General features: G+C 44.2%; 2 long non-coding RNA genes across 3 annotated transcripts; both read right to left on the reverse strand.

The window, feature by feature from the left end:
- Positions 1–4,441: 4,441 nt before the first annotated feature.
- LOC112676610 (uncharacterized) lies at positions 4,442–22,304 on the reverse strand. 2 transcript variants are annotated; one of them, XR_003146617.3, is made up of 5 exons: positions 22,188–22,304; positions 21,426–21,613; positions 20,584–20,698; positions 19,241–19,296; positions 4,442–10,305 (listed from the first exon to the last, which is right to left on the reverse strand). It is a non-coding gene; the product is annotated as an uncharacterized LOC112676610 (long non-coding RNA). The 2 variants fall into 2 exon arrangements; XR_003146618.3 differs by having other exon boundaries at positions 21,426–21,610; positions 22,188–22,298.
- Positions 22,305–51,010: 28,706 nt separating this feature from the next.
- LOC118352427 (uncharacterized) lies at positions 51,011–115,993 on the reverse strand. The gene is made up of 5 exons (XR_004809557.2): positions 115,875–115,993; positions 114,968–115,149; positions 100,095–100,338; positions 75,823–75,881; positions 51,011–51,585 (listed from the first exon to the last, which is right to left on the reverse strand). It is a non-coding gene; the product is annotated as an uncharacterized LOC118352427 (long non-coding RNA).
- Between the last annotated feature and the right edge of the window lie 5,903 nt (positions 115,994–121,896).

Genomic DNA, 121,896 nt, shown 5'->3' on the forward strand with positions numbered 1-121,896 from the left:
CCACCACCACCACCACCACTGCCACCCCCCCCACCACCACCTCACTGGTACACTCTCTCATTCTCTCTCTCAAATAAATAAATAAAAATTGAAACATGAAGGACTTTTGGCAGATTAATCAGTTGGGTGATGATTCCCACAAGAGAAGAGACAACATATAAGTGCCTAGTGTGTGTGCCTCACTGTGGTGTGTCGTGAAGACAGATACACTCTCGTGTTACACTGTGTTCAGGCACAGTGCCTGGCTTGAAGCAGTGCTCATCAGGAGTCCAGGTATGGGAAGAGGAGAGGAAGGGAGGAAGAGAGAGATGAAGGAAGGCAGAGAGGGAGGGAGGATGGGGGGGAGGAAGAAGGAAAGAAACCCATCAATCAAAATCCTGCACTCTATCCTGTTGTGGTCTGAAGGTTTCTGCCCTGGGTTCCTGGGTGAGATGGGGCTGCCAAGAATGGCTAATCGTTGGGCAGGGACAAGAGCAGCAGTCATCCGTTGAGCTCTGATTGTGTCAGATCCCGGACGGAGCAGCCACTGAGCACAAGTGACATCAGCACCCTGAGACTGTGGAGTCCTCTTACCCAATGGGGTAGTCACATTAATGCCACCCTTAACATCTGTTTGTCCACACAATAAACTGATGAGACAGACATTATTCACCCCAATTTGAAAATGAAAACACGGAGGCAACGAGAGAGGATAAACCACCTGCCCAAAGTCACACACTTGCTTCGGCCCGCTCCCTCTGGGCGGGTACCTGGGTCTGAAAGCAGACCCTGGGAAGAGGGGGAGAGGCCACAGACATGCTGGGCCTGAGGCCACGGACCTGGTTCTCTGCGCTTGGATGGTGAGCAGACGTCTTTGTATCTCCAGACCCCGGGGAGTGAAATCGTCCATGTTCAAGAGCCTGCAGTTCACCCAAGGTCAGAGTAATTGCGCATGATTAATGGTTGATCCTTCGTGAAAGCCCTGCACAAAAGCTCCAAACCGACTTAGTCGTAATTTCATACTCCTCCCAGTCCATTTAGAAGAGCAGAGCTTTATTTCCTCTCTGCACAGCAAAGAAATCAGAATCTTCAGCTCTGGAAAAGAGCTTTTAAACCCCTGATTCACGGCCCGTGGTTTCCCAGGGCCAGTACCAGACATCACGGATGACCGTGTCTGGCTGTCTAGGTAACAGTGAAGGGTAGGGGGGCGTCATAATAGAAAGAGGGAACATTGGCAGAGTGCTCGCCTGCCTGTGACATGAATGAACTCCTCAAATCTAGTATGCGATGATTGTTTCCATTTTATAGACAAGGAAACTGAGGCATGAGAGCATAAGTAGTTTCAGGGCATGCCGCTTATAAATGGAGATTTGAACCCAGGGAGTCTGGCTCCAGAAGCAGATCTTAAGGAAGCCCCGTCTGGCTTCATGTTTTAGGACAGGCTCCATGGGTTATTAGTGAAATCAACTGACTCTTCACCTGGTTGGTAATTAAGTGTAAAAATGAGAGACTCCTAACTCTGGGAAACGAACAAGGGGTAGTGGAAGGGGAGGCGGACAAGGGGATGGGGTGACTGGGTGACAGGCACTTGATGGGATGAGCACTAGGTGTTATACTATATGTTGACAAATTGAATTCCAGTTAAAAAAATGCAATAAATAAATAAATAAAAATTAAAAAAATATAAGTGTGAAAATGGCTCCTTTGCAACAATGCCACCACCCCAGCTGACACCCCTCCAGCAGCTTGCATCACATCACCCACCTGTCCCCAACCCCAAGACACGCACAAACCACTCCCTAGGTCTCAGCCAATGCCCTCTTACCTTCAGTTTTCCCAAGTGCAACATGCTTTTTCAGCCCTCCATGCCCGGCATGCTGGGTTTGCCCTGCTCTCACCCACTTACCAAGTCCTCCTCACCCTCCTGAGCCAGGCTGAGCATGTCTCCCCACCAATAGGTGATGATGAGTGGATGAAAACAAATGTTAAATCCAAAGTTACTAACTGACATCCTGAGATCTGGATGTGGCCCTCAAGTGGGGGGTTTTGTTTTGACCATACCATGCTTTTAAAACAATTGAATTCGTCACCTATATTTTCAAAAGTAGCAGATTTCACACCAAATAATGTGGACTTCTGGTAGCCACAAGATCTGACAACATGGACCTAACACCCTGCCCGACAACAGTTAGTGGACCTGGGCAGTGGCTGTCCCCTTCGGAGGGGACAGGGGCCCTCCAGATCATCAAAGTCCCCTCCACGCCCTGCCCCTGTCCACTTCGCGCCTGTAATACCCTCTGGCCCCTGGAGGTCTGGGAGTTTCAAGCCCTGCTCTAAAGATTCTGCAAAATGGGAGTTGGGGAGCAGAGAAAGAGCAGCCTTTGGGAAGTGTTCTGAATCTGAATCATCCTTCCCATTCTGTGGTCAGCTGCCAGCCTTGCCCTCTACAGGATATATTATATAAGCAATCAGACTGTCAGTTCCAGAAAAGCATCGAAAAGGAAGGCCATACTCCATTCCTTCATTTATTTCCCAAATATCTGTGTATCCCCTCCATGTGCAAGGAATTGTGTCTAATTGACATACATTTCAAGGAAGCTGCCTCTAGTTCTTTAACTCTTTATCTTTTCCACTAAAGCCTTTAAAATGTAGCTTCTCCATGATATCTGCATCCATGTTCCTCCTCATGAGGAATTTTGTCTCTTGTGAATGGACCAGTAAAGACATCCCCTGCTGGCTCCCGTGGCAGCATGGTTGGCTCCTGATCTCTGCTGTTCTGAGGCTCTGGGTCTCAGCTAACACACACACCTCACTCTCATGTGTCCTCGGAGCAGGGAATACAGCATCAGGCTCCAGCCCAAGTCTGGACCTTCTGGCAAGGCCTCATTACAGCCTCCCATGCCTGTGCAGAAGGTGTGGCTCCCCTGTCCCAAACCTAGGCTGGTAACTTTTATTGGGGCTCAGGCTTTAACTGGAGATTTGAAAGAGCTGGGGGTTTGATGCAAGGCAGCTGGAATGCCAGTCTACATGGGTAATGATAGTCAAAGTCTCCAAAAGGAAAACAGTGGGTTCTCCAGACAGACCTGCTTGGGGCCCTAGTGCCCAAGAGAGGGAGGGAGGAAGGAGGCTCTTCCCAGTTGCCCTCTGATCTTTGAACCTGGGCCTGGCATCTCCATAAAGAAGCAATAGCGAACCCATCAAGCTGAGGTGACCTGTCAACACCACCACAGATACCCCAGCCAGCCAGATGCTCACAGCCCTGAGTGTGATCTCGGGGTTATGAGATTGGTCCTTGCATTGGATGTGGAGCCTGCCTAAGATTCTCTCTCCCTATCCCTCTGCCCCTACCCCTTCCATCTCCAAAAACAATAGCAGCAACAACAAACAAACAAAAACTCAACGATAAGAAAGTGAGCAACCAGATTAAAAAATGAACAAAAGACACCTCATCGCAGAAGATGCCCAGATGGCAAACAAGCATTTAAAAAGACAGTCAACCGCATATGTCAATAGGGAATTGCAAATTAAAGCAACAATGAGGTACCACTGCATACTTATTAGAATGGCCAAAGTCCAAAACACTAACACCAAATGCTGGGGAGAATGTGGAGCAACAGGAACTCCTCCATGGCTGGTGGGAACGAAAAATGGAACAGCCACTTTGGAAGGCAGTTTGGAGCGTCTCTTACAAGGCTAAATATGCTCTTACCATACAATCCAGTGATTGTGCTCTTTGGTATTCACCCAAAGGAGTTCAAAACTTTTGTCCATAAAAAACCCTGCATACGGATATTTGTAGCAGCTTTGTTCATAGTTGCCCAAACTTGGAAGCAACCCATATATTCTCCAGTAGGTGAATGGATAAATAAACAGTGGTACATCCAGATAATAAATATCATCCAGCACTAAAACGAAATGAGCTATCAAGACATGAAAATATATGGAAGAATCTCGAATGCTTATTATTAAGTGAAAGGAGCCAATCGGAGAAGGCCGTGGGATTCCAACTATAGGACATTCTGAAAAAGGCAACACTATGGAGACAGTAAACAGATCAGTGGTTACCAGGGGTGATAAAGGAAGAGAAGATGAATTGGAAGCACAGAGGATTTTTAGGGCAGGGAAGCTCTTCTACATGGCTACACCTCACACGATTGCCCATACATCACGCGATTGCCCGAACCCATAGAATGACAACACCAAGGGTGAACCGAAATGTAAACTATAGACTTTGGGTGATAATGACGCGTCAATGTAAGTTCGTCGACTGTTGATAGTGGAGGAGACCCTGTATGTGTGGGGAGCGGGGCGTGGGGTCTATGGGAACTCTTTGTACTCTCTGCTCAACTTTGCTGTAAACCTAAAATTGCTCTCAAAAAATCCAGTTTACTAATTTAAAACATTTAAAAAAGAAATCATGACCTTCCAAACACATTGATAGCATCCCTCTCGGGGCCCTGGAAGGTATCTGTATGGTGAGGGATCCTGAAGCTGAAGCATCATTAGCGTCTTCTTTTAAGAAGATGTGTAACTAAGTCGAACAGCTCTGGGACTCAGCATGACTAAAGCTGAGTAAATACGTGCCTCTGGTGACGAAGGCAGGAACGTGTAGGCATGTCAGACCTGTGAGCTAACTGCAAGGAGTCTCGCAGAACGCTATGTTCGCAGACAGCAGGGAAAGCCAGCTATTTGTTGGATCAATTAGCCAGAGGATGGTAGAGAGTTTCTACTGTCATTGCTAACATCTGATGAGCTTCTACTACATATCAGACCATGCTAAGTGCTTTATCTAGCAACACTTCAGAGACAAGAAATTGAGGCTCAGAGAAGTGACCTGTGTTCCTGAAGCCTGCCTTCAGATATTCTGTGAAGCTGGGATTCAAAAAATGGTGCCCTTGGCTCCCCTGAAACATGTGGCCTTCATCCAGGACTTCGGGCGATACATTTTCCCTCTTTTTCATTGTTTGCAGGATGTAATAGGATCCACTGTGAAGTCTTCCCTGAGGCTGTGCATATAAAAATAAGAATGAAACCAGGGGACAGAGAGCTCCTTTTAATTGTGAGATGTTATATGCATTTGTCAGAGTCCAATCAGAAAGCAGAAACCACGAAAGGTCTTTTAAGCAGAAGGAGTTTGATTGAGGGAACTGACTGCCCAGAGGATGGAGGGACTGAGAAGCAAACCAGAGCTGGTGAGAACAAGATGCTCTCACTCTCCTTGGATGGAGGCACAGCGAGAGAAGGTTGCTTTGCCAGAGCCAGAAGCTGGCGCACTCGGGAGGTGGGAGAGCCCCGGAAAGGGCTGCCCGTGGGGCTGAGACAGTAGAGGAAGGAGCACTCTCGGAGCAGGAAAGAGAGGCAGCAGCCGCAGGAGATGCTGTGGAAGCAGCGATGGGATAGAAATACCCCAGATGTTCCCCTTCTCCATCTCTTCCATTGTCTCGAAACCCTTCCTCTGGCCAACCCTTCCTGGGAGGCCGGGAAACCACACCCCATCAATGCAAGATAATTTTACTATAGGAGACAACTGCAGCCTCCTGATTAAGCAGAAGAGGAGGGCAAGACACAGAATTCCAGAATCCTATACACTCTTTCTTCTCCACGTGGCTTGAACAAACAGGTGAGACCAAAGTTAACCAGGATATCTTACATTTCTGGACCAAATCTTGACTCCACAAAAATGATGGGGTGGAGGAGTAGCTAAGGAAAGAGATGGGTAGCTTATACATTCTTCTCTGCCTTAAACCAAGCATCAAAGGGCTAGCTCTCCAAGGGCAGGATTTATTTCCATCTTAAAATAGAGAGAAGCCTCAGGACTAGTGGAAGTGGTCTGCCCCCTGCAGAGGGGCCTCTGGTGAGGTTTGTAGAGCTCCATCCCAGAGACCAGGAATGACGTTGTCCTCCTGGCTCCCTTGATCCATCAGAAACTGACAGCCTTCTTGTCCAGCAGTCAGCTGCCTCCTGCTTCAGGGTGTCTGTGGGAGGAAGCAAAGAGCGCCAGCCAGAAGCCACTATTCCTACTTCTCCCTTCATCAGTGCCCTGCCCTGGATTCTATCTCAAGATGCAAATGCAGCCCCAGAAATGCACTCTCCGCCTCTTAGCGCCACTGCTCCGCCAGGCCCAGTATTCATAAATGGCCTCTGAGTCCAGGACTGTCTGTCCCCACCTGCCTCAGGAGCCCTCCAGTTCTTCCTGATGTAGCCGCGAGGACCATGTTCGGCTCCTTGGGCCGAGTGCCCTCTCCTCCCTGGAGCTGGAATGCCCTACAACTCCTATTGGTCAGGTTAGCACTGACTCACATCACAGCAGTAAATAAATGTCACTTCCTCAGGGGACTCCTCTTCTGACCACCTTCCTAAAGTGGTCTGCGTTTCATAGCACCTTGCACTTGTCCTACTTGTTACATGCTGTTTTTACTATTCATGTAATTACCTAGACCGGGGGTCAGCAAACAATAACCAGTGGGCCAATCCAATCTACCACCACTTCCTATAAATAAGTTTTATTGGGACACAGTCACGTCCATTCATTTGCATATGGTCTACGGTGGCCTTCACACAGCAATGACTGAGTCAAGTAGTTGCAACAGAGACCTAATGGCCAGAGATCTTTCTAAATGTACATCTTCTAAAATTAAAATTACAAGCCTTCTTTGTGTCTTTCTATTGGCTTCAGAAAAGCATCCCAACACGTCAGCCTTACACAATAAGCCCTGCCAGACCTGGTTTCTGATTGCTTTGCAAAGCTGCAGGTGCTGAAGGTTTGGGAGATTGGAATGGAGGAAACTGATATTTGACAATCACTGAGTCATGCCACGCTCTGTGCTGGGTGCTTCGTGCTTAGTCTGATCCTGGTACATCCCCTAAAAATTACTTGCTTATCTGTTCACCCTAGAATTGGGTCTTATAACATTTATTGTTGCTCTTTGATATATTTTTCAGAAAATAATGTCAACCATTTCTGTTCTATCAAAGATTTTAATTGATAACTATCTTTGTTTCTCAATAAGCAGACTGTGGGCCATTTTTTTTCCTGTGGCCATTGCATTTTAGGTGTCTTATCTTTAAGATATTTTAACCCATAGCAGCTGACTATCTTCAATGAGTGAAGCTCCAGATCCTCAAAACATGTTAAATCCTTTAGACCTAGGTCTAGTTACATGTGATGAAAAACCCAAAATATGGCTTAAGCAAAGTAGAAATTTGCTTTGTCACATAATTTAGTCCAGAGGCAAACAGTCCAGACTGATATGGCAGTTTTACAATCCACAGGGACCCAAGCTACTTTCTCTTACTGCTTTACTTTTCTTGGTTCCCACCTCATAGTCCGAGATGGCTGCTTGAGCTCCATCCTTATGTCCACATCCCACCCACACTGAAGGAGGAAGGGAAGAAGAGGCAGAGGGTTTGTCCCAGCTGTCTTTTAAGGACATTATTCATACAATATTACCTCTAAAATCTCAATGGCCAGAGCCCTATTACCACACTTTGATGTAAGGGAGGCTGGGAAATGGAACCTTTATTTCAGAGATCCAGTCCCCAGCTAAACATGGAGCTTCTGTTACTAAAGAAGGGAGAGCGAATGGACATGCTGGAAGACCACTAGTCTCTGCCACAGGTATTCAGCTATTTCACATTGCCACTGGCCAGACGATATTTATGTTCTTTATATGAAAACAAATCAAGACCAAACTTAAGTTAAAAACTGTGCAATGAACAATCGAGTTATTCTGTTCAATCATCCATCCACTTGTTCATTCATTCAATAAACATCTATGTAGCTTCTATTCTAATCCGGGCACTGGGCAAGATACAGGATGCAAGAATTAAATAGAAATGGGAAGAACAGATTCCTGAACTTCTTCCTAAGGCTAATTATTATTATTATTATTATTATTTTCTTCCTAAGATTTTTCTTAAATGGGACAAGGGGTATTTTAATGAACAAGGCCATTTATCATGAAAGTGCACATACAGAATAACAATAAAAACCAGCACCTCGACTGAGGAGCGCTTAAAGCACCAAGTTCCCCTGTCAACTGTGATGTTCTAAAGTCTTCAGGGGTCTCCAGACTGGGCTGTCTAGAGCTCTTCTCCCCGGGGAAACTCTACATGGCCTGCTCAGCCTCCTCCCCCACACGTCCAAGGACAAAATCCAGCCGGGGGGCCTCTGAAAGGCAGAGATATTTATGCCATATCCAGAAGACCAAATCTAAGAGACAAAGCTGATGCCACTTGAAAGGAATCAGAGTAGGATCTCCGGAGATTAAGGAAATGACACTGACCAAGTTGCAAAGGGGAAAAGGGTGAGAAGAAGTACATACTAAAGCAGCTGGACCATCCGTTATTTTGATTTGTCCTTTCCTTAAAAAAATTTTTCAAAGAGAATTAAAGGAGATGAATTAGCCCCCAACAACTTCAGGAATATTAATCCATCTTGCATTGGCATTGACACCAGTCTCTGTAGGGTTGGGGTAACGCGAAGAGAAAGCTACAGATGTGCCTCTGTCCCCCCACCACGTCCCCTGCCCTGTGCCCCTGCCTCTCGCCTCTGGCCACTTTCCCTTTCATGCTTTTGTTTGACATATAGGAAAGAATCATGAGGTGTTGAGTATCATTAACTTCCAAACACCTAGGAAATCAGTAGGAAAGTGCAAACACTGCGGACCCCGACCGTCTCCGCAAATGATCTGTCCTCAAGTCCTCCCCTCTAGAGATGAAAAGAAGGAATTTGGCAGGCTGACAGTCTCAAGGAGAGAGGGCTGAATGAACAGGAGGGAGACAGACAGAATAAATGAAAATATGATTGACTTCTTACCTCGGCCCGGCTCACACATGGTTCTGAGCATTTAATAAACAGGTTGACACTCTGAGTTCCCCTCATTAGGGGAACACGGAGACCTGGACTATCATAAATCAGAAAGCCAGGTTATCAAAGCTTGTGATCTTTAACTGTGTCAGGGCGCCCTCCTGTCTGCTCAAAAGGAGGCAGCAACCTGCAAGCTGCAAAGAATTAGCCGCTGTGCCATGATTTAACACACACGCCCCCGGAGGAGGCGGGAGGCTGGGCTGGGCAGGGAAAGGTTGCCCAGGTACCCAGCACAAGTACAGCTGTCTTGGGAGTGCATGGTATTCGGGAGATAATGATAAACCAAGAAAAAGACCTAACGTGTTTGCTGAGGCTGGCAGTGATCAGGGGAAATTGAGGCGAATGCTAGGATTTCCAGGCTGGATGGGGGCATTGGAAGTCCTTCATTCCTGTGGTTTACCAGCCTGGCTTCATGTCAGAATCTAACAGAAAATGGGTAATTTCTAAGAAAGACACATCTCTCCTAGAGGCCTCAAATTGCGTTCAAGAGAAATGAATACATTTGTCCACAAAAAGCTTTACAAGCAAATGTTCATAGCAACTTTATTCATAACAGCGCCAAACTGGAACCAACCCAAGTATCCCTCAGCAGAAGAATGGATAAACACACTGTGGTATGTCCATACAGTGGAGTACTATTCAGTAATGAAAGAAATGAACTCCCAATACATGCGACATGAGTGGATCACATAGACCAAATGCTGAGTGAAAGAAGCCAGGCACAGGAAAGCAGACACTGGAGGACTCCTTTTATATGAAACTCAAGGACAGACAACACCAATCTATGGCAATGGAAGTCAATAGAACAGTGGTAGGATAGGGGGACCCCAATTTGAGGAATTTTCTGGGGAAATGGAAATATTCTACATTTTAATCTGGATGATGGTTATGGGACTGAATACATTTACAAAAAGTCATTAATCAGTACATCTACTATTTGAATATTTTACTATATGTAAATTACATCCCAATAAAGTACTGGAAAAACAAGCACACAAATGAATGAATACAGACCTTAGGGCCTTTGTACATGTTATTCCCTTTGCCAGGAGTATTCCCCCTCCAATATTTATGAGACTGGCCCCATAATATCATTCAGGTCTTCACTAAATGTTCACATGTTCAAAGAACTCAGCCATTCACTGTTACATTGCTGGTTTTTTTTTTTTTTCATTTGTCTACATATTCCTCATCATGCTCAGAAATTACCTTGTATATGTGTTTATTGTCTGCTTCCTCTTCTAGCCCCATCACCATGAGACTGTGAGCTCCTAGAGAAGGCCTTACCCATCATATTGACTACTTGTGCTGTGTTTCTGTTTACCCCTTTCCACCTGCTACCCACCATTCTATGTCCTACTGTCAGCTCAGAACCACCTTGTTGGAATACATCAGCATCCCTCCTCACTTTCTGGCTTCTGGTTGAGTTTTGGCCAGTGGGAAATCCTAGTAGGAGACTGAAAGGAAAGGGAAGTGAGGCATTAGAGTGTCATCTCTACTCCAGGAGGTCACTACAAGCTGGCTGTCTCTCTAGACTAGTGGTTCTGAACTGGGGCCTATATTAGCCCCAAAGGACATTTGGCAAAGTCTGGAGGGTGCTGCAGGCCTTCCAGGTATAGAGGCCAGGGATCCTGCTAATGCAAAGAATCCTACAGTGCATAGAAACCTCCCCCCAACACAGAAGGATCTAACTCTGAATATCAACAATCAACAGTGATGAAGTTAGGGGAATCTTTTTTTTTTTTTTTTGAAGTGAAGTGAAAGTTTATTTATTGACTTATTTGTGTATATTTTTATTGGAATTAGATTTGCCAATATATAGTATAACACCCAGTGCTCATCCCATCAAGTGCCCCCCTCAGTGCCCGTCACCCAGTCACCCCATCCCCCCACTCACCTCCCCTTCTCTACCCCCTTGTTCGTCTCCCAGAGCAAGAGCAGGTCTCTCATGTCCTGTCACCCTCTACTGATTTTTCCCACTCATTTGGGAAATCTTTTCTCAATAAAGGTCCCAGCTCTCCTAAGGAGGTCCTTCCTCAAAGCTATCTCCCTCAAATTCAGATGATATGCGTAACATTCTCCCATTCCTTCAGGTCTACAGGTTGGAAAAACCCGTGTTGCTAGCTTGCAGGTCCCACACTGTCCCTTTATGCTTCTCTAATATCCTGCCTACATCCTAGTCTGAGCACCTTTATGAAACTCCTTAAAGTAACCTAACCAGAGTTGATTCTTCTGTTTCCTGATGGAACCCTGACAAATACAACATTTCATCCCCGGCAGCCATATGTCCAATAAATAGCAATAAGTATCTGCTAAATTAATTAATTCATAAATGATTAATTAATTAAATGATTAAGAAGCTCTCCCCAGGAGATTCGGATTTAGAAGTCAAAGCTAAATCTTAGAATTTATAACCTTTCAGAGATATCCCAGGCAATCCTACAACAATGCCTTTATGTATTAGTGCAAAAATAGGCCCAAGGAGGGGAAAGTACTCTTTGGGATCACATTGTTGTGAGGAGTAGACTGTGGTCCAGTAAGTACCTGGTCTGGGCTGTTAGTTTGTTACTGTTAGTTTGTTACTTTCCTTAAATTGTGTTTTTTCCAGAACATTTGCGATGCCTTTGGGCATAATGCAGATTCTGACATCCAGATCTCCTGGATGTCGAGGAGAAACATTTAATCTGTGAGGTTTTAAGTCATCTTCACATGGTTCTGAATGTACAGGGATGAAGAGACAGCTCCACAGAGGGGACAGCAGCCTGAGGACAGATATTTCTGGCTCAGTCCCAGATACTGCCACATTCAAGCTCCCTGACCAATTAAGATTCAGTTCCCTCACCTGGAAAATGAAGATGATAATGCTCACCGCTCAGGTTTGTCCTGAGCCAATGCCTAGATAGCACATGGTCAAGTGCTGGGCACGGAGTGCCATTTCAGACAGTGAGTGGTCAAGGCTAAGGTGTGATCCACTCCAATTTTCTATAGTTTGTGCTCTAGAGTTCTCAGAGTTCTCAATGGGACTGAAAAAGGACAACTTGAATTTAAAAAAAATAAGAGAGTCAGTCCTCTATATTCTCGGCTAAAACGTAGAATGTAGGAAAGCCAGTCCCAAGCCCCCAAGACTCAAATTATAGGTTTAAATTGCTTACCACAGCTTTAAACCTGCCTGTGAAAAATATCCACATTCTTTTGTGAGCTTAAGAGAACAAGGCTTCCTCTAGGTTTCCTCAAAAGAGTAGAATTAGGATCTCATGTTTGCTCTTCTCTCTTTACACTCAGATTAGAGTCTTTAACACCAGAGAACTATCAGATTTTCCACTCAGAGTGAATGGACTGGAGAAAAAAAGGAAAAAAGAAAGCTTCTTCTGTCCCTCCATAATGTGGGCTTGGACTTTGAAGACTTGGACGTTGACTAGTCTAAGGAAAAACAAAAATGTGTGCTTCTAAATGCCTTGTAATTTAGACTTAAGGAAGGACCAAAGGGATGGTGAGGATAAGGGTATATCCTCTTTAGTGGAGACTTAAATACAGTACTTTCTAACTCTGAGACTCAAGATTTTCATCTATAAAATGGGGAAACAGGGATCCCTGGTTTGGCCCAGGGCACGATCCTGGAGACCCAGGATCAAATCCCATGTCAGGCTCCCGGTGCATGGAGCCTGCTTCTCCCTCTGCCTGTGTCTCTGCCTCTCTCTCTCTCTCTCTCTCTCTCTCTCTCTCACTGTGTGCCTATCATAAATAAATAAAATAAAATAATTTAAAAAAATAAAAATAAAAAAATAAAATGGGGAAACAGCAGTACCTACTTCAGGAGGCCAAGGTAAGGACAGACTGATGAAATTGTAGTAATTATTTACCACCTATCAGCAAGTTTGTAGGCAACCTTCAGTTAACACTCTACATTGTTGTACATTGTCCTCAGGGAAAATCCCTTTAATTTTTTCTTCCAATTATTCAATATTGTTTATTATAGAAAACTTAGGCAGTATATAAAAGAACGATAAAGAAAGCAAGAGTTACATGACACTGCCCCACCCAGCATCCTAAGATAGTTACCATTAACATTAGGGTAGTGCTTTTCATGCATCTCTTTATCCATTTTAAGCTGTTTTTAAAATCCGGCCTGCTGTTGGGATCAGCTATGATCTGCACATTTTAATCCGACTATAGCACTTTGGACTGTATGGATACATAAATGACTTGAACTTTCTAGGCCTTGGAACCTTAACCTATAAAATGGTATATTCATTCTCTAGGGCTGCTGGAACAGATTTCACAAACTGAGTGGCTTAAAGGAAGAGAAATCTATTTTCTCTGCACCCCAGAGGATTGAGCCCTAAATCAAGGTATCAGTGGGAGTGTTCCTTCTGGAGGTTCTGAAGGAGAAGGCGCTCATGCCTTCCTCCTAGCTTCTGGTGACTGCCACCAATCCTTGGAGTCCTTTGGCTGTAGACACATCACTTGAATCTCTGCCTCCTCCTTCTCATGACCTTCGCCCCCATGTCTGTTCTCTTCTTATGAAGGGCCCTTTGTCATTAGATGTAGGGCCTACCCTGATAATTCAAGATGATCTTATGTCAAGATCCCCTACCTTAATTATATCTGCAAGACTCTTTTTCCAAATAAGCTCACATGTAGACTACCTCTTAGGGGGCCATGCTTTAACTCACTACAAATGAGAATAAGAATACTTGCCTCCTGGGGTAACTGTGATAAGTTGAATAGGATCATGTTTATGCAGTTCTTGGCACATGATAATGATCAATAAATGCTGTGTATTAATAATCCTATCTGAAGGGCATTGTTTTTCCTCCTTCTTTCTGGAGGAATAAAATAAGATATAAATAAACAAACCTAAATGAATAATTTTGAGGTGCAAGTGGGTGCCAAAAAGGTGGTTTTCTCTGATTCTCTGTGAGCTCTCTCTACTGTCTTAAAGAAGAGACTTTTGATGTATTTATGCCCTGATTTTTTTTCTCTCTCTTTTCCCTGGGGCCTCTCTCTTCTTTCTGGCTTTCCTTCCTCTAGACATAGCTCAGCAGGCTTGGCCATTTTATTGGAAAACACAAAGCTTCAGAAGGCATAGATTCAACCAAATCAATTAGGTGAATTACATTTTATTTAGAGTGAAAAATCCACCATTCATTTCAACATGTAGCTTTTCATGCTTCTGTGACATTGAGGTTGAATAGAAATCCTTTATAGCTTCATTATTTTAAAGCATAGAGTTGTTCTGATTTTTTTTTAACTTGACAGATGAAAATCAAGACCGATGAAAATGCTGAACGAGGAAGCTATTGCTCACTTCACAAAAAGATTTGTCCTTGACCAGATGATGCTCCTAGTGCATTTCTGGCAACTTGATTTATAAGAGGTGGATAATAATAGAGCAAGAAAAACAATGGAGTGGGAATGCAGAGCAATGAGTTTTATTCTGGGCTGCATTATCTTTTAGCTGTGTGGCATCATGTGCTAATGTGACCTCTCTGTGTCTTGATTTTGCTACTGTAAAATGAAGGAGAGTTGGAAGAGGTGGCTGCCTACGTGCCTCCCAGCTCTGACCCTTTTAGAGCTCATCCACCAAATGACAACATTTCTCCATTCCCCCTTCTAAAGATTTAACTTCAATCCCTTAACCACTGGCCAACAGAACTTTGGAGATGAATTCAACAACTCTTCTACAGGTGAGACACATAATGGCATTTGTTGACTTGGAAACTTCCATGATTTTTCATCCAAGAACAGGGAGTTCTGAAGCAAATGAGTGTGACAGGAAATAAGCTACCACACACAGGAAGCTGAACAACTGTCTCAAAACAATACACTCACACAGGTCCCAAGGCTGTGTGTCCACTTGTCCAGTGGCGGGATCCGAGATGACGTCCGAGAGTGAGATGGCGAGAAGAACTTTTGTGAACAGAAGGCTTGGCTTTCCCCATGAAGAAAAAGTAGCTCAGACCACATTTTACCATTTCTGTCCCTCCTACCACATCTTATACAGGATTGGTGCTTGGCTATAGCTCACTGACTCACTGAGTGTCAACTGTTCAGGAGGAACAGGGGACAGGTTCTTTCCCAGAGAACATTGACCATGGGTAGGAATCTTCATGAACTCAGGTGGTAGGAGAAAATGTGGACAGGGAGTGACTCCATTGTAGATCTGGCTGGGCAGCTGCTCTAGCTTCCCATGTCCATTCAATCCACTATTCTCCACTTGCCTCTTCCTTTTGGGCCTTAATTTTTTCATGGTCACCATCCCCTCCTCTTTCTCTTTCTCCTCCTCCTCTCCCTCCACATACCCCCCTTCTTCTCCTCCTCTCTTTATCTCTCTTCTCTTCCTCTTCCTTTTCTTCTCCTTCCTTCTCCTCCTCATCATCATCTTCATTGTCTCCATCATTATCATCATCATTACGTTCATCATCGTCATCATCACCCTCATCAACATTGTCATAGCTGCCATTTTTCAATGTTTACTGTATATCTGACAGTATGCTAAATACTTTACATTCACTTTCTCATAACCATCACAACAATCTTAAGGATGTCTTGTTTGCACCCCCTTTGCCCCTGCCCTGCAAATAGATCCTGAGATTTGGATACAAATAGTTTATTTGGGAGGTGATCCAAGGAAGCATGGGGAGGGAAGAAGAGACAGGAAAGAAAGGAGAAATAAAGGTGAGTGGTCAATGCTGAGGGTATCTGGGACACAGTCAAGCTGCAGACTCCTGAGGGGCTGTGAGAACACATGAGGGAGTAGAATCTTTATCCATCACATGTCATTATTTATTGGTTGAGGCTACTCCTGAGGATATTACCACCTGGCAAGTCTGATCTGCCCCCTCCTGAGCTGAGCACAGGTCAGCAGTCAGAGAAAGCCAGAGGGATGAACATCAGTATTTTTGGAACTGAGCCATGAGTGGCTTGGATAGGGTAGGTGGGGGTGAGGAGACATGGGCAGGACACCAACAGCATCCACGATGCCATTATTATTCCAGTGTTGGAGATGAGGAAAATGAAGTTTAGAGAGGTGAAGTAACTGACCCAGATCACAGAATCCTAAGTGGGTAGAGTTGGGATTTGAACCTGGGTCTGCAGATGACAGAGCCTGAGCTATTAACTCCATGCTCCCATCCACTAAAGGTGAGGGTTAGCTCTAAGCTGCCCTCTACCCACAGCTCACTCCTCTCAAATATCTCGTGATGAGTCCCAGAACATGGAAGGGGCAGTTTTGAACACGGAGATGGGACCCCAGGCAATCATGAAGTTTCCACCTTCCACATCAGTTGGCTGCATAGTCCTCTCAGACACCTCTCAGTTAATGAGGTTTGAGGCTCTGCAATTTGAAGAAGTCACTCCAAAACTCTAAGCCTCAGTGTCCTCACCTGGGTTGTGGGAGAAATAATAAGATGGGTACCCTCCGCAGAAGCTGGTGGCCAGAATTCAAGGACATCATGCACAAGAGGAGGATAGTGCAGCCTCTGGCAAATAAGAGCCTGGTAGCTGTTAGCTTATTATTTCTATCAAATATTACTAATTATTATAATTACCCGGGCCTTTGGTCTTCCACCTACCATATACTGTTTCCAAAATGAAAATCAATGAGTGGGAAATATCAGAAAGGGAGACAGAACATGAGAGACTCCTAACTCTGGGAAACGAACAAGGAGTGGTAGAAAGGGAGGTGGGCGGGGGGTGGGGGTGACTGGGTGACGGGCACTGAGGGGGGCACTTGTTGGGATGAGCACTGGGTGTTATTCTATATGTTGGCAAATTGAACACCAATAAAAAAATCAAATCAAATCAAATCAAATCAAATCAAATCAAATCAAATCAAGACATTACCCTGGACAGAGTCTAACAAGAAAAGGTGACAGAGAAAATAAGGCAAATTCAATCTCCAGTCTTTCCAACACAGTCTACCAGGTCAGGCAGCTACAACCACCACTGTGTACGCATATTTAATGGAACGGAAGATGGTGTCTGTAGAGGCCTACAGGTGTCTAGCCAGGCCTGGACTGAGACACTCTTCTTTAAGTTGCCCAGATTCAAAGTTTGACTTTCTATGATCCTACTTCTTTCCTTATCCCTCATAGTCTGTTTGCAACCCAGCAGCAGCTAGAGTAGTTCTTTTAGAAAGAAAGAAAGAAAGAAAGAAAGAAAGAAAGAAAGAAAGAAAGAAGAAAGAAAGAAAGATCATCTCATGCCTCTGTGGGAAATATGAGAAAGGGAGACAGAACATAAAGACTCCTAACTCTGGGAAACGAACTAGGGGTGGTGGAAGGGGAGGAGGGCGGGGGGTGGGGGTGAATGGGTGACGGGCACTGAGGGGGGCACTTGATGGGATGAGCACTGGGTGTTATTCTGTAAGTTGGCAAATTGAATCCCAATAAAAAATAAATTTATTATAAAAAAATAAAATAAAATTGAACTACGCTTTTTCCCTTCCTCTTAGAGAAAGGCAAAGCCTTGACAGTGGCCACAGAGGCCCCATAATGCATAGTCTGGACATGCCCTCCTTTGATCTCTCTGCCTCCACTCTGAGCACTCTCCTGTCGCTCCTCCACAGATGCCTTTGGTGATTCTGAGGCTATTGTGCATGCTCGGGGCATTTCCACTGGCTGTTCCCTCCATGGCCATGTGGCTCACTTCACTGCTTTCCTCAAGTCTTTGTCAAATGTCACATTCTTTAGAAGGACTTCCCCAACTACATCATTTAAATTATAACAATCTCGAATCCCCACCCCATTGCTGAGACTCAACCCTCCTGTCTTTATTGACCTCTGACAGATTATATTTCTTTGTTACCTATTTATTACTTCACAGTATACGGTTTGTCTCCCTCCTATAAAACAGTGGTTATCAACCATGAGTGACTTGGTTGGTTAGATAACCCCCTAGACATTTAGCAACATCTGGAGATATTTTTTAGGTTGCCGTGATTGGGGAGGGGTGCTCCTGCCTTCTAGAGGGTTGAGGTCAGAGATGCTGCTGAACACCTTACAATGCACAGAACAGCCCCTACCACAGCAAATTCTCTAGCTCGAAATGTCAGTAGCCCTGAGGTTGAAGAACTGTGCCACAGAATGAAGCTTCACAAAGACAGGGCTTTGGGGCATTTTTTTTTCCTTTATTGCTAGATCTTGACCTCTAGAACAGTATCTGGCACATAGCAGTCATTTAATAGATATTTAGAGGATAAAGAATGCCTAGAAATGGTCCCTAGGGTGAAGACTTTCAGATTCATTGATATCTCAAAATTCCTCTTCAAACCAGCAGCAGAACAAAAATACACAGACACTGGCCAGACCACAAGAAACAGCCAGGTCCTTGTTTGGAAAAGGAATCATTTTCACCGGAAAGAAAGAAAGATGTCCCTCTGACAGCCCCACCCGGAACTCGCACATTGTGTTCTAAGTTTAACACATCTTGTGTTCTCTCTGCTGAAACCCTTGGCCCCAGCCCATAATATCCCTGAATCCAGGAAACCATTATGAGTGATCAGGGTCAAAGGTTGCTCCTATTGTAACCCACTTCCTCCATCAGAGTTTTAAATTTGGAAAACGTTCTTATTGCTATTGTGTGGAATGGCAGGTCCCAGATAACCTCAGAATGATTTTTATTTGTCTACCATGACCCACCACCACTAAAAAAAAAAAAAAAAAAGTTAAAAAAAATTGCAGAGCAGGAGGGGGCTTTCCTCAGAACATAATGTTAGTAGACAAGGAATCAGATAAGAGCAGGCTGATATTTTCAGCCTTTAACTGAATAAAAGGAAGGAGAAGTTGTCAGATTCCCAGAGGGACCCCTAAATGAAATTCCATTTCTTTTTTTAAAATGACCAGAATAGGAAAAAGATTAAAACCCTAAAAGAGTATCAATTTTAGGTGACAGTAAGTGCTTAAAACTTTTAAGGAGATTATTCTAATACCCTTGGAAATTTCTGCAATGTTCCACCCACCTTTTACATGAAGAGTAGTCATGGTACCCACAGATATATCCTGCCTTAAAACTCTAGGGCATCAGAGAAATCTCTGGATTTGGCCAGGAAGAGAAGAGGAGAGAAAGGGAAGGTGATGAGAGATGACAAATCTCAGAATTACATACGGTAATTAGATGGCAAGAGGAGGTTGTGTTGGTCAACAGTGTAAAACAATGGGACACGTGGCCATTTTGGAGGAGACTGCATGCAAGAGGAAGAAGGAGGTAGAAGGTCTTTGATGCACTTGCAAGGTCAGAAAAAGTTACTCCAGTCAATTCAGCAAATACTCATGGAGCCCCACTGTCTAGAGTTTGGTGTTAAGGCTGGCAGTACAAAGACAGGAAGTACAAATGTATGATGCCAAATGCACGGGCATTGGCCTGGGCTTAAATTCTCTCACTGCCACTTACTTGCTATAGGAGCCTGAGCAGGTTGACTTAATTCCATGCAGAATTGGTTTCCCCATCTGTAAAATAGGATTGAAAACAGTAGTTACCTACTTCATGGGGTTGCTGTGGGGATGCTATTTGGCAAAGTGCCTAGCACGTGGGACACTAGTCAACAATAAATGTCACTAGAGTCAGAAGTAAGACAAGGTCCTTTCCCTTAAATTGCTCATAATCTAGCAGGGCATCATAATCAAAAGAACAATCAACATTTATCTTGCATTCACTGTCTGCCAGTTAGTTTCTATACATATGCTTTACAAATATTATTTCATTGAATCCCATATAACCTGTGATAGATAAGTGCTGTTCAATAATGCCTGGTTCTTCTCCTATTAGGGCAATTGCACTTCCCAGGTATCTTGCATTTGGGTTGGGCCATGTCACTAATTCTGGTCAATTGAGTATGGGAGAAAATTATACCTATTCCTGCCTGTCTGGAGCGTTTAATTGCCAGTGCATGACCCAAATGCAAACAATCTTCCCCGTGCCACCAGGAGAAGTGCCACTCCAGTTGGTAAGACCTTGGTCACCATTGGGATTGAGCCCCAGTTACCCACACTTGTCCACTAACATATCCTATACCCTATACTGGCTGCCTTCTCGTCCTTCTCATTTTGTCACTTTCCTGAAATCATTTCCCTGCTGCCCCCCTCCCCATCTTCCGGTAATCAAATTCCAGTTGTTGGAGGATTACCTACTCTGAAACAGCAATAGTAATCCATTTGATCTTGCAAATCCCATTTAGAATTATTTAAAGATGAGCTAAACTCACTATCCGTTCAGCAAAGTAGGTGTTGACCCTACTCATTATTCCAACTTATCTTGCAATATCTTATGTTTTTGTAAATGTTCTTGGGTTATTACTCTTGGTCCAAGGATGAGGATGATAGCAGACGATGTGCAAAGAACATGTAGCATGAATAAAAAAATAAGCTTTGTTGTTTGATATCTAAGTCCATTGAGAATTAGAGACTGGTAATTATTAGAGCATGATATTGCTATCTTGACTCTTATAGAACTCTATACCATAAATATCATTCTCATCCCCACTCCAAAGGCAGGGAACTTGAGTACAGAAAGGTTATGTAATCTGCCTGATTTCCAGGTCTCAGACCTGACAGTTGTTGGGAGTCAAATTCACACCCACTTCTAAGTCTCAAGTTCATGCTCAAAACCATTATACCATATATATATAAAGAAATGTAAGTAAGCAAAGATGTCTAAGAGATCAGAGAACCCTAAACAGCTTGAAAAATCTGTTGACAGCATAGCAAGTTAGAAAGCCTACCCAAGGAAAACCATACCTTCTCCTGAGAATTAAAACCTTCAGTCGCCTAAAACAGACTGCCCCCACATATACCTCTGTGGATAAAATCACCAGGCATAGCATCCAGAACCAAGAAGATAGTACACATCAGTCTGTGAACATAAGGGTAGGAGAAAGATATAAGTGGAGCAAAGGTCGTATTTCTTGCCTCCCAGCACCACCCTGCAACCATACAGGGCAGATGGGGAGAGTCTGTGCTCACTGAAGTTGGGTAAGCCCCCCTTCCTCATCTCCTTCTCCTGACTGTTCAGACTGATATCACCTGTATCATCTCTTCCAAGAAAAAAAATGGCAGCCACAGAAAGCTACTAGTCCAGCTTCCTGGATTAGATGATTATTACACGATGATTACACAAGAGATGTGATGTGCTCAATAACTGGGCCATTAAAAGGGAACATGAAAGAAGGACACATAAGCAAGTCATAGAGGGACCAAGGTACCCAGTGGCCAGAGTAAATTCTTTCTCGTGTCTAAAACAGGCAGGTCTTCATAAGTTTGGAGGACCTCACGCTAAAGGAAAATCTTTAAAACTCAGGGAAGACAACAAGATTTCCTACCTAGCATCCTCTATCTTGTCATCCTTACAGACTATAGCAGATTTCTTGATGCTTTGCCCCCATCCCCTCACTGCTTGGGGTTTCCACACTTGCCAGAGACCTCTTCCTGTAAGCCAGGGCCAGGCCAGCAGGCAGGAAATGAGGCTGACTATGTCTTTGCACGTCCCTCAGAATGAGCGGCTCCTGAAATTTTATAGCCTAGGCACCTTGCTCCCCTCACCCTAGTCCTAGGTGTGTCTTCCTGTCTAGGGCTTTCTCTACCTGAAGGAATGAGTCCAGCTTTGTACAGAACAGACCGGAAGTGCTAAGGAGCTGATGAACCCGGAGTAGACCTCAACCAATGACAAATGTAAGATAAAGGGTAAATAACTGTGCTTCCCTGCTTTTCATGTGGGACAGTTCTGAAGTGTGCTCCACATCATCTCCCAGAAGCTCCTAGTGTAAGCCTGCTGGACACAAGAAATAAAAATATAGTGAGCCCAGTTAGCTTTCAATTTTAGATAGGCAATGAATAATAGTATAGGAATGTTGTATGGGACATACATACACTAAAAAATGAGTTGTTGTTTTTCTGACATTCATATGTAACTGGATGTCTTTTATCTGGCAACCCTACCTCAGGGCTGTAACTTTCTTATTAATATACTCTTTTCATTTCCTTATTTCCCTACCAGGGCTTCCTGGGAATTGCCTCCCAATTAAACAATCTGTCCTCAAATCGTAGTTACTTCTGGAAAAACCCAACCTAAGACAGAGACTTTAAGCCACTAAGGGTAAAGGTGTGAGAGTTCCTCCATCAAATACCCTCTGCAATTTATCTAGGCAAGAGCTGAATTCATCACCAGGTCACCAAAGTGGGTGTTGATCCAACTCATTCTTTCATCTGACATTGAAATTCTTCTATTCTCTGGACAGTGGGAAAAGGAATCTCACTTCTCAGCTTCACCAGTAGGTCTCAGGAGTAAGAAAACGTCATTGTGACTCATCAGACCCCTCCTTCATTACTGGTCCCAAGCTCCCCACCTTTCAGGGAATATTCCACAGGAAAAGACACCAATGGATCGAAGTCAACGAGGCGGTGTAGAGATCTATGCCCAGTTTCTACTCTAGATGAAGACCAAATTACATAATAAAGAGAAGCACCAGAATTCCATCCTAGGTTCTGTGTGACATCATGTGAGGGCCAAGTACATAGGCTCTGCGCTCTGAGATTGAGTGGAAGACTTCATTTGCTACTTCTTGAGCAGGTGACTTCACCTTGCTGAGCCTCAGTTTCCCCATCTGTCAAACAGCACACAGGATAGTCGGAAGCATTCGGGGACGTGACGTGGACAAGATCATTGTTGACTGTGATCACGGCGATTATCGTGCTACCCTGGTGTCGAATTTGTTTTGTACAACTGTAGGCCATCACAGCCTAAGGGTTCTGTTTCCCCAGCAGAAATTGGAAGCAATGCCTATAATGTGTCAAAGGATTTAAAATCACTTCTCCTGGGAGCTCCTGGTTGGCTCAATCAGAAGAGCATGTGACTCTTGATGTCAGGGTTAAGAGTTCGAGCTCCACAGTGGACTGTAGAGATTACTTAAATAAATAAAAATCTTTAAGAATAATAAAATAAAATCACTTCTCCTGGGGTGAGGCTGTGGCTCTGAATGTTTTGTATAGGGTTCTCCTTGGAAAGAAGTCCCAACACCAGGAGAAACAGTGAACATCTAGCAATTCATGCAACAGTGTTTACTGAGCCTGTTGCCAAGCTATGGGTGTCTTTAGATGGAAATAGGTTCCTCAACTAGTGCCCACCGAGGCTAATTCACTCATTTTCCCACCTGCTTATTCCCTGTGGGCATTTGGATTTGGAACTTCTCATCCAACACTGTAATGTTTTTTTTTTCCAATATATTTTTTTCTTCTTTTCCAATATCTTTTATACTATATTTTCCCCTCAAATCCTTAAATAATACAGGGATGATGTTTCATAGTTTTGTGTAGCCCTGGTATCCTTTATAAACCCAACGGGAGTCCATGTTCTGTAGTTCAAAGACATAGCTAAAAGGCAATTTCTGTGTGTACAATGGATTCCTACATGGGATGAATTGCACTCTTCCTTCTAGTAAATAGAAGGGAATCCTGATTTTTGAACAACCAAAAACAATCAAGGGATCTGTCTTGTCCCAACTCTCTGTAAGAAAGAATCTTAAAACTGCAAAACTAATCTTCATGCAAATAATCTCAGATCAGGTGTTTGTTTGTTTGTTTTTTCTTTTTAAATCCATCCTAATAATAGATGAACTTTTTAGCATCAGGTTACTCCTAAATTATGGCAAAGTAAGGCTTTCAACTCCCAGTGGCTTTTTGCTTTCAGTTTTTTTGTTTTTGTTTTTAACCAAATCACATCTTGCTTGGCAAAGACTTTTTATTTTTATTTCCTTGATTCATAGGTCCTTAATGAAAGCAAAATTCAAACTTACATCGGTCTTGTATGAATTAGGGACCGTGTAAACAGTACTTAACAGTTCTAATTGAAGGTCAGTAAATCCCCAAGAGATTAAATGAATCCTGCAGGGAGCCGTGTAAATCTCCCTCCCTTTTATGGCAGACCAGTCAAGCCCCCAGCCTGCTTTGTGCAAGGCTTAATAAACATGGTATGCATCTAATCAAAACCATTTTGCACCCAAAGGGGTTAGGGGCGTAAATCACAATTACTCTTGGCACTAAACCCTTGGCCCAAAGAGGCCCAATGTTGCCAAATACCATCAGAAGTGGACTTCTAGGACTTAGATGTCTGGCATGGGTTTCCAGGTCTGAGTGTCCAGCCTGCTTCTCAGCAGGAGAATCCAGATGAGGACATAAAATCTGAGAATTTCAAATGACCCCCTTCGTCTCTCTCTCTGCTTTCTATATACTCTTTGACAGCTATTGCTTGATATAAAAAAATTTTTTTAATTCTCCTCATTCTAATATTCAGATGGAGATGCTAAGACACCCTTCTTGACACTCCTGAGTTTAATTTCACTTTCACTTTGGGTTACTTTTAGTGTCAACACCTAGATCTGCCCTTGAAATACCATGATTCCATTTATCATGTCCAAATGTGCACCACTTTAAAAGAAAATTATAGTGCACCTGGGTGGCTCAGTCGGTTAAGTGTCCGCCTTCAGCTCAGGTCATGATTTGCGGGGTCCTGGGATGGAACCCCACATCGGGCTCTCTGCTTAGCGAGGCGTCTGCTTCTCCTTCTCCCTCTCCTTCTACTCCTCCCCTCTGTTTGTGCTCTCTCTCTCACTCTCTCTCTTTCATAAATAAATAAATAAATAAATAAATAAATAAATAAATAAATAAAATAAAAATCTTTAAAAAAAATAAAAGAAGATCATATAAAGTCCCCAGAACCTGGCTGAAAGGAACCCAAACAAAGAGCAAAATTAAAGTCAAGCATGCAGGAAGAGTGCCTTTGGACTTGCATCTGAATGTTCAAGATGAGGACAAATTTATTCCCCAGCAAAGCTGTACTGTAAGTTGGCATTGTGGATGAGGAGATGAATGAATGAAATCATAAGAACAAAAGGTAGTCTGTGATCTTGAGGACTGGAGCAACAGGGCAAGACACTTTTCAAGATTTCCCCCAAAATGCAGAGTAAGTGCTATCCTGGATCCATTGTATCTATTAAATCTGATCCTTGGATCACACATCTCAAGTAGACATTATTCTCTTTATTTCACACATAACAAAACTGAGTGAGAAACCTGGTGTTTACCCTGAGCTTACCTAAAACCCTGGGATTACCCTAACTCAGACAGACCATCCTCTGTCCTTTAGACACAGTGCTTCTTAGAGAATAGGACCAGGAAAATACTCAGGTCATCTCCAGAAAGAGTCCTACAAAAGGGAAGTGACATCCAAACTCCCAAGGAATAGTTTTACAAAGACAGAGAGTAAAGCTAAGAAAGAAAATTCTGGAATATGACTAGTTCAAAGATGTCACTCATCAGAATTCTGGATCCTTCACAAAGTTTGCTCCAAGGGCCACTGCAAATCACACTGGCTCTTAGAATGACACTTGTATGTCATCCTGAATGCAGCCATCAACTGGGGCATCAGCTGGATGCTCTTACCCTATATGGTGAGTTGTTGCACTACTCATGGTCTCTCTGGCCATACAGAGTAGTAGTTCTCTAACTCCCCCTCTTCATGTCTAATCTATAAGTTGCCTAAGATATTCCTAAGTGGCTTCCCATGTGTCTTCTCTCCATCACACAAATTGTCTTGAATGGCCTTGGAGGTCACTGGCAACAGCTTCTTCCCTCAATCTTTTGGAAGCTCACTGGCAGGTATGGCCATGTCTTTCCTTCTATCCTTTTCTTTCCCCTTTCCGCCTTCAACTCTTTTGGAGCATCTTGCCTTTGAATCTTTTACTGGTGCATTAATTAAGCATTCTGAGTTTTATGGATAAAGCACTCTCAGGCCATCTTAAGGAGATGGGAGTTTATTGTAAGATGAATGGAAACTTTACAGTTCCCAACAGAAACCTAACAGAACTCTGATTTTAGCCAAGTAGCCACTCCATCTCCATCTCCAGATACGGAAGCTGCTGAGTCTAAGTTAATAAGCATCTTCTATTATCCAGGGAGAGAATGTTATCTAAACTGGTCCAATCTAACTGACTGGAAGGAGTATTTTGTGCCTGAGCATAGAGCAGTTTCTTCTCTCTCAATGTCTACTACCACCAGGTAGGATCAAGAAAGCCTGTTGACTCAAAGCTGTTGTTTACCATGTTGTGATAACAAGTAGAGCCAGTCAGCCTAAGGATGAAGCCACAGATGAAGATGAAAGAGTGAAGAATGACCCCAAGTTTTTGCATCAGTAGAGACATTAGAGACATCATTGAACTGTTCATGGACAGTTAGTTCATTGAACTAATCCATGCCTGAATCCACCCTACCTCTGGACCCCCACAAAATACTATATACTTTAATTATTGTCTGTTTCAATCTGAATTTTCTGTTCTTCCCAGCCAAAAGCATCCTAACTGATGCGTAACAACATTTAAATTCAGAACTGAGAACTGAGATGGATTTCACAGCTCAAGAACTGATCATTCTCTGCTTCTTCCCCACTCAGAACCTGCCTACTCCATTCCTCTTCCTCAAGGGCCCACTCTTTCCGGGTGTTTCCCTCCAAACTTAGTCTGTAATGAGCCACTTCATCAGCCCTGGCTGGCCTATGCTTGGGTCACCATCAGATGCCCATCTGTGTCAGAGACTGCCAGTTACCCCCCAATTACCATCCCTCCACTCTTCCTTGAGTAACAGAATCCATAAAGTCTAACTGGCCACATGGCTACCTAAGACTGTTTTTCGATTTCCCTTGACTCTAATCTATGACCATGTGACTAAGTTCTGTCCAATAGGAAGTCAACAGAAGCAATGGATCTTATCCTTAAGTGGATGACTCCGTCTTCCATGTCCCCTTTCTCTCACCACATTGAACAAAATGCAAATTTTATGGCAGGAACTGGAACAGTCACGTTGGTTCCCAAAGGTTAATACAGAGAAATAAGCTAGAAGGAATTTGGGACGGAGACTCCATCACTGTGAGATAATCGTACCAAATGGACTACTTATGCTTAGTTCTCATCTTTTTTTTTTTTTTTAGATTTTATTTATTTATTCATGAGACACAGAGAGAGAGAGAGAGAGAGAGAGAGAGAGAGAGACTGGGAGAGGCAGAGACATAGGCAGAGGGAGAAGCAGGCTCCACGCAGGGAGCCTGACGTGGGACTCGATCCCGGGTCTCCAGGATCAGGCCCTGAGCCGAAGGTGGCAATAAACCACTGAGCCACCCGGGCTGCCCCTTAGTTCTCATCTTAAGAGAAAAAACTTTTTGGTTCTCTTGGGTCGCTAGGGGATTGCTCTGTGTTGTAGCCACTATACCATATCTAATTAAAACACCACCTCCAACTGATGAGGAGCCTACCCCTGTCTGAGGAGCAGCCTATGCTCACAGAGGGCTGCAGGAAGAGCAACTTCAAGGATAGGATGGATATTGAGTGCTATTAATCCAGTTGACTTACCTGATCCTGGATGAACCAATCTTTCTTGCTCTGATTTCATCCTATTTTTCTTTGCTCCTGTTGAACTCTTTTCCAAGCCATGGGGGGGTTTCCTCTTCTGTTTTCCTATCCCTCCTGCTAATTCATAACTATGCTCTTTCTTTGACTGCCATGAACACCCTTTCCATTCTGTCCTGGTAACCCAAAGAAGGCCTGTCTCCCATGGAGCCCAGTCTCTGGAGTCAGAAAACCAGGTAAACGTGTTGTGCATCTCTATTCACTCCTTCATCAAACTCCAACTGAGGAGACGACTGTGCATTATAAATGTTCAGTAAACATCTTCAAAATTCTATTCTCATCCTCACCTGTCTCAGGACCCTCCATTCAGAGGTTAGCTATACCCTGGAAACATCCTCTCTCTCTTTCCCCTTCTTAAACATTAATCCTTGAAACTCCACCTTTACAGGTTTTCTGGCTTCTTCCACTCCCTAAACTCGAGATTTTTGTTCTGGAGACATAGAAGCCTCTGTGACTCTTTCCCAACTTTTCCCCCAGCCCATTTTGTCCATTACCCAGATTCTCCACAACAAAGGCAAGCCCAGGGTTTAACCTGGGAAGGGAGAAGTGAACCTTATGAACAGCCCTGCACTGATGATTGTTGTCCCTTATTGGTATTTGACTTAGATTGGGGTTCTCCGAGGCAGAGAAGGGCACGCAGAGGGGTCCCTGGGGCTTGCTCATAGGAACAACACCTGCCAGGGCAGGGTGGGGGCAAGTATTGTACAGAGGGGGAGTGCGGGCTGCCATGCATTGCAACAAAGGTCTCATAGCCCTCCAAGGAGCTGGGGAGCCAGGATGGCTCCACAGAGCTGTTTCAAATCAACACAATGGGACTGGGCCTTTCCTCTACCCACGTGGCTCAGTCAGGGGGTAGAGATGCCCCCCTGAGAGTAGGCAAGAAGCTCTTTTCAGCCAAAGGCAGGTCCTACTGAGGGGCTCAGCTGTGAGCCAGACAAATGGACTATCTCCAGAGCCAGAGCCAGGAGCCCAGTAGTTCTGAAGGGCTGGACCTGGGTGGCACACTGCAGCATCCACTCCAACCTGCATTTATTCACTCAACAAACACTTACTGTGTACCCACTCTGTGCCAGATCGTGGGCACCTTCCCCTAACTTGCCCTACTTGCACCCCCTCCCTGCTGCCGACCCTTCCTTCGCCTTCTTCCCCATCTCCCTCTCTGACCCCCACAGTTTGCCTGGAGCCAGAGCTGCAAGAATTGGCTGGCTCTTTAATTGCTTCGCTCTCCTGTGTGACATGGATTGGAGGTGACATTTCCCGGGCATGGAGCTGCATCCCTGTGGCTGCATATTCCCCCTGTCACAGGAGATCATTGAAGCTGTCACCAGTGGAAAGCTAGAAGCCATCGGAGGGGCAGGGGGCACAGAGATCCCGGGTAGCATTCAAAGGGTTGGTGAGACACACTTCCCAGAGCGGGTTCCAGAGGCACTTTCTGCCCCGCTGATCTCTGCCTCAGGAGAGCTGACAGGATCTGACATTTCAGGGGTTACCCGACTGAGCTGCATCAACTAGCTCTCTCACCCAAAGCAAGGGGAAAGGGCTGGATCCTGGGTGGCAAGCCGGTTCCCTGGGGAAGGAACAGAGCAACAGGAAGAGGAGAGAGGAAATCAAGTAGAGAGGATTCCAAATTGCCTCTAGGGGCAAGCAGACCTGGAACTGAGCTCCAGTTCTGACCTTTAGAGATGCCTCAGTTTCCCTAGCCATAATATGGGAATGATAATATCCACCTCCAGGGCTGGGTTGTGGGGATTCAATATAAATAATGTATATATTTATGGGGAATGAATGTAAATATATATGTAAATATACATTTGCCCATGTATATGCATATGTATGTGTTTATATATGTATATAGATAAACATATATTTATATTTGTGGGAACTAAATAGAAGTAATGTGTATATAAATAAATACAAATACATAGCCAGACATATAGGGGTAATATTTGATTCACCAGCTTCCCTGCTTACCTGTAGCCAATCCATCAGCAGATTGTGTCAGCTTTATTCCCAAAGGATGTCCTGGACATGACCCCTTACCCCGTCTCCACTGCCAGCGAGTCACCATCATCTCCTGCCCTGATGACTTCAACAGGTTCCCTCTGCTTCTGCTCCTGCCCCTTCGCTCCCCACAGCAGTCAACGTTCTCTCGTAAGACATCAATCAGGGCATGTCGCTCCCCTCCTTAACACCTCTCAGGAAGTTGTCTCTGTGCGTAGAAAGAAAAGACCCTCCCTACTCTGGCCCTGACCCTTTGCCAACTTCTCCCTTGCTCACTAAGCTTCAACACTCCACTGCCTTTCCTCCCTGACCATGCCAAGCTCATTTCCACCTCAGGGCCTTTGCACCTGCTACTTCCCCCATGCCTAGAATGCCCTTCCCTTGGGCTCACATGACTGATGTCAGGTCTCTCCACAGAAATCAGCCTCTCAATGTGGTCATTTGTGGCAACACAACCTCAGGTATCATCCTTGGTTTGCTTTCTCTCTCTTCTCTCTCTCTCTCCTCATTTCTCTCTCTGTCTCTGCCTGTCCCCCTCTCTCCCTCCTGCTCTGTCTCTCTCAAGCATATACACACTATTTCATTCTATCATCTCACTCCTTGCCACCATCATTTTCTCCATCATTTTGTAATTCGTGTGAGCTATCAGCCTAGAATCTCCCCCCCACCCTTTAACTGCCTCCCCAGTGCCTAAGCCAGTGCTTGGGACTTAATAAACATTTGTTGTGTAATTGAAGGGTACATGTGTTTGGCACATGGTGAGTAGACTACAGCCCCTTCTCAACTCACCAGTAGGAAAAGGAAGTCTTCTCACCTGGTGCCAACTCTCGAGGCGCATTTAGCAGACAGTGTCCGCACCACCTGAGATGACACCGGCCGGCGGAAAGTATTGTTCCACCCTCCACAGCTTCCACAATTGCTCTTTAAATTATTATTCAGACTGACAAAGGTCAAACAGGTGTTGTGGAAATGTCCTCGTCCAACTCAATCTCAGCGTGTCACCAAGGAGTTGTGTGTTTGCAGAGCTCCAAGGGCCTAAGAGACTGTCCAGAACAGAACCTCTCACTTTCCAGATGGGAATATGAACACACAAGTTGGTTAGCCACGTCACTGGTTCTTCAACACTGGAACTCCCATCCTGGATACATTGTCCTTGGCTGGGCTCTGGCTCTTGCGTGCCGGTTCCTTGCATGGCTGGCTTTCTGCACGTCCTTCTTGTGAGAACTTAAGTATCAGTCCTCATGGGGATAATTCTTTGACTCCTCCCACAGATTTCCCCCACAAGCTCTGCTCTGTTCCTGTCTTTCTCATGCTTTGAGGGATTGTTTATCTCCCAGCCACCTTCCTTTCCCATAGACTCAATTCCAGGATGGCAGGAAGGTGTCTGTCCTATGCCCTCTTGTATCCTCAGCATCCACACAGTGTTTGGCACACAGTGAGCACTCCTAAGTACATGATGGGTGGAAACAAACATAAACCTGCATTCCCATGGAAAATGTTGGACTCTCAAACCATTTGCTCACGGGTGCAAGACAGGTCTCCAGTGACTTTCAAGTCTCGCTTTCTCCCATGCCATGTTTCCTTAGCACCTCTAGCATCGGCTGGATTTTATTTATAATAAGAACAGCCTATGATTTATGGGGCACCATGTAGCCAAGGCTGACTAGTGAGCTTAAGCTTTGCACATAAAAATCAAGCCTGCTACCTGAAACCCAGCAGCTCAGCCAGAAAGGAAAAAATGAACCATCGGATACTTGTGGACCAACCCCCTTGGGTTTTCTTCTGCCAGTGGATCTTGTCTAGCTCCAAAGTAGTGAGCCCCGGTTTGTCCTATACTGAGGCTCTCCCTGGGCTTGCCAGGACAGGGCTCTGGAACCCATGGGTATTCCTGTAAGCAGAGAATCACAGCACTGGGGGCTAGAGAGAGAGAGCCTGCAGATGAACTAGATTAGAGATCACTGTTGGCTCGCAGGACTGCTTTGTTTGGCCTATGTCATGCTTGTAAGAAATTTGAATTAATTGCAGACATTCAAAAATCAGGTTTTTACATAAAACTCTTTATTTCTCTCTTCTCTTGAAAAATAAGGAGCTCTGGTAACGTCAGGCCAGCATTCCTGCCTGGCAACAATTTGTGGAAGCTGAGTGAAGGCTGCACCCTTTAGAGGGGCAAGGGCCTCTAACTGGTCCTCCCAGTTATCATTTCTCCTCAGGATATTACCACCTGGGCCCACTTCACACACTGGCATGAACTATCTGGCTCAGAAGAGCTTACTGCACATGAATCAACCAACTCACCATATCACAGATGGAGACAGTGAGGTCTAGAGACCTAAACTGTCTAAACTGTCTAAACTCAGTTTATCCAAGATAGCCCAGAGGTGAAGGCCAGATCCAAGCCTAGAACCCACTCTGCTGGCCTTCAAACCAAATTTTTCCCACATCAGACTCCTCTCATTCAAAAATAGTTCTTGCCAAGGTGGAGGTATGATCAAGCTGCTACATTTCATATCCTTCCAGAGGCAGAGACTCACATACAATGGGAGGGTTTGAACTCCACTGGTGGCAAGGAAATCATATGAGCATGTGCTGGTCCTTCAAGAATCTAGATCAAGTGACATTTATAAATTTCTTGACTGCCTGGCATCTTTCATTCTCAAGGAGAGGCCAGAAGCCATTCTTAAATTTGCTGGCAATCTTTACACTCTGGGTTCTGAACAACTCCAAAGTTTGCAAAACTTCTTCCAAAATATCAATGTTCATCCCATCAAGTGCCCCCCTCAGTGCCCGTCACCCAGTCGTCCCCCCCCCGCCCACCTCTCCTTCCCCCACCCCTAGTTCATTTCCCAGAGTTAAGTCTCTCATGTTCTGTCTCCCTTTCTGATATTTCCCACTCATTTCTATATGTTGGCAAATTGAACACCAATAAAAAATAAATTTACAAAAAAAAATTTTTTTAAGCAGCAACACTATAAAAAAATACGTAAAAAAATAAATAATGTATCAAGCCCTAAATGTGAGACCCAAGCCATAAAAATCCTAGAGGAGAACGCAACCTCTTTGATGGCAGCCGTAGCAAATTCTTTCTACTTACATCTCCCGAGGCAAAGGAAACAAAAGCAAAAATAAAGTATTAGGAATTCATCAAAATAAAAAAAAGCACACACACAATGAGATACCACCTCACACCAGTGAGAATGGGGAAAATTAACAAGACAGGAAACAACAAATGTTGGAGAGGATGTGGAGAAAGGGAAACCCTCCTGCACTGTTGGTGGGAATGTGAACTGGTGCAGCCACTCTGGAAAACTGTGTGGAGGTTCCTCAAAGAGTTAAAAATAGACCTGCCCTACGACCCAGCAATTGCACTGTTGGGGATTTACCCCAAAGATACAGATGCAATGAAACACCGGGACACCTGCACCCCGATGTTTCTAGCAGCAATGTCCACAATGGCCAAACTGTGGAAGGAGCCTCGGGGTCCATCGAAAGATGAATGGATAAAGAAGATGTGGTCTATGTATACAATGGAATATTCCTCAGCCATTAGAAACGACAAATACCCACCATTTGCTTCATTGTGGATGGAACTGGAGGGTATTATGCTGAGTGAAGTAAGTCAATCAGAAAAAGACAAACATTATATGGTCTCATTCATTTGGGAATATAAAAAATAGTGAAAGGGAATAAAGGGGAAAGGAGAAAAAGTGAGTGGGAAATATCAGAAAGGGAGACAGAACATAAAGACTCCTAACTCTGGGAAACGAACTAGGGGTGGTAGAAAGGGAGGTGGGCGGGGGGTGGGAGTGACTGGGTGACGGGCACTGAGGGGGGGATTTGATGGATGAGCACTGGGTGTTATTCTATATGTTGGCAAATTGAACACCAATAAAAAATAAATTTATGAAAAAACAAAACAAAACAAAAAAATATATCGATGTTTTTCCCAGCTTTTTTTCTGCCACCGTGGAGCAAGGACTCATCAACAGCTCTCAACCTCACCAATTCTTTGGATTTTTTGTCAATGTGGTAAAAACCATACTTACCCACAAAAATACATAAATAATAGGATAAAAATAGCCAAGGATTTGAAGCCAAGCTAGGAGCTGGGCATGTGAGTGCTTATACCATCACATGTTAAAGAGCAGTTTATTTTTTATTTTTTTTAAAGAGCAGTTTAAAGCTACAAAAATATAAACTGTAGTACTAATATAAAGAAAATAGACAAATCAATAAACAAATCAGAAAGCCAGATGGTTCGACAAATGTTGTTAGGATACTCGATTACTTATTTGGTTACACTACTGGGAAAAATTAATAATACCCTTAATAGAAAGCCAGCACATGTATAGGCTTTCTTTGCACCAAGCACTAAGCATTATATGAATTGACTCAACTGTGTCACTCACCTTACAAACAGGTACTATTATATTCCCAAATTAGAGAGGAGGAAACTGAGGCACAGAGAGGTTAAGTGACTTGTGCAGGGTCAAACAGCTAAAGAGATTAAACAGGTCATGTGAAGAATCTAAATATGAACAAGTCTCCAATCAATGAATGGAGAAGACCTTCACAAGCATAAAGGTAGTGGCAGGAACAATAATGCAGAAAATTAATGGATGTGACTTCATGAAGAAATCAAAACCCATTGAATCACCCACAAAAATAAAAACATCTGGAGGGGGGTGACAACTGACAAAATAGAAGGAAAATATTTCTAAGTTATGAGAGCAAAGGCTTAACTTTTAATGGTAAATGTATAATGAAGTCTTATAAATTAATCAAAAAGGTAGACGCTCTAATGGAAAAATCAGAAAAGTACATCAATAACCAATTTATAAAAGCAAAACTACAAAAGGCTAGTAAGCATATATTAAAAAAAAAAAACATTTGGCCTCTCTAGCAAATAAAGAAATGCAAAGAAAATAGAGACAGAACTTATTTCCTTCTCAAGGTTAGCAAAATGTATAAAGACATGGTATTGGCTAACACTGGGGAGAGGCAGGGAGAAGGGCATTCTCACGGACTACCTGCCGAAGCATAAGCTGGTATAACCTCATGGAAGTAATTTATCACATTTATCCAAAATATTTCTATTAATCAGGTGATGAATTCCTCTCCTGAAACTTTAACCTGAGGAAATAATCAGAGACACACAGAGATTTATGTGTAAAGTGATCATTACACAATTACAGGAAAACCAGGAATGGCTTAAAATCCAACAATGGAAAACCAATTAAATCAAGTTAGGGATAGTCTTACAATGGAATAGTTTTCAATTCCGAAGATCATGTATTGAAAACTATTTCAGGATCAGAGAAACTATAGGAGAATTATATCGCTAAATGAGAAAAGCAGCGTGTACAGAATAATCTTAATTCCGCTCTGTGTATGTGTATATGTCTCCAAAGAAAGACAAACAAAAAGGATCCAAAGCAAAATGTTAACGATGTAATAGAGACTATCCTGTAGGAGGTGGAATTGGGTGTTATCTAAGGTGGCTGCAACAAAATATCATGGACTGGGCGGCTTATGCAACAGATATTTATTTCTCAAAGTTCTGGAAGCTGGAATTCCAAGATCAAGGTGCCAGAAGATTCTGTGTCTGGCGAGAGCCCACTTCCTGGTTCATAGATGACTATCTGCTTGCTGTGCCCTCACATGGCAGAAGCAGGCAAGGGAGCTTGTTGAAGGGTCTTTTATGAGGGCACCAGTCTCATCACAAAGCCTCCAGCCTCATGACTTAATCACCTTCCAGAGGCTCCACTTCCAAATGCCATCACCTTGAGGGTTAGGTGTCAACATAGGAATTTTAGGGGGCACACAAACATTCCATCTATAGCAGGCATTTAATCTTGTTTGAGGTTTTCTGCATTTTCCAAATTTTCTTTGATAAACATGTAGGTGGTTGTCGTCTCTGCTGTTTACCTTGTGTTCCTAGCTCTCTAACTGCAAGGTGCATATAGCAAGATTTTATTTTCTGGCCTCTTCTGTTTTGGTAAGGCCATATGACCAGTTCTGGCCAACGTGTTGTGAGCACAGTGGCAGGTGTCACTCCTGAGCTGCAGCATTGAAATGTCCAGCGTGAGACCAGTTGTGTCTGGGATCATCTGCTCTGTCAGCCAAGGTCCCACACAGAATGACCATGACAAGCAGAGCCCCACTTGCTGATCCAAGATGGACAGGTAGCATAAAAGAGAAATGAAACTATTTTTTCTTGGTTTGTTTTTAAACCCACCAAGGTTTGGGAATTGTTACCACAGCACAGCCAAGCTCCTACCAATTGAAAAAAGTGTGTGGCTTTCACACGCCAAAAACCAACAACAAAAACGAACATTCCAGGAAGGAAAAAAATATGCACATGCTTATCTCAAAGACCCTTTAGGATCTTGAAAAATGAGAATGTTGTCATTGCACAGGAAAAATAGCCCTCCTCACAGACCAACTCTTCATAAAGACTCATCTGCTTAATATACATAGGAACCCCTCCAGGGAGGCTGGTTTAAGAGACAGTAGAGCACAGGGTTCAGTAGGCCCAGTTCTGAGGTAGGACTGGATTTGGGTTCAAATCCTAACTCCACCATTTACAAGTTGTGCAACCTTGAGCCAACAATTTCATCTCCACGGGCCTCAGCTCTCCACAGGTGTATCTGGGGATAATGACTCTACCTAGCTATAAGAATTGGTAAGATTTCTAAGATACAGGATGGGTGACTGCATAATCTATTGTCCAAACCAGGGCATGTTGAGAAGTAAATGTTACAGTTGTTCTAGGACAGCAGGTGTAAACAGTAAATGTCTCAGGCAAACCTGGACTAGAGGTTCTATAGCATGGCTATACTTTGGAATCCCCTCAGGAGCCCTAAAAATACTGATGCCACCACCCCCACTCCCAGAGATCCTGATATAATTGAAGGTGTTCCAGGGCACTGTACATTTTATTTTATTTTTTTAAGATTTATTCATTTAAGAGAGAGAGAGAAAGTGAGGAGGGGGCAGAGGAGTAGAGAGAAGAAGACGGAAAGAATCCCAAGCAGACTCTGAGCACCGAGCCCAATGAGGGGCTTGATCCTACAACCCATGAAATCATGACCTGAGCAGAAACCAAGAATCAGATACTCAACTGACTGAGCTATCCAGGTGGCCCATGGACATTGTGAATTTTAAAACTCTGGGTGATTATGATCTACAACATGGATGAGAACCACTGTTTGATATAAATGCAAGGCCCAGCACACAGTGAGTGCCATTAGTATCATCAACAGCATCATTGCAATTATTACTACATTGTTACTGTTATTACCAGAAAGGACAACATGTCTAATGATTTTGGAAACTATTATTATAATTAATTATCATTCACAAGGAAAGAGAATGTCCCAGGGGGTGACATCCTGCCAATGACCATGAGCTTGGTTTAAAACAGTGGATCTCAGCCAGGGGCAATTTTCCCTCCAAAAGAAAGCTGATCATGGCTGAAGATATTTTTGGGTGTCACAACTTGAGAAGGAGGGTAGGGTGCTGCTGATGTATACAGCGGACAGATCAGCGGTGCTGCTAAACATCCTACAATGCTCAAGACAGTCCCCCCAACAAAGAATTATCTGGGCCAAAGTAGCAGTAGTGCCAAGGGTAACAAACTCTGCTGTAGAAGTTCAGGTGGGGACAGACTCTTGAAGGAGAAAGTCATGTCAGAAGCTCAGGAACAGCCTTTGGGATCCTGCCCTTGCACTGTCAGCTATGGGAGGGGAGGAAGCCCCTGGGGCTGGCCCTGGGTTGCACGGTCAGTGCCTCACTTAAACCTCCCTCTGGATCCAGATCATCGCACACCAGGTATGCACTTGAGATTGCCTTTCGACTTGGAGGAGCCATTCAAAAGTCTTGGCATCCGCCGTGCTGAAAGTGTTTATAAGAGACTTCCTCGGGAAAGAAAGGTCATCCAGGGAAAACCAGAAACAGATTTCTTTTCTTTCTCTGGCTCACTTCCGCCCAGGCACCTCCAAGAAGTTCACTAGCACCTTAGTCGTGGAAGAGAAACATTTAGAAGAGGAGAGGAAGAGGCTATTTACGCTGCAAGAAAAACTGCTCTGAGGGTCAGCCCAGGCTGTGGTCTGGGGCGAGAAGAGGCCAAATTAAAGAGGGAAGGAAGGGAGGGGAGGGAGGAAGGAAGGAGAAACGGAGGGAGGGAGGATAAATAGAGGAAAGATGGATGAGTGAGCAGGTAGATGGGCAAACATATAGGTGAGTTTGTGGCTAAGTAGATGAATGGGTGGGTTGGTAGATAGGCAGATGAATGAATGGATGACTGTAAGGATGGATGGATGGATGGATGGATGGATGGATGGATGGATGGATGATGGGGGAAGGGGAGTTGGAGAATGGGTGGATGGATGGATAGATGGGTAGATGGATGGATGGATGGATGGATGGATGGATGGAAGGGGGATGGAGAGATTGGTGGATGGATGGATTGACAGATGGAAGGATAGATTAATGAGAGCATGGCTATCTAGGAGGGTAAATGGGTAGGTAGGTGTGTAGGTGGGTAGATGATGGGTGGATGAATGGCTAGGTGGATTGATTAATCTCAGGCAAAGAGATTGTGTCTTTATGTAAAATTGCAGATTGGTGATTCCTTAGCAGAATATGGCACCTAGCATGTTTTTTGTTTTTTTGTGGGATATTTTTTGGCTCACTCAATGCTCTTGAATATTGTCTTTCAATCTTGGCTACACATTAGGATCAACTGGGGAATTTATTAAATTCCTGCCCTCAGGTGCCAATCCCTACATCAATTATGTTACATTCTCTGGGGATGATGCCTCACGTTACTATTTAAAAAAAAAAAATCCTTACATGATTCAAATGGCGGCCAAGTTTGAGAACCTGTATAAATTTAAAAGACGATGTAACCCAGCTAAAATCATGCTTGACCAACACACCTGCAGTTGCTTATCTCTTATCTTAGGCCAGGTTTCCTTCACCCACTGAATTACTTGCCTTGCCTTGATGAATTCTGAATATGTAACCAGACTTTGATGTCAAACTTAGGTTGATATCTGCCCCCTTACGAAGATGCTATGTCACTTTAGTCAAGTGGCTTAGGTTCTTTTACTCCATCTGCAAAATGCAACTGATGAAAGTAAAGATAAATTTCTTACAGAATTTTGCAAGAAGCAAAGGAAATAATGCCTTACATATTATAAACACCTCACTAGTATGATTACTCTTCTGGACATAATATGAATGCAATATCTCCACTCATAGATGCAAATAATCATCATATACAACATGCGTTTAGCTCATGTACTTCCTGCCGCATTGCTCTAAGATCTTTACATTTGATATGTATCACCTAATTTAATCCTTGCAGAATCTCGGTGAGTTAGGTACCATGACTTTTCCCATTCCCCAGATGGAGAAAGACTGAGTCACTTGCAGTCTGATCACACAACTGGTCCTGAGGAAGCAGTGACCTGAGCCCAGGAAGTCTGGCTATTGTTCCAATTATAGTGTTTCACCGTTCATGGCATCACCCAGCCTCCCCACTGAGAACCCTTACAGATAGCCCCTAATTTCTCCAGATGGGAAGACACAAGCTCAGAGGGAAGGAACAACTTCCCAAAGTCTCACCGCTGGTTATTGAGGGAGATAGCCATTTGTCCAAACCCAAATTCCCAGATCTCTCCCGCTGTGCTCTGCGTTAGTATCCTTTGAAGTGTACTCTGGCCCCTTAGATCTTTAAGGACATTTCTGATTTTTGGAACTTTCATCAACATTCACATGCTTCTGAGAGGTGGTCCCTGGTGAAAGGTCATTTATTCCCTCATTCATTTACACAATGAATATTTATTAAGCACCTACTCAGTACCATGAACTATGCTAGGTGCTGAGGGCTCATCAAGAGTGGAATCGACACATCTCTGGCCTTAAAAGAAGTTGCCATGATTTAACAGGTCTTGGCAGTCATTGAAGGGTGAGGTCTTGGCCACAGGGCAGGCTGCTGAAGTGGATGGAAATCTGGGAGCAGAGAGACAGCCCTTTAAAACACCCATCCTCTGTTCTTGCCCAGACATCTCACACTGCAATTTCACCAGTGCCCATCGCACTCTGACACGTGACTGTCTTGTTGGCCTCCTGGCCAGTCCACTCGCAGAGAGAAAGAAAGAATTCTCTGGAATCTCCATTTTTTCTTTACGAAATGCATGAAATTTCCTTTATAAGACTGTCAAAACAGCATACAAGAAAGAGGAGAAAGCATCACCCTTCACTGAACTACCAAACGGAACTCTGTGTTAGGGGACATTCCTGGCCAGCCACTGTTTGCAGCAGAGTCGTGACGATGGAGCTGGGGAAGAGTCAGCCACAGCGGGTGTGGGAGTCTGTTTTGCAGTGTATCTGCTATAGATTTAGCAACATCACTTCCCTCCCTGTGCCTCTGCTTTCTCCTTTGCAGGATGGAACCAGTGTCCCCTCCCACCTTGCAAGATAGTTAGATATCCAGTGTGAAATAAATAAATATTCAATGCCTGGTGCCTAGGAGGCATGCTCTATATTATTCCAATGAGTCCCACTTTAAGAGGGTTAGAGTAAAGTGGGGTCAAGATCGTAGGTCCCCCACTTACTAACTGTGGGACACTGGGCTAAACACTTCACCTCCTTAAGCCCCCCAACTCCTCATCCATGTCTTAGGGATAAAATGCCTCTGTCAAGGTCATCGTGAGAATTCAGTGAGAGCCTGGCGTGCAATACCCACTCTGAAAGTAATAGTTGTTATCATGGTTGTTGCTGATATTACTATTACTATGATTCTTTTAAGCAATATTTACATAGGAATTTACTCCCAGCAGAAGAACCACGTGTCATCACCACAAACAGAAAGCAGGTCTAGGTTGGGGGAACCTGTAGCTCATTCAGTTGCGCGGACCTGTAAGAGGAAGCCCACAGAAAGGCCTGGCTGTTGCAAATATTATTAGAATCCATGACCCTTGGGACATTTTGCTAGATCCCCATCGGGATCCCTGGGAATCAGAGATAGGGGTCTCACAGATACAGGGGTTTTGATGCATTCACTTTGATGGTTTCATGGGAAGTCTGCTTCTGACCTGGGGTTTTGGGGGGATGCAGAGGTTATCACAGGAATGAGGGAGGAAAGAACCCTTTCTTTTAGGGCTTTGCCAGCCTGTGGCTAAACAGCCCACCAAGACATCCTCACATCCACCCAGCTGGGTTTTCGCTGGTGTCAGGCAAGTGGTACCCGCCTGCCTCCTCCTCCTCCTCCTTCTCGCCTCTCCCCCCCACCCACCACCCCCCTTTTCCATTCCCAGAGACTTGGCTGGCTCCGAAGCTTCCAGACAGAGGAGCTAAACACGTTAGCCGACAGACTAGCAAGACACAAAAGGCGGCAGGAATCAAATAAAACAAAAACGCAGCAGTCACAGGTCAGTCCTGTATAAATATTTATGCTGGAGGAAAAGTTGGTGCCTGAGTAATGACCTTATGGCTGGTATTAATAGAGATAATGTGTGTCTCTAGAACATGCCGCCAGAAAGAGAAAGGGGGCGGGCATGGGGAGGGGGCCAGAGCAAGAGCCGGGAGGTTATAAATCTTCATGCCAAGCTGAAGCCCCGGCTGACCTTTCTACCTTTCTCTCCCGTCCTCTCCAGGGAACCACCCCCTCCCCGCGTCTACATCTTCAAATCTATTTTCTCTCCTCCTTGGTCATCACGTCTCCATGGGGAGGCCCTTCCTCAGGCATCAGCCATCTTGGGGCTGATTCCTGTCATCCAAGTGGGTGGCTCAGCACCACGCTGGGTCACCGTTGGTGTTTAACAGAGGTTCGATGTGCTGATGGAGCCCACCTCTGTTGCTGATGACAGGCTGCTGAATATGGGACTGGTTTTATCTTCTGATGGTGTCCCAGCCTCCGCCATTCTCCAGTCCAGCCAGGTAGAGGCTGCGCTCTGTGGCAGCTGAGGGGAACCTTCCAAAAGCAAATCTGACTGTGTCACTCCCTCTTCAGCCAAATGTCTCTCCGTAGCTCCCATGGTCTTGAGATCAAACCCAAACTCCTTAACACAGCCTAGAGGAGCCTTCCTACCTGACCCCTGCTCACCTTCTCAGCTCTGTCTCCCACATCCCCTGTCCCTCACCGACTCCCCTCCCCAGCAATGCTGAATTGCCTGCAGTTCCCAAAAGCCCTGCTTTTGTTTCAGATCCTTTGCACTTTCTGTTTCTTCCACCTGGCGTGCCTTCTCTATTTCTTGGGCTACATTTTTTGTGTCCTTGAACATTTCTTGTAGGTCACACCCTTTCCTCCAGGAAGCCCTCCCTGCATTCCATGTGCCTTTTATCTGCTCTCATGACGCCCCATGCCTCTCACCATCACAGCACTAACCCTGCTGAAGAGTCAGTCATTTGACTTGTCTCTCTCATTCCTTCAACTCTCTGAGTGCTACGAGGGCAACCAATGGACATCGCTACACCCACAGACACAAGAACGCAAAGCCTAGAATATGGTAGGTGCTCAGGAAGTGTTTGTCAGGTGAGTCACAAGGATGGGACCACACTCTCCTTCTCCTTGAAAATTTAAATGGGCTCAGATTCCCCCACCTGGGACGCAGAAAGCAGAGGCCTTCCCATCTGGAGAAGTCCCAACCTTTGTTGAAGGCATAAAAGTCCAGAATTTTGTCCTCCTCTGATCTACTATGGAGGGACTCCCCTTCAGAAGCAAGTCCCCCCCCCCCAAAAAAAAAAAAGAAAAAAAAGAAGCAATTTTCTCTGAGAAATCTCTCTAGTGAAAGGGGATGCTAGAGAAAGGAGAGGAAGACTGAAGCAAGAGTGGAAGATCAGATCTGCTCAGATGGCTTCAAGGACAGCCCTTCCAGTTAGAAGACACTGGGATCTGAATGTCAAGATAGTGGAGAAAGTGGAGTTCCAGCCACAGCTTTTTGAACCCTAACATGCTCTCCACGGCAGGAAGCCACAGAGTGAGGCGTTCCTGGAGGCAACAGGTAGCTTGAAGCCACTGCATGCTCTGACCTCCCCCAAAACAGGCCCTGATTTCAGACTTTAGTATTTCTTCTGCCTGGGCAGTGAAGCAATGCAAACAACCCAAATGTTCATCGACAGATGAGTGAATAAACAAAATGTGGTCTCTCCATACCATGGAATGTGATTCAGCCTGCTGACATGTTACTTTGTATGATGGACTTTGAAAACATCATGACCTGCATAGAACAAAACGGCAGAGGAAAGGGAGGTTGGTTCTGTATCTGACCATTATGTGGAGATAGCTTTCTCCTGCTCGGACTAGAACTCACAGCCCTCCTAGTCCTCAGGCCTTTGGCCCCTATGTGGAACCACACAGCCAGTTCTCCTGTCCTCCAACTGGCCAACAGCAGTTTGCAAGACCTCTCAGCTCCCAAGATTATGTGAGCCAATTCCTTATAGTAAATCATAGACAGGGAAGGGGGTATGGGCACAGAGTTCCAGTTTGGACCATGAAAACGTTCTAGAGATAGGTGCTGGTGAGGGCTGCACAAAAGTGAACATACATAATGCCACTGAATGGTACCCTTAAAAATGGTTAACATGCATCATCTGCACTGGTGCAATGGCCAGGGGCCTTTGTGGATGCTTATCTTGCAAGCACACCTGGCCCCACGTGATGTGGTCTGGCATCCACTCCTTGAGGGGATGGGGAGCTTCGTACATCTGTGGAGTCCACCATTCACCATGGGGCAATCCACCCAGCTCCCGTCCAATACTGGATTGCTCCTCCATGAGGTTAGCAAGCAAAAGGCATGAGTTCATGGTTAACTTCCATCAGGACTGGGGGGTCAGAAGACCCAGTCCTGTTGGAAAATAAGTGGATCAATCCACTTATTTTCAATGAAATTGTACGTGCCCTCTTTGTCTTCAGGGCATGCCAAAGATACACGGTGCAGAGCACAGAAAGCGCAATACTCTGACTTAGAAGATTGCTGTACCGAGTCCTGTCATAGCAGCTTAAAACAGAAAAGAAGGTGAGGATATGCAGAGGCTAGAAATGGAAGCAGGGCTGTGGTCATCAAAATAGTGTGGTCCTGGCACAAAAACAGACACATAGATCAATGGAACAGAATAGAGAACCCAGAAGTGGACCCTCAACTTTATGGTCAACTCATATTCGATAAAGGAGGAAAGACTATCCATTGGAAGAAAGACAGTCTCTTCAGTAAATGGTGCTGGGAACATTGGACATCCACATGCAGAAGAATGAAACTAGACCACTCTCTTGCACCATACACAAAGATAAACTCAAAATGGATGAAAGATCTAAATGTGAGACAAGATTCCATCAAAATCCTAGAGGAGAACACAGGCAACACCCTTTTTGAACTCAGCCACAGTAACTTCTTGCAAGATACATCCATGAAGGCAAAAGAAACAAAAGCAAAAATGAACTATTGGGACTTCATCAAGATAAGAAGCTTTTGCACAGCAAAGGATACAGTCAACAAAACTAAAAGACAACCTACAGAATGGGAGAAGATATTTGCAAATGACGTATCAGATAAAGGGCTAGTTTCCGAGATCTATAAAGAACTTATTAAACTCAACAGCAAAGAAACAAATAATCCAATCATGAAATGAGCAAAAGACATGAAGAGAAATCTCACAGAGGAAGACATAGACATGGCCAACATGTACATGAGGAAATGCTCCGCATCACTTGCCATCAGGGAAATACAAATCCAAACCACAATGAGATCCCACCTCACACCAGGGAGAATGGGGAAAATTAACAAGACAGGAAACAACAAATGTTGGAGAGGATGCGGAGAAAGGGAACCCTCTTACACTGTTGGTGGGAATGTGAACTGGTGCAGCCACTCTGGAAAATGTGTGGAGGTTCCTCAAAGAGTTAAAAATAGACCTGCCCTACGACCCAGCAATTGCACTGCTGGGGATTTACCCCAAAGATACAGATGCAGTGAAACGCCGGGACACCTGCACCCCGATGTTTCTAGCAGCAATGTCTACAATAGCCAAACTGTGGAAGGAGCCTCGGTGTCCATCGAAAGATGAATGGATAAAGAAGCTGTGGTCTATGTATACAATGGAATATTCCTCAGCCATTAGAAACAACAAAGACCCACCATTTGCTTCGACGTGGATGGAACTGGAGGGTATTATGCTGAGTGAAGTAAGTCAATCGGAGGACAAACAGTGTATGTTCTCATTCATTTGGTGAATATAAATAATAGTGAAAGGGAATAGAAGGGAAGGGAGAAGAAATGGGTAGGAAATATCAGAAAGGGAGACAGAACATGAAGACTCCTAACTCTGGGAAATGACTAGGGGTGGTGGAAGGGGAGGAGGGCCGGCGGGTGGGGGTGAATGGGTGACGGGCACTGAGGGGGACACCTGACAGGATGAGCACTGGGTGTTATTCTGTATGTTGGCAAATTGAACACCAATAAAAAATAAATTTATTATTTAAAAAAAAAAAGAAATGGAAGCAGAATCTCTTAGGACCCAAAGCAGTTTCTCAATTCCTGTCACCTCTCCCATCCATTCCCTTCCTCTTTTATCCCTCTCTTCCTTCCTCTTCGTCCTCCTCCTGTCTCCTTCTCCCTCTCTCCCTCCCCATTCTGCTCCCCCCCCCCCGCCATGCCCACTCCTAATCTGCTTCATCGCCCTCAGCCTTGTAACCTTTCTGTCCTTCACCAGGTTGCACCAACTGGTTTCCGTGTGCCCCAGGGTCCCTCTCACCTTCTCCCTTCCCCACACTTGGTGCCACTAGTTCAAATTCCTAAGGCATAACTTGGCTGATTCAGGCCCAAGCCTGCTCATGGGCAAGCTTACTGATTGACTGTCCTTGGTCAGGTGCCCAGTTTTCATCCAATCAGTAATGGTAGGGCAAGTGAAGGGAGTGTGGTCGTGTGATGCACAACGTGGCCACCTACAGTGTGAAGACTCAGGCCAGGATAGTTTTCCTTAGAAGGGCATGTAGGCAGACCAGCCATAACCCATATATATGCATCTTATAACTGGGAACGGTGTCCCAGAAAGAGTAAGTGACTTGGATAAGAATGTATTCTATAAGCTATAAAATAATATCTATATCATATATAATAAATATATATTATTTACATAATACTAAATATATATGACAAATATATATTAGTTATCTGTAATAAGTTTATATTTTATATTATGTATATGTAATAAATATATGTTTTTTATTTTATTTATGCATAAAATATGCTATGTATTCTTTGTATGTAATAAATATATATCTTTATATGTAATAATATATAATATATATGTTGATATATGTAATAAACATATGATATATTGTTCATATGTAATAAATATGTATATAATAAAGATAGATATTATTTTATATAATAAATGTATTTTTCTATAATAAATATATAATATTATTTCCTATAATAAATATATATTGCATATATTATTTTTATATAATAAATATGTAGATTATCTATTCATAATGTCATTATTTTCCAGGGTCACCGAGCTACTTATTAAAAGGATTTTATCCAACTTGACTCTGCTAATCTGTGCATCACTTGTGATCAGGTGCTAACTTGATTCTATCAGGAATTAAACATGGCTTGTCTTCACAAAGGGGCACAGGAGGTAGAGTGACTAATCTTTGGTTCTGAGCCCTAAAAGACAAATTTTCCAAAAGGAGAGGAGGGATAGGAAAGAATATTTTTTGAGGGCTGAGTACATGGCAGGTCTTATGACATGGTGTCTCACTCCTCAAAACTCTGTGAGAGAATTGTTATCATTCCTTGTTTTATGAGATCACACAGTTAATAAGCAGATACATTAGGGTTCAAACCCCAGGCAGTTCACTGCATGCCACTGATTTCCCCTCCCAGCGCAGGCTTGCATGGAGGCATCTTCATTGTGGCCCTCTCGCCCTGGATTTTGCTCCCCCCACCACCCTTCACCCGCTTGGCCCTTCCTGGGACCATCAATACTTAATGCTTTGTGCTGTCAAAATCATAGCTGTGAAGGATCCAATTGTGTGGTTGATCTATAATGTAAGGTTAATGCCTAATTAGCTCCTTTAACATTTCTTCTGTGGATAATTCATGATAGGTCATTAACAAAAGCCAGGGCAAACACAGGGGCATGTTCATCGCCATAAATCAGAGGCCTAAAAACATCATAGAAACAGGAAAATGCATGTATTATTCAGGTCAAACAAAGAGCCAGATCTGTATAAGGCTCCTCAATTGCTCTTCTGACCTTAAGGTCAAGGGACCAAGTGCAAGATTGGAGGGATATTTGCTAATAGCAGGAACAGGCTGCTCAGGGCCTAGGGGGATGCACACCTCCTGGTCAACATAAGGTTACACATCTTACTGTAAACTTATGACTCCCCAAGTAGAAAAGGCCCCCTTGTGTACCAAGGAGTGCATATCTCCCACATCGATGAATAACTACCATTTATAGAGCATCTACAGTGTGCCAGGCATCAGCTAGCTATTGCTGCATAACAAACATCTCTGAAACTCAGTGGCTTTTTATGAATCTATGTCTTAGCTGGTTGGAGCTGCTGATCTGGGCCAAGTTTGCCTGATCTCTGCTGGTTTTCCCCTGTGTCTGTGCACAGCTGGTAGGTTGGCTAGGGGCTGCTACCATCATTGACCTCACTTACAAGCCTGGCTATTGATTGGCTGTTAAGGTAAAAGGGGTGACTGGACCACATGACTCATAGCGAGGTCGGTGTTCTAAGAGTTAGACTGGAAGTCTGCAAGACCTCTTGAAGCCTAGAACTGGAGCAGGCATGCTGCTGTATCTACAGCATTTATGGGTCTTAAGTCCCAAGCCCAGTTAGATTCAAGGGTAAGGCAAGTAACTCCACATTTGGATAGAAGGAGCTGTGAAATCACTGCAAAGGATAAAGAGGGGTAGAGAATTGCGGTCGTTTCTACAATTATGCTTCCACAACCCAGTTCTTCCTTATAATAAACCAGTCATGCATTCTTCCAGCAAATATTTATTGAGTACCTACTGTGTGCCAGGCACTGTTCAAGGTGTTAAAGACACAGCAGTGAAACAAAAGCAAGTATCTATTCATGTGGAACTTAATTTTTGTGCACGGTAAGAGACAAACAGTAAATTAGTGAGTAAATACATATAAGATCTTTTTAGATGGTGTTAAAAGCTACAATGAAAACATAACAGCCTATTATTAGTTGTCCAGAGGCAACTTTTGATGAAGTGGCTAGGGAGGACCTCTTTGAGGTGGTGACATTTCACCTGAGATCTCAATAATGATATAGAATCAGCTGTGCAGGACTGGGAGCAGAACATTCTAGCATGAAGAAGGACAACTGCAAAGGTCCTGAGGCAGGACAACCTCAAGGAATAAAAAGGAAGCCAATGTGGCTGGAGCACAGTAACTGAGAGAAGTTCCAGATGAAGTCCAGGAGGTAAGCGGATCCTTGGACAGAAGTACAATGTCTTTTGGGGAAAATAAAACTCAAAGGGATAAAGTGACTTGCCCAACAAAGGTCATGGAAATAGCTACTGAGTGATAAAGCCAGGATTCGAACCAAGGACCATCTTTTTTTTTTAATTTAATAATAAATTTATTTTTTATTGGTGTTCAATTTGCCAACATACAGAATAACACCCAGTGCTCATCCCGTCAAGTAGCAAGGGCCATCTGAATTCAGAGTCACACTCTCTCTATTGCCCTGTCCTGCCTCCTAGGATAAATACCAAGCTGGGACTTTTTCATGTAGGCAAACAAAGCCTCGCCCCTCAAAGAATGTAATAAAAGAATCCCTTATGAAATCTGATGATGGTTAAGACTCAATACTTTAGCGCAATCTGAGCTGAGCTCACCATTGGCTGGCTCTGCTCTACACTTTTCCTCCAGCAGCTGACAGACAAGCCCATATACCACAGAGCCTCATGACAAGTTGACCTGCAGCGGCATCCCCAGCTATTTGCCCAGACAGATGTGAGCACTGCTCATATTGGCTCCATTTTTCCCAGATGATTCCATTCTTCTCCCCATCTTAGGTGTTTTCTGGGGAGCACCTCCCTGCCTCCTAGCAATACTCCACCAGAAATCTCTAAGACCTTCACTGTAGAAGCTTTGCCCAGAAAAATAAAAAGACAAGATGCACAGACATCTACTAATAAATCCTGTACAAGATCAAAAAGGCCCGTCTCAAAAATTCAGTTGTCCAAGCATGTGTGAGGAGCTTCATTGTTATACATTCATTTATGCCAAATCTTTTAATGGACCGCCTACTATGTGTCAGGGACTGGTCTAGCAGTAAGGATAGAGCAATAAGCTTGGCCCTCTTGCTTTGCCAAAGACAAAAATGTAGGACATGTGAGGTGTGGTAAATGGGAGCAAACAGTTCCCCAGGATGGGTGTAGTGACCAGTGACCAGGAAGGCCTCTTGGATAAGATGCTATTTGAGTAGGGATTTGACAATGAGGAAGAAAGCCCCACAGCTACTTTTTGAGAGGAGCCAGACTGTGCTTGAACTCATCTAGAACCTCAGAGAGACCAGTGTGGCTGTAACAAAGTGAGCAAGAGGAGAGTGACCAGAAATGATGTCAAAGAGGTCATGGGAGCCAGATCTTGTAGAGCCTGGCAGGCCATGGAAAGGGTGAGACAAAAGCCTCTGGGAGGTTCTGAGCAGAGGAGGGACACAGTGTGGCTTATGTTTTCAAAGGATCCTCTGGCTGCTGCGGTAAGCAGAGACTTGAGGGGCAGAGGCCAAGGAGTGCCAAGAGCCCTAAGGAACCTTCTGCATTTGCTCAGGTGCAACATGATGATGGCTCAGATTTGGGAGTAGCAGGTGGGAGGTGATAGTTGAGTGAGCAAGACAGGTAATCAGCAAACATTGTACAATGAATAATTTAATTGAAATGGTGGGCTGGATTATAAGAGAGGCACGGAATGCTGTAAAAATGTATGACAAGGAAACTGGCCATCTGTTTCTTTGGGTGGGAAGACCTATATAAGGCAGGGAAGGCTTCTCAGAAGAAGTGGCGTACTGGCCGCTTATTGAAGGATGAATCAAGTGAGTCAGATGAGGATGAGGAGAAGGGCATCTCACACAGAAGGAAGAACATGAACAAAAGTCCTGGGGCAGGAAGGAGCTGGGCAAGTGTGGCCATCTGGATGCCCATCATGTTCTTCTGAGATGTGCCGCCCTGTTTACTTGCCCGTAAAATAATGATTTAGACACTTTGTAGCAAGAGGCCCACACTGGCTCTACATTGCTCTTACCACTGGTTTTTTTCACTCCTCTGGAGGCAGTTAAGGAGGACCTTCCCACCTAGTAAATGAATAATGAGGAAGGATCGGACTGGCTAGATTACAGCAAGAGTAATGATAGAGTGACTTTGACCTGTCCAGAGTTGAGTCCCCTCTTTGGGGAGGACCCGGAAAACACATCTTTGTCCCAGATCCCTGCCCCTGTAGATAGCCGTGCTGCTTTATTGAGCTAAGCAGGTGTGGGGGAGATGGCAGGATGGCCCCTCAAAGGGGAATCTAGATTAAGCACATAAGCTGGCCTTTTAAAAGCTTAGCGGGCCTTTCCAATTGGATCTCAAATGGACCACACTTGAGAAATTAAATAAACAGCATTTGTCAAGGGCTTTTGTAGGCTCCCAGCTGTATTTATTTATAGGTTGGTCTGTTATTTATGGGTGCTCATGCTCCATATAAAAGCTTTGTCCGAGAGAAGTGGTAGGGAGGAGGTGGAGTGCTTTAATGCTTACTGGGACACTTAAGTATTTGCTCCAAGGAGCTCAGACAATGAGCATTTGCTGCTTTTGTCCCACAAAAGCTGGGTGCTCTAACCCATCAGGATGGCCTTCCTGAAAATGCTGGACCACCCCTGGGCACTCCCTCAAACAGTTGGAGGGCCAGTTCCCAGAGAAAAGTTGACCATGTGAGGGTGGTCACATCTTTGATTCATTGTGACTTCTGACTCAGAGCTGGGAAGACCCAAGGGTGAAGCCTTGAGAAACACCAGCAAGACCTTGCACGAAGTGAGCGGTCAATGGATGTTGCTCAACGAGTGACAGATGACTATATGCTGTCTCTATGCTGTCCCCATGGTTATGAAACTGAAAAATGAGAGGGACTTCAGGATGGCACATGGAATCTCCCCGGGGGGGAAATTGGCAATACCTATTCAAGCTTTAAATGTTCACAGCTTGAGCTTGGTGTTTTTCTTCTAAGAATTCATCCAAAGAGAATTCCAAGCATTAAGGAAAAAAAAAAAGAGGGGAAGGGAAGAAAGGAAAAAACATGCAAAAAAAAGACATTCATTGCCACGTTGTTGGGGAAAGTATCAGGCCTGGAGAAATTATCAACTTTGGTGCATCCCACCTTCGATGAGTTCCTACACATTGGTTCAGAAAAACCTACACAATGATACAGAAAGGGCCATGTTAAACATACCGCAGGAAAAGGCAGGAGGCAATATTACCTTTATAGTATCATTAAAGTCATGTGGGCTTTTTTTTTTTTAAACTATTAAAGAAAAACACTCAAATGAAAACACACTAAAATGTTAAGAGTTATGTTTGGGAATGAGAACTGTGAGTGAGTCATTTCTAAAGAACTCTTTTATTTTTCTCAATTTCCAAATTTTTGTTAACATTATGTGCTAATTTGATGATTATAAAATATCACACTCAATCGAGTCATCATTTACTGAACAACTAGTATTGCCCCACCATGAGAAAAGCTTCTTTTAAAGACATCCAAGGAAAGATAATCCACTAGGTGTTCTTTATTGGCACTATGATGAAAAGCGTTGACACGTCACTTACCTTCATAAATTGTTTTATCGTCATGGAAGCAAAAGAAATGTCCACCAAAAGAAATGAAAATATCAGAAGCATGAATTCATCATTTTGGCTTCTTTTCAGTGCAATAAACAAAAATACATGTCCTTTTCCCACATGTCTCCTTCCTCCCTGCCCTTGTATATATACATCACGCTCCTGGCCACACAAAATCTTCACACGCTTAATATTTCCAGGAATTGTGCTCTTTCCTTAGGCATTTGCCTCTTTTCTTGCGACTGAGGCCCAGGAAAGTTCCTTGTGACCATGGCTTGCCCACACAGCCTCAGCCCCTCCTGAGTGAACACAAGCGGGAGGACAGGGCCTCTGACTCAGAATCACGTGTACCTGGAGTCCAGTTCCAGCTCTGCTGCTTCCTGGCTGCATCACCTTGAGCAAGTCACTTAATTCCCCTGTGCAACAATTTCCAAGCCTGCTAATGGAGAAAATATTTAAGTGAGAAGAAGGTAATAGTAAACCATGAGTTGCCAAAGTAATGATGAAATATTGACCCCTAAGAGTTTGTCAGGCACTGTGCTAAGTGCTTTACACACATAAATTATTTAAACTTCCCTCAATCCAATGAAGTAGATGCTGTTTCCCCATTTTACAGATGAGAAGACAGACCAGTAAGTCATCAGGACCACTCGTGGAGGGCTCCGCTTGGAGCTAGACGCTGGTCTCATTCCATCCTTCTACCAAATCCCTTGCTAGTCCATTACCATACCCATTTTCTCGATAAGAACACTGTGGCTGGGAAGGATAAAAGGCTGGACCAAGCTCGCGAAGCTCAGTAGAGGCAGGTCTGTCATTTAATGCTTGCTCGCCTTCCCGCCCCATAAACCTCCACATTATATGGGCACCTGGTAGACACTTGGTAACTGGTACCCACCCCCTCACCTTACAACCAAGGAGCATCTTCTAATCTGGGACCTGACCACTTCTTGCTGTCACCCAGGCCCCTGCTCTGGCCTCCCAAAGAACAGACAAGGACAAGGAACAGCAAATCATCTCAAGTGCACAGAGAATGACCTCGAAGAGACGATGCAAAGCATCTGTTGCTCACATCAGCACAGCTGGGATCCGCGGCGCCCGGCCCTTCACAGGCCTAGGCAACCCCCAAGCTCCTGAAGATCACCCCACCATCCAGCCAGGGGTCTGGTTACGGGGAAAAGCTTTGAAGCCGAACAAGCTCAAGGGACGTGGACATTGCTCATTTTCCTGCCACATCTCTGAAATAATGGCTACTGTCTGACCAGATGCAATCGATATACTTCTGCCCTTTGCACACAGATGGGAAGTCATAAAAAAGAAATCTCCAAGGAGGCAGATAAAAGTTGGTGCCCAAAATCTTGTCTGGGATGAAAAGCCGTTTTTATCCAGAGCAAACAAAACATCATCCCTTGTCCTTTGAGGCGTCAAGAAGGAAGAACGTGTGGTGTGTGGGGCACGTTGTGTTGAATCCTTGAAATGGGTTCACCTGTGAGTTTGCCAGCCTCCCCTGGTCTGCCCTGACTCAGACGTAGATGTTCTTACGGTAAGGGCAGATCCACTGCAAGCCCGGCTATTTGGGGAGAAAAGGAAAGTGGGGAGCCAGAGACACATCTGTGAGTCATTTGAGTTGAAATGAGCACATTCCCTGGGCATGGAGGGTGGAGGAGGGGTTGGGGCAGTTGGTTCCCATTAAGCTTGGTAGCTTGAGAATTCCCTGCGTGCGGATGCGAGCAGGCCCCAGCCCCGGCCAGGGGGCCACAGAGCACTGGCCCCTGCTGCAGCCCGAGTGTGTCCCTCCTCCTCCGGCCACTGACGCAGGGGACCCCGGTGTCTCCCTCGGGGCCCAGAGAGGGAGAAGCAGCCAGGGGGCCTTGGGAGGCCAGGTCCTCCCATCCGCCCCATTTTCCAAGACCCCTAATTAGGTATTTACATGACAGGCCAATTACGGCCCTGAAAGAGTGGTTACAGGCCATGGGGTAATTAGTGACATTTTTAAAATACATTTTCAAACCGCACCAAACCATGTTTACACAATGTTAAGGAACTGGCTTCAGACCACAGGAGTGAAAAGAACTTTGCAAAGGCAGAGAAAACCCCGACTGTGGAGTATGAAGGGCAGTTGTGTTCTCTATGATGCTCGGGCTACGGGTGTGGGTTGATCGGTGCAGGGGCCGATGGAAGTTTCCCTGACTCCCGGAATCCAAGGGCCCCCTGCATACCGAGCACTTTCCTGAAGCTGGGCACGCTAGATGGACCACAAACCAGTCTCTTGACTCGGGGAGCCCACAGTTCTAATGTATGGCTGCCCTCATCCATGCCTACATTTAGTAACTCACTCAACAGACATTGATGAGGCACCTCCTATGAGCACAAGAGAGAAAAAAGGAGCCTTTGGAGGACCTCCTTGTTCTGGGTTATCTTGGGAGTCCTTTTGTTATTAGCCTCTCCTGGAAGCCAGGTCCACCTTGAGTGAATGTGCCATGTGCTGCTGAGGCTCAGCAAACCCAGAGCTAGGCACAGATCTTGATGTTTTTTCCAAGCTCATGGTCTTTGAATGGGTTTGGGGATATTATTCTCAATTTATTCACGTGTTCGTTCATTCATTCACTTGTTTACAAACTACCTGAGTTCCTACTCTGTAACAGATACAAGGCTAAGTATAGAGGATTCCAAAATAGACAAATAAGGTCTGGTCTCCGCCCGGGGCTCAGAGAAAGACTCTTGGGTCCATGATATGAGTGGAGTGCGTGAGCCCTGTGCTGAGGAAGCCTGAGGAGAGAAGTAAGCCCTGCCCTGCATGGGGCTGAGTCTTCAAGAGTGCTAGTGGCCAGGCAAAGAGCAGGGAGGGGTTACTAGTCCCTGAGCAGAGCGTGAGCAAAGGCGCAGAGGTGAGAAGGGGTGAGGTGTGTGGAGGGTCGCATCTTGGGCGTGGCAAGAGATGAGCTGGGAAGGTCTAATGGATCCAGGTCATGGGGAGTGACAAGCAGCATCTGCATCCTACAAGGGATGGGAAGGGCCCAGTGCTGGGCCACAAAGTAGCACAAAAGGAATGCAAAGTCACTACCAAAATCTCCTAAAAGAATGGGGAGGAGATTGGGGCATTGCCGAGAGAGATAAAAAAAAGTCACAGGTCACCTTCCAACCTGAGGAGTGTCTGAGCAAGGTGAAGTGGTCAAATGTTGCCTGGGGATGGCCATCCCATGACTATGGACAGAACTCCATGAGAGGCAAGATCTGGAGCTGTGGGCACAAGAGTCCAGATGGAGACAGGGAGAAGGGGGGGGCAGAGAGGTTCAGATCCCTGCCGTTGAACAAATTTGGGACATTGAGCAAGCCACCGGTGACTTTTGCCCTCAGTTTTCCCATCTGTGAAATGAGAAGCCAATAGACCTGTATTTACAGTAGTGGTAGTTAAAATGCCCTATTAATTTAGGTGATATTATTGACGTTAACTATGATCACTAACATTTTTTGGCCCTATTCATCCCATTCCTAAGCATTTTATGTGTACTACTCATTGAATCCTTATAGAACCTCTATGCGGTATTGTATATGATGGAGCCCCATTTTCAAGATGAGGAAAGTTGAGCCCCAGAAAGGCTAAGTAACTTGGCCAAGGACTCAGATTTAAACCTCAGCTGCATCTAAGTCCAGATATCTCATGCCCTTAAGCCCCATGTCATGCACCATGCAAATCCTCACGTGAGACTCAAGTCCCAAAATCCATCCAACACACAAACACATACACATAATGTTGCATGTCATCTGCTGCTACTGTCTCCTTGACCAGACGGTTGTGTGTCCATCTCCAGAGCAAACCTTAGCCTTTCCCACTGAGTGAAATGCTTCACCCACTCCTTCCCATTCATGTAAACTCTCTGCATTCTTGAAGGTCCAGTTCAAACACCACCTCCTACAGGAAAATGTTTCAGGGCCCCCAGGGCCCTCCTCAGAATGGTCATAGCATGTCTCGCATCCAACACCACCTGTATTTGCTTCCTTGTGGGTATTGTATGTGCCCATATGTTATTTCCCTGCTTTGATCATGTCTCTCCCAGTCTTACAGGAGGTGCTCCCTCCCGAATGAGTATTTTTTCTATGCTCATTGTTCCAGCTACCAGAAGTAAGTCTGCAAACCAGACAGGCAAGGTCCCCGTCCTCAGTAGAGAGACCAGGTCATGCACAAGTAAACACATAAGGACATTTCACATAATGAGTATAAAAAAGGAGACAGATTAACTCCATATGATAAATTGTGACTGGAGCAGGGGAGACTCTCCTTAAAGCAAGGAGTTGGTGGTAGATGAGCAGAAGCCTTACAAAATCAAAGGAGTTAGCTGTGAAAAGAACTTGAGAAAGGGAGTCCCAGGCAGAGGGAAACAGCAGATGCAAAGGCCCTGTGGCAACAGATATAGGCAAGGCAAGGAGAGGTGGCCTTCATGGCTGCAGCATGTTGAGCCCAAGAGGAGAGGTGGGAGACGAAGCCCAAGAGCTAGTGCAGGCCGGGGCATGAAGGTCCTCCGGAGGCACTTGGGCTTATTCTAAGTGGAGCTGGATCCACAGATCATCCCCTCTGAGGAGCTCATGAACCGAACAGCGGGCAGTTGCAGGAACATGCCAGCCCTATCTCTTGTGAGCATCCCCAGCCTCTTCCCATCCTGTATCAATTAGGCCACGGACTCCATTGCTCCTGACTTCAAAGGGGGAAAAATGGCAGAGAATTTACAAAGGACAATAAACCCGGTCCGTGGCAGGCTGCAAGCCCATAAACTTTTACCGGCTCCTCAACTCCCCAGAATACATCACTCCCTGCCTCACCACCAAAGCACTGCCTTTATCCACAGCCAGCACAATAAAAAAAAAATTTTTTATGGAATCGCACACCACCTGGGAGGAAAATCCTGGAAATAACATTTGCCTCAAGGAAGCATTCTAATTTGGAATGATTGAGGCCATTGTCCAGGGTGCCAGCTTACGGGTACCAGGTGCTCTTCACCAACGCTCAAGGACCCCAGCTGGATGGCTCATCCCCTGTGTGACCTGCGGCAAGGCACTGCCCCTTCTGGCCTCAGATTCCCCTACTTGGAGTGGTGGCTCTGGGTCATCTACTAGCACTTCTCCATTCTTGCAGACCCAGAAACCTGTAAGTACTTCTCAGGGATTCCCTAAGAACGCATTGGGTAGTACTGGTCATTGGTACACACGTCAGGAACAGCATTCTTGTGCACGGCAGGCAGTCTTATAAACTGGCACATCTTTGGGGAAGACAGTTTGGCCTTATGTATCAAGAATCTTAAAAAAAAAAAAAATAGCACACACACTGGGACCCAGGAGATGATCACTTCAAAATACGAAGGTGTAGATCAATGGTTCTCAATTGGGAGCAATTTTGCTCCTCCCACCCAAGGGACCCTTGGTGAGGTCTGGAGATAAATTGGGTAGTCACGGCTCATGGGGAGAGGGTGCTATTGGCACCTAGTGGGTGGGAGCCAGGGATGCTGCTCACCATCCTCAGTGCACAGCACCGGGCCTCCGTACAAGCCACCACAACAAAGCCTCGCCCACCCCAAAATGTCCAGGGTGCCAAGGCTGAGAAACCCTGGTTTAGCCCGAAGGACATTCACCCGGTGTTGTTTCAGGAACTGTAAAATAAAATTGTAAAAACTGGAAAACAGAGGGGAAAAACTGAAATGCAAAATAAGAAGGAATGAGTTTAATGGGATTCAAGGCAGTCAGGAAACGGCGAGCAGTCTCGTGCTCAAGGGCCCAGAGACAGACTGCTGCCCGGGTTCAGATCTTGCCTCTCCCACTTATTATGTGAGTGACCTTGGGCAGGTCTCTCTCTACCTTCCTGGGTCTCAGTTTATTTATCTGAAAACTGGGGATAAGAATCATCAATCACTCCTCCATGGGGTTGTTGTGCTAACCCCACAGGGGGAGAATCCGGGCATAGCGGGTTCAGTTCATGCCTGGCCCTGTGTGCCTTTGAGTCTGCAAGCCTGGGGAGGGACACAGAAAAGCATGCCTGGTAGGGAAGTGAGCTGGCAGCCAGCTGAGCGTTGCTTTAGAGCCTGCCGTGACCTGTAGCTAGAATTACGTGGTGAGAGCCCGTTAGGGGCCCAATTCTGTGTGTCCTTAGGGTACCTTCGACAGTATAGAGCACACTTGCAGAGTGGCTTACCTTATATCTCACTGTCCCATTCCAACCTCACCACAACCCCCCGAAGTAGAGTTAAGCGTCATCCCTACTTTATAGAAGATGACACTGAGGTTCAGAGAGGTCAGTAACGTGCCCAAGGCAACTTGCTGCTAAGGCAGTGGAGCAGGTAAGATCCCACACCACGTCTGTCTGACGCCAGAGCCCAGCCCCCGCCCCCTGCATTGGGTGGCATTCCTGAAAGGCTTTACATTACACGGGCTCCGATAGGTGTTACATATTTGTCAGAGTTTTCGTAACACAAATGCGGCGGGGGCCAACTCGGCCCAGGTGCCCACGTGCCCTCCTCCCAGTTTAAGCATGCTCTGGGAAACTTCTCAGTCCTGGGCCAACGGGGATGCTTGGCCACCCTCCTTGGGGTCAGGTCTGTGTGTCTGCTTCCCTCTGGGTACCCAAGCCTGGTGAAAATTCAGTCGTCTAAGGCTTAGAGCCTTTTTGAAGGCACAAGGGAGAGGTTGCAGGCACTTTGGCAGATATGTCAGAAAACCTGGTTTTGCCACAAACTCGCTGCTTAAACCTAGGCTTCTTTAGAAGCTTCCCTTGTCCACTGAAAACAGGTGGAATGGACTTGAATTTCTCCCAAAGTCACCTATTATTCCGATGTAGGGCTTCCATCCATCCATCCATCCATCCATCCATCCCTCCCTCCAGAATACAGCGTGTGGTTGGCTTCGTAGGCCTGAAAACCCACTCGGACCCTCCAGCTGTGTGACCTTAGGTAAATCACCCACCTCTCTGCCTCGGTTTCCTTATCTGTAAAACCTGGGTAATAATGGGAATCCATTGCACAGTACAAGCAAAGGATTTATAATGGGGCTTTGGCACACCGGAAGCGTTCAGTAAATATTAGCTTCTAGTATATTAACACTCGTTTATGGATGCACTCGTTTCACTCAGTAAATATTAACTGAACACCGTATACTTGAGACAAAATCCTCGTGGTTCCTGCCTCTCTCACATGAAAAAGCCCAGATTCCAAATCCAAATGAATTAATGACCGACTCCTTCCCTTCTGAAGTCGAGATTAAAGGGAGAGAGAGAGAGAGGCAGAGAAGGAGGGAGAAGCTGCTGCCCTCCCCGACGCCCAAGCCGAAGCCCACGTCCCACTCTGCACCGCCAGCCATAAATCCATTCCCGGGTGAGGCTCTTCCCAGCTGGCGTGGAGGCCGTTTAGGGCTCTGCACGGCCCTTCCTCCACAACTGGCTGTAATTACCCACTGGATAATGATCAGGTCAGCCACTTAGCTCAAATACCTCTCAGCTTGGCACTCAGGGAACAGCACAAGCAAAACACCTTCCTTCCTTCGTCCCGTGAGCCTCCCAGCCTCCAGCTAAGCCGACGTCGGAAGGCCCCTGCCAAAAACGCTCCCCTGGGAATAAACCGCCTTGCCGAGTTGAGTGTGCCAATGCCTTAAATTGTTTTATGTTTTGTGTCTCTGTGAATTAGAAGCTGTTAAGAGAAGGCCGCCCAAGGAAACCAAGCACAAAATATATTTGGTTACAGATGGATGGGAGAGGTTTCTTGTTGCCTTTTTTTCTTGTTGTTGTTTCCTAAGAGACTGAGCTTGAGTTGTTTTTGTTTTTCTTTTTGAAGTTGCTGATACGTTTGGAACTGGGTTCTTGGAGCCCAAAGGGTGTAAGGAGCACACCCTCCTGGGAGGGGAGGAGACATCCCCGTCTATAAACATCCCTGCTGGGGTGATGGCATTGGCCCCAGAATCGCCACCCGCCCCCAGACACGTGGTCAAGGGCAACCTTTGGAAGCAGGGAAAATCCCCCACCAGCGGCACCCCCGATACCGCCAATGCTCTCTCTACAGCCTTCTCATCACTCCAATCCTTGCTGAAGCACACAGATTCAGCATCTTCCCTGCATCTCAAATACAAATCCTGCATCTTGCCCTCACCACCTGGGCAAACCCCGTGTGCCTCAGTTTTCTCATCTGTGAAATGGGGAGAATGTGGGTACAACCGATACTGCCACCACCATCACCACCAGCAGCCCTGAAGGCCTTATCTGAACAAACTCTAAATTCTGGAGATGAGGAAGAGTTTAGTTGAGAAGAAGGATGGTTGGATCCATAAGCAAATGTCATGGGGATGAAACTCAAAGCGTGACCCCATATGTAACCTCCCACCGAAGTAGGAAGTTTCCCCGCTCCTCCACTGCACAGCTTCCTTTACGTCATCTGGGCCCGAGTCTTAGTCCAACCAGATGTAAGTTAGACAAGAAGAGGTAACAGACATTGCTCGGAAGGGCAATCACATCGTGATGTCTGCAGGAAGCACATGGGTCTTGGACCACGGGTTTGGACCTGGCTCTACCACTTATCAGCTGAGTGCCCCTGGGAACGAACCTGAACCTCTGTGATCCTCAGTGTCCTTACCTGTAACATATGGCTAATGCTGCCTGCCTTCATGTTTGTCATAGGGGTGAACTACAATCATCCATGTACAGTGGCCACCACCATTAAGATCTCAAGAAGTATATTATCAAGTTATGAAACCCCAGGTCACTGCAGAGCCTTATCCTCTCCACACACACACCGAACACTTTTACTAGATGCAAGGTGGCAGCTCACCATCTCAGAGTCAGCAGGGTAGTAGTTCCTTCCAGAGAAAAGAAGAAGTCCAGGGAGCTTAAAATGAAGATGTCATTTTTATTGTAAAAAAATAAATTAAAAAATGTAAAAAGATGCTGTGCATTAGGGCATGATTGGCTGTCCCAGGAAAAAGGTGGCAGAAGCGGTTTGGGGGGGCAGTGGAGGACTGAAGTCACAGTGTAACTCCGGTGAGCTGACAAGTCCAAACAGATTCAAGTGATTCAGTCCCGTTTCTTGTCATATCTTTGAGATCTGTGTTCTGTCTTTGGGTCAGGAAACCCCTCAGAGAAGTGGACTTCTCGTTTCCCTACACGGTTCCTATACACATGGTGGGGATCCTCCTATGACCAAGGGCTCCCCCGGAGCTCCAGTACAGAGGAGTGATGGAACAAGAAGGGGAGACAGACCGAGTCTGAGCCACTTGCCTCCCTGCCTCCCACAAAGAGGAAAGTCATTCAGTGGCTTTGGAAGGGTTTTGTTCTCTGGGGGTTTGGGGTGCCTGGAAAGAGAGGCAAAAATCACCTGGAGGAAGCTAACTAGAGGACCCCTAGGCTTGCACCAGCTGATGACAAACTGAAAAGGAAAGGAAATGTCACTAGCTGTTCACAGAGGAGAATGGAGTCAATACCCAGGATTGTCCTTTATTCTAAAGATCCTGTTTTTTCTATACCTACTGTTTTGAAAAGATTGCCTCTTTTGCACGGGCCCTGAGTGGCCAGTGCTTGCCAGCCTCTCCTCTCCTTCTTCTGCCAGCAAAAGGATGTCAGGCAGTTCAGGTGCCCCGGGTCCACTGATCCTTGGCCTCTGGACGACAGGCTTCTATTTCCTGGACAATCAGAGGAGAGGGTAGGAGGAAACCTTTCTGATGCCAAAATCAGAGAAAGGGAGGGAAATACAGCCGCCAGGAAGGAGGATGCAAAAGGGAAAGGACAGAGGGCATAAGAGGTTAAGCGACCCGTGCGGCACCAAGCTGGACTGTGATGGGGGTAGAAGAGGACTGAAAGTCTGGACGGATCTTTCTACCAAAGCAACTCGACCTCAGGACTGAAACTTTACAGTCACCATTTTGACCAAGGTGCACATTTACAGCTTGCAGACAGCTAGCTCTTGCAGACAGCGGTGTTGAAAATCCTACTTAAGGGGCACCTGGGTGGCTCAGTGGTTGACCATCTGCCTTTGGCTCAGGGTGTGATCTCCGGGTCCTGGGATCAAGTCCCACCTCGGGCTCCCTGCAGGGAGCCTCCTTCTCCCTCTGCCTGTGTCTCTGCCTCTCTCTGTCTCTCGTGAATAAACAAATTAAATCTTTTTAATAAATAAAATAAGATAAAATAAAATCCTACTTAATTTGGCAAAAGACTCAGTTGGTGACCCAATGCCAGTCTCCTGGTGAGTTTTAGAATTACATTGCTTGTGACCTTCCAAGGTTGACGAAGCAGTGCTCGGGCATGTGAAGTTGATTTCTCTCCAAGCGTTGTTCCTTTTGTTCTGGGTAAGAGAGGAAGGGGGGTCTCTTCCTGAGAGAACATGGGGGGATAAGCCACCTTCTGAATTTCATTAAAACAAACAATCTCTTAGTAATTTTTTAAAAGCTGATTATTGACTTATGAAAGTCTATATGATGCCAGATTTGGGGGTAATGGGAATGGAAATGAACAGTTAATGTTTGGGAGTAACTTCCACGGGGCAGGCAGAGGCTAATGCGCTCTGTGCCATACTTAGGGGGCAGGAAAGAAGGTAATGAGTCTTTTCATAAAGGGGAAATTGCGATTGATGAAATGGGGAGGGAGGGAGGAGAGGAAGGAACCAAGAATGATTCCCAGATTTTTGTCCTAAACTACTGGATTCACTGTAGGGCATTCCTTAAGCTGAGGAACATTACATAGGGGAAAAATAGAGGGCTGGGGAAGAATGATATGCTGCCCCTTTAGACCAGTAGAATTCCCAGTGGCTGAGAGCTCTCCAAGCACCACCAGTGCCTGAGAGCTATCCAAGCACCAATTGCCAAAAAACTCGGATTTCAACTCCAGGATGGACACAGGATGAGAGACTTGGATTTAAACATCAACCGTCTAGATGGTCCCAGGAAATACTGAACTGTGTGTTGAGCCCCATCCACCATCTCACTACCCTCCATGGCTTTTCCACCCTCTAGACTTTCCTAGGGAGGCACAAGGCCCCCTGTAGAGGAGTTACTCTTAACTTCTTGTCATATAACTCTCGTAGACAATCTCGAGAATAATAGTAAGTGTAACCAATAGCTCTGCAGGACCTATGGCTTCCCAAGCAGCTTTACATACTCAATCCCACTTCTGTAATAGGATTCCTTGGGTTGCAAATGACAGAGAGCCAATTCAAATGAGCTTAAGCAAAAATGGAATGTACTGGTTGGTGTGTTTTTCCCTGTTCCTACAGAAAACAGAAGCCAAGACAGGGTCAGACAGTCAGGAGATCTACTCTGAAGGAGTAGATACTTCTGAAGGACAAAGGAACCCAAGTTGCACACGTTTGAGGCTTCCAACTTGATACTCACAGAGGAGAGACTTGAGCGGCACATCTCCGTGGGTGCCCCAGATAACCAAGAGAGAAGCTTTAGGCCTAGCTGAACCCAAAGTTCTATTAGAATATTTCCTTAGATTCCTCTCTGTCTTTTTCTATCTCTGTCTCTCTGTCTCCATCTCTCGTACCTTCTTTCCTCCTCCATTACTTTCACATTTCTTCTGGGTCTAATTGACATAAAACAAAAGATGGCTCTTAACAACACCAGGCTTAGATTATTCCTAGAGAAGCTCATAATTTCTAAAGAAGGGAAACCCACTGCATCCCAGAATTCCCCCAATCTCAGCAGAGGACTCACATGTTTGCCCTGAATCAATCCACCACATCCAAGGGGATAGAGATGCCCTAAATAGCCAGGCCGAATAGGGAAGGAGTCTTTGAAGTCTTTTATGAGCTTAATATACTGTAAAATTTAAGATAAAAGAATATGATATGGAAAATGTCAATGTGTTCTAATATACTGTGGAATAGAGTGACTTCTGGACATAAATGTGTTTATAATTCTATTTTTATATGTATTGCATGGTCTAATGGTTTGAGAAATAAAAACAAAACCAGAAATCACTAGTAATTTCCATCCCCAGGTATTAACCTTCTAAAAGACATACAAAGCCAAGATTTTAATGTAAAATATTTTTAATTGCATTCTGTAGTTTGATTTAACGAAACATGGAAATAGTGGTTTTCATTTTGGGTCACCTGAGGAACCTATTTTAATTTGCTTTTGGAGAAGTCCATTTTATAAATAGATACAATATTACTACAACAGTGTGTAAATACCTTTTTGGTACTAAAAGCTGTCGTATTTCCTGCTCCTGCACGGAGCAGAGAAGGGCTGTCCAGAAGGCAGGATGGTCAAAGCAATAGATCTCTACCATCAAGTGGGAAATCAGGAGAAGAGGTCAATTCTTCATCTGGGAAGGAACACACAAAGCAGGCTGGGGGAAGCACCATTTTATTTTGCGGAGTGCTGGGTGAAGGTTAGTTTGGCCACAGCTACCAAGCTTCGATTTTGTCAGACATTGGCTTAGATGGAAGGGGCACCATATAGTTCTTTTTAGGAAAGTAAGTAGATATCAGTGGGAAATCTCAGGAATCCCAAATTTAAACTTCAGCCATGGTAACCACCATTTGCCAATGACATATTTTCCCTATGGAAGGCATGGCCTGTGGAATTCTCACCTACCTTCTTCCTACTGCATGGTCTAGGGTGATGACCCACTTGCTTCTTTATGTCAAAGTGAAAAGGGGAAAGGGAGACTTTGTTTTATAATAAGGTCATTGGAAGGATAAGTTGAGACCACAAACACACCCAGCACAGTGCCTGGAACTTTGGTGTCTGATACTATTAAAGCTGAGAGAGTCCATGCACTTCAGCTAACATTGGCATTCTGTCCTCTGACACCAGGTAGCCATGCCAACAAGCCTGAAAAAACCCTTTGCTTCATAATCCAATAATCCCGTGGAGCCCTGGGAGGGAAAAGGAACATGTTCCAAGCCCAACAGGCTATTTTTGGAGATGAAATATTATTCCATTATTTGCAGAAGAAAAAGGGGATGGGGCAGAGAGTGGTTCTTCATGTTAACCTATGCCTACAGTTAATAGCGCCTTGGGGAAGGTTCCATTAGGCAGAGAGAGATGTTTCAACATCCTAGAACACAAAGCACCTTTACAATCGTCCTTGATTTATTACATCTCCGAGGCTGTCTTCTGACTCCAACCACAATCCGTTTAGGTCTGCCCGAGTTTCTGCTCATGTAGACTCAAGGGCATGGCCATGGCCCGGCGGGGAGGGAAGGTCCCAGGGACTCTCACGTGCCCTGTTCTTAGCTGTTGAGGCCAAGAGGACACTCCAAATTCCTTTGGCATCAGTGTCTTGATTCTTTTAGAATCTTACTTGGCTAATCTACGTATTGTTTTAGGGCAGCGATTTCAAAAAAGAAAACAAAGCTACAAAAAGAACTCATCTTTGGAGACCATGGTCTGTTGCCCTAGCTGGCTGAAGGGAGGTAGCAAAGCATTGGCTCTCTCTGTGATCTGATGAAATAAAGTCAATGGTGAAGAAGTGCTCCCTTAGTGAGAATGGGTGGGAGGAACCCACTGTGGCCTTGGGCAGGTGGGAAGTGAGGGAAGTGAAGCCATACCTCAACTTTCCATGCAGAACCCACACAAACACCTGGCTGCTCAAACCAACCTCACAGTCACTCTGGGTCCTGGATCAAAGAATTCTCACTGTTTCTGAGAAGCAGTTAGGTCAAAAGAGGATACTCCAAGCTTGTCGCATGAAAACCCGTAATGAGAATAATTCTTACAATTACGGAGTGATTAATATACGTTAGGCCACGTACCTCATTTAATCTAAGAAGATTAAATAAGGAAACTGAAGCTCCAAACACAGAAGCAAAATGGCCTATCCACTCCACTCCTCGCTATGTCCCCAGGAGAAGTGACAGCACATGTCACAAGAAAAGCACAGAAATGTTCCTAACATGTTTATTTACAAACACATATCAACAGAAGAATGAATGAGTACGTGGTGCTATATTCATACAATGGAATACCCTGTCGAAATAGGAGATAAACTATTGCTACACACGCACAGCAACACAGATGAAACTCACAGATATTGTACTGAGTAAAATGAACCACATCTAGAAGAGTCTATTCTGTGTAGCGCTGTGTACGAGAATTTCAAAGACTAACCAATGGAAGATGGAAGTCAGGGTAATGATTGCCTCTTGGTGGGAGAATAGGTCTGGAAGCAGCATGAGGGAATATTATGGGGTGCTATCTCCTGATCTGAATAGTGGTTATACACACGAATGTGATATATATATTACATATATATAATGTAATCACTGAACATTATGCACTATAAACACTACTTTTTCTGGGCTATACCTACATAAATTTGTGAAGAACGAAGAGAGACGAGAAAAGATGAAAGCAAAAGGACCTGCCCAAATTCCCACAGCTAGTAAATGGCAGAAATGGAATTTGACCTCAGATCTGCCTGGATCCAGAGCACGCTTTAACTACTGGGCTATCCTGCCTCATAGCTGGGTTGATGTTGACTATTGAATAAACATTTGTTGATGGATGGATGTCTGTTTATGGAAACTAGCCGCATTAGCTCACTGGCATTCAAGATTTAGATCCCGGTGAATTCCCTCTGACCTCTCCTATCATCCCTTTTAATGTCTCTCGTGGTTCTCAATGAGGAAAATTTAGCTTCAGCAAGGCTATAATGAGCTTCCACTGCAGGCTGAAGTTTCGTGGTGAATCTGGCCTCCTGTTCTTGAGCCATCATCAAGGGAATGTGGACAAGAACAGAGACAGGTATTGATCCTTGTTCATTATTTAAATGCATATGGCGGCAGGCAGCTCTGCTCAATAAAACCCTGACAGAGACGCCTCAGGCCTGAGTGATGGCCCCAACAACACCCACAGGCTCCTCAAGGGGCCTGAGACTCAGTTTCTCCAACTAAAACAATGGGAGTATTGGTAGGCCCATCCCGTCAAACCAGAGGGCTGGGGAGGCTGTTAGGGCTACACTTCCAATGTTTGACAGGTACTTGGCTATGTTTGTATTTGTGGAGTGGGAAAAGGATTCGGTCATTTTTCTCCTGCTAGGTTTAATTTAAAAACAGAGTATCTGAAATATTGTGGGCTTATTAGAATTCCAGTCTGTTCATAGAAGTAGCATCACGGGCAAGAATTCCAACCCCCAGTGGCAGACTTTCAGTTTCATCTTCGTTCTGCTGCCTGTCAACACGGTGGGGTTGGGCAAATGCTTTGTCTCTAATTCCCAATTTCCATTTCTGAAGCTGGAGAGAGTATTCACATACAACCCACAGGGCTGTTGTAAGCAGTAAGCATGAAGCCAGTTCTAATGCTTATCACAGGGCTTGATACAGACTGCTCTTTCAATAGGTAAGTTAGCATTCTAGTGCCAAACATGACTTGGTAATCATGACAGTGATGACCAGGACAGCTGGGATTATATACTCTGAGTTACTCTTTAGCACTGCAACTAACCAGGTAAAAGGAAGAGCCGTCTTTGTGATTTATATTATAGTTAAGTAAAAGTCAACTCTAACACACATTTTGATGATTTTGACACATCACCTAATCTTTCCAGTTCTTTGTTTTCTCACCTACTCACCCATAACCAAGCTTGAGTTCTTCCTCCATTATTCTCCCCAGGCTATGCTGGGTCTGAACCCTCACTATTGACCTGTCATTCAGGAGAGGAGGTAGGTGAGTAACACTGCTCGGGTGGGGATGGGACATCTATTCCCCCAGGCCTCTGAGCCCCGAGACCTGCCCATAGTAGCTGAGCAGGTGAAATAAGGGTCCCAGCTTCATCTCCATTTTGAAGAAGTTTAGGGAAGGAGACAGTGGCAGACATCATGCAAGGGCAAGATGTCTGCATCTTCCAGCCTGGAGGAATTTCAGGCACTTCCTAGAAAGGGGCCAGCCAACTCTTCAAGCTCTGGGGATTCAAAGTCTAGAGAGCCTAAATATTCAGGGACATCCATCTAGATGTCTCTCTCCCATATGTCAGAAACCTAGATCTTCCCAGTGGTGACCCTGGTATTATTGGAAAAGATTTGCCACAGCTGAGCACTGAAACCTTTCTGGGGCTCTGCTACTCTACCAGAATCTTAGTCTGATATCTGGTTAGGTTTTCTCAAACACTGCAGGAAATACAGTCCTCCTTGTAAGGTACCAAAAGGACTCCTTGACTCTCACACTTAGCCTTCAACTGTTTGTTACTGACAGTCAGATTCTCATTATTCCTTTTCAGAGCATCAGTGTAACTCAGTAACCACCCAACTCCACTGTTGTAGAAAGCATTGCCCCTCCATATCTTTCAAATCTCCAATGATGTCTCCTCCACTGGTATATTGGTCACCACATGTGAAATCTTCAGCAATTGGACTGCCACCTTGCATCAAGGACTATCGGTGACTCACATCCCTCTTGAGAGGGAGTCCTCTTTGTCTTCTAGGCTGTGAGAGGGCCAACCCCAAATCCTCATCTTACGGTCTGCTTTCTTGGATCACTCTTGGTATGAACTGTGTTCATTTGGGTCCTCCAAAAATGTAGACACTATAATAAGAGTAGACCTGCAAGAGATTTACTAGGGAAATGCCTGAAAAAGGAAGGAGAGGGAGCAGGAAAAATCAGTGATTCTTCAGACCATGATGCAGGTCTCGCACCCATGGAAACAAAGAGAGAACAAAGGGAGCAGAATGAGATAAGAAGAGTCTTGGACTGCAGCTCATTTCCAATATATTTTGGCCAGGCCAATGACAAGTCCTCAAACCTCCTATTAGAGGAGTCACACATTCCACAGGAATAGACCTTCATCATTTTCCCTTGAAAGGGCTGTTACTGGCTGAGACAGTCCAGGGGAAGCATGATCTCTATGCAAATGTGGTGATGGATTCAGAGGGAAGGCAACTGGGGCCATCAGCCAATATGTCCCATAGCAGGAGATCTGAGTGGTGCATTTTCAAAGCCACCAGACTGATGAACCTCAACTAATTTGAAATACCTATTATATGTCCCAAAATGTGCTATACTGAAAATATAGTGACTATTAAGACAAGCATGATTTCTGTTCTCGAAGTCTAATGAGAAATATTAACATATATATGTTATATATGAAAATATGTTCTCTATATGTAATATTAAATCAAGATATGATCTAATACCTCAAATACAAGTGTCCTATATGAGATAACATATTTCATACATATATATTAAAATATAATTGTAAGCCAAGATAAATGTTCAAAGGGAAAGGAGCACAATTTTATGGATACAGAAAACAGAGTCATCTGCCCTAGGACATAAGGTCAAGGGACATTTCCCCAGAGTGGTGACCCTTACAATAAGGTCAGAATGATGACTAGGAGTTACCTAGGTACATGGCGAGGGGCGGGGGAGGAGGATTCTAGACAGATGGAACAGCACGTGCAAAATGCCCATTGTAGGAAGAGGATGGCAATTTTAAGGAAAAGAACCCAGAATGGCTGCAGCCCAGGATGCAAAGGGGACAGGGTAAACACTGTGAAAGATCTTCATTTTTGTCCTAAGCACAATGGGAAACCATTGACAGCTCTTCCATGAGAGGCGGCATGTCAAGATGTCATTAGTGCTTTATTTTTTTTTTAAGATTTTATTCATTTGTTCATGAGAGACACAGAGAGAGAGAGGCCAAGACATAGGCAGAGGGAGAAGTAGGGTCCTTGAGAGGAGCCTGATGTGCTACTCAATCCTGGCACTCCAGGACCATGCCCTGAGCTGAAGGCTCAACCAACCACTGAGCCACCCATGTGCCCCCATCATTAGTGCTTTAAAAGACAGCCATGCCTGCAGAGAAAGCATGAGAATGGGACACCCTGGACATGAAATGGTGGTAATGGTGCTGGTGGTAAATGGTGGTAACTAGGACTAAGGTGGCGATGAAAGACAGACAAAAGAATAAGATTCTAAAATGTGTCTTCCACGAAGGCAAGAACACCAAGAACAAACAGACTGAGAGGATCAGGATCGAAGGTGATGACTTCAATCCTAAATGTGCTATGGCTCTTGTGCCTTTGAGATACCCATGTGGACATGTGTAGAGCCATTTGGTTATATTCCCTGGAGCTCAAAGCAGCTGCCTGGGAGACAGATATAAATTTAGGAACCACTAGTACAGAGATGGCTTTGAATCCACAGGAGTGGATGAAGTCACCTCAGGAGAGAATATAGGGACTGAGGCCAGAGGACCTCCAATACCTAAAGGCAGTGTTGAGGAGGAGGATAAGGCAAGGGTGATGGAGGAGCAGTGAGCAGAGAGGTCAGGTAAATCAGGAGTTTAGTGGGAAATCATGAAATTATTCAAACCAAATGAGGAGCTGTATCAAGAGAGAAGTGCATTTGTTCATGTCATATGCTGCTGAGAGGTAACATCACCTGAGAAAGAAAACTATCCATTGGATGGTCAAGTATGATGGGCATACCCATTTTACTTAGCAATGTCATGGAGGTGTTCAAGGACAGTATGGAGATGGGCATGGGTGGAAAAGTGGGGATGTAAGCTGGACTGGAGAGAGTTAAGAGTGGGAGGTGAGAAAATACAGACAATGAATCTAGAAAACTCTACCCAAAATTGTCATTGGAAGTGACACCCAACCTTTGATTGTCTGGCCTAAGGAAGCATGCATAATGCTTCTATTATTCTTTATGTAGTTCTGAAAAAGAAAAGAAGTAAAGTCTCTCTATACATCTTTCTATCTACCTTTGAGGCTTGAACTTGATTTTCTGATGAGTTCATACCTAATGGAACACAGAGCTTTGAAGGGGTAAATCTCAAGCGCTAACGTACATACACACATTCACTCACACACACATGCATGAGCACACACACATTTTAATATGCTTATATACAAGCTCATAATTCTTCCTGGACATCAAATGGCTCTTTATAGGCTCCATTTTGATGACCTAAGTATACTACAAATTAAACAGAAACATAAGGATTAAATTTCCCTCGAAGTACCACAGCTTTGAGGAAAAATAAGAGGCAAGAAAGAAATGCCTGGATGATCACGTTGTGGTTTTTCCTTTCCTTTATGATTCCAAAGCTTTGCAAATGCAGTCTTAAAGAGCAGGTCAAACCCATATGACATCAGCCACCACATCCCACCAATGCCCGACCCTGAAGCATCTTCTCCAGGCTGTCCTCTGTGGTCAAGAAGGAAGTGGGATGACAAATCCATGTTCTCATGTATTAATGAATGGAAGCAGAGCCTTGTAGACTAGCTGAATTCTTAGAGGAAGGAATTCAGACACAACAGTCTTTGTTTTAATCTGAGGGTCATGGATTCATGACGAATGGGGAATGGCCAAGACTGAAAAGGACAATACAATCTTGTAGTTCCCTAACTCCTTTGCATTACACCATGGTAATGGACAGCTGTTGCTTTAGCTTGGTTGGTATCCACTTGTCCCTTCAGTGGGAATGTACCTCTCCCCCCAGTCCATGTGGTTAAAGACTCTCACCTCTGCAGTACACATGTGAAGCAGACACTGCCAAGCAAAGCCATGCATCCCAATAGATAGGGATTGGTTCAGAGATGGGCAAGTGACAATTGATAGGCAGTAAAGGAAGTAATTCTAGGTCTTTTTTTTTGGGTCTATTGGGAAAAGAGGAGCTCCCTTTCTGGTGTACTTCAAGCTAGGAGAATAGTATATGAACCTGGCAGTGTTGGTGCCATCTTGTCAGGGTAATATGAAGGGAAAACCTACCCAAGGTTGGAGTCCATGCAAAGGGAAGAAGGAATGAAGAGTAAATAGTATAAAACTAAGCTTCTAATCTATCATTTGAGCCTTTGGATGCAGCCACACCTAAATTCAAATCTACCAACTGATTTTTTTTTCCAGTAAGTTAAGCTTACAAGTTCCTTTTCACTTTATCCCACTGAGTCAGAATTCTGTTGCTTTCGACTGAGAGTCTTGATTGACTCAGCCCTTTCTGAGGTGCCCATATTACAAGATATCTATTATTTGTAGAAACCATGTCCATCTTCACTTTACCCATGGATTAACTACAATAGGGATGGATCCTTTGCATCTGGGCCATGTCTCATGTTTTACAGAATGCCTTCACCCAGGGCAGATATTCAGAGTGGCCATCCTACTTGCTCGAGCCAGCATCTGTCCAACATCTGTTCCAGTTGGTCCATCCCCATGCTACACGGATTGATAAATATTTAGGATATCACCTAGATGATCACCTTATACCACAAACCCAAGCAGGGACAGACCAAAGACTGGTGTCACAAAGCACATTTTTAAAGACCACCAAGGTAAGACTGGAGTGACCCCTCCAAGCTAATCAGCAACCAAACTTGGGTTTGAAGCTGGGACTTGTGTTGCAAGGCTCTTTGCATCTCCCTACGGTGTATACAGAATGTAAATATATGTTATATTGTCCTCTTATTATTTATCAGAAACTGAGCTAATGGATTTGAATCCCGACAAGAAACCTCAGGAGATTGGTTTCATCATCTTCTTCATTTTGCATATGAGGAAGCTGACACTCATGAGGTTAAAGTTCACCTCGCTAGGAAGTGGTAAAAACAGGATTTAAACTCAGATCTGCCTTCTCACAAAAACTGCGTGGCTTCTACCCTAAGAATCTAGTTACAGAGACAGGTTATGTAAGCCTTTATTAATCAAAGTGTCCCTTGCCAAAGCAGGGCTCTTTACTATTATGGTCACTTAATACCATGGCTCTGCATACATGTACTCCAGGAAATCATATTCCCACTGACATGGCATGCAAAACACAGCCAAGCCTACATGAGTGCCCGGCAGACTGTGAATCTGTTCCACTGTTACCAGATGACATCAGCAACCAAGCCACAAAAGCCTAGAAATTAATTCCTATGTTAATCACACACCCCAAAATACTTTCTGTCAAGAAAGAGGATTGGGAGTGTCTCATGCCCAAAAGACATCATCTCCAAGGCCTGTAGTAAATATGTGCAGCATTAAGTACATTTCTGAAATTGAGAGGGAAGAAAGACCTCATAGATCGTGATTAGGATTAAATCCCTAGTTTTTTAAGATCCACAAACCCTCCTGGAATCCTGGGTTTGATTTCAATTTTCTGAGACATTTGTTTCTCGGTCTGGTCTCTAAGTAAGTCTCTGCTCTTAGACATTATGTTTAGGATGGTGACAGAAGCAAAACCTCCACATGCACCTAATGTCATATTTTAAATATATCTCTGAAAAGTTGGATGATGACCAGATCTTCTCCCATTCTGGTTCAAGAAGCCCACGTTTATTTAACTGATACATAATAAGCCCATTTGCTTTTACCTTTAACCTTTTAAAACATTCTGTGGTTTTCATAAATTTCCTTTTCACATATGCTGTGATACCCACTTCCATTTTCATTATATATGAAAGCTGTGCACTTTCCATCAAGCCCAGTTTTTTTTTTTTTTTCTGTAAGAATCCACTTCAGAGTATTTCAAAGCTAAGTAGAATTTCTTTCCAAAAGCTAAGGAAGTTTCCCCCCTCATCTTTATTTGGACCTATATAATAGGATCATTGTAAAATGTGATGGAGGTATGAACCTCTGAAATATTTATTTGAAGAACAAAGGTTCCTATGGTTTGGTTTCTAGTGCCCATCATTTTGTCAGTCAAGATAGGATGGATTTTGCTGCAGTAACAAACAGGCCCCAGTTTCAGGACCTTAAAACAGCCAAGCTTTATTTTCCATTCACAGGATATTTTTTATCACAGGTCAGCTGAGGACTCTGTTCCTTATGTTCTCATTCTGGTACTGGACTGACAAAGTAGCCAACATCCAGAATCTTGCAGGTCACCACGTCAGAGAGGACGATAGATGTGATAATTTGCGTACTGGCTTTAAACTTCCACCTAGGAGTTCCTGGGTGACCCAGTTGATTAAGCATCCAACTCTTGATTCTGGCTCAGGTCATGATCTCAGTGTCATGGGATCAAGCCCCATATAGGGCTCCTTGCTCAGTTCGGAGTCTGCTTGTCCCTCTCCCTTCTTCTACTTACTCTCTCTCTCAAATAAATAAATAAATAAATAAATAAATACATACATACATACATACATACATATATACATACATACTTAGAAATAATAATATATGAAATAAAACTTCCACTGAGAAGTGACACATCATTTCTACTTACATGTTGTGGCCAAAGTAAATCATTTGGCCATGGTTATTCCTAATTCCAAGTGGTGGGGAAATGCAAAAGTCTTTCATATCAAGGTCAAGAAAAATGAGCAGCTAGGGTGACCTCCACTATCACCACACCACACCATCTGTGAGAAAGGTGTACATGATAATAATGACTATAACTCATCTTTATTGAGTGCTTACTATATGTACATGTGAGTTTAGACATTTTGCATGTATTGTCTCATTTAATCTTTGGGACAATTATCTGAGATTGGCAACTCCACCCCATTTTAAAGATGAGGAAGCGAAGCAACAGGAGAGGAGAGTCATTTGCCCAAGGTCATCTACCTAGTAAGAGACTGTACTGAGACTTGAATGCAAGTAGGTAGGCTGGCTGTATGTAGATCCTGTGCTCCTAGCAGCTATATGATGCCTCCCACTGTTACCGTTGCTACTATGACTAATACCACTCTGTTAGCATAATTTCCCTCATCCTTGACTCTCATGACTCCTGTGGGGATTTCCTGAAAAAATAAAACAAAACTGCCCCCCTGATGTAGAGATTATACACTTCCTGGTTGGATGGACACTTAGAAATAACCAACAAAATGAAAAAACAACTTACAGAATGGGAGAAAATATTTGGCAACCACTTATTGGATAATATCCAAAATATACAAGGAACTCCTACAACTTGGTAGCAAAAATAAGAATTAATTAGTTAATCAATAAAAAACCCAATTACAAAATGGACTGGAATAGACATTTTTTTTCCTAAAGAAGACATACAGATGACCATTAGATATATGAAAAGGTACTCCATATCACTCATCATTAGGGAAATGAAAATCAAAACCACAGTGAGATATCACATCACACCTGTTAGGATGGCTGTTATCAAGAAACAGAAAATACCACGAGTTGGTAAGGATGTGGAAAAAAGAGGACCTTGGGGTGCTGTTGGTGGGAGTGCAAACTGGTGCAGCCACTGTGGAAAATAATACGGAGTTTCTTCAAAAAATTAAAAATAGAACCACCCTACAATCCAGCAATCCTGCTTCTGCATATATATAGGAAGAAAATGAAGTCACTCTCCCAAAGAGATATCCAATGTCCTGTGTTCATTGCAACATTATTCACAATGGCCGAGACATGGAAACAACCTAAATGCACATCAATGGGTGAATGGATAATAAAATGTGGTGTATACCTGAAATAAAATATCATTCAGCCTTAGAAAAGAAGAAAATCCTGCCATTTACAATCACATGGATGAACCTGGAAAGCATTCTGCTAAGTGAAAGAATCCAGACAAAGACAAGTACTGCATGATCTCACTTAATATGCAGAATCTAAAGAAATCTTTTTAATTAAAAACAGTTGAACCCATATTGGATAAAATGGTGGTTGCCAGGGGTTGGGGTGGGGAAAATAGAGACACTGGCTAAAAAGTTACAAACTTTCAGTTATGAGATGAATCAGGTCTGAGGATTTAACATATGACACAGTGACTATATTTGATAATGCTCTGTTGTATAATTGAAATTTACTAAGAGAGTAGAACTTAAGAGTTCTCACCACAAAAAAAAAGGGGGGGGGAATACATGAGGTGATGAATGTGCTTATTAACTCAGTAGTGGGGATCCTTTCACAATGTGTCCATGTATCAAATCATCACATTGTATGTTTTAAATATATTACATTTTTATTTGTCAGTTATATTACAACAGTGAAGAAAAAGAAAAGACTGTGATTTCTAATTCAGAATTTTTATACCCATCTCTCTTGGCTAAGGTAAGAGAAATAACCTATCTCAGCCAGCTAGCCAGATGGGTAGTCAGGAACTTACAAATTACTCTTGGTACTTCCCTATTCCTTACCCCTGCACCTGCCATCCTCCACTACCAAGTGTTTGCACTTTTTCTCATCTCTGTTTCCCATATCCATTCACTTATTTCTAGCTTCACACCTAGCTCAAGCCACCATGTGTTTCTCCCTGGACCACTGTAGTGGCCTCCCTTTGAAACTGGCCTTCCAGCTTCTACTCTTGTCCCAGTCTATTCCCCATCCTGCAGCCCAAGTGATCACATCTGAGAGTGTCACCCCTTTAGTGTGATTATGTGATAACTATCTCTCTGAGCTCCTGGATCCAGCAGTGTTTGAAGCCAGACACCCTTACTAGCTTCAGCTAGTTTTCAACCCCTTGCAACTAGTTCATCTGGCTTATACTTACCTATTTCCCCTACCATTGTAGACATCCCTTAGTTATCTGTGTACTCCAAGTGGCTTATCCAATGTTCAGTACATATTAGATACTTGAGATGTTTGCAAAAAGGAATTGATCTGGATGATAATCAGAGTTTTGCCCTAGATGAAACAAGGCCTTAAAAGGGAAAGACTTTGGCTTTGTCCTTGAAAAACCCACAAAATGTCACCACTCAACAACGCAAACATCAAACCTAATGGTTGACAACAAAGTTATGTCTCCAGTTCTCTTCTTCATCAAGCATTTCTTAAGAACAGTTTAGGGAGTTTTTCTCACTCCCTTAAATGTGGTTTTTTTACTTACTTCCCAACCCCCAGGAAAGGCTCTCATCTCCTGGGCCTCTTTCATTTTCAAGTCCAGCCCTGGAAAAAAAAAAAAAATGTGCGTGTAGAAAATCCTGTAATTACCGGATCTGATTTTCATTTGAACTTTTCCTCTCTGACATCATTGCAAAGTTCTTTATGAATGGCAGCCAACAAGGCCCCGATATGTGTCTATGATAGAGAATCTGCTGGTGTGTGTGAGTGTACAAATCTGTGTTTGAGTGAATTTGTCAAGGAAAGTGTATAGGGTTGTGTGTTTCTATACATGTTTGAGTGTGTATGTGAATGAGAGGCATGTCAGTGAATGTGTATTGGATAGATGGATGTGTGTTATGTGTGTGTGTCAATAGTGTAAGTATGTGAGTAAGTAGGATGCTATGAATGAATTAGAAGTGCACATGCATCTGCATGTACATATGAGTGAACATGGGTGTGTGCATGTGCATGTAAGTTAACAAGAGGTTTACAGACTTGGGTGGTATTTGAAAAGATGTAGTAAGTGCCAGGCAAGAAGAGAAGAATGAGAGGACCCAAAGAGAAAAACACAGTGCAATGAGGATGAGCATAAAGTCACAAGAGGTCCCATCAAGGGATCAGAGGTAGAGGGAGACCTGGGATCTCCAGGCAGAAGGAGCTTGTGTAGAAAAGCAGAGGTGTGAGTGGTTGAGGGTGGGCTGTCATCATCCTCAGAAAATGAATCCACAGAACAATGCCTAGCTGGGTCCCCAACAAATCACTGAAGAAAAACAATTAGATGTGCAAAGCTCAGAACAGGATATGTATTTTAGATAGAAGATCCTAGGAATTTTGTAGGGAAAAGTAACCCTGCAATGGCAGTGGCCATGGTCTTCTAGGGTAGATCCCTGTCTTATCTAGAACATAATGATGAAAGACAAGAACTCCAGAGCTGGGCTTCATGGGTTTGAATCTAAGCTCTGATGCATCATCTTGGGTAAGTTAACCAATTTTCCCTGCCTCAGTTTCCTTATCTGTAAAATGGAGAATATGGTGGAATTTGTCTCCAAGGACAGTTCATGATGATGGTTAGATGAGCGAACACATATAAGGAGCTTAAAATAATGTCTCACTACTTTTTAAGACGTATTTATTTATTTTAGAGAGAGTCTGTGTAAGCAGGGTGAGGGCGAGAGGGAGAAAGAATCTCAAGCAGACTCTGCACTGAGTGGGGAGCCTAACGCAGGGCTTGATCTCACAACCTGAGATCACAATTTGAGCTGAAACCAAGAGTTGGACGCTTAACCTACTGTGCCACCCAGGCATCCCAACACTTGGCTATTTAAGTGTTCACTTATCATCATCATTTCTGTCACCGTCATCCTTTCCTCCAAGCATTAAGCTGAGCTATAAATGTGATGGGCATCTTATCTATGTTTGCTGAGTGAAAGAATGAATGAATGAATCATAATGCAGTGCTACTCAAACTTTCATAAGCGTGTGAATCAACTAGGGATTGTGTTAAAATGCTGAGACTCTGAGCTTCTCACAGGCCCTAAGTGATGCTCAGGCTGCTGGTGCACATACCACACTTTGAGTAACAGGGTCCTATAGTATCCACTTATTTGAGAATTTAGAGGACATAGTTATTCTTATGGTATACAAACTATGGATATACATGGAGTGGAATGCAAAGCTCACACATATTTTAAAAATAAAGCCAAAATAAAGGTTTTGAAGACAAATAGAAAACAATACCCTCAGGCCCATCTGAGATTCCTGTCACACTCCTGTGATACACATGGAGTTCCTGGAGAAGAAAAGTTTGAGAAATCCTGCCTACCCAATATCTCCATCCTGGAACATGCCACAGTGAGACAACCCAGGGGCAGTCTTAGAAATTGGTAAGCCAGTCCATATGGTGTTTCCAGGCTACTGGGAGGAACTTTCTTCCCCCAAACATCTCTTTCAACCCCAGGTTCCTGCAGAGTTAAAAGGTGCACCAGAAGGGACATTGGTTTTTGACCATCCAGCCTCTTCCCACTCCAATTTCCCTTCGGTGGATTGTCGCTGTGTATTGCCAGATACTACCTGGTAGGATGGCATGACTGCCCACCACGTCTTCTCGCCTGACTCCTCAGCCTTCTTTTCAGTTCTCTGAGCATCTCTGATGAACCCACCACTGTCTGGAGCAAGCCAGGGTTGGTTCTGTTGCTTCCAAGCTTCCAAGCTATACAGTCTAATCAATACTCTATCATTGCTTTGGGCAAATGCATTGATTCCCAATAAATAAAACAAAAAGAAAAAGAAAACATTGAAGCAAAAGTTACAAACAGCCTAATTACTTCTAACAATACAAGATCAATTAAATGAATTATGGGATAGTCATAAGAAGAACTATTAAACTGCCATGAAAACTAAAGCAGAAGTCTTGCAAACATAATATCGAATTCAAGATGCTATGCCCAGTAGAGTACACACTATATGATTCTATTTGGATACAGTAGAAAACAAGCGAAAGTAATCTATGGTGTTGAAAGCAGAACACACCATTCTTGTTGGCATGGTCAAGACCAGGGAAGGGACTGGAATGTTCTATTTCTTGATCTGGGTATTGTTTCCAAGGATTGTTTTGTGAAAATTCACTGAATCCTGCTTTATGATATGTGCATTTCTTCTGCATGTACGTTATAGTCTAATAAAAAAGTTAATAATTAAAAAACTAGTTTTAAAATTTTGCTTCATAGACCACAGAAAACCACATGGAATTCCTCAAAAACCACCACATTAGCGCAGAGGGGACCCTGAACACTTGGTAGGGGCCAAATGAATAAGATTACAAGCTTCTAAACACAGTGCATCCAGAGTAGGTCCATTTATATCTCTTCTACATATTAGGGAAGGATGGAGGGGTTCACCAGAACACTCAATTGTATCTGTAATGTAGTGTTAAAGTATCTAAAACAGGGCGAGAGAGAGAGAGAGAGAGAGAGAGAGAGAACAGATACCAAGCTCTATTGGGATTTTGTTCCAACTATCAGACTCTTTAGGAGCCGAGGCCTCCCTGGCTGGGACCAGATCTTATCCATATCCAGAATCTAGCACAGTGTTGGGTTAGCAGTCAGTACTAATGAGTGTTTGCTGAGTGACTGAGAAATTTAAAACGGTAAGATCACATTCTTTAAAAACACTGAGCTCCTAGATCAACACTTGCCTGAACCCCCTCACCCACATTGTCAAGCTTTCAGTTATATTGCATTTCCTTTTGTGTGAAATCCAATTTCAGTTGGGTTTGCTAACACCTGAACCTGAACAATTACAAGTCTTAAACTCTTTGTGCTACCGTGTCCTTACTTGTGGTCCTGGTATGAACACATGGAGGACATGAATTGTTAAAAGCACAGACTTTATTTATTTATTTTTCATATTTAAATTATTTGCTTTATTTTTTTAAAATTTTTTATTGGAGTTCAATTTGCCAACATATAGCATAACACCCAGTGCTCATCCCACCAAGTGCCCCCCTCATGCCCATCACCCAGTCACCCCAACCCCCCCCGCCCACCTCCCCTTCCACTACTCCTTGTTCATTTCCCAGAGTTAGATATCTCTCATGTTTTGTCACTCTCACTGATATTTTCACTCATTTTCTCTCATTTCCCTTTATTCCCTTTCACTAATTTTTATATTCCCCAAATGAATGAGACTATATAACGTTTGTCCTTTTCTGATTGACTTATTTCACTCAGCAAAATTCCCTCCATGTCCATCCACATCGGAGCAAATAGGGGGTATTTGTCATTTCTAATGGCTGAGTAATACTCCATTGTATACATAGACCACAGCTTCTTTATCCAGTCATCTTTCGATGGACACCGAGGCTCCTTCCACAGTTTGGCTATTGTGGACATTGCTGCTAGAAACATTGGGGTGCAGGTGTCCTGGCATTTCACTGCATCTGTATCTTTATCTTTGGGGTAAATCCCCAGCAGTGCAACAGCTGGGTCGAAGGGCACATCTATTTTTAACTCTTTGAGGAACTTCCACACAGTTTTCCAGAGTGGCTGCACCAGTTCACATTCCCACCAGCAGTGTAAGAGGGTCCCCTTTCCCCACATCCTCTCCAACATTTGTTGTTTCCTGTCTTGTTAATTTTCCCCATTCTCCCTGGTGTGAGGTGGTATCTCATTGTGGTTTGGATTTGTATTTCCCTGATGGTAAGTGATGCGGAGCATGTTCTCATGTGTGTGTTGGCCATGTCTATGTCTTCCTCTGTGAGATTTCTCTTCATGTCTTTTGCCCATTTCATGATTGGATTGTTTGTTTCTTTGCTGTTGAGTTTAATAAGTTCTTTATAGATCTTGGATACTAGTCCTTTAACTGATAGGTCATTTGCAAATATCTTCTCCCATTCTGTAGGTTGTCTTTTAGTTTTGTTGACTGTTTCTTTTGCTGTGTAGAAGATTCTTATCTTGATGAAGTCCCAATAGTTCATTTTTGCTTTTGTATCTCTTGCCTTCATGGATGTATCTTGCAAGAAGTTGCTGTGGCCAAGTTCAAAAAGCATAGACTTTAGAGTCCAGAGACCTAGACCCAAATCTGTGCTCCATCACTGGCTAGCTGCAAGACCGTGGGGCGGGGGGGAGATATTTCATTGCTCTGAGCCTCAGTTTGTTCTGAGGGGATGGCATCTGCTTGATGAAGCTATGGGACATATTAAGTGACATGAATTTGGAAAAGCTCTTCACGCTGAATATACTCCAGAGTAGCACTCATTCTATGGTGACTGCACACAAAGCTCTTTTTCCCAACCCCACCTCAAAGATCCCATATACCAAATGATCAAGTTATGTGAAAGTACTTCCCCATGCCATATCATCATCATCATCATCATTATCATCATCATCATAAGATAGACTGATTTATAGAAACCAGAGTCGAACACAGGCCAAAGGGAAGCGAAATTGTTCTGGAAAACAAACCAAGGAGAGAAAGTGTGCACAAGTGGAAGAAGCAGGCTCTGAGCCAAGCACGAACATTGCTGTTGAGAGGAAGACAGGGCCAGAATGAAAGAGAAGATGAATATTTTCAAGCTTTAAATGAACTCGTTCTCGACTCAGTTCAGAGAGAAAAGTGTAGCCAGATATAATCGAGGGATGACAAAGAGCAAAATATTTGTTCCAGTAAATACACTTGTCTGTCCAAACTCACTTGAAACATTTCTGCTTTCGAAAGAAGTTCTTAGGAACTGGGAGCCGCAAAGAATCACCTGGTGAGTGGCTGTTCCAAGAGGCAGCTCAGCGCTTCCAAGAAAAGGCTGCCTGGCCCTGAATAGTCCACGCCCAAGGCCCCGGGCTGGGTGACAGGAAGGGTGGCCTCAAAGGGGCTTTGTACACACTGCCACTTAATGAGCAAACCTAGACGAGCCACAGATGGGGCTCCTCCGACCACAGGAGACGTAGGGAAGGGACAGGGGGACGAATAGAGGCTTCACTCCAGAGAGAAGGGAGGGACACTTGCTCTGTCTTTTTCACTGTCTTGTGCATAAATGTCCAGCCACAGTCATGGGACCTGGACAGGGCGAGGATCTAGGATAGCACTAGCCAACAGAAAAACAACACAGACCACATCCATTATTTTAAATTTTCTAGTAGCCACATTAAAAAAAAGAAAGTAAGAGAGAGAAAGAAAGAGAGAGAGAGAAGGAAGGAAGGAAGGAAGGAAGGAAGGAAGGAAGGAAGGAAGGAAGGAAGGAAGGAAGGTTAATTTTGATTTTACTTAATTCAATATGCCCTCAATGCTATCACTTTCAACATGTAATCAATGTAAAAGTTATCAATGAGCTATGTTACAGCTTCTTCCCCCCCCCCCCCAAATCTTCAAAATCCAGCCTGGTGCTTTATTTGCATTTAAGACACACGTCCCTTTGATCTGAGCAGCCTCCCGGGCTGAGCAGCTACCCTCTCGGAAAGCCCAGCTCCAGACGAAGCCAGTTCGTCCATCAGTCGCGAGGACTTACATTTCATTTTCCTGTAAATCATAAAAAGTCGAACTTTCAGAGGAGCAATACCTTTCAGAAAACAGATTGACTTATTTCACTCAGCAGGGTGCCACGTTCATCTTTGGCCCTCTCTAGTAGGTGTTGGGGGGTTCTCTAACTTTCCATCTCTTCGTGCCCCCTGTTGCTCATTCTGTTTCTGTGCTTTCTCCCTGGCTTTGTCTTCCTCTCTTTTCTGCTTCTGTCCACTTGCTGTTCTACATCCCTCTCTGCCTTCATTGTTGTAAATCGATCTCTGTGGCTCTTAAAATTCACCTTTTTCTTATTCCCAAAGCAACAAAAGTGAGAGCCAGGCTCAGGGACAGGAAACAAGGAGGTAGGGGAAACCCTACCTAGATGAGCTGGTGGGGAAAACTTCTCTGAAGACAAGTTATCTGCAGAGATGCCTGCGAGATGATGAGAGTGGCCATGAGAAGCCTACTCTCCCATGGATAGGAGAAGACTGTTCCAGGCTGAGGGAACAGAATGTGCAAAGAATGGGATGAGTTCCAGCAACTGAGAGGAGCAAACAACCACCCTGGAGAGGAATGGTGTGAGAGGAGGAAGAAAGGGTAGAGCAGGGGCAATGAGATGATGGGTGGATAAACCCAACACCACTAGAAAGACGGTTTCTCCTTTGGATCAAATCTCATGGAGAACATCTAAGGGATCATTGCTACAGAATATTTTATAAAGTAGTGTTTCGTGCTATAACTTGAAAAGGAAACAAAAGTGACACCAAGGAACTGCACATACAAAATTTATATACAACCCTGTGGATTCAGTGTGAGACGGTTTTCATTGTTAGACATGAGGAAAGAAAAGCATGCACAACAGTGACGGGTTGCATGGAAACTTTGGAGGGAAAGGGCATACACCATTGATTGGGTCCTCCTTTGCAATTTCATGATGCTATCTCCCCTGAGCCCACCTAGCAGATCCTTCAAAGGAACTTTTCATAATGAGTGTGTCCTTGAAGGCTTCCCTGACAATGGAGTGATGACCTCAGATATGAATCATCCATTGCCTTGTAGACCCAATTGACTGTCATCCCTGATTATTCTGTGACAGGCAATGGGTCCCGTCAAACACTTTTAGCCTACTTCTTGTTACCCCCAGTGTCTTTATCCTTTTCTGTCTTTCTTGTGCTTCTCAGACTTAAATGTACATTCAAAACATCAGGGAGATGTATTTTTTCAAAATGCAGATTCCCAGCCCACCTCCAAATAACTTCTGGTGCAATCTGCCTGGCGCGGAGCCCAGAAATCTTCCTCTCACCAAGCGCCCTCTTACCAGATGGTTCAGATGCAAGTGGAGAGGCGGATGCTATTTTACGAAATACTGACCTACGGCAACACTGCCCCACAGCCCTTTCTGTGATCAGAGAAAAAAGCTCCATATCTGTGCTGTTTACCATGGTCTCCACCTCCCACATGTGGCTGCTGATCACTGGAAATGAGGCTAGTGGAGCTAAGAAAGTGAATTTTTAATTCTAATTAATTTTAATTTAAATGGCCACATACAACTAATGGTATAATGAGCCCTTCTTCCATTAATAAAATTCAGGGCAGTGAACTCCTAGTTAGGGAAGTTCTTTATAGACTCTTTAAAGAAGCTCTTTATAGACTTGTGTGCCTGATTACTCATCCCCCACAGTTAAATCAGTTTGGAGATACACACACACACACACACACACACACACACAGATTTTTTTCTTACCGTGAGCTTACCAGTAATTATCATTTACTTCCAGGCTCATCAAAGACTCTCTTGTCCAATATTTACCATCCCCAGAATACCAGCTAGATCCAACTCTCAGTATGCAATAAAAGTCAACTAAGGCAAGGCACAGACACTCAAAAAACTCTCTTTAAAGAAAAACTCAGCTTTCCTCCTCTCCTGCACTCGATACTTCTTGTGTGAGGCTCCCTTATGGACCCCAGCTGCCCAGAGCTCATGGAGGTCACTAGAAAGTAGCTTAAAGAGGAAGACAGTCACTCAGCTTCAGGGGCAGAATAGAGTCGTTTAATGCCCTTGAACAAGATTCTTTCACCTGAGGACCTTAGTTTCTCCATCTGTTAAATGGAGGCACTTTGGCCAAATGAGCTCAAGGATTCTTTGAGTTTTAAAAATCTTATTTAAATTAACACAATTTAAAAAAAATTAACACAATTTGCCCAAATGTACCAAGATGGCCATGATATAACTATACATTTGTTAAATGAATAAGACAAGTTTCCCGTTTGGGGAATATATGTGAAAATGTACACATGCATAGACTATTATCATATGTAGATAGGCACACACATTAGATAGGAATTTAAAAAGATATCCACATAAAGAAAAAGTTCACAAGTGCACACACCAGAGTGTCACCAAAAGTTACAGCCTCTGGGATGTCCGCGATCAGCATCTACAGGTCTTGGCAACATGCGACTCCATTTCCAGGTAACCCCAGCTAATTTCTATGCTCCCTCTTTCAGTCCAGGTGATTTGGATGGGTCGATTCCACCGGCCCTCCCCAGCTGGCCTGATGGGCATGTGACCCAGACCTGGACAATAAGAGCGCAGCTTCCCCACCCCTCCCCGCCCAGTGGACCAGGCTGCTCAGGACCCAAGCCAGCCAATCAGAGTCAAGCCAGGGCCTTGCGTTGATCAAGAAGCAAGGACACTTCTTTCCTTTGGTAGGAGGTGAGTCTGGAGGTCCCTTGGGGTCATCTTTAAGGCCAGGAGGGTGAACCTGCCTAAGGAGAACCCAACTCTGAAGACGCCATGGGGACCGTAAGAGAAACAGAAGCTGACTGTGCTTTGATCTCTGGATGCAGCTGCGTGTGAAGATCTATCTACCCTGGACTTTGTAGAGTATTAAGTCAGTAGATTCCCCTCTCATGCTGAGGCCACATGGGGCTGGCAGTGACTTGCAGCCTTCATTAATATATAGGTGGCACTGGCTGTAGGGGAAGGGAACAACCTCCACTTTTTTTTTTTTTTTTTTTTGAGGGACTTCTATAGCTGTTAGATTTTTCTCCACAATGAGTATACGTTTACGCTTTAAAAGTACTTTGAGGGACACCTCGGTGGCTCAGTGGTTGGGTATCTACCTTCGACTCAGATCGTGATCCCAGGGTCCTGGCATTGAGTCCCACATCAGGCTCCCCGCAGGGCAATGGCTCCTCCCTCTGCCTATGTTTCTGCCTGTCTCTCTCTGTCTCATGAATAAATAAGTAAATAAAATCTTTAAAAAAATAAAAGTACTTTGAGGTCCTTGATCTTCATAATAAGCCTTATGGCGTATCATGACACACTTGCATGTGGCTTGACACACTGGCATGTGTCAAGATCTTGCTATGGATCAAATGCTTAACTAAGCATTTTCCATGCCCCATCTCATGTGCTATTCACTCTCTCCCTAGAAAACAGGCCCCATCATTAGGACCATTTCCAAGATGGAAAGACTGAGCCCGGAAGGTGCTAAGCCATTGCCCAAGGTCCCATGGGTCATAAACAAGGGAGACTGGACTGGGACCCATGTCTGCTGGCCTCCAAAGACCCAACTGAGGCCCTTCTGGATTCAGGTGTAGTGGTAAGAACATTTGACACAAAAAGCTTCTTAACGAAGCTCTGTCTTGTGCACTAGAAAACAAGCTCCGCTCTCAGCTGAATACGCCTACCACAGTGCCTGGCACGGAGGGGCTCCACAAACATTTGCCCAATGAGCGGGTGAATGAGTGAATGAATAAGATGTAGTAGTATCAGAGACCCGAAGAGGCCAAGGTATGTGAAACACCCATCTCAGGCCAACATCTAAAGCATTCCTTCCAACTTCATCAGGGATGTATCTTAACAGCTCAGACATGCTTTCCAGTTGAAAACATTCATTTAATTAGCAGGCATTTTCCAAAACGGATGTGCCTTTCTCAATCACTGTGTCTGCGGCGGACATTTGTTGAAAAGGTGCCCCCCTCCCCCAAACATCAAAGCGTATGCTCCGCAGACCTTTCTCCCCCAATTACTTCCATGGAAGAAGGACAGCCGGGCAGACGGGAAATCGGTCACAACATGCAAGATGTTTTCCCTTTGTAAAAAAGATGCTTGTGGTAGAAGGTCCTTTTTGGGGAGGAAAAAAAGATAAAAAAAAAAAAAAAAAACAGCCTCCATGTCTTTTTTTTTTTTTTTTTTTAATCTGTGTCTTTAAAAATCTGTTTCTTTTGTCTGCGTGGGCTGTTCGCTGTGAACTGCCAAAAGTCATTTCTCATTGAGATCTAGCTTCCCCTCCCCAAAACAGTACCAAGAACGATCTGTAAGATACTGTGTCGCTGGGTTTGTTGTATTTCTTCCTGATGTTTGCAGCTCCTGGGATGGGCATACCGGCCCTTGTGTTCTGCTTTGGTTTGACCGTTTACAACTCAGTTGGCACAGAGATTCTGTGCCTTCTTCTCTTTGAGTCCCTGCATCCTAGAGCCTGGGGCGACAGTCACTGTGAAGCGGAGATGGCATCTATATTTTGGAAGGATGATGTTCCTTTGGAAAACATGATTCTTCCAATCCACAGACACAGAGCTGGAGTTGGTTGGGTCGACCCTTCGCCCTAAACTCTTCCATAGCTCCCCATTGCCATCTGGAAAATGCGTGGCTCACAGACCTCAATTCTGCATACTCTCTGACCTCAACTCTGCCCCTCGTGGGCCCCAGTCAAGTAACTTATCTGCCGCTTCCAGCATCCTGCTTCCTCCCTTCCCCATGAGCTCCTTTCAATGTTCTCTTCCCCATGCCTGAAACATCCTCTGTGTCCCTTTGTCATCTTCACTCCATTAATTCTACTCAGTGTCAGGTCTTGCACGTCACCTCCCCCAGGAAGCCTACCTTGCTCCACCCCTCCAGACCTACTGCAAGAACTGAATTAAGTGCCCTCTCCAGCACTATCACAGTGTATGCCCTCCAGCACTGGCACCCTATTGTAAATGCCCCTTTATTTCTCCATCCCCTTCACCATCCTGAATGCTGTGAATCTGAGGCCCTCTGGCATAGAATAGGCCCTCCGTGAACAGCTGTTGAGGGAACAGGGTAAGTATCAATGAATGGGGTAGGGTGGCGGAGGTAGCATAGCATCCAAGGAGAAAGTACACAGAAGAAAGTACAGGGAGAATGATTTTTCCTCATTCAAATGGTTAAACTGCATGAGACACCTGGGTGGTTCACTGATTGAGCATCTGCCTTTGGCTCAGAGCATAATCCTGGGGTCCTAGAGATCGGGTCCACATCGGGCTCACCACAGGGAGCCTGCTTCTCCCTCTGCCTCTATGTGTGTGTGTCTCTCTCATGATTAAATAAATAAAATCTTTTAAAAACAAATGGCTGAACTGCAGAGTACTGACCATGATCCTGCAGGTGCCCCAGGATGCATGGAAGACCAAATGTCCCCCATCGTGGTCCCAACAGGGAACCAGGGGATAAACTTGTCCCTACAAGGCAATGCCAGCCCAACTGGACTGCTCACAGCTCGCTAAGCACTGCCTTTGCCCCACAGCCTGAACAGCAGATGTCGCCTTCCAATTAATCCACTGGGAACGAGCCTTCCAGGTCATGGAGAAGGTAGGTGTGAGAAAAAAAGGCACAGAAGGTGGGAAAGTAGAGATTCTTGGAAGAAGTGCTCGCTTTCCTTGGCTTTGGGTTCTGTCTTTCTGCCCAGCAACTGCTAAAGAGCCAGAGCTTGAGTAAAAACAGGCAGTGGGAACCAGGTGGCAAAGACTTAAAAACCAGGAGTGTCCTTTCCCTCTAAATTTCAGAGTCCCAGGAAAGGTCCTTGCTACCCTTCGCTTGCTCTGACCTGTGGTACTTACCAGGTAAATGGACTTCGGAATCTTTCTTCTCTCTGGGAGTTGCCATGTCCCCACCTGCATGGAGCCTCAAGGGCAGGAAGTTTCCACTTCTGCTCTCACTGTATCTCAAACCTCTCTTCTCCAGGCCATAATTCTAAGAAAAGTGCGAGGGACTTCTGGCTCAGCAGGTTTTCTTCATTAATAGAAAGAATGCTTTCTTGCCTCAAAATGTATGCTTGAAAACCATGTTTAGCTATTTTAGTTTGAAGCTCACTCTGCCTGGTGTTTGAATTCTGTCTTCGAACCTTGCAGGCTGTGTGATCTTGGGCAAGTGCACTAACCCCTCTGAGGTTTGTCTGTAACGTGGGATAGTCACAGACCCCTCTTGGGAAGTTTCGTGAAGATTAAATGAGATGATATACACCAGGCACCGAGCATGGCTCCCGGTGTCCACAAAGTACCAACCACCGGCAATTATTACTCCTGCAGAGGAGTCCGTTCCCTTCTTGAATGATGGTTTGTGTGAGACCACCGTCTTTTCTCACTCAGATTTTGTAATCCTAAAATAGTAGGTCAGATAAACAAAAATAGAGGTTTCTGTCTTACAGAAATGTGGGGCCTCAGCAAATGCAGACAAGACAAAGACCTGGTTTACAGTGACTCCAGGATGTATCGTGAAGAAGCTGTGTTATTTCTGTTGCTAATACATTCCTGATAGCCATTGTTTCCTGGTTATTTGCCTCTTTGGCTCTGATTGGCCAAGTTCCAATTTCTTGAGGTTTTTTTTTTTGTTTTTTTTTTTAACTGCATTTGGAAGCTATGTTATGAAAACCTTGGAGCCTCCACGAAAATGAAAACTTCCTTTTCTTCCCTTTCTCCCCAGAGTATGGTGGCCAAATACCCCTCAGATCTGGATGACTGTCCAATTTAAAATGCTCTGTAACAATGACTCCTTAGGCATCAGCTGACCCACAAATCACAGTATTGGGGGATCTAGATCGCGCTTCCCTGCCTTGCTGCTCACTGAGAAGTGGTCAAGAAAAATCCTTTGATAATTCATGCCTCTCGTTTTGATTCAGATCATTTCACTCTGTGTTCATGGTCTATCTTGCTTTGTCTTTGCTTTTTTTTTTTTTTTCCTTTTTTAGCCAAAAATGTTGGTTAAAAAGGTTTGAGAAAAACCAAAATGCCTTTCATTACCACAGGGTACGGGAAGGTGTTGTAATGACACCACTAATCAAAGAATCCATTTTTTCCCCGAATGCCTGCAAGGATTTGGATAATCCTACAAAGTCACAGTCTTGTTTTCTGCTCCGTGGTGGCAGGCCAAAAGACACCCACACGGAAAAAAAGCAAGCCAGCCCCACAACCTCCAAAGACAGCTCCTCAGCTGGACTCATTTTCTCCTTCTCAAAGTCTCTTGATGGTATTGTTGACTACCCAGAATCAGCCCCAAAGTGCCTGTCCACACCCTCCTCCAGAAGACCAAGAACATCACCCCAAAAAAAAAAAAAAAAAAAAAAAAAAAGTCCCAACCACAGTAACCAGGGGTGGAGTGCCATCTGCTGGCCATTTTTATAAGACAGCTTCGTGCATTGCCCAAACCACTAAATGTCCCCCCATTTCAAAACTGCCAGAAGAATTTGATAGTAGCTTCAGGCATGAGAACAAACGGTTATGACTATTAATATCCTATTATTTGTAATAGGCATTTAGAAGTAAAGCCTCCTTCTCTTTAACCTTTTTTTTTGAAGCATTTAAAGACATAATCAGGAATCTGGGAGAGATTGGTTCTGCTTATAATTGCTTTTATTATCGTCGTGGTTGTTGTTGTTACAGTGTTATACTGGTGAATGATAATAATAAAGTCTTGGGAACTTTGGTTTTACACACTCGTAATCAGGACCCCTAAATCAGTGTATCATAATTTGCAAAGGGATTTATGGCCCCCTAGCAAGTTTATGAGAGCTTAACACAACAAAGGCATAATAATAATAATAATAATAATAATAATAATAATATATATATATATAGGAATAAAATAAAACTGAAAAGAATGAGCTTGTTTCCAAAGGAGCAAGAATGCAACCAACGAACATATATTTGGGGGATTAGGTTGATATGTTTCATGTGAAAAATAGGAATTCTTTACTTAAGATCTTACGGGCTTATTTCTTTTCTCCAGATTATTACATTTTTGGAGCCTAGTAAAACACAGAGAAAATACTGGAGCTTCTCCTTTTTAAAGAATGTTGCCTATCCTGAGACAGAAAACAAACTGTGCTGCTTTCGAGCTCCCTTGTGCTATATCCCTTTGGGGTTCAGACTGTAGGCTCGCAGAATTGACAGAGGGTAGGGGACACGTTTCTTCAAAAGAACCCATGACGCATTTTTTTTGTAACGTTCTCCAGGAAGCATGTCGAGAAGACACACAAAAGTCAGATATTCTTGCTCTAACTGCACCCTATGGAAGTTTTCCTCAATGATCACCTACATACGTTTAGACAGATCTATGGGAGACTGTCCATGTCGCGGTCCCCGTGCTTAGAAGGGCCTGCCCTGGAGAAGGCCTGTGCTCTGGCTGGACGTCCACAAGCTTTCTACACTGAACAAGTCCTTGGGATTCTAATGGTTTCTTTTCTTTGTGCTTTGCTCAGGCTTTCAGAGGCACCCACAAGCTTCAGTCCTCTCTGCAAAAGGAGGATTTGTTAATAGTTCCTAGTATTTTCAGCTCCTTCGTTCATTTCCTTCCTTTCAAGTATTTTTAGTTCCTGAGATAAACCCTCATTTATAATAAAGTCAAAATCCCTGGAAAACATTTCGTCAATGAAACATCCAACTTTGCTGTTCATTATGTTATTGAATGAATGGGTTGTGTTTTTTTTTTTTTTTTTTCCTCTTGAAACCTGGAAACCGGGTCCTGATTATTTAAAGGCAGACACAAAGGCAGAATTGGGTGGGTTTGTTTTTGGTTTCGTGTTTTGTGTTTTTTTTTTTTTTTTAATGTTTTAAGATGTAAAGATTTTATTTAAAATGTTTGCTCTTTGCGGTAAAATAGCCCTTCCAAAGGCACGAGTTTGCTGGGACCAAATCATTCACTTTAGGAACCAGGCTATGTCAGCACCCGATTCCATACTGGCAGATCCGAATTAAATGTATGTCTGAGTCTCTCTCTTTCTCTGCTATTGCATATTATTCATGGTCCCTGGTCTAACATGTTGAAATTTTGAGGCATGATCAAATAGCATTTTTAATTGAAACTCGTCAAGTAAGAAGTTCTATTTCTTTTCTCTTTTAAAAAAGAAGTTCTATTTCTTTACAGGGTTCTTTCATTTTTTTCCCCTCTCCCCCCCACCCCGCACCGCCCCCCCCACCCAACGCCAGAAATTTGGGGAGGTTTCTGCAATCATCGTACATTTGAAATACCAGCTGCTAACTTCAACCCAATTTTCTGCCCTGTTTGAAAAGGATTTTTTGTTTGGATTTAGTGGGGTTAGGATTGAGAAAGAGAGAGCCTGCGCAGAAGATAGAGAAAAAGACAGGGGAAAAGCACACAAACAGTTTTGCTTTGAAGTTGCTGCATAATTACTGTTAAGATCTATCAAAATGTACTGAGAAGGCTTGCTCCTTGCTCAAATCTGATGAATGAACAGGCAAGCAGCGCCTAGGAAGACTTTTAAGAGGAATGGATCAAATTAAGAACACGAAGAAATGCAACCAAGGTAGATCGAAAGATGTTGTGGTTTTTGTTGTTTATGTGTAGAGAGGCATCCCAAAAAGGCAGAGAAAGGCAGGAAGGTGACAGAAGGGAAAATGAGAAAGAAAAAGAAAGAAAGAAAGAAAGAAAGAAAGAAAGAAAGAAGAAAGAAAGAAAGAAAGAAAGAAAGAAGTAATCGTAGGGGGGTGAAAAAGAGAGGAGGGAGGGAAAAAGGATGGAAAGAAGGAAGGAAGGAAGGAAGGAAGGAAGGAAGGAAGGAAGGAAGGAAGGAAGGAAGGAAGGAAAGGAAGGAGGGAGGGAGGGGAGGGAAAGAAATAGGGACAAACATTTACCGAGCTGTTTAATCCCTGTATGTTCTCCTATTCAAAGCTGTGTCTGTCCTTGATGCAGCAATTAAACATTACGTATAAAACACAGAAAGAAGGGAAACACAGTTTCCCTTTTCATTTCCTTTGTTGGAATACTGGCTTGGTACTCTAAAGAGAAAGGGGCTGCAAAGTTGGGAGACTTTGTCTTCTTTTCGGCAACCCTCAAACTAGCAGTCCCTCCCAGGCCAAGTTCCTGATGTCACAGTGCCCCCTGGAGTACTGCCTGCAAGGGACCCTAACTTCCAGCTCCGACCAACGTCCCCACTCTTTACTTGTTTTTCTTACAATGGGGAGGGAAGGGAGGGGGGCAGAAGGGGATTGGAAAAATTTTAAACAATCTCAGAACCTTTTGAAGAGCTGCCTCTGGCCAGGGGAAAGGAGGATTTCGAGAAATAACTTCCGATTTATTTCAGATAGTTAAGGAGGAGGGGGCAGGAGGGAATAAAACCCTTCTCTTGGTGTGTGTGTGTGTGTTTTTTTTTTTCCTTCCCCCTTACCCCCTTAATCCTATTTTAGTTGAGGTCTGACCTTGGAAATTTCCAAAAGACTTTAATCTCCTGTACTCCAAATTGCTAAAGGGAGCTGAAAGAGAGAGTGTATGCATGTGGGTAAAAAGGCGGTTTAAAATTGTTTATTTATGAATGGGTTAGACTTTCCTGATACTAAGAATGTTAACTAGTTCATTAGGCTCTCTTCCTACATTTAAATCATTTTCTTTTCTTTTCTTTTCTTTTTTTTTTTTTTCTTCAGACAAATCCATTCAATCATTAAAACTCAGCTGAGAAAAATGATCTTAAGTTATGCCTTCTGCCCCTGGGCAGGTCTGACCCACTCAAACGTTAATATTCTCAGATAGCTAGGAAATGCCATTTGGTATTTTTCTGTTACTACATTGCTCTTCTCCCACCGTCACCCCACTCTTCCAGAGAAAACAAATTATCTTCATGTAAAAAAAAAGGGTAAGGTGGTTTGGTGAAGGGAGTAGAAAACAAGAGAAGAGAGTCATTTCCCAAAATATTTTTCTAGATCTAAAAGAAATCCAAGCTCTAGGCAGATCTCAAATTTAGGGAGGTAAGAACTCATTGAAATCATTAGGTATTTCATTTTTCAGATGAAAGACTCTCATTTTGCCTTACTGGGTAGAGTTCTGATGTAATTTGAAGTGTCACTTTGGAGGGGCTTGGGTGATTAAGTCTTTTTCATTTCTTTCATTAAAGGGCCGATTTTCCTGATGTGGGTTATAACTTCGTTCCAATCTGAAATTTCACCCACCTCTCGCTCCCCCCCACCCTCGGAAAAGGTCTATATGTATGACTGATTTTGAAAGAATAACAAATCCAGTTGTATACTTATTTTTTTTAACTGCTTTTGATTTTATTGACCTACGAAATGCAAAACCACTTTACTATCATTCTCAAAGGTCCATTTTAAATCACGAGATACGTCAAGGTATAATTACATTTAAAACATTCGGTAATTATAGGAAGAAAGACTGGAAAAAATGGCTTTAAAAAAAGGGATTATTGGAAGCAATTGACTCTCAAGAAATGTCTGTCTTTTATAAAGTTCATAATTTCCCAGTAAATTCTTTTAAGTTAATAAACATTTTCAACATGAAGGGCTTTAGAAAGCACCTCCCCCTCATCTGCCACCAAATATACACACACAGAAAAGGAACCTAAAGTCTTTTAAAATATGCAGGTTTTTTTTTTTTTTTTTTTTTTAGAGACCTCAGAAACGGAAATATTTCTCAGGAAATGTCAAACACGGACGTCTACATAATATCTACATGAAATAATAAATCAAAATCAGCTTTTTTTATCTGACAAAACACAATAAACGGGTCTGGAACATTATTTTTGTACATGTTTTTAGCTCTCAAAATACCCAATAATAGATAATGCCCCATTGGGAAAGATAATGTGTGTTTTCTTGTACCCTGGTGGGAAAAATATTTTTTTTTTTTTTTGCCCTCTGTAAAGGAAATTAGATATATATTTGGGGGGGGAAAGAATATAATGTTTCACTGTGATACGATCCAACAAAAACCCAGGAAATTCGAAGTCCAACTGATGTTCTGCTAAAAATTCACACCATTGTGCCTCTTTACTGACAACAGATTTAAGAGCCCAGAATGTCTGCGGGAACCTCAAATTTCCTGACTGCCAACCTCTCATGTCTAAACACCAAATTGTTATTTAAACATTAGGCAGCCTTGCGAGGGTTGCCTTTTTTTTTTTCCTTTTGTTTCTCCACGTATATATATATTTTTTTTATCTTTGCTGGTACATGTTTCGTCTCACCTGAAATGTATATATTGCATTTTAGCCCCGGTGACTGAATGTTTTCTGGGGAAACAATTCCTTTTTCAGCAAAAAAAGAACTTACCAAGAGAGGAAAAAAAATCATAGAATCGTGGGGTTTCTGAGCAGAGGGAAACCACCAAGAATACAGAGCAAATGAAAAGGAAATGATAGATAGAATGCAAAAGTGGAGAACCGGAGGTGAGGGATCCCCCTTATTTGTCAATACACCCGGAAAAACATTAACATTCAGGGAATTGCACCTTTATGAAAGTTCCAGTTACAAACTCAGATTCTAGAGTCCAGCACACCGTCAGGAGCCCTTTCTAAATATTTCGGCTCCCCAGTTCCGCACCATTTGTAGATTCCAGATCATTAATTTACTACTGGATTGTTAATTACAGCGGCGTAATGGAAAACCAGGCTTGTAGATTTTATGGACGCTGCACGCTGCTTCTGTACAAGTGACTGTTGATATTTTCAGGGACTAAAAACTTAAACTTTAACTGCATTTTAAGTATCTGGGGCTGGGGCGAAAGGGGCTGGGAGTGGATGCTTTGAGCTGCTAAGTAGTTAGTTATTAAAATGGGCTTTGAAGCTCTCTCTTGGTGTATGTCTGCATATTTTAAGGATCCCGGCAAAATAACTTTTTTTTTTTTTTTAATGCACCTAATTTGGATTTCATTGAATTTTCTGCATCCACCGATGTTAGGATATTTTGGTGAATTTAATTCCCTCAACCCCTCTGTATGAAAGAAAAGAAACTCTTTCTTGAAGAGATTTAAAAGGGAAGAAAAATCCTTTTTAAAAGGCTTAAGGGAGGGGGGGGTGAAGGAAATCAGTGGTAAGAAGGCTTTATTTTCTAAAGCTCAAATTCCAAAGGAGGAGGACTGTCTACGTAAGAACTGAAACTAATTTACCTGAATTCCTTTGTCACTGCCTGGCTCTTGACTAGTAAATGATTCTTTTCACTAGCCAATAAAGGCAAATCAAAAGCACGTTTGAAATGGAAGGGTGGTGCCAGGCAGTCCTCCCCAGATGGAAAGCCCGCTTGCCATGATGTGTTTGTTTTGATTCCCCCAGGAGGATTTTCAAAGAAGGTGCTGGGGTTTGGGCCTCCCTACTTGGGCCACCCTACTCCGATGGGCAAAAGAGGGGACTCATGGGCTCCTTCCGATGCGTAGACTGGTAGTTCGGTACTACCCAGAAGGGAAAGAGAAAAGTACCTGCCTCTGAGCCAGGTCGACAAGCCAGTAGACGTTTGGTCTTTGTTTCACTCTCAAAGGCTTGTTTTAGGATCTCTGCCAATACGAGGGGTTGGGGAAGTGTTTGTCACTCTTCAGAAACAGCTAAGACTTTCTGTACCTTAATATCCCTACCTTTGTAAAAACAACAGCAATATTCACTGCCTTCCATCCTAGAAAACATCAGAGAAGATGAGGATCTTAAAAGCAAGCAGCTATATGAAAAACACTGTGATTGAAACACAACACGAGGACAGCCCCTTCCACTCCTGACATCTCGTGGGTCTGGATAACAAAGAATGTACAGGAGAACGGCATAAAAAGTGCCTAATAATGATTCCTAATCAGCAAAAGTACCCAAGTCACAGGAGGCACGCAACAGTGAATATTTAATCCTGGAAGAGGTCATAGCTTTTCAAGCTCACTCTTACCCATCTTAAAACTGGGATTATAGGAAATCAAGTACACGAAGAAATGAAGAAATGAAGATAAGACTTCTCAAAATTCACCGTCCCTGGGTTTTCCACGCTCGAGTGGAGTTTTGAGGCCTTGTTTCCAGACAATGACATGCACCCAATTGAAAAATGGATGAATTAAAGCTTTTTGCTGTTCTCCCGTTCAAATTGGATGGGTTACCTAATTTGACTGAGTGCTTAGAAATTAGTCAATAAGGCAACTAATTAATAATTTGGCTAGGAGGGAAAAAGTCAATTTCTCAGCCGCACACAGATGTAAGGCAGGGAACATCTTGAGGTGGCTCATGACACAATTTCAGCAGTTTACCTTGTTGCACTGAAAATCTGCAGGCCTTGTTAAAGCAAGAATTTTGGATTCATTGCATTTTGTATTTGCCTTTTTCTTCCCAATGGAATGGTATCTTGGAGAAAAAAAAAATGGTGGGCAGAGGGGGGAAAGCTGTGAGCAGTAATTAATTTAATATGAGATATAGTCACACTATGTTCTATATGACACGTATTTATAAACTACAGTGCATTGTAATAATGTAATCGTGGTATAGCAAGTATTTCCTACATCCTAGGTCCCATGTTAAGTAAGTACCTTGTATACCTTATTTTATGCTTATAGTCCCATAATGAGGAAGGCACTATGCTCCCCATTTTATAGGTCACAAAACAGGCCCAGAGAGTACAACCACTTGCCAACCAAGACCATACAATAGCAAAGAAAATAGCAAGATTTTGAACCCAGACTCTTGATGTCAAACCCTGCCTTCCAATTCCTTGCCCTTGTGAGCATAGGGAAAACTAGTGAGGGGACTGGTTGCCAATTTTCTTCCTGCCTGGGGAAACCTGAATTGCTTCTAAGACTGACCTTAGTTTGCTGTGTGTTGGTGGACAAGGTGTGTCTCTCTGGGCTTCAGTTTACCTCAAAGTCAAGGAGGTTCTCCAACAATGGGTCCCATAAAATAACCTTATCATCCAACACTCCTCACTCAAGCAAGAAACACATTCTTAAGAAACCATCCAGTGTTCTGTCTGTCTGTACCCAGAGAGATCCCCAAGCTGAAAAAGGCACTAGTAATTCTAAATTCTGGGATGGATTTAAAATCTGGATCTCTTGGGGATCCCTGGGTGGCTCAGCGGTCTGGCGCCTGCTTTCAGCCCAGGGCGCGATCCTAGGGTCCCGGGGTTCAAGTCCCACATTGGGCTCCCTGCATGGAGCCTGCTTCTCCCTCTGCCTGTGTTTCTGCCTCTCTCTCTGTGTGTGTGTCTCTCATGAATAAATAAATAAATAAAATCTTTAAAATAAATAAATAAATAAATAAATAAATAAATAAATAAATAAATAAAATCTGGATCTCTTAAGAGATCATTTGGAGCAGTTTCATGAGTTTGCTTGCGAAGAGCAAAAGCAGCCTGGGTGTGACTCAGGCTCTACCACTCCCTGGGAAAGTGGGGCTTCGAGCTCCCTGAGCCCCTGTGTCCTCGCCTGGAAAATCAGGACAACAGCACAGCAGACAGCAGAGATGTCACAGGCCTGGTTCCAGACGGCTGCCACAAAGCAAACATCGCCATAAAGAGCCAAATGAATGTTTTGGTTTTCCAGTGCATGTAAAAGTTACTTTTACGCTGTACTGTAGTATATTAAATGTGCAATAGCTTTACATCCTAAAAAAAAATGTGCATCGCTTAATTTTTTTAAACCACTTTATTGCAAAAAAAAAAAAGCTAACCATCGTCTGAGCTTCCAGCGAGTCATAATCTCCCATCACAGAGCACCACAACAAGGGTAACGATAACGAAGAAGTCTGAAATATTGCGAGAATTACCAAAAAGTAACACAAAGTGAGCAGAGGCTGCTGGGAAAATGGGGCCAATAGACCCACTCGAGGCAGGGTGACCACAAACCTTCAACTTGTAGAAAATACTGTATCTGCCAAGCGCAATAGGCGAAGCGCAATAACACGAGGTGCGTCTGTATCCCGGATAGAGACGTACCCACCTGCCTCACAGGGTCGTGGTGGGCTTTAGGCAGAGGGCCTGAGCACACAGCACGCTCAGTGAGTGCTACCAGGATAGGGATGAGGGTGGAGGAGGTGGGGCGAATGGGGACGGTGGGAATGATGGCAGGCGGTGGCCACAACGGTGAAGATGGTGGTGGTCATGGTGAAGACGGTGGTGAAGATGATGCCAATGGCGATTGTCATGATGGTGGCCGTGATGATTCTAACAGGGAAGGGCATGGTGGTGATGGTGTTAACTGACTCAGTTTACAGCTGGGGAAACTGAGGCCCCTGAGTTATATACTAATAACCGGCGTAGCTGAAATCAGAAATCCATGGCCCCAGTGCTGACCCATCGCCTCTTCCACCACTCCAAGCTAAAAATAAGTGGAACAGGATTTGGCTGAAGGGAACTGGGAACTGTAGGTCATGTCGGCCTCCTCTCCACCCCTGGCTCATTTTACAACGCTGAGGAAATCACTGTCCTCACCAGACCCCATTCACTGCCTTTTAGGGATGATGCCACCTGCCTGGTGTTTAACTGAGAGGTAAGGGAGGAAGGTAAGTTCCACAAAGCTGCTTTTTAACCAGTAGCTCCCACTGATCCTATTGCCACTGGCCCCACAGTGCACTTTGAGAAATTCTCCCTAGGGGAGTTGATTTACTCTCTGGTTTCAGCCCAAGAGGCAAAATAACCTACTGAATCTGTCCATTTAGTTTCCCAGTTGGGACTAAGTAGTGCCTCAAGGGGCTCGTGATGAAGCCCGGGAGAAACCAGGGTTGGAGGGAAGGAGGAGGATGAGAGAGGAGAAAAATTCACATAGTTCACTCCAAGTAGGGAGAGCAGAATTGATATTTTAGGTCAGCCACGTCCCCGAAGAGCAGTGAGTTCTCCTAATAATGAGAGAGAAATTGGTTTTAGGATTCAAAGGAGCTTTACTGCCAGGGGACATCTGCCACCAGGGCCCAAAGCTAACCAAGAGGAAGCACAGGTGATGCTCTTTCCCCCAAGGTCTCCTGGCAGACATTGCAAACAGATTCCAGAGTTCACAGGGCCCCAGCGTCCTCCCACAGCTCCTCAAACACGGAGCTCTAGCGACACAGCCAGGAGCAATTGATCAGAGTAGACACAGTGATGAAAATGATTTTCCACTTGACATGGAGCAAGACCAATAAATGATTCATAAGGCCTATGCCTGCTGAAAAGGCCATTAAGAGACTACGCCAGAGGAGGGTTTACCCTGCAAAACCCAGATGGTATCAGCTGGATTTAGGCCTCTTTGTCTGATCACGGTCCAAACACTGCAGCCAGCAATTTCATTCATTCACCTGTTGGTTCATTCATTCATTCCCTCCCTTGTCCTTTACCACCCCTCCTCCATCAGCCCCTTTATTCTCTCTATCCCTCATTTTGTAATTCAACCAATATTTATTTATTGTGCATACTATGTGCCAGGCACTGTCCTGCATGCCGGAGGCATAAAAACGAACAAGACCAACCCAGCCCTGTCCACCTGGAGATTATAACCTCCCACAAAAAGCTAAATTTAACAATTACACCATTAATTATTTCTTTTCTATTGTGATCACTGCAACAAGGGAGAAATACCTGATGCTTCAAGAGACACAGGTTAGTCTGGTGGGGGAAGAAATCACCGCCGCTCCCAAACATGAGTCTGAGTGTGACCCTCGCCTGCTAGAAACCCCTCAGTGGTTGCCCTCTGCCCTCACAATGAACTCCAAGCCCCTCACCGTGTTTGGGCCGTGCCCACCTTGCCCCACACCAGCCTTTCTCACTGAGAACAACCAACTCAGACTAAATGTACAATTTCTAAAATGGGAAATACTAGAAGGCACGTGCCATGCGCACAGAAACGAAGGCTGTTTTGTTTCCTGCTGCATCCTGAGTGCCCAGGGTCCTTGGCACAAGGCCAGGCACATAAGATGAACTTGAGAAATGCTGTAAACGTGCAAACCAGTGATTCTTTGACCCCGCCCTTGGCACAGTGCCTAGCACAATGCCCTGAATGCTGCAGTGTTGGAAGAGGGGAGGGAGGGAAGGAGGGAGGAAGTGGGGGAGGGAAGAAGGGAAGGAAAGTGGGAAGGAAGGAAAGAGGGAAGGAAGGAAGGAAGGAAGGAAGGAAGGAAGGAAGGAAGGAAGGAAGGAAGGAAGGAAGGGAGGGAGGGAGGGAGGGAGGAAGACATCTTATGAGTAGTAGGGAAAGGTCATGCCATAAACCAAGACTTTCAAAGCTCTAATTCCCATACAAAAAGACCCAGTCATTCTAAATAATTTCAAGAACAAATTATTTTTAAAAAGAGAGAGAGAGAGATTCATACTCACCAGGCTGGCAACACAGGGTCCAGTAGTGAGAAGAAGGAGGCCCGACTCTAAGCAAGATGGGTGGGGCCCATTTGGATGCTTCAAGCCAAAAAGCATTTTTGTGGCCTTGTAATTTCTGAAAGCTTTTGGCGGGGCTAACTGGCTCCAGACGCAGTCTCCTGCAAAGGTCTCCTCTTTGCAGTTCCTCAGTGCCTCACGTAACTAACCCCAGGCTCGGCCATCTGTTGGGCCTCAGTTTCCCCATCTGTAAAATGAAATAATTGGGTCAGATCACCTCTAGTCCAACCCTAACACCAGGAGTCTGTCTTAAGATCTCTTCTTGGCATCCCTTCCTGACCACCCATCTCAACCCCCAAAAACATTAATAATAATTATTATGGCAGTAATTACCACTTATTGAAGCCCTTTGGCCTTCATACACACAACTGTGCTAGAAGGTAAAGGCATAGAGCAATTAATTTGCCACACAATAATTGCCAGAGCCTGGAGATTTGAACTCATTTTGTGTAACTTTAAGGTTTATCTGTTAGAGTAGACTGTGCCCCACCTCAATGACACATAGGCTTGGATGTCAGCACTTTCTATAGCTTTTTCTCTCCCCTCTTCCTGCTCTTATTTGTCAAGGGGGTTGCCTGACCCTATAAGTTCTGGAGTTAGGGACGCGTGGGTGGCACAGGGGTTGAGCATCTGCCTTTGGCTCAGGTCATGATCCTGGAGTCCTGGGATCGAGTCCCACATCAGGCTCCCTGCATGAAGCCTGCTTCTCCCTCTGCCTGTGTCTCTGCCTCTCTCTCTCTCTCTGTCTCTCATGAATAAATAAATAAAACCTTAAAAAAAAGTTCCTGAACTAACCCCAGGCACATCCTGCTACACAAGGAATGTCTCCTTTCTGCAACTCCAAGGCTTATAGGTAGTTTGATCTCGAGAGAGTGGGGGCTATTCCCAGGGCAGAGGCCAGGCATCCAGTTGGCTCCCTTCACCTCCAAGAATCAACACCCCTGTGTGCAGAGGGCAAGTAGGTCAGGCCACCTGTAAACGCAAAGGTGAAGCTAAGAAAATGAGGGTCTCTGATGGATACGAATAAAACAGGTCAGAGGCTTTTGAAAGCAGAGAGGATGAGAAAGATAACAAGTGGTATTCTTGTCACACTGCTTTGAACCCCAATCTGAAAGCATTTCTAAACCTAGGCTCAGTGTTACTTTTTATCCTGGAGGAGAGAGACAGAGATTCTAATAACCTTGGCTTCCAGGTTGGCTTCCAGGCTGACTCCAGGTTGGCTCCAGGTTTGTTCCAGAGTCAAGAATGAGACTAAAACATATCAGGAGTCAGTCGGTCCTTCTATTTTTCTCATAGCAATCTGTACTCAGGCTAGCTGTTCAGGGGCTGTGTATCGAATACCTACCATGTGCCAACTGCTGTTGTAGGCACTCAGGATGCAGCTGTGAGTGACCAAGACAGTTTTCCCAAAACCATCTTCCTAAACCAGAGATTTGATCATGTCTCCCTGCCTACACCCTTCAGTGGCTCCCCATTGCCTACAAGCTCAAGTCCAAAGGCCTCATTGTGGTATACAAAGCATTTCATCGTCTGGCCTCTTTGGGTCCATTTCTTTTACCTGCTTCTTTCTAACCCATCCCATGGGTGTATCAAAATGATTGCAGCACGCCTAGCCCCCGGGGCATCTGAGTCTGCTGCCCCTTTGCTTGGAGCAGCCTCATCCCAGTGCCCTCTGCTCATTCATTGGCTGCCTCACTCTCATTTAGCCCTCAGAACAGATGTTACCTCTTCCGGAAGCTTCCTTGATTCCCCTTCCCCACCAGAGTTAAGCATCTGCACACGATATTATTGTCTTGTCAGTCTTATATTTCTTTTTCTCTTCTCTGGTAACAGAAAATCCTTCCTGCTGGAGGATCCATTCCATGGAGTTCAGGGAAGGCTCTTTAAATCCTAAACTTGCCACCTAAGAACTCAGTGGCCTTGGATAGTGGCTTATCCTCTCTGAGGTTCATATTCCTCATTTGTAAAATTGGATTACAAATAAACATGCCTCACTGGGTCATGGTGGGGGGATAGATGAGACTACATACGTGAAATGCCTAGAGTCGGGGCTGGCACTCAGTGAGAATCAGTAAACGTTAGCACTTCTGTGATGGTATTTAAAGTGAAGACGTAGGGGCACGTGGGTGGCTCAGTAGCTGAGTGTCTGTCTTTGGCTCAGGTCGTAATCCTGGGGTCCTGGGATCGAGTCCCACATCAGGCTCCCCACAGGGACCCTGCTTCTTCCTCTGCTTATGTCCCTGCCTCTCTCTGTGTGTCTCTCATGAATAAATAAATAAAACTTTAAATAAAAATAAAGTGAGGACATAATATCTTAGTTAGTGGCTGAACCAGGAAAGGGGACATTTTGATAGCATTCCTAGCTCTGTCATTTACCAGCAATCCTTGGGCAAGTCACTCCCTGTCCCCAGCCCCAGCTTTGTCATGCATCAAGTGGGAATAATATCTGCTGAGCCTGCCTCCTAGGGTCGTTTTGAGGATCAAAAGGAGATCATGAGACCATGTTCATGATGGTTGGGATTTGTATGGTTTTTAAAAATATTTTGTTTTATTTATTTATTTGAGACAAAGTGAGCATGAGCAGAGGGAAAGGGCAGAGAGAGACAGAAGCAGACTCCCCGCTGAGCAGGGAGCTCAATGCAGGGCTCAATTCCAGGACCCTGGAATTTCCTTTTTGTGGGCTTTCAAGTGCTTATCTCTGCCATACTCTTCTCATGGGATTTGACTTAGTGGAGTGCTTTAATTACCTAGAAATTCTGAAACATTGGTAGTGTTTCCCTGGGTGAGCATGGTTGTTCCTGAATGGGATGACTAAAAACAAGGCTATTTTTAGGAGAGAAAACTGTCTCTCTTCCTCTCTGTCAAATCCAATTAGCTTCTCTCACCAACCAAAATGTAGCACTGAATGTACGAGAACACTATTGCTTGGTGCCCATCTGTGATCTGAAGTCCTGTTGGTAGAGCAGTACTGCCTGGCGGATAAGAACATGAAGTCTAGGATCAGAAAAACCAGCTGTGTGACCTTGGAGAAGTCCCCTGAATGGCTGGAGTTGGTTTTCTGATAGATAAAATGGAGACTCATGGTTGACCTAGCTGGTGTCCTAATTGTCCTAGTCGTTCTGGGCATTCTCTTGAAAAACAGAGCCTAAGTCACAAACTTGCGTGCACAAACTTATTGGAAAAGCAATGCCAAGAAGCAGGAGTGAGCAAATGAAGAAAGGGAGAAAAGCCATTTTTGTGAGTGTGTTATCATGGTTTCTGCCATAGGCAATAGCGTCTTGATTTTGCAGGGACCTCCTGAGAAGCATACAGAATGCATCTCAGAACTATACCCCGGGGTATAGGAGGCTGTGGTTTTTCTTCAGTGACTCTCATCATCCATTGGTTAAGTCCCTGCACTTCTCCACAGAGCCTGAGTACCACCTAGCAGGCTCTCAGGACATCAGAGAAGGCCCTGGGACAAATGCCAAAATAGAGTCGCTCCTTGCGATTGTCACCGTGAGGTGTGTCTGAGTTCACAGGGAACTGTCCACCACAATGAGGCTGAAATCAGAATGGACTGGAGTAGATGTAAAAAGGGCACTAGGGAATCTGTGACACCTACCCAGAATTCTTCTGAAAAAGAAATGAGATGAGCATGACTCCAGGTAGATAGTAAGCACTGAAATAACAGCCACAAGTGAGAGCATTGAGTAACTTGGTAATTCCACGAGCACTACATGATCAACTCAAATCAACAATTGTGTTTTCTCTTATGTGCTAACCCAGAGCAAATGTGGGTGGCTGCCTCCAGCCCTGTTATGGTAAGGATTCGGAGACACCCTCCAAGCTCAGTGGGAAAGAGTGCAGTGATGGATTAATGATGTCTGCCATGAGGATGGGCGGGAAGCAGTGGTACAGAGGTACGTATGGGTATTTGTAGGATGGCTACTCATCTTCTATGACCAGTATTTAAAATGTACTGTTTCTTGCTTCAAGACTTCCATTTCACACCTAGAAGTTAAGTCTCCACATCTGTAAAAAATGAGGATAATCCCGTGCTTGACCTTCTTCTGCACTTGGCCTTTATGACCTTGAAATCATAAATTTGAAAGTGTGTTGGAAAGCTAGAGGGTATACATAAATGAGAGCGTTTTCCAGCCAACTGCCCCCTCCCTGTGAAGTATGGAGGAGCCCTTGGGAATAAGGCAGTTCTCTAAGCCCACAAACTTGGTTCCCTTCTTACTACTTAAACACACTGAATGAGATCGATTGATGGCTTGGAGACCCTTACTTGACAATGATCCTTGTAGCCAATATGTTGCTTTTTTCCTGCCTTTTCCTGTGGTAAAATAGCACCCTGAATTTCACTCTTCACACACTCAGACTATCTGGTTTGGGTTCATCTCGCTGCAAGCATGGGGCTTTAATTGGTCTTAGCCAGGAGTCAGCAAACTACAGCCCATGAGTCAGTCACTTGCTTTTGTAAATAAATTTGATTGAGATACAGCCATGGCCATTCATTTTCCTATGGCCTGTGACTTTTTTCATGCTCTAACGTAACAGCAGAGTTTATAGTTGCAGTGGAGATCATATGATCTACAGCCTAAAATATTTACTAACTGGCCCTCTAAGAACAATTTTGCCAATCACCAATCTAACCTAATCACCCTGTGCATCCTGTGGGTACCATGATTGGTTCATAGATAAAATTTGACCCAAATCCGGCCAGTGAAGCTCAAAACTCTTTTCCTCTGGATAATGAAGCTGAGAGGATGTGAGGTCTGGGTCCCTTGTAGCCATTTTGCAGCTATGAGGAAGGACTCCTCTTTCTGACCTCAACGATCAAGTAAAGAAAGTAAGACAGACAAAATTGAAAGAATAAAATTACAGATGTATAAGGCTTTGAAGAAAGCATAGATGAGTAGAACATTTAGAGGGTTCAGGAAGGTGGTGTGATTGAAGTGAGTCCTAAAGACTAATGGAATTTGGACCAGAGGAGACGGAAAGGGTATTTCAGGTGGAGGCAGCATGGGCCTAAGCCATGGACGGGACTGAGTAGAGAACGTTACTGAGGGTGCAAGAGGAGCTTTGCTAGGAAGGAAAGGATTCCACACCAGTGGGATCTGAAGCCACACACAACCGCTATGGAGACTCTTCTTCCATGTTCCAAGCTTAAAAAGATACTCTCCCAAACGTTTAACTAATAGAAATGCAAAAGATGCTTACAGATAAAACATCAACAGCAACAACAGGAAGGTGACGCAGTAGCCAACCACGGCCTGATGTTTTTGGGTTTTTCTCGGAGGGGGGATAGCATCTCCTGGCTGGGGGAGTAACTGGGCACAGGCTGAGCACCACATTGTGCTAAACATTTGTATTATCTCAGGTAATTTCCTAAAAGTCCCATGAGATGCTCCCTCTTCTTATACCCATTTTACAGAGGTGAAAACTGAGGTTTAGACAAGTTCAGTAACTTGTCCAGCACATGGCAGGGATTTAAGTGAATCTCACTGCCTCTGCTGCTCTACAATGTCCTCGTTGCTGGTTCGGCCTACCCGTGGTGTGTGAAGGAAGTTGTGGAAATCCCCACCATTCTCGGTCATTTTCCCACCTCTGCTCCCCCTCTCCATGCCTCCTTGGTTCGTGCCATTGCAGGGGACCGGGTGATGAGCTGGCCACATCCTGGGCCTTACATGGGAATTCCCATGCTTGAGACATTTCTCTGATAAGCCCCAGGTGGGAGAGGGGCCAGGGGCATTCCAGCATTCTCGGGGGATCTGAAGGCACCCGAGTGCCCATTCGGGCCCCAGTGCTCTTTCGGGACCATCATCCCCAAAATAAAGTCCAGATTTCTCACCATGGCCAAAAGGGTCTTGTTCCTGTCTACTTCTCTGATCCTACCCCTCCCATGTTGCCTTTGGCCTTGAACTCTGGCCACATTATTGGCCTTCCTTCATTTTCACTAACATTCTCTGCTCAGGTCTATCCGGGGATCTTTGCACAAGCCATTCCCTCTGCCTTGAAAGTCCTTCCCTCATGTAACTCCTACGCATCTTCCGGATTCCTCTGACTTCCCTTCCTTGGGAACCCTTTACTGGCCACCCCCTTCCCAGAGTGGATCAAGGGCCCCTTTCATATACTTTGATGGTCTCTTTGCCTATACCTCCTGGAACTTATCACAATAATATTTAAATAATTGCTTGGGTCCTTGTTTTAATACCAGCCTTTCCCCCATAAGCTATAATCTCTATGTGGCTGGGCTTGTATACTCCCAAATCCCTTGGAGCCTCATATTCAATAAATAGTTCACTGAAAGAAGAAATAAGGAATCCATGGCAGGACCCCAGGGAGGCTGCTGAGGAATCCGTTCTGGGTAGAGAAGGCAGTCTCCAGGCTTGCTTCAGTTTAAGTATTAACCGGCACTTATTATAATGCAGCAGCGAAGAAGGGATGGGACCTGTCCTCAGGAGGCCCACAGTGAGGGAGGAGGTAGGGAAACCCCTGGTTGGTGGCTGTTCCTAATGCACTGGCGGTGGCTGTATGCCAAGCATTGCACCCAATGCCTTACGTGTGCCACATCTCTACAAAATTTGGTCTGTTTAACATCTGGGGAAAGTGTGGCTCAGAGGAGTCAGGTAACCAGGCCAAGGTCACACAGCAAATCAGAGAGAGAGCTGGCATTGGACCCCTCCTGAGTCTGACTCCCAGGCCCAAGCTCCTGACAGCCACACTCTACTATTGCCGTGCACAGCTGAATGACTTTTAAGTGCTAAAACACAGGTACAAGGGCTTGGAGGGGCTAAGGGTGGCTGGGGGAACAGCAAGTTAGTTCCTTCTTGGAAATCAAAGAATTGAAGGCTTCACATAGGCAGTGACCTTTACCCTAAAGGTGGGGACAACTTTGAATCCAAAGCAGCTCATGGCCTTCAGGTGGGGGTGGGGGGCACAGCCTGAGCTAAGGTGTGGAGTCTTTCCTGTCTCGCTTCTTCCTTGGCTCACGTGGAGAATGAGCGTCAAGCTGTGCTCTGTGCTTAAGGCACGGTGTCCCTTTCACTGAGCGTCACTGTTGACTGCCCGAGTGAGTGTTCCAGCTCTCCCTCTGAGATTTGGGGTGGACGGGGTGGGAAGAGGTGTCAGGGCAGAGGAAAGAGAACAGAAAGGGCAGAGGTGGGGGCAAGCAGGCCGATCCCAGGAGGGATCGTCGATTCCCCCTCCCTGCCCCACTGTGGAGCCCCCAGCAGGTTCCCCTTGCTCAGGTCTCCAGTCCCCACCCACCTGGGGCACCTCTCCTGCCCACCCCACCCTCACCTTCTCCAGGCAGCAACTTGTCATCATATCTCAGCCTGGAAAGCACTCACTCCCACCATCAGGTTAGATGCGCACCCCCCCCCCACCCTGATCCTCCGGGCGAGGATCACCCTGCACTGTCATTGCCCCTTGGGGCACCCGTCTCCCCACATCTCGCTACTAGGCCGTGGGCTCTGTGAGGCCAGCAGCAGCGTTAACACCTCCTTCTGTTCCGTGTGCTCCGCTCCTAGCCTAGGGCCAGGAAGAGAGGACTTTCCACAGGCCCTTTGAAGTAGACAAGTGATTCCAGAGAAATGAGGAAGGCAGGGACAAGGACCGAAGCTGCACTCTTTAGCTGTTTTTAACACTTTCGTGAGTGAATAGACAAACATCCAGACTACACACAGAGGTACTTCTCTCTATGACTCTAATTCTTGGACATATCCTGGATGGCACTGTTGTATATGGACACACACACACACACACACACACACACACACGCTCCTTGCCAGGCCCTAGGAATTTCTCATTCATAATTTTGTGTTCAAATTATCAACAAGGGCCTCTATATACACTGTTACTACCCAGAAAATCTGGGTCTTCCCCACTTTTGCCTTTACTGGATTGTTCTGGAGAGAAATTTAAGAACTTTTCTGATTTTAAGAAGGCATTTGATTCCAGATTGGAAGTCAGACCAACAGCACCCCACCTAGAAAGGCCCAGAAACTGACAAATTCTAACCGATTTATGACATTATTACTGGCCAAGCTATTTCACTATGCTCACTGCTGTATCTGGCAGTTAACGTGGAATATTGGGTTTCGAATCAGAGAGAAGTCTCAAATCAGAGAGAAGGGCATAGATATGAGGAAACCATGTACAGAACACTTACGAAACCATTGAAGGTGATATGTAATTGTGGGTCAAAGTATTTAGTACAAACCATAGATAAGGCAAGGCAGGGGCCCAAGTTGGTTGGGGCCGTGAGAAAAGACCAAAGGGAAGATGCCCAGTAACAGAAATGTTCATTATAAGTACCATTTGGGAGCACTTTCTAGTTGCCAGGCACGGAGCTAAGTGCTGCCTCTACATTATTACATTTTACATCATGACAACCACACATAGATGGTATGACCATTTTACAGATGGAGAAACTGAGGCTTAAAGAGATTACATGACTTGCCCAAACATCAGATTGACAGCTCTTTCTCTGTACATTCTCCATGTCTCTGGCTATAGGTGGCTGTTGGCCCTACTACTGAATTCCACCCCCACCCCATCAGTTCATCTTTCCCCCAAAGTCCCTATTCACCATCTCTCCATGGACAGTAGGAGTCAGGTGGTGGTCCTTCCCAGGTCCTTCCCAGGTTCACAAGGGACTCTCTTCTGCTTCCTTTCTTACCATCTGAATTCCCTCCTCCTTCCCCACTCTGAGTCTTGAGTCCCCACTGGAGGTCTCAAACTTTCAGAAGCCCACCTCAAGGGGGCCAGATCACTTCCTGCCTGGAGATTACCCAGACGGACCCACACCTTCACCTTTACTCTGAGTTCACAGTCAACAAAAACACCTGCAATTCTGCAGGTTTGCTAATAGGCTTATGACCTGCCATTGGCAGGGTTCGCCACTCCAGCTGCTGCAGGCAGATAAGGGCTTGATAAGTCTGGAACCACACATGGAAAACCCCACTGACAGGGGGAGCAAAGGGAGAGGCTGACTTCTTATATTCCTCATAGACGTCCATGTGTCTGTTGTTCAAAAATGCATATCTTCATTTTTCCCTTGACATATAGTATACATATAATACATACATAATATATTATGATACATTATAATATTATATATATGATGACTGTTATGATTCAAATATAGAGAAAATTTAAATGTCCCCTTAATCTCACCTCCCATAGAAATCTGTGGTTGCCAGTTTGATGTGTGCTTCCAGCCTTTTTATGGCTTTTTCTTTTTTTAGATAAATAAGATTACACTATGCATACTTTGTTGCCTACATTTTTCACTTAAATAGATAGGCATCTCTCCCTAGCAATATAAACACATTTACCTCATTTTTCTGAATAGCTACCCATTATTTTAAGTCTGTTTCCAATTGTTCGGTGTTATAAACAACACAGCAGTGAACATCTTTGTCCGTATTTTGCATCCTTGTCCTGTTTGTTGTTTTGTTTTGTTCTGTTGAGTTTTATTATTTTTTTAGTCAATTTCTAAAGGTGTGACTGCTAGGTCAAAGGAGTTCTCATGTTTAAGGCTTTTGATATATAATGCTAACCCTCTCTATATATTTCTCGATTTGTCACCTCACCAGCAGTGTGTGAAAATGCCAGTGTTCTACCTTCTTGGCTTACAAATAAATAAAAATGCAGCATCAGGGTTTTTTTCCTTTAACTTTTTATTTTTAAATAACTTCAGACTCACAGAAAAGTGGTAAAAAAATAGTACAGAGAGTTCCCATATACCCTTCACCCAGCTTCAAATGCTAACATGTTACATGACCAAAGTATAATGGTCAAAACCAGAAAGTTAACATTCATACAATACTATCAATGAATCTATTGACTTTATCTGGATTTCTCTAGCTTTTCATTGTCTTTTTTTCCATCCCAGGATCCAACCAGGATTCCACATGATGTTTAGTTAACATACCTCTTTAATCTTCCTCAATATGTGACAATCCCATTGTCTGTCTTGATCTTTTGTGACACTTCTATGAGACTGACACATTACCTACTGCGCTAGTGAGGTACCTTTTTGTGACACTTTTAGAGAGAACCAGCTGGATTTTTTTGGTAGAAAATTCCTCCCTTTGGACTTACTGATTTTTCTCATGATTGGATGGAGGTTTTGCATCTGAGGCAAAAAATGCCCCAGAAATAACATGGTATCCTTCTCAGCCCATCATGACAAGCGGTGTAAGATGAGCTGTCTAAGTACTAATGACATTAACTTTGGTCACATGGTTAATAAGCTGTCTGCCATGGTTCTCCACTATAAAGTTACTATTCACCTGTTTGTAATTAATAAATATCTTGAGATACAATAGTTGAGATTACACAAATATCTGGCTTCTCAAACTTTGACCTGCTTGTCTTAGCATCCATCTGTGGATCTTGTAGGATGCAGCATCTTTAAAAAAAACTAGACTAATAAAATAAAACATGTGGACACATGTTAAATAAGAAGTAGCTGGTGAGATGCATAGGTTGGCCGGTAGTTTCCACTACCCAAGTAAGTACAAGCATGTCCACCTACGCAAAAAGTTCCTATTTCTTTAATGGTAAGCACTGAAGCATGACCTAGCCCAGGGGGCAAGTCACTCATCCCAGGGCCAGCAACCTGCCACCAAGTCAAAGACTTACTCTTGACCCTCTTCAAGTTGGGACTAAACCTTGTCAGGTAGTCTAACACACATGGCTTGGGTCACATACCCCCTGAGGGGCAGAAGGGATGTCAGAAGGATGGAACACTCTGACTGGTCGGTCACGTGCTAGCCTCTGGACCAGAGAGGTGGTATCTATCTATCCCACCTGAGCTGCTTAAGTTGAACTCTTAAGTTGGGTTTTTCCTGAAGAAAATTAAGATGCTGGGTGTTGGAATAACAAGAAGGACAGGTCCAGTGTTGCATCTCTCCTGGCAGAATCAATTATTTGAGAGAGTTCTTGCCTCCGATTTCATACTCAAGGAGTAAGTTTGCTCTCTTACCAAAATCACATTTTATCATCCTCATTAAATCCATAACTATTACCAATTCTTAGTTTGTGGGAACATTCAACTGGATTGTTCAGGAACTGACCCAATAGACAGCAAATCTGGCACACAGATCTGGACTCAGGCCAACTACGCTGATGCAGGCCAAGGTAGTTCTGATCAGCTGGCAACAGTCTACAGTGCTGGATCCAAGTCTGGGCTCCTTGTAGGAGAGTGTGGTAATTGATTAGTGATGTCTGCCCTGGGCACAGGTAAAGAGGAGCATGTTTGCAATGTGTTTCTTATCCTTGAGTATCTCAATGATACCCTCCTGCTCTCAGGTTCTAAAATCCAGGTTGAGGCAATAAATATTGGGCCACATATTGTGCATCCCTAGGGGCTGGAGGCTGAAGCTTTGAATATAGCTTTGCTCTGTCAAGGAGCTTACTTTTAACTAAGAAGACCAGATATTTAGGAAAACATCTGGATGTAGGACTCTCAGGCTCAAACACTCCCGGTGACTCCCTCTCACTTTCCCTGGATTTAATTGTCTTCAGTTGCCAGAAACATTTTTAACCTTGCCTTGGGCAGCTACTCTGCTATTGCCTGCATATTCAGGTACTTTTTACAAGGTGTTAAGGACATAGAGGCTCCAAGTACAGTCTTTCCTCTTGATGTACTCAGATATACATGAAAAACTTGAAAGAGTAGTGACAAAGAGAGAACATGTGTATCCAGAACTGGGTCCCCTTTGTGCCTCAACCTTTATGAATGGCACATTCAGTGTCTCCTTTTGTTGATGAGAATGCCCAGAAGTTACTCAATGAGAGCTTCCCAGATGTTACAAATACACACACCCAGTGAAGAAGAGTCTGTTGGGCAGCACCAATAACCTCACCTTGCACAGGAGTCACCTGGGGATCTGGTTAAAATGCAGTGTCTAATTCAGTAGATCTGGGGCAGGGCCAGAGACTCTGCATTTCTAACAAGCTTCTGGGTGACACCAATGGTGCTGGTCAATGGGTCACGCTTTGGAGAGCCAGGGGCTGAGTAACGGTGGCAGGAATGCCTGGTACAGACTAGGTGGGAAGATGGAGAAGGGGACAAGGGAGAGGGGAAGCTGCACTGCAGAGGATAAAGAAGGAGTAATGTTCTGAGCATCTCCATGAAAGCACCAGTCCAAAGCCTGACACACCATATACAAAATAAATGAAAATAAAAATTTGCTGTCTTCCTTCTCTCCTTAATCCTTATGACTTTAGAAGTAAGTGGAATTGCTGTTTCCACCTCCCACATACCCCCCAACACACACACACACACACACACACACACACACACATTTCACATAGGGAAACTGAGGGTGGGAAGCGTGAGTAACCAGTCACAGGTTGCACTTTGGGTAAAGCCTCCAGCCAGAAGCCAGCTCATGCCTCCTTCCCACGCCTCTGCATTGCAACATGGAAACTTAAAAGTGCCTTGAGAGGATCTGGGGGCATGTGCAGAACCAGCTTAGGGCCCTTGTCCAAAGGCTTCCAGTTTCTCAAATAATGAGGCCAGTTGGAAGCTGTTAACACAGATGAGAACCAGCCAGCAACAGGTGAAAGGCCGCTCAACCTATCAGCACTGCTTTAAGCTATAGCACGCTCCTGGCTTCCTCTCCCCAACATTTAGGGGCCCAATCCCCAGATGCACCTGCCAGCAAATGAGCAGCAACCAGAGGGGAGACTTGGGTCTCCCCCACTCTGAACTGGCTTGCATGTCCTCCCATTTCCTGGAGCCCCTTGGGAGAACTGTTTCTCTAGGTTAATATAGAGTGCTAATGAGGGGTAGCCGGCGGGAAAAGGCAAGGTCTACTTGATCCAGCACTTGGACTAAAGCCAAGGTCTCTCTGGCTGTAGATTCTCTCTCGCCTTCCAGGTTCCTATGCTGTGTGGGGAGATTAAGATGTATAGTCTGCAAATGGACTAACCTTTTCCAGGCCTCTTTAATGAGGCTTCTCATAATAGGGCCATTTCTCTTTCTTATGTATGTGTACACATACACACACACATCCCTTAACATAATCCATATGGAAATAAAAATCTCTCCCTTGCTGTATTTTTTTAAGTGGAGTCTATAATGGGCAACACTTTTTTCTTCAAATGAAAATCCATGGTTCAACAACATGCATTTCCAGTGAATTTAGAAAGTAGGTTCAGCCAACTAGCTAGGCTCCTTCTTAAAACTCAATTTTATGGGTAGCCAGTAATCAACTGTACCAACAGTTCTTTTAGAATATAGTGGGAACCCATACAAGGTATATTAAGATCTCCAAGGAATATATTCAGTTCTGGAACTCTCTCTGAATGAAGGAGCATGAGTAGCTTTCAACCCTGGATCCCTGCAGAGAGGGAACATTATGTTCCATATCTTTTAGACTTCAGTCTACCTAAAGAGAGAAAATTCTAGCCTCTGATATCACCAGGTACCTTCCAGATTTAAAATATATATGGAGCAGAGAGATTAAAAAAGCAGATTCTGAAGCTTCTAACCCTTCTAACCCTGCTCTTCTCAACAACCATCCCTATAATCCATACTACAGACAGGAACCCTCTGGGGATTTCAGCAGTTTCAAATCCATCCTGGGTCAAAGGGTTTTTCAGACTTTAAGCTCCCAAAGAGCAGAGGCATTCTCAGACCTGTGTCAGATAGGTGAGCATCTGAGCTCAGGACGTCAAGCAATGAACAATGACTCAGAATTGGATTGTCTGACCACAAGGTAATAAAACTAGAAATTACTCTAAGTGTTTTTTAAAACCTTGACCACTTAGAAATTTAAAGCCATGCTCCCAAATAATTTGAAACAAAACCGACAATTACAACAAGAAAAATAACAGTGATGAGGATACTGGGTATTTTTAACATCGAAAGGGATGTGCCCAAAGCTGTAATTAGAAGCACAAGTCATAGTATTAAATGTTACCATCGTTGTGTTTAAAAGGATACAAGTAAGTGAGCTGAGCATCAATCCGGGAAGTTAGAAAAGAACAACAACAACAACAACAACAAAAACCCACAGGAAGATACAAAGAACTATTAATAAAGAAGAAAAGAGGAGGAAAAAAAAGAAGTTGAGATTTAGAAGTCCAAAACTCCAAAGGGTCTATTCAAGAAAAAATGGGCAAAATATGCAAAATTAGGAGAAAGAGAGTTGGTGGAATAACCATTTGGATAGAAAAGATTAAATTTTTAAAAATCCTCTTGATCATGTGCAAAAATCTATGCTGAATATTTGCAGCATCTAGGTTAACATTTTAATTTTAAAAATAGCTATTAAAATTCCTACACAAAGCATACTTGCAAATAAATAAGAAAAATTAAAATCCCATGATAGGAAAATGTGCAAAAAACATATGCATATGCAACCCAAAACAGAATAAATATCTATAGGCAATTAACATATCAGAAAATACCTAACCACGCTGTAAATCAAGAGTAAGAATGGAAACAACTCCAATGCCATTTTCCCTCTATGGAATTAGGAAAAGCTTAGTGTCTGTGGTTTGTTCTTAGTGTGAACGGCTACATCCAATAAGAATGGAGACAAGGTGAACCAGATGCTCCTTCATAGGTAAGTTAGCAAAGTCCTTCAGCCCTTCTGAAAAACCACGTGCAAGCATTTCAGGTGAATGTCTGGCAATTTCCTTTAGGTGGAGAGAATCCGAATGTAACTCCTCTTTACAAATGCTAATGAAATGGGATCTGATTTTCTATGCATTTGGGACTTTCCAGAGACCAAGAGAGTCATAATTGGGGTGCACAAGAGTGAGATAAAGGTGAGAATGAGGATGCCTAGCTCCCTGCTCACCCTCTGCCAACAGCTACTTGTATGACCTTGACAAATTATTTAATTTCTTGCAAGTTCCATTTCACCATCTGAGTAATGAGGGAACTAAATTTGATCACTAGGACCTTCCCCTGATTGCTGACATGTTGTCTCACTCTTCACAGAGCCAGGATCTTCCTCATGTCTCTGAGATAGCAACGTTTCTGCACAAGAGAGGAAGAAAAAGATTAATGAGATGGGAGTCAAGAAAAATGGACTAACCATCAAGTACGAGAAAGGTCCTAACCTTTCCTCTGTTTCATTTCCTGCATTTCTTAAATGGGCTATAATGCTTTGTACGTTAAGCTCTCAATAAATATCTGTTGAATTAAAAGATACGAAAGGAAGGAAGAAATTAATGATACAGAAGGCTTTATTTCCACAAGTTATTTCTTGCACCTCCCCAAATCACTGGAAGAATGTAATAAGAACTATTGACGAATTAAGGTCTCTCAAAAAAGAAATTGTGAGCCAGTCTTATTTCTTTGCCCCAAAGCAGACCTCATTTACCAATGCTACAGCAGAATAAGCATTGGCCCCCATTGTCAAATGATCTCAAAGCAATGGGGTCATTTCAGCAGGGGAAGTGGGGGGACCAGTCTGGCCAGTTGCAGGTGATTCTTCAGAGCTGAGAGATACCTGACCAGGACTGTCAGCGCCGTGGACCCGACCACGTCCATCTATCCTCAACCATCATTATCACTCTAGTGGTGAGAATGAGAGGAACCGCTGTGGGCAAAGTCACATTTTGGATGTGGCTACCACACTGCATGGCTCTCTGTGATGTGATGGGGTAAAACCAAACCATAAAGCAGGTCAGCTCACGTTGGGTTCAGCCCAAAGGACAATCCACTGCAAGTGTAGCAGCACTCCCTAGGCTTTCACTTACAGCAGGCATTAGCTTCATCTTTTCCAGTGTGCTCAGAGAGGACCTCAGAACCCTTCTGAACACTGACCTTTCCACCCAACCAATACCAGCTGACCAGTCTTCACACAGATCATATGTACTTGGGATCCCTGTGTATTTGTGATCAATGACCCAATAATGGGTATTATGAGCTGGGTGGTATCATCTCAAAATTCATATGTTGAGGTCCTAAGCCCCTGTACCTGAGAATACGACAGTGTTTAGAGACAATCTCTGCAGAAGTGATTACGTTAAAATGAGTTCATTAGGTCCTAATCTAATACGACTAGTGTCCCTACAAGAAGAGGAGTAGGACACAGATGCACACAGAGGGAAGACCATGTGAGGACACGGGGAAGAAGGCCATCCACAAGCCAGGGCGAAAGGCTTCAGAAGCTCACACCCTGCTCACACCCCGATCTCAGACTGCCAGTCTCCAGAATTGTGAAAATACATTTCCCTTGTTTAAGCCACCCAGTCTGTGCTGCTTTGTGATGGGAGCCCTAACAAAAGAACACAGTGGGCGTGTTGATAATGTTTGAGGTGAAAAAAAAATGAGTTATAAAGGAGTACCTGAGCTAGAAGTTTTATATAATGACATCATATATCTAATGTAAGTGTGTGGGTATGAGTGCACGTGTGGGTGTGCAAAAGAGAAACCATATACCCACAAAGGAAAATGTTTAGAATGTTACAAACCAAAATGTTCACAGTGGCTTTTCCTAGATGGTGGAGCTCCAGGTGATTGAGGGAGCAAAGGTGTGGTGTCTTACTTTCCTAATCAATCCTGCTTTTGCGCTGACCGTGTGTTAGCTGTGTAATTCTGAAAGATTTTAAATGGCGTACGCAAATCTAAGACCAATACCAACCACCCCAGGTGTAATACTACCTGCATGCAGGTGCTTACTGCTGTACCTGTTGAACTCATTCGATCCTCACAATCATCCTGCAGGGTAGGGAGTGTCACTGCTCTCATTTTCTAGACGAGAAAGCTGAGACAGAGAGATTGAGTGACTTGCCCAAGATTACAAAGCTGGCACACGGCCTCCAAACCAAGCAGGCTGGCTTCATGTCCACAGCCTTAACCATAAAGGACCCTGCCTCTGCACAGGTGTCTGGTCAATCCACCGCTTCACTAAGAGCTAATCTGAACACATTTTGGGTTAGCGTGTGATTTGACACATGCGCGCATGAACACACATATGCACCTACACACACTTAGGCACGTTTTAGCTGTGCTTCGTAGCTCAGCAAATTACCTCCTTTCCCATTTGAGGTTCACAGTCTCACTGGACTCAAGCCCCAGCACCTCGGCAGGGTGACACCCCTATTGTAAATACACAGAGAGACCCTAGAAGCCTCACCTTCCTAAGGTGCAAGGGGATGACCCTTATGTTCTTGGACAAGGGGCAGGGTAAGCAACCCATTCATATTTTATAAGTTTGTTTAATGGAGCCTTATTTTTTGGGTTATGTATTTTTAAAGACCACTCGCTTAGATTGATGGAAACACTCTGCTGAGTCTCCTCTTAAAGCCCGAGAGCTGGAGGAAGCCCAGCCCTTCTGGGGCCGAGGAGGGACAGTACAGAGTTGCAAACGGACAAATGTCCATCAGCAGGGAACTGGTTAAATAAATTATGTTCATCCCCATAATGGAATCTTGCTTAGATGTTGAAGCAGTGAGAGCTATAGGTCCTGTCAAGGAAGGGTGTTCATGATGTACTGTTAAGGAAAAAAAGAAGAGTTGCAGACCACTGGGGATAATGTGATCCTATACGGTGATAGAAATTGTGGGGACACCTGGGTGGCTCAGTGGTTGTGTATCTACCTTTGGCCCAGGGCCTGATCCCAGAGTCCCAGGATCAAGTCCCACATCAGGCTTCCTGCATGGAGCCTGCTTCTCTCTCTACCTCTCTCTCTCTCTCTCTCTGGGTCTCTCATAAATAAATAAATAAAATCTTAAAAAAAAAAGAAATTGTGGGTTGGAGATGAGGGTGCGTGCCTGTATGTGTGTGTGTGTGTTAATGATTAAGGATGCAGACCCTCATTGAACAAACTGGAGTTCACATTCCAGCCCCACTAGTGGCTAACTGTGATCTTGGGTTTTCTTAACCTCTCTGAATGCCAATTGCCTCACCTTAAAATAAGGTGAAACTGTAGTTCCTACATCCACAGTGATGTAGAAGTGAAGTGAGAGTACGTGGAAAACATTTTCATTTGCTTGACACATATTAAGCACTGAAAAAAAAAATGCTTCTTGTTATTATTGTTGTCATTGTTGTTTGCCTTTATATAGGAAAGACCCACAAGGAAACAAACCTGGCAAAGTTCACCTCCGGAGAATAACACTGATGAAAGGAAGGTTCTCACCGTTCACAGCAAACACATACATATCTGAATTTCTACAATGTGTGCATTTGACTCTTGTCATTAAAATACAATGAAGTGCTGTGTGTGTGTGTTTTAATGAACAAAGCTGACCTCTCTCCTAAAAGGAATCCCATGAATTCTGAACTTTCCAACAGTCTCATTTCTGGTGAGCTAGTTATGATGCGGCCACACTCCTGGGGGGGGTACCCCCGTGTGGAGTGGAGAACAGGAAGTGAGTCTCCCTGATTCTCTCAGGTAGGAATCAGGAGGTCATTTGCATTCTCCCAGATATATACCTTGACAGTAAAATCTGCCCAAATTTTCTAAATCCCACATTCTCTTTTCTCAGCTCAATTCCAGAAACCTGAACAAATGAAGCTGAGCCACGTGAACAAGCCAACAAAGTTCACGGGCTTTGAGAGGAAATATTGCAGCAAATAGTGGAGATCATTGCCTGGGCACTTAGGAGTGTCGGGCACGATGCTAGCTACTTCTGCACCATCTCATTTCAACTTCCATAGAAATCCTTTAAGGAGAGTACTTATTGGTTCCCTTTTTTTACAAAGGAGGTAACTGAGGCTCAGAGAGGGGAAGACACCTGCCCAAGAGCACACAGGACTTAGCAGCAAGGCCAGAATTTGAGTCCAAGTCTACCACGGAGCACACGGTAACAGCCTGCAGACTCTGTCAGAGGGAAAGAGATAGACTTTGACTGTGGTCAGTTAAATACCTAGACGCCCTCAACTATCTAAATATCACCAATGAATCATGCAATTTCTTTCATATTTTGTGAGTCCCCCCCCCCCTTGAAATTTTGGTACCCCTAGTTCAGGGTTTCCTGAATTGTTTCTTGGATACCACTCTGTTTTGTTTTGTGTGATGGTAATAAGTGTTTTGTAAGAAAAGACTTTCAAAGTATGATAAATTTAGGGAGTCCTAGGTTAAATTCTTTTTGATTCGTAGGTTCCCTTATTGCAGGACTTACCAGAGCTTTTGATATGTCAAAGAGAGTGCAATTGAGTGCAGCATGGCCCAAACTTATTTGATCATGGAACTATTTTCTTATGAAGCATATCCCAGAACGGAGTTCACTTTGGGAAATGCTATCCTAAAACAAACATGCGTTCTTTTTTCTAGCTTGCTTTTCCAAGTGCATTTAAAACAGTAGGAAAGGTTAAACACGTTTAAAGCTAACACCACAAGAAAAATTATCCAGATCTCTCCAGAAACTACCCCTGGGCCCTCAGAAATACCCAAGATCCTCTGACATGCATCTGAATGTAAGACACGTCCAAATAGAAGATGGCTCCAACATCTAAGGTGATCCACGCTTTTCCCGTTGAGAAGATCTAAAAGCAATCTTTAAAAGTCCTATATACATTAATTGAGCTTCCAGACTTTAAGAAACTAGATGAAGGAGTCACATATTTACTTATCATATAAAATTTATTAAACTTGACATATTTTAAAATGACATATATCGTAAAAGAACGCTGAGGTAGGGAATCTACTTTCTCTCACTCATACAGATCAGGGAACACTTTACTTCAAATTCTTTGCCTACATCTTTGTCCTAAGAAAGCCACTTTTCGGTACGATCTTGCATGATGTTCCAATTCATGTCACGTTCACTCCTACATATGTTGCTTAGAAACGCACATCCTGTGCCCATCCCTGGAAATGTGGTCCTGGGCCACAGGTACTGGCGCTTGTAATGTGGGGACAGTTGAGACAGCTATGTTTTCCCCTCTTTATCCTGTAATTGTCTATTTGCGATCTCTACGACATCACTGCTTACAGAGCTGTTTGTAAAGTGAGCGTAAGAAGGCTTGTTTGCATGACATCAAACACTGGCAGTTCTGAGTCATAGCTCCTGGAATCACCCTCACATCTCTCTGGTTCTGACACGTGAATGTGGGAACCCCACAGAGAACCAGCCTTGAATTTCAAATCATTCCCAAATAGGACTTTGCTACTCTAAATAAAATATTTATGGGAGTACCCCGTAATAGGAGAGATTTTATAGGGACCTATGTATTCGCAACTCTGTCTATCCTGTGGGATAATTGTGGGGAGGTCTCTCCCATTACCATCGGGCATGGGAGGTATTTATAAAGGTGAGATCTCCCTCCTAAGAGAACATCTGTGCTCAGGCAGCAATGAGGGGGTTAAGCACCAGCTTTGCTGCTCCAGGCTCAGGAAGGAGTCAGACCTGATGTGGCATGGGCCTCTTTTCTGCCCAGGACCAGGAAGAGTGAGGGCAAGAAAGGAAAAATTATTGACCTAGGGAGAGCACTCAATTGCAACCTCATGAGTAAATAGGCCATTTATCCCCCAGCCCAGAGCTCCTTGAAAAGGTGACCGTCCATCACTCCCTCCTCCAAGCTGCCCCTTGATGAGCTGCTCTATCAATGGGCTAATTTAGCTGATTACAGAGGAATTTGAGAGGAATGGACTGCCAGAGCCTGGGTCTGGGCCAGCAATGCATTAAGTCCACCAGTGTCTCCATCACCCTCCAGTGGGACCGAGAGGAGCGTCTTATTCCTGAAAATGTGTCCCATCAGATGGGCTTTCGTTAAATTCAGCTCCAGCTTATCAGGTGCGAGGTGGAAAACCTACTGCTACAGGGCATAGATTGTTCTGTCCTCCGAGTCCTTGATGGGGGAGGACAGCCTCTGGGATCAGCGCCAGGCTATTCTCGGCTGCTGGTCAGCAGCATATCAACGCTCAGCCCCATAGGATGGAAGAACAGGAAGAAATGCAAAGGCCCAGACTGGACTGCCATTGCTCCTTTACTCCCCTAACTTTTTACTGTGCACAGGCTTGGAAAATGCTTCACCCTGCTCCCACCCAAGAGGGCTAAACTCACAGACAGGTGGTAATGGATGGGATTTCCCTGCTGGAAAACAGAATCACTCTTTCTCGAGGGCTCCAGCAAAAAGTCCCAGAGCAGATTCTCATTAGACCCATTTGTGTCTCACCACCAGTCACCAGGGCCCAGGGATGGATCGCCCCCATAGGCCAGACCTAGTCTCATGCCCAGCTTTGGATCTGATGGGAGCAGGTGTGACTTGAGCCCTATCCAAGCCGTGTGACTTGTGAGCAGAGGAGGTCCTTCAAAGAGAAGTCAGGGGAAACAAAGGGTCCCTATAAACCTCATCAATAAGGTCAGTACAGCAAAGTGTTCTAGGTTCCCACATGGAAAATTCTAGATCTCAGTGATGGTGAGCAGAGGCAGGAAGGATTTCAGTGATTCCCATGAGAGGTCATCTAGACAGTTTTATCTCCTCCTGGAGTTTTACCCCACTTCCTGATATTCTGAAATATACTGATCCTTCGAGATTTTTCCAACACAAGTGGCTTCACCATGTCTCACATGGTACATCAAAAACCAGCTGCTAATGAGAAGAGGCTTGACTCTATAGGAAACATGCAGGTAGGGTTCCAGAAAGATTAATCTCTTTCTTCATATCAAGAAGTAACTTTAGGCTTAGCTAAATGATTTCCCAATGCCCCTCCCTTGATTCAACCCAACAAAGAGCGGTAGGCAGGGGCTTCTTTGGAATCAGAACTATGTTCAAATCCAGCCACTCTCCTATGTCACCTGGAGATAATGGATGAACCTCAGTTTCCTC

The sequence above is a fragment of the Canis lupus genome, chromosome 26, assembly GCF_003254725.2.
Source record: "Canis lupus dingo isolate Sandy chromosome 26, ASM325472v2, whole genome shotgun sequence".
NCBI classification, from domain to species: domain Eukaryota; kingdom Metazoa; phylum Chordata; class Mammalia; order Carnivora; family Canidae; genus Canis; species Canis lupus.